Genomic DNA, 140532 nt, shown 5'->3' with positions numbered 1-140532 from the left:
CCCTAGAAAGACTTCCATGTCTACAGGGGAACTCCACCATTTCTTCTGCCAACACCATTACTTCCTGTTACTAATTATTATTCTAGAACAGAAATGAGAAAGATGTCCCACGGACTGAACAGGACAGGTCTGTAAGTCACACTTACTCTGTGCAATTTGAATTTCCTCCCAGCAAAGGCAGACTCTGCATCCACTATGCACTTTCAGGTCTCATCCTAACAGGGAATCAGCTCATGGCAAGAACGCACATCCTGAGCCCAGGAACAGCTCAAGGGTCTCACCATATAACAGAACAGATATAGGCTGTAGTCACCTGAACTGGTGTACATTTGGGACACCATGGTCAGCAGGCATCTCAGAAACCTCATGCACATCTGCCATGACAACTTTGGCACCAATACCATGCAAGAATCATATCTGCCTAAAAGGGTTCCTTTAATCATTTATCACCCCTTTTTTTTCCTTCCTTAGCATTTAGGGGAAAGTGAATAGTTCAGTTCAAGACTGCAGCCTCCAGCAATTTGCACAGCGTTCTTTTGATACTGTTGAAGTCATTAGTACATATAAAAACTGTTACATACAACATATACATACAACAACTGTTAGTTTACCGCATTGTTTTCTAAAAAAGTTTCAGACTGATCAAAACAGGTGTAGAACAGTAAAATCATAACAACCCATCCTTTAAAATGTCATCTCAGAGTAAAGGGAAAAGGCAACAGGGTAATTTGAGAGATGACAGAATAAATAAAACTTAAAACAAAACTGAAAAATACAACATTCATTTCCACATCAGTTTGGGAAGGATTAATAAATCTGAAAATAAATATGTATCTACTTTTAAAGAAAATTCATTTTAAAATCAACATGCCAAAAGAAGGTTAGCAAACATCAGGGTACATTTTTGAACAACAACATAGTTCTAAATGCCACACTTTTCTACCATATTTCCTCAGCACTCTCAGAAAACGTATAAACTTTTTCTGGAGGCTGAGACAACTGGAAAAGAGAACAGTCTTATTGAGGTATCTTTGTATGTGAACATGTCTTAGGCATCAAAATCTAATAAATCATGTATTACAATTCTGTTTTATACTCTATGATCTTTATACCATTACATGTTCTGGAGATCATTTTTGGCAAAAAAACCAGAATGGAACTATATTGATAATTCAGTAAGAGAACACTTCACGTTTCCAACTGTGAAGTACGCACTACATTTTACTGCTACCCAGCTAGTTCAGGATTAGAAAACACAAGAATGCATGAATGAATGAAAATTTTGTTAATTAAACAAATATTATTTCACTATCCAAACCTGAAAATTGTGACTTTATGAAATAACAATCCTGACCACAAGATTTAAATAACTTGATTCAGATTCAGCATGTACTTTACATTATCTCATTGATTTCATCTGAATGAAAGCAATTTTTCCCCTGTGTTATCCCACTGCAGATGTCATTCTCTCTACAAATGCCAGTCCCAATATCAGAATAGGTACAGCAGTAACAGACCTGGTATATGAGTTCATCACCCTATAAACGCAGGTGACAAACACAGCATTTGGGGGGAGAGGGATCAACAACACTTCTGTGATTTCAAGATGAAATTCTCTTTCTCGGACTTCACTTTCTTACCTTGGTTGCAGGTTTTTCCAGTGTACCCCGGGTGGCACTTACACTTGTTTGGCCCAACGCATTCACCATGTTTGCATCCTGGCTGGCATATAGCTGCAAATAAGAGGAATACTCGTGATTCTTCCACTCCAGTCACGGCTGACAGCGCTTTACTTTGAAACAAATGGCAACGACCTAACAAATAGTACCGTTTACGTTCCTCCCTTCAGCATCATTACATGCTTCAAATACCACTGTTCAAACATCAGGTGCACTTTCAAAAATAACCACCACCCCAATATATGTGGGAAGACTGAGATACTGGTTAGTAGTGTATTTTTGTACAACACTACATTGTGCTGTTTCTGGGATATTAAACCCTTTTAATACCTAATCAGCAAGCAGGCACTGTGCCTTCACTTGCTCTGTGTATGTATGTACTATGATTCATGCCATTAAATTTGGTAAACCTGGAATATGCCCCAGCTATACAGAAAATGCATACACCAATGTCACAGGCGACATACAAAGCCATAGTTCAGTCTCTGACAGGCAGTAGCACAGATCCCAGTATTCAACATTTTCCTCGATGACTATAAGGAAAGGGGGTCTTCACCCCCTTATTAAGCAGTGTTTTGCCTGAATCTTTCCCTTTTGGCTGTTTGGAATTACTTTTTTTTTTTTCTTTTTTTTTTTTCTTTTGGAGGAAAAAAGGACTGGGTAAAAGCAAAAGCAACACCAACTGTAATACGCTGCTTTATCACTGCACATAGCCAAGTCACTTCTACTCAGAACATTTCAAGTGTTTACTACCCAACCTGCTGCACAGATATAGTCTCAAAATGTGAAGTTATGGTCTATCCTGCTTCCAGAGTCAAATTTGCTAGGTAATTTCTAGTTCCCCAAATGGAGCATAAACACCGAACTCCAAGAAATAATAGTTAGGAAGCCATTTTTTGGTACCTCTCTCAGTACACAACAAATGAAATTCATAAAACAAACTGTTAAATCTCCAATAATAAAACAAGCATTGCTTTTGAAGAAATATAAGAATTCATGCACAAATGCATTTCTACTGATGTAGGATTAGCTAACAGGAATATTTTCAGAGTGAAATGAATCCTGCATAACTCTGGAAACCATGTTACAGCTGAAAATTTTAAACACCACTTCCAAGTCTTTTCTTATTAGAAATGTCTATTACTAAACATTGTTTCAACCTACTGGAAAACTAAGGTATTTACTATGCTCTAAAATGCTGTTTATCATTATATGACAAAATGCAGATGAAAATTCTGGTAAGCTTACTGTTCAAGCAAGATGGACACTAAATAGACAGAAATCAGAGTGTGGCATAACTTGAATACCCTGTAATCAGGATTTACTATATACTCTGGCTTTAAATTAATTTTCTAAACTAACAATATCATTTGGAATTTGCAAAGTAACTAACTAGATCCAGCTGTAATATTAATTAATCTGACAACAGGCTGTATCATAAAACTGGATGTATTAAGGATGCCATTTAACAGAAATCTGTCAGAAGGCACTCAAAAATGCAGCTTGCATTCTAGCCAAGCTGTTCAACAGGGTTGAATTAAACAAAATTAAAACAGAAACAAGAGATTAGTTTTGGTTGTGGAAGAACTATGCAAATGCATCTCTGATGTTCTAAAATCTTTTCCATACGAGTCAAAGCACCCAGAATCAGCAATTCCCACAAATGCATCCACAGAAGCAACTCTTAGTGTAAAAAGAGTTTGCTCTAGTTTTAGGACTACATTTGCCCTTTATTATAATGGAATTTTTTGCTTAAATATATATATATATATATGTCCAGTGATATCCCCTGAGAACATAAAACCTTGTTTTAAGTCTACAGCACTGCTCTTGACAGATCTTCCTAACACAATGGTGCAGTCTCTTTCCGAAAACCGTCTTAAGGATTATCTTAAAAGGCAACAGAGAGGCATGTTTCTAGTTAATGCAAGCTATTTTTTTCCCCAATAAATACTGTCCAGAAACAAAGAAATGGGATTCAGATTCAGAAACACCTCTCAAAAGCATTTGGGAAAGGGGCTGCTTAGACTACTAAAAGGTACATTTCAAAAAGTATTCCCTTGGGTAATGGACAGATTTGACTGAAGAGCAACTGAATACATCATGAAAAACTCCTCGAACATTGTACTTGGAAACAATTACTGCTTTTTTAATCACTATGGTCATAAACAGAAAAAAAGATCTTTGCGTAAGAGCACATTTAGACACCGAGCCTTTTATCTTCCTGACATCATAGACCCAAGTCTAATTAGAGATGAATGCGGCAAAATGAAGACTATGAAGACCAACTTCATGACTTTGAAGTCACTGGGGAAGACGACAAAGATGTGATCTGAACTACAGCAGAGAAACAGAAATGACTATAAATGTTTTTGAAAGCTTCCATGAAATTTCAGCTGCACTTTAGAGAAAATCCATATTGTGGACTGGGATACAGTTAGGTAATAATTACTCTTTAATAAACACAAAGCAGTACGGGATCAGCTTGGTGTGAAGTGTTACAATTCAGTAGCTGAACCTGTGGCAACTTTAGTTTAGCCGACTTTTTTAAAGTCTTGGTCCCTCCCTCAATTGCATAGATTGTAAATTAGAAGCAGTTCAGATAGAGAAAAAAAATCTCATACTTAAAGATGAAAAGCCTTATACAATTTGATAATGAAATAAAGGAGATTTTCACTTCATTTAGAAATGAAAATGTTCCTCTAATTCAGAAGGTCAAATACATTTGTATTAGGAATCAGATGTTTTGCTTAATTCTCTCAGTTAACCAAGTAGTTCAGATACCATACTAGAACAAAAAATATATATTAGCATTTGTTTAAAACAAATAATATACAACTGTCTACCAATATGAAACATGTAACAGAGGCCATGTTATTAAATCAAGCAATTGGATCTATGGGATCTTCAAGAGATCATCCAGTCCAACACATCTCAACAAACTTAGCTCCATACTATGCAGTATTTAATGTCTTGTATGACATACAGGTGGGTAACTCCTGATCTAGTCTACCTCCTTGTCTCAAGATATAATTAAGAAATGCACTTGAATCACAGAATCACAATGGTTGGAAAAGACCTGTAAGATCATCAAGTCCAACCATCAACCAACACCACCATGCCCATTAAACCATGTCCACATGACGGATATCTCTCTCTCCTGTTTTTAAAAGTCCCAGTTAAAGGAGATCTCAGCCCCTCAGCAGTCTACAGCTCAAGAATCTCTACTACCACAAGGAAAGTTTCCTAATGATTAGCAAGCCACTATCCATAAAGTCAAACTCAAATAAAGTGCTTTTTTTGCACATTAAACAGGTATTTGGAAACCTACGTTTGCTGCCAAACTCTGTACTTCAAGAAATCCTATTTATTAGAGTCCATTCTGTGCACTTCGGCTACTTAAGTATTATGCATCTTATTTATACACAGCTGCTGAAATTCAGTACAATGTTACAACTGAAGAATTTCTATACACAAGAGAAAAGTGCTTTGCAGTAAGCTTAGCAAGGTCTGTAGTTCAGCCAACGCCACAGACACATCCCACAGCATTTCCCATCAGGGATACAAGCCACCAATTTGTACATCCTCCCGTTAACTTGATCGGGGCTCTGCATGGTGCTCAGGACTTAGGAAGCAGACGGCATTCAGCCAAGTCTGCACACCTGCCTGGGGTTCCACCGGTGACATCTGTATGCCCTTCCCACTGACCTCTACCAGAGTCACCAGGCCCAGAGAGGTGGGCTGGCTCAGGGTCTGACATCTGCAGCCTGCAAATACTCCCTTCTCCAAAGGAGGAGCTGCCCCTGCACGGCAGCAGATACACACTCGCTGACTTCCGAAGGGTTCCGTTTGAACATGGTCAACAATGAGATAAAAATAAGCTTGAGCCTGACTTTCAGCATTGCTTTTAGTAGCAGGCAATTATTTCAGCTGTTTGGTAGGAGTCTAGGCATACACTACATATGCTGATGCCACTGGGTTTTTTCTTTGAATTTTCCACTATACTTATTTTCTTGCAAAATTCCAGACAGAGTAGAATATAATATTTCAGTTGCTCTGCTCACACACAAACACATGAAGTTCATCCATTTTTTTAAGACAATTAGACTCATAAGTAATGGGGAAAAAAGTCTCCCAGAAGAATATTCTTTGCATCTTGACAATTAAAAAATTCCCCCACAACCAACCACAACAACCAACAGAACATCATTTCCCTCCAATCAATTCACATTTACAATGACTGAAATAAGCCATGTCCATGGACTTCAGTCTGCTATGTAACACTCACTTCCCTACTAGGCAAGAAGGAAATGTAGGCGGTGCAGAGTTACACCAGGCTGAGAAAGTTGCTCTCTTACACACTTAGCGCAATAAAGTCCAGAAGAGAAGAGTCCGAAAAGGTTGCCAAAAAGAAGCAAAAACTTTCTACTCTTTATAACAGTAATTGTTTTAAACAAAAGTTAAAAGTACATTTGTATAGACTATTTGTTTAGTGCCACTAAACCCAAGATTGCTAATTTATTGTTGAATCAACATCAACGAAGACCTACCATTTCTCCAAGGATTCCTCTCTGAAAGGATTTAAACTGGCACTCCCACCAGGTAGTAATGTGGACTGAGATACACAGAAAGAAATCCTAAGCACAGCTATTTTCATCTTTAGTCAACTGCTGCTTATTTATCCAGGCCATAGCATAAACTACAACTAAACTTTCCATTTCATTTTGTTGCCCAATTCATTCAAGAGAGATCGGCAAATAAACTCTGGTCTCATGATTATTCATTTCAGTTTGATCATTTTAAATTCTTTTTGGGGGGGGCAGATGTGAAGACTTGCTCTGTCTTAGTTCCCACCAACATCAATGGAGTCAAGGAGGTATCCTAAAGTCTTTTATTTGGCCATAAATCTAACAGAGTATCTATTTTAAAGGTTGCCAAGAACTACCTTTCCCTTCAAAATAAGATGATAAATAGCACATTTTAAGTCTCACTTAAACTTCAGGCCAAATTAAACTTCCTGTAAAAATAACACAAGGAATTGAAACATGAATGAGTGGTTTTGGTTTAGGGTTGGGTTTTTCTTTCCAAGTGTGGGAGAGAGGGAGAAAGAATTTCTGGTGAAATGCACGTGCTGTTAGCACATGTTATGCTTGTGTAAAAGCCAGAAGCCACCAATCTTCCCAGCCACAACTAGCTGCTGGTGGTACCTGAGCACGACTCAATCATTGTGAATTATTATTTTGTAACTGTTGCATAAACACAATAAATGAAAAACACATTCAATCAATTAATTATGGGTCTATAATGTTGGGGTTTTTTAAATTTCATCTATATTTTCTCCCTGCACAGTTCCCTCAGACCTGCTTTGGAAGTCCCCCTCAGGTTGTGTCAGTTCCTCTGCACTAAGCTGCCCACCTTTTGAGAGCACAGGTAACTACCACACGCCATCCCCTCTGTTCCTTCTCATCTAGAATTTTAACGTTAATGATTTATTTCTTGATTACCAAACACTGTTTGGTGGAGTCCTAACCAGATGGTTGCACTGCCTGGTTCCTACCTGCCTAACTACTCCTCTTCATTTGTGGCCAACAATGGAAATCCCTGAGCTTTCTTAGTGGAGTACCTCTACCAACTTAACTCTTCTTTGGTTTTTAAACACTCCTAGCTACATCTTTCATCAAAACAGCCTTGAGTATAATTCTGGGTATAATTCTTACACTCTTTTTCTCTGCTTTGCCTCTTAATTTCTGTTCCTTAATAGTTATTTCTCCATTCCTTGCATTTTCTTTCTTGCGTGATGCCCACAAGAGCACTTCATTGACAGAAGTTGCCCTCAAAGTCTTTAATTGTTCTTTCTGCATCTCTCCACTCAAATCTGCCTCAAAATGCAAGACTCCAGATGTCCAGACTGTCCTTGAATTCTATTTTCACCTCTCTGAAGTCTAAAAATATGCATAAGAATACCTGCATCTGAAACAAACCATGCCAACCACCTGCCTGAATGGCCTTGCTTCTGCCCTCTCTTGCCCAGTAACATATAGCCCTTTATTTATTCTGACTCTAAATCCCAGCTACTTAAAATTCAGTTTGCCCAAACACAGAAAGTAATTTGTGCATCAGCCCAGAGACGCCTGCATACTATTCAGCTTCACAAACCTTTACTGGATCCTCTTATATTGCTGAATGCAGAACAGACTTCCAATCTCAAGCTTACTACTTACATTCCCCCAGTGCCAGTTTTATAACAAGACTTGCATGTTGGTGAAACAAGCTTTCCTCTGTGCTTCCTCCTCCACCTGCAACTGGCTCCCTTTTTCCTGCGGTGCTAACAGACCACAACCTCAAGTTCTATACGTCTCTTCCTCAGAGCCAGCTTCAGCTCACATCTGTCTATTTGTATTTACTTTTTGCAATTCTTTGGAAATTATACAATTTCATAAACACACACTCAGGAAAATAAATCTGCCTTATTCACAGTAATTTTGATCTAGGATCCCAAAGGTATGAGCTAATTTGTAAAATAAATCACTGCAGCTCTTTCAGAGTTATATATTTGAGTTTTGTTCAACTACATACAAATGCAGGAAAATGCACAAAGCTTAACCTACCACATAGTTACCAGTAGGTGGTAAAAACATGTCATACCCATAACTCAAATTACAGAATTACTTCTGAAAAAATAACTTTGCTTCCCAAATAAGTGTACTAATAGTCACTACATATATCTCTGCACAGCTTAATAAGCCTGTCCAGCGCAACTGGGTATTAACTTTCACATCATTTCATAAGGAAAACATTCCTTACTCTATTTTTTGAAAGATAATAAATGTCCTTGACCAACTTCTTTAACTAGAGACTGATAATATCATCAGATAAAACTATAGTATCTAATGCCTGAATATTTTTTCACAAATTACTTGCACGTATTTTTAACATTCATGATAGCAAATGTCAAAACGCATGCTTAAGCTTCCATCTAAAACATACAGTTTAGTAAGTAGCTCCTAATTTTTCATGCACAACTACTATATTTGCCTGGGTAAATCAGTTACTCAGCTTGCACATATGATTCCGGTGACAGCACATTAACATTACAAACTGCAACCAGTGTGGGCTATTCATTGCAGTGAATTCTTTGTTGCCTGTGACTGCTGCCAAATGTGTTTCTAAACTCCATACACAAATCCAGACCCTGGTTCATTAATGCCTCGCTATTCAGAACCGCACTTAAAAGCATGCATAACTTAAGCATGGGTAACGCTGAAAGCAATAGGATTTAACGAAGTCAGTGAAAGTTAATCTAATGCTTATGCACTTAAATACTTTTTTAAAAATCAGTGAAAATTTGATCTAACGCAATGCAAAATTAGAAAAGCAAGAAATATTTCATGCTTTGTCAATCTTCTCATGTTTGCATTTCAAGTAGCTCATGATAATTGCTTAAAGAACGGTGCTTTATCACCTCAATGCCTGTTTGTTACCTGAATCTTTCTGCGTGTCTACTGAATTCCAGCAGGCAGAAGCAAGGTAGCACGAGCGTGTCCATGTGCGGTGGCAGAAAACAAACTGGTGCCTATTGCTATTAGAATATAACACCTACTGGCTTCAGCAGAGTTACTTCGTGTATCACAGTAACACAGCTGATGTCCACAGAGAGATGAACAGCTGATTGCTTTGCTCCCCTGTCTAAAGCGTGGTACTCCCGCCACAGGGAAAAGTAAACAAAACATATAAATTCCTAAGCAGCAGCAGACTACAGCCCTGGGTACCAATGTGAAGTAGTGATATCATTTTGCTCTAACATGCCAGGTTGGACACTGCTGTAAAGCAGGGGCTGTAAAGTTTCCCCATTGTGGGAATGACATCTTGTAGCGGAGGTGCAAAGCTGGCAACAGGGGGGCAATTAAGTGCTTCAGCTATCCCAAAATAACCTCCCACTGCACATGACTCAATACTGTGAAAGCAAATTAGGCCTCCTAAGTCTGACAGCTTGTAAATATGATGCTGGAAGTATAAACAATTTGCAGGAAGGAAAAAAAAAATATTGCCTGGGGCTTCAGGGTGAAATAAAGAAAAAGAGTGAAAAAGGAAAAGTGCAATAGTTTAGAAAGTAAGTATCTCGTCAGATAGGTGACTGGGATAAAACAGCCCTGTTAATTTCCTTCCCCCCTCATCTTCCCCAAATCAAATGTTTAAAAAAGGAAAAAAATAAAAGAACATCTACATATTCTTGTCATGTATTATAGTTTTCATGTAAACTTATGACTTAAGAGGCCATAACTCCAAGTCATAACCTTGCCAAAATTATTTCAAGAAATATGTTCAGCTAACCTTTCGGCTGGCACCTTAGGCTGGCTATTCTCTGCCTTAAGACGTAGAAAGCTGCAAAACAAATATCCAAAAAAAGAAATTCCAGCTTTTTTTTTCCTGTAAGGAGGATGGACTTGGCTGGGGTTTTTATCAACTTGTTACATTCCTGGAGACTTACACACATTCAACATTCAGAGCTTTTCTGAAATAAAAAAAATTCTGGTACACATTTAAAAATGGAAATACCTTACATCAGTATTTCATTATGAGATTTAACAAACACATTCTGATACGTAAGAATAATTAAATGTAATGATGTGATGCTATTCTTATTCAATCAACTAAGGAGCTACGCTTTGTCATGTTTCACGTGGTACATAATTGTAAGAATTGTCAAGTTTCAGGGTTTAGGTTCAATGCTTCCATCAACAGAACATAAATGCTTTTCTTAAAGAGACAGTATCCTTTCCTTTAAGTATTTTTAATGCTGTGTCTCCACAGAGCAAACATAAAGGGTTAGCACCCAGATGCTAGTTTGAGAGTAATTAAAATTACACCCATTTATAAGTATCTGAATATCTGCAACCAATAAACATGCTGGCATATAAATTTACTGGTAATTTTTATAATGTTTAAATTTTGAATGTCATCTAAATTAAAACTAATGCTTAGAGACCTTTTCAGCTCTTACTACCATATGAAACTAGATATGCTACCAAAGTTAAATGAGATAGAAACACAGATTTATGTTTCGGGCTTATTTTAAATCACTTTTTTTGCCAATAAAATTAATGTTAGCAGCACAGCTTGTTAGGCTACATAGCCTTATCATAAAAGACTGGGACTTAAGCAACAGCAGCTCTTTGTATTATGTGACCAACACTTAATGGTTTGCTATGATTGCAACTTATATTGGTTTACATTAGTTTTAACCAGAAAGTCCCTTAGCAATTGTTACAGTGGAGGGAGGCTCCCCAGGTTGTTGCTGGGCTTTGAGAGAAGCTCCAAATATTAATATACTACAGTTGTAAATGGTCAAATCATGTTACTGTTGAGATTTCCTTGGGAAAAACTGGACTGTGAAACTATTATTCTATGTATGAAGTGCAGGGGGGATGCAGTGGGGAAGTGGAAAAGGATACTGTATCTTTAACATAGTAAAGTCATAACTGCTTTAAAAGCATAAAGCTTCTAAACTGAAAAAAAAGAAACAACTGAATAAAAATAGCAAAACCTCATTTTTTCTTGCATAGCAGTATTAAAGCAGTATTACAATTCTGTATAAAATGTCTTTTCTTTGAAAAGTACCAGGGATGCACAAAAATATTGGCCATTTTATAAGTAGTAGACATGCTGCACATCAATATCAATTAAACTCTGCCAAACCAATACATTAATATAGATTGTATTCTTGCAACTACAAATTCAGTAACAAAAGTCTTACTGACTTTACAGAGGTTTCTGCTAGTGGGTCACCCTCCTGGAAGCCAGTGTTTTCATGGCTCGTTATTGACAAAATCACGGTTTTATTTTTGTGCATCTTGGACTATACAGAATTGCCATTTCCACTGAAAGCATTGTTATGTGCAAGAAACAGAAGTCCTAAGCAGCTCATGGCCTCTCCTCCCATTGATGTAGGAGATGATTTATATGGGTAAACTCCCACCAACATTATCATTGGTTATACAAAATCTCCCTCCAGGCATCAATGAGAGCACAGCCACCTCTTCCCCCACCCCGCCACCACCACCTTGCATCTCTGTACATAGATTGCACAGTAGAGATACACAGTCTTTAAGCTGGTTAGGAGAGGAGCAGCAGCATAGACAGGGTAATTTTCTTCACAACTGTTAAGAAGGCAGCAGCATGCACAATTCCCAGCAAAGCATTTGGTTATGCCTACATCTGCTCTATTATCAGCTTGTACAAGCTCCCCTCTCTCTCTGGCAGGTCCTCTTAAGAACCTCCTGAAATAGTATGCTTTCTCCTAGGTTTGACTATATCTAAATGCTAACCTGACATCCTTCAATTAACATTTTTAAGGGGAGGTGTAAACTGATGGCTTGACGTCTACTTTTACTAATGGGCTATTTTACTGTATACCTTCCTGACTGCTGACCGTGGCTTTTAAGCCAATTGTCATGGGTTTAGTGTAAGGTGGTGGGAAACTACTTTGTTGACCTCTTCTGGTTTTGCTCCCTAGGTAGAACCCTCAATCCTCAGCACAGGGAGATAACCAGATGGAGTTACAACAGATGGATGCTCTGAAAGAGCACACCCATCTTCACGACCCCTTCTCGAGACAGGATCTATAGACTATGTTATTGTTTAAGGAGAATTTAACATTGAAATGAGTGAAGTAATCAAACAACATCACTACTTGTAAAATCAACGTTCAGTGGGATCTTATTCCTGTTAAGCATCTTCTGTTGGTCAAACTTTCTGTCCACCAGACAAAAACCTCAGAGTACCCTCTGCTGACTCCAAAAGTCGTGCAGACTCATGCCAATAGAGGATCTGACAGTAGATCTGCATCCATTTGTAAAAGCTGCAGATCCAAACTTCTATTTTGTACATATGTGAACACGGCAAAAGGAACCATTTTTGCCATCACCTCTAGCAAAGGAGTTGTCCAAACTGTAATCCAGAATGAGAATTCGAGCCATTTTATATTGCTTTTCTTAAAAAAACTTGCTTAACCTTTTAAATCTATGTTAAAGTAGTAGCTCTTTCTACAGTTCTTGGCTGTTAAACTGCAGCTGAAATTTTGAAGCAAAAGGCAGCCTACATCTTTAGTGTACCTTGACTACATATAACTAGCATACAGATCAATTACAAACAGACATGCAGCCAAGTACAAAGCAGGTGTATTTTGCTCGTGAAAGACACACACATGTGGAAATAATTTTTATACCTTTTGAAAGAACTACAGAGATACTTGTAAGCCAGCTAAAAGCAAGGCAGGTAGACCATTAGTTCCAAGAATAACTTTCAATAAAATAACTTTCAAGAATAACCAAGATGGATTAGTGGCAAAAACGTCCATGAATAACTACTATTTTTCAAATAACCCTTAGCATGGCGTGTTGGAAACTGAAGGGAAGAACTTCCGCTTTCATACTGAGGAATAAAAAGCATCACGCTACTTCTCACGTAAGTCTCTGCATTAGATGAGTGTATCTCTTACCCCATATTTTAGTTTTCTGATAGGCTAACCAGATTCCAGAGCTCAGTATATATTCACAGTTGTATAATCTGTATGTAATCTGTACACCAGATTATCAGCAAAGGTCAGTCAGCAGTGGTTCCAAGGACTTTTTTGCTGCTTGGCCTGCCTCTGACCTAGCAGAGACACTTGGACAACAAGGTCCAGATTATCCTTTCCTTGAGAAATACTCAGGAAGACAGAATACTGTCACAGACATCTTATTAGGGGGATGAGATGACAGGCGTCAGCAGGTCTCCTAGACTACAGTAGCTGGAATACAGGAATGGACACGACTGTTTTCTATTCTGCAGTTGACATTTCTCATCCAGCTCAAAGAACTGAGCTCCAGCCCTACCACTGCTAGAAATTATCTTCCCCCACCTATTTCAAACCATGAAAATTAATGCTGAATAACACATTAAAAAAAGTTGAATCAACTTCCTAAGGCAACTTTTTTCTGCTGGCACACAGAAAAGCGCATTTGTGCAAGATGTGTTCAATGATGCATGCCCCGACTTGGTTTTCCCTGTATACTTTAAAACCCATTTAATGGGTTCTGGGTTAGGACAACACACTCAGTATCACAGATGCAGTTGCCTTACAATACAAAAGGAATTACGAATTGAAAATGTACTGTTGATACCCACTCTCACCAAAACCGCTCTGTCACGGGAAGTCAAAACACCCTACTCTGAGAGAAGAAATCCAGAAGAAACTCTTTCTAGCCTCACTGTTCCTCTGGGTTATAGTTTTCCTGTGTGCACAATAATAACACATAAAAATGCAAGGCAACAGCCCTATTTTTTACGCACATCTCATCAGGTACTTTACCAACACAACATTTTTCACAGAAGTAGGCTTTTGTGTGATTACTCCCACTTACAGCTATTATTCCCCCTATAACTTATTAAGGTGCAAGTAAATCCCACAGGCTGGGCAACAACATGGGATTTTTGGACTAATTTCAACTGGGATATTTAACATCTAACTTTAAAGTACTGATGCTGTGAGTCCATCAGTGTAAAGAATCCATTCTAACGATGATGAGGAGACTTCACATGAACTGAGAGTTGTTGCTTCAACAACATCTCTGCTGCTTCCAAATTAGCCTTAACCAATAAACCTGGTTTATATACCAGATCAAAACCTCAGAAAGGCTACTTAGTTATGTTAGTGACGGAATATATCCACCGTTCCCAATCTAGATTAGGCCACTAAATAAGTGTGGATGGATTTTCAATTTACAAGGACTTAGAAATGCCAGTGAATTTATCTGAGTTACGTTTGTTCAGCCACTTTGAAAATATGACTGTATTTGTATCAATCTCAAAATGGATCTAGTTGCCTAAACATGGGTCTCACTTTGGTGTTCACAACCTGCAAGGAAGAAAAAAATAAATAAGTAATCCAACCCGTTTCAAAGTTCTTGATTATTTCAGCTGGAGGGACACCTTCTAAGTGCATTTGCTGGAATCGGAAAGAGCATTTGGGAAGGCAATTTCATGTCCCTGAAGACAGAATATTTCTACTAGCTGAGATGTTACAGCTGACACTGACAGACTTTGGAAGGAAGTTTACAGACAGAGCAGACCTACATGCACTTCCTTACATGTAGAAGCCTTGACTGGTGTAATTTATTAACAGGAGACAGAGGATGTTTTACAGGAAGAGTGCAAATTAAAGGAGCGGCCTGATTTCAACTTCTTCCTACATGTTTATAGGAGAGAAAAAGACAGCCGAGTTATGCTGACTTGCGCTACCAAGCAGCAGTAAGCACGGTTATGCTCTATATGTGCTCCTTTCTCAGTGAAAAGGACATAAAAGGAATTACTCCACACTTCACAAAAGCAAGTTCAGCTAACACAGTTCCGTTTCCACCTGCAACTGTATGGATGGATTACAGATGGAAGACCACGAGCACAGAGTTACCAAGGCTTAATGAGTTACCGCTTGTCAGCTGTGCCACAATCCTACCCTGTTAGAGCTGATGTACACAGGCTTAAACCTCTGTCACAATTAAACCATTACCTTCAATCACACCATTGGTTTAAACTAACACATTTTTTCCTCAATAGCTGTGGGCAGAAGGCATGCCCACGCGTGTTTGGTGGAGCAGCTCAGCTGGACAGAAGAAAATGCATCCAGGTATGTTAGCCATCACTTGCCCCGTGGCTCATCGTGGTTCAGAGGTCTCTGTAAACTGGGACAACTCTGCCATGTATTGGAGCTTATATTCTTGCTACATGCTAGCTCCAGCATGGCTCTCACATTTGTTGTCAGAAAGATAAATTCAGAGGTGATCAGTGCCTGCATAGTAACCTATGCATGAGAAAGCAGGTGAGAGTCCAAAGGTGCTGCAGCACTTGCAGGCCTACCAAGGATGGCTCAAACTAGTTTGAGAAAAGCAGTTCAACCTCACTAATAAAGAGCTCAGCATTATTGCCTGAATATTTACAGCTTCTTTTTTGGACTCATTTGTAAATTGGGTCTCACTACTAACTTTTAAGCCTGACTCTATACTTGTTTTCATTGTGCAAATACAATTTATGCTACAAACAGCAAAGAAAACATACATCTAGTAAAGAAAGTCTGACATGTATTCATGCTACTCATTTCAGGGACAGGACTAAGAGGTTTGCCTTTCTCCACAGAGAAAGCAGGAGAAATAATTGTGTACTTGGCTTTTTGGAAATTTCTCAGTGATATTCCTTTGTACAGTAAAACACTCAAGTTTTCCTCTGAGGCCAGGAATGCTGCCTTCTGTGCCAGGTTAATCCTTCATACCAAATGCCACATTCCCAAGGTGGAGAGCTGACTACAGATTTTCTATTTGGCTGCAAGCACTAGAAAGATTCACTTTCATTTAGTGTAATCTCCCACTCTGTGATATGACTGGAATTTTCACCACCCACAACTGGGGCAGATTTTCTTGCTCTATTTTGCTAAGAGTTTGGCTCCCATTTAAAAACTAGAAGGAGCTGCTAAGTTTTTAGTAAGTTCTTTACCCAAATGTCTGAGACTCTTCTGAACCAGCGATTCAAAAATTATCAGCACCCAGTATGTGGAAAAAAAAAGGGGGGAAAAAAATGCATTTAGACACCTAAGTGAAAATTGTATTCTTTTCAAAGTCTGGTCCCAGCTACTGCAGATGACCACATAAAATCCACCTCTGCACTTTTTGGAAATGTGCATGGAGAACAAACCAGTGAATAATGGACTAAAATGCAGTGGGAGGAAGTGAGAATTCACATAGCTTTAGCCTTAAAAAAGAGCATTTATGGTATCTGAAAAAGTTGGCACTACAAATGACCTTACTGACAAAACTCAAAGAGTAAAAAACAAAAAATACTTTCTGTGTATTACTACTTTTGTCTCGTTTTCAACTTTTAATTATGAATCTTTTGATAGTATCACTTTATGCTATTCCTGTCTCCCAAGATCATAAAAATGCAACCCCAAATCACACTTGATAATAGTGAGAAATTCAAGGACAAATATAACTGAAATTTACTTCCACCTAAACATGAGCTGCAATTTAGGGTCACAACACAGGAGACAACTTGTCTAAGAAAAGGGGCACAGTGAGACCCTTTAGTGTTTTGGGGTTTTTTGGTTTTGTTGCTGCTTTTGGGGTTTTTTTTTTTTTAAACAATGCGAATTACTGAAACTTGCCCGTTAAGCCTTCGTAGCCTCAAACATTTAAATGCTCAATGATTTTCAAGTAAAACTGTGTTATGAAAGATGGACAGAGGTTCTATCATTCCTGGAGCAGCCTCAATCAACCTACTTCACATGCTCCTTCCTTCTCTATAAACATTCATCCCAAGGAAAGGACTATTTGTTTACCAACTACAATCCTAAAAATCAAAATGATTCGTGGTATGGCCTGAGAGATGTCAACCTGAGAACTTTGCATCAGAAAACCTTATCAGGGACGTCATATTCCATAAGTACTTCATATAGCTTTTTTATCAGTCATCTTATATACCTATTAAAAATTGTGGGCTTTTAACACACTTGGGAAGAAAGAAGCCAGTCTTGCCGTTTACAGATTTGAACAAAACCTTTGCTGAGAGTCTACAGTAGTATTGCCAAAGCTATTTCTATCTTTTGCCTAATATTTGCCACCTATAGTCACTGCCCTGCAGACTAAGCAACTTACAGTATTTAATACCTGTTTCACTTTAAAAATGACTTGGCAGAAAATGATCTAGATAGCAGACATTTTCATCTAAATTAAAAAAAAAAAAAGAGAACCAATATTTATAGGTTCACTCCTGCAAAAACTTAGGGGATATCACTCATGTATGCACTGTTAAACACATGAGCGAGCATTCCCACTATCAAAGACTGTAATTTTAACAAGCTGAGGTCTCTATGACACTCCTAACAACTTTAACTTCTACACAGTGCTAGCTGCCACCACAGAATACCTTATGAAGATGTAATTAATGATGAAGACTTATCTACTTGGTTATCCTGCAATCATATCAAAGATTCTAGGTTGATGTGAGAATCTCAGAGATGTTTCTATTCACGTGTGACCCAGTAAAAGGATGCTGTCAGGCAAGTTTATACCCTTAGTTTGGGGTTACTGAAAGAATATTTGTACTTAACACTAACTGGAACATTTCCATCAACTTTCTAAGTGAAATGTCATTAATTTGGGTTTCCGCCTTGGATGCAAATATTCTCACCCTGCAGTGCTTGTAACATGACACGGTGTAGTGTTACATCAGGCTATTAGACCAGAGCATGAAATGAAGCGGAAACCAAACAGAAATTCCCAAATTCTCATTGCCCTAACTAAACTTTACCTTACTTGATAGACAGAATTTTAACCCGACAACATCCTTCTAAGGAAGTCAGACTCACACGTGCAAAAGCCTAAGCCCTGTGCTATAAGACTGTGTGTGAACATGTAAAAGACGTGACTAGGTGTGTACAAGCCTTTTCTACCAGTGACTAGAAGCCCCAGCAGCAATGATACTCACGTTGGCATTGTCCCCAGGACAATCGGGCCCAGCCCCAGCAGCAGTCTATTCTGCTTCCAAACCGACACAGTCCTGTGGAGGAGACTATTTGTCTGGGCCACCTGAACAAGACAGTTCAAAAAAGTCTGGTGAAACATTTTCGAAGTAGCTAAAATTACTCCAGATTAAGAAAAACAAGAGACAAAGAGCAGCAAAAGCCTCTCCTGCATAGAAGCATATAGCCTTTTTTTTTTTAAAAACAGTAAGTGCTCTAAGCTATGATAGTTCTATCATTAATACTGCGTTTAGTTCAGAAAATATAAATGACTATAGGCAAAGAGAGGAAAAGATCATTAGGTTAACTTTGTAAAGCCTTAAAAAACTGACATGCTTCACAGTATGCTCACTGCTGCCACTCCCAGGCTGGTATTGAATAATTTCAGAAGTCTGATACACAGAATTTGTAATGTGGAATAAACCACTATCGTGAAGTTTCCGCATTGGTTTATTTCACAATATATGGCCAAATTTTGTCACTGAAACATTAAAGGAAAAAAAAAAAAAGAAAACAAAAGCTTCCTGAACTGTTAAACAGAAATTAAATACGAAAGGAGAGCTGTAGTCTTCCCTTGTGCCAAGGAAAAGATATCACAGCCTCAAGCAATTACAAATTATTGACATAAATTGCTAATGTTTTTTAATGACAAGCTGAAATAACGTGAACGCTGTATTTCACCAAATCCTAACGTGCCATCCTTGGAGAGGGGATCATGCTGGCTGACCTGCACGCCCACAGAACTGCTGCTGGGGCAGCCCGCTCCTCGCAGCGCCCATGGGTGTCCTCCAGCTTGCCCTCCAGCCGCTCGCTACACCTGACGCGGCTCAGCGCAACCCACGAGGCACACGCTCTCCAAGCATTCGTTTTCACCTGGCTTCATGTTAAAACTTGAGTCGCAGTCTTCACCGTATTCTGTTGAAGTGCCTCGAGGCGTCAATAAACTAATTTTATTTTTACAGCACGCGAAGTGCTTTGTTTTTAATTCTTGCAGGACGCAACCCTGCCAGAGCAATAAACTTTTTATACCTAAGCCCGTAATTAGGCTGCCGAGCAATGCGCGGCATTCGCTTTGCACGGGCCGAGGGCGGGGGGGTACGGGGCCGAGCGAGCCCGTCCCGGGGAGCCCCGGGAGCGGCACCGGGTCCCGCCGGCCCCGCGCCTACACCTGCGGCCGCCCACCGGGCGCGGGGACGGGGCGCTCGGCCCGCCTGCCCCCTCAGCCAGCCTGCCCCCTCAGCCAGCCTGGCCCCTCAGCCAGCCGGCCGTGCCCGCGGGCACCTCTCCTTGGCTGGGGGGGTGCGGGAGCGCCGAGCCAAGTCCCGCCGCGGGCTCCGGCCTCGCCGGGAGGCAGCCCCGGGGGCCGGGAACGAGACCCCGCCGCCATTTCGCGCCCCGGCGGTCTGGTGGCAGTTCGGAGCCCGGGGGCTGTCACAGCCGCCGGCGTCGAACCTCCCGCCCGCCTGGCGGAGAGCCCGCGCTCCCTCCGCTCTCCCCGCGGGGGCTCCGAGCCGCCCGAGGACACACCAACTTCCCTGCCCGGCCGGCCCCGACCACCGCCCCCCCGCGGAAGCCGGCGCCTACCTTCTGTCAAACTCCCCGGCCGCCCCCAGGGCGAGGCAGGACGCCAGGAGCAGCCGCAGGGCGAGCTCCATGGCTGGCGGGGCTCTCCCGCCGCGCGGGCTGGCCGCCGAGGCGGCCCGGGGCGGGCAGCGGTGGCGGAGGCGGCGCTGCGGGGCGCGGGGGGTCCGGCTGCCGCCGAGGCCGGCTGCGCTGCCACAGCTGCGGAGCGGCGGCGAGCCCCTCTCCCTCTGCCCGCCCGCCTCGCTGCCGGGCGGAGGAGGCGCTGCGCGGGGAGCGGCAGCGCCGCCCGTCCCCGGCAGAGGCGCCCGCGGCCGGGCCGCCCGCCTCCGCGCTGAGGGGCACCCGGCGGCCCGCGGCGCGGCCCCCGCCGGCAGGGCCCGGCCCTGTGGCCGGTGCCGGCCGTACCGCTACACCAGGTGTAGGAGCTAGTGGGGACGAGCCCCCAGCCCCTTCTGACCGGGGCGCAGCGAGGGAGAAGCCCCCGTCTGCGGCCACGAGGAAGGGTGGGCTTTGTTTTTATAAGCTGTTCTAGCTTGAACTTCGTGAAGTAGGACGGCCACCCACTCCTCTCTGTGAGCGAAGTCCACAGCTAAAGCCCAGCCTTCTTTTGCCAACCAAACTTCCCCCAGAATAAAGCTTTTCAAAAAAATTACAAGGCATGTGTGTTTTTTTCTGGCTCAAACACTCCTATTAATAGCTCTCAGATGTTGGCATGTGTGACATAAGGTGTCCCAGCCCTGGGCCAGAAGAAAAAAGTGACAAGTTTAAAAATTACCCATGCAGCATGTAACGACCCCCTAGCACCACTACCAACTGCGACACCACATCGGTACTCCACAGGAACATGCTAAAATACAGCCGTTACTTTTGGTTTGTTTCTATGAACTACAGCTCTCGGGACTTACTGAGGGACGCTTAGTAAGAGCCTGCCACCATTTAGGGTCAGAGCTGCTCTGAGGTCCCTGTGATTACAGACAGATGGGGCCAACAGCTTGGACTAGGCTGCAGCATTGGTTTTGATTTGTGCCAAAATCAAGGCTAAAGCTCATCAGCTGCTCTTACAAGGGTCTGGCTGCAGCTCAGAAGCAGAAAACAAAGATCTTCTGGGTTGTGCTGTAACACAAAGCCAAACCCTTTAGGGAGCATTTGGACGCCAAATACGATTTCAGACTTTAGATTTGAGCTGGTAGTCTGTACAGAGCATTTTCCACCTTCGAAACACTTCAATGATAATTCAAGCAACACTACACGAAGGTAACTACTTTTTGCACAAGATACAAATTGTTCCAGTGAGCTTTTGAAAATGACACCCTTCCCCAAAGTGGTTTTACTCCTTTCTGCTCAAGTTTGAAGCAGAAAAGCCCCCTCCAATGCTCCTTCCCCTCTTTTTGTCATCTTTTCAGGACTATACATTCCCCATGCTAAGCTTTCTGTCCACAGCCTCAACCCAGCACTTTTCAGACGCAGAGAAAAAAAGTGTAAAAACTATGAGATGATTCTGCAAGGTGCTCGTTACCTATGCTTAGATAACAAGCAAGCCCCCTTAGAGGACTCAGATATAAAAACTGCACCGAGGACCAAACCTGGTTCCCTTCATTCATATGAGAAGCTGATAGCCAAACAGTGAAGACGACACAGTGGCATCTGGCTCAGATTAGATTCTTGCTGAAACATAGAGCTAATTTCCAGCTCCTGACTGATTAAGCACTTCTTTTTTTTCACTTGGATGTGTGATATGGGATAACAGACCATGCAGAATGAATTAATTGTCAAGATTTTATGGGCAAAAGGGGAGAAATCCTCTTTGTGATAACCACAGGGATTTCTTTCTGATAACAGCATCTGCATCTCTCCAACTTGTAGGAAAAAAAAGAGCATCCACAAATTACACTGCAGCCAAGTTCAGGGCAGGTGCCAAAAGCAACATTTGAACTTCACTGTGAATTAAGGTCTAGGGCAACCTGACACTTTCCCTCTGTTGTCTGAATGGACACGTCATAAAATCCTTTCATGCAATGCTGCATAGTGGTACTTACATACACAGCAACTTTAAAGCACACGCTACTCCTTTAAAGCATGTATACTCGCAAATGATAGTAAGATCACTTAATCTCTCCAGACTGCACTCAGTATTTAAGATTTCCTCAGCAGCCTGTTTGGCACTCTTGTATGTTAATACTAGTGTACTGCTCAGACGTGGTGCCTACTCCAATTAAGATTGTCTGCTCTTGGTTAACTTCTGCTGCCTACAGTTTGTTTCGGAACATCAGCCTGAAAAAACAGTTAACCAGCCACCGAAAGATCATGTATTGCACCTCCATACCCATCAATGGGACTGAACATCCAGCCATTTATGAATTAACTTATTTTGACAATGCTTTATCAATGCCAGTGGAGTTTTCTTAATGAGGTAGTTTCTCCTATCCAGGACACTAGAAGGATTACTGAGCAAGCTAGCAACAAACGACAGCTCTTGACAAGTTAGAGGCATATAAAGCCGTCTTCCATACCCCACTGCTGTGTGGGCGTGCATCAAGGTAATCTATAGAAGATGGAGAAGTTGCTGGAACTATTACTAGAAGCACTTCCGTGCCTTATGTTTAGTGACGCAATAGGAAACCCTGGCAAATGTTGAAGCCGTAGGGTGGGCTGACCCAATGTTCAGCAGGACATTACCAATAGAAGTCCAGCAGCTGTGCATGAAGCACTCAGACGGATGACTAGCACATACCCAGCTACCAAGCAGAGGCTGAAGTGGAGCATGGACAAAAGAAAAAGTATCCAAGAAAGCTTTTTCAAAGATACTGGTAAGACACTTGGTTGAGTGGAACATGATAGTCAGGTTTTTAGGTGCAAATTAGCAGCAATGAAGCAGAAACACAGAGGAAGACATAGTATTTTGAACAGCAATGCTGTACTCTTGTGTATGAAAAAGTCAAAACGCATGCAGCAATTGCAAATAGGAGGTAAATTTTGCCTGAAAAGGTGTTTATTTTATGCAAGCATAGTGATCCTTCCCACCATGCTTATTTTACTCTTCTCCATTGCCCCATAAAGATCTTTATGTACCTTGTGACAAAGAAGCCACACTATCAGCCACGATCCTTATCTCAGACTTCCAGTTTCACAGATGTATTGAGCTCAGGTTGAGACCCTTCTATGAAAATCAAGACCCTAAACTTGTTAAGATACTCTGTGTTGAGAACAGAGGAAAAGTCTAAAATACTTGCAGTTGCCCATGCCACTAGAAAGCCCATTAGGTTCTGAATTACCTAGAATTTCCGAGGGGATGAAGCCCTAGGTATACACACTATTGCTGTATTCTACACCATAAGTGATAAAGGCACATCTGACTACACACAAAACTGAATTTTAGTGATAAGGTGGCAGAGAGTGAAGAAAAGCTCTAAAGAGTGGGGCTTGCTAATTCTGCTGGGGGGAGGGTAAAGGTGGTGATGACAACTGCTGCTTCTGGGATGGCGAGTGTGACGGCGTGACATCTGGCACAGTACAGTTAAACAATGCGTGCAGGAATGTGTTCAATATACCGCTCAGTACAGTACTTGTATTTTTCCAAAAAACAATACAGTGCAGCATTTAATTCCATTAAAGAACCAATGTCATGAGCAATGTATGTAACTGGTAATGCAAGTAACATCAACTAAAAAAAGCATGGAAACAACAGGAAACCCAGTTGTAATGTAATGAAGCTTACTTATACTTTTCTCTAGTGAAATGAACCTTTCTTGTATGTGTGGGAACCGTTCTTCTTGAACAGTAATACTTACTTTTACTTCACTTGGGGTAGACTGTGCCCAGCGGTCTCAGTGTTTAAAACTTCAGCTGCAGGGCTAAATACAGGTTTCTAATACACTCTTTGTGGCTATAACCATTCCTGAGGGGAAAAAACAAAAGAACAAAAACAGTTTCTGGAATACTCCCTGGCATCGACTGGACAGGCAATATTAAGAAAAAAAGAGCTGAAAAGATACAAGTAGTAGATACGTTAGGCTGACAGATACTGGTACATATGGTAGATGATAGAATATGGTAAATGTGACAGAAATCACACAGGAACAACTTTAAAATTTATCTTCATTATTACAGGTAGCTAAGAATTGGACATAATCACACAGTAAAAGATACTGCTTTCAGCAGGGCAATCTACTGCCAGGTAACTTTTCTTTGAGGGAGGCATTAAATGAGTAACTTCTTTGAAGTCCACTTTTTTAATATAGACTTCCTCCTTGTTGTCTTACAGCCCATTACAAATATTAATGAATTAAGTCCTCTGTTCAGCGGAATCAGGCAATACTTTCTGTAACTGTCCCGTTTATATAAGCAGAAATAAAGGAACAGAAAATTATTTTCCTACAAATCAAATTCATCTGTCATCAAACCAGAAACAGATCTCCTGTTTTCCAATTTCATACTTAAACCACAAATCCATCCTTCCTCCCTTCTAAGTATTTCACCCTCATTGAGCCTAGAAAGTCAACCACAAATACCACACTACCCCAAGTCACTAAATCACACTACGACGTGTGTAAAAAACACTTCATTTGTTGTTAATGGCATGCATGACCATATTCTGCATTGTGATGCTAATGTAACATGTATACTTCTTGCAAAATGGAACAGAAGAAAAGAATCCAAGTCCAAATTATCTACGAAACTTTCAATATCATTACTTTTCCCCTGGGGCTATGCAGTTCTGCTTTTCAACAAACTTTATATATGATATATTTAAAAAGAGTACTTATTGAGTAAATATTATCTTCATCATAGGCTAGGTAACAATCTCTGTCAGTCCCATGCTAATAAGAAAACTGTGAGGCATCAAGAAAATCCAGCAATTCAATCAGCTAAATCAATCTTGGTACTCCACCTCCCTCATACTAAACCTACTTGAAAGGGTAAGAAAGTCATCAAAACTATCAGACACTGTAGTATCAAATCACCTTCTTTACAGATAAGCACTGTGCTTTGGAAATACTAAATCATAAAGCTTCCAAATGATTTTTCTGCATTGGGTCTTCCAAATTAATTTGCTTTTTCCAGTAAGTTTTTTTCCACACATACCTGACCCTTCTTTAAAAACTATAGTGGTATTTGTGTTGAAGTTTCCTGCATTTCATTACAGCATAAAGAATTTATTTTCCCCCCATAAATAAACAACCTTTCAAAGCCCAGTAAAATTTCATATTCCCTTCTGCATATGCCTTTTAAACAGATTTCTAACTGTCCATGTTACCAATTTTTGTACCAAAGGTATTTTACTTAGGGGATCAGAATGATAATCCCCCAACTTTAACATCACCCTGTTCATTAGGGAGTCAGTCTACTTGGCCTCACACGCAACACAATCACTTTTGCAGAGCAAAAGACATCTTCAGCAGGATGGTGAGGGACAGCATAACCAACTTCAAGAAAACGGTGCTAAGCTGCCTGCCCTAATTCCAGCCTTACACATCCTGCACCTCTCAGTGACGCCAGCAATGAAAGAGATGCAACTGTTGGAAAACGTGGGCTTAAGAAATTTTTTTGTGGACAGGACCAGAAACTACGTTGCGTTGATCCCCACTTGCAGGCAGGCAACAAGGTGGAACTGGGACGAGTTCCTCATGAGAGTGAAACAATTGTGAATGCCTTCACAGATTGAGCAGAAAAACACGCATATGGCCTCTGACGCTGCCTGAAAAAGGGAGAAAGAGAAGAAAGTTTTAGGGATCTGTGAATAAATGATTGACAAACTGTTTCACGCAATCAGATTGTCAGCACTGAACAGAATGCCTCCAACAACACATGAGCATCATTGTTATATACTCCAGGTTGTTTCAGCCAGTTAGCTCTCATGATTCACCGCTCCAGTTCAGTCAGCCTTTGGGAAAGCCTCACAACAAACCAGCTAGGTTCAGTGAAAAGGAGGCAGAGCTAAGTTTCCTAAGGAGACTGGCTTAGTCATGTTCCTGTAACAGTGTCTTCCACATAATCTTTGTAAGGTCCTACTGTTCCAATAATACACTGAGTCCAATACAACTCCTATAGCTTTACGGCATGTGTTTTGCAGATTGTACGACAGCTCTTTATGTCCAGATTTACACGGTGCAGCCAATGTCCAATGCTGTCTCCTTTCCTCAGGAAACCAAACGCTTGAACACAAGAAAACCGTTCTATACATCACTAATACATTGTCACCTAAATCATTATCATCTCCATGGGCGACATGCACACGCACTTACCAGTCAGAGCGAAGAGACCAGAACTGAGGCACAAGCAAGACATTTAGCCTGAGTGGAAATTACCAGAGAAATACTACTTACATGGCAAGAAAATACACATACTCAGCAACACCCAGAATCAACAGTGTACTGTCTTCTTCATGGACAATAAGTGCATAAAAACCTTCTGTTCAACAATATTAAAGGCTGATGACAGATTCTTTAAAAAAAACAAAGCAAAAATCAAATCATCAGATTACTGTTTATAACTAATAGAAAGAAAAGAAAACAGGAAAAGAGCCACATATGTCTTACAGAGAATAACTATAAAAAAGCCGTTAAGAATCAAAAAACCACAAGTACGTGAGCTGAAACCAAACTTAACCTCACACTTTCTGCTGTAACTTTAACAAAAGAAAAAGGCAACATTAACAGAAGAGAGCTCCATGAAGACATGTTCTTGACCACAGTTCTAATGTAAACTGATTTGAATCAAGCAGGCCAACTGTTTTGTATATTACCTGCAATAATTATGGACTTTACGTGAGTTTTCTCTTTCACGAGCCCAGACTGCAAGCTAGGACTTCTTGGGCTACGCAAGAATTTTAACATAAAAGAAACAGCCATAAATCAGCCTGAAAAGTTACCAGAATTGTCTTTAGAACAAAAGCAGCAAATAATCTGGTGCAGCATGGATTCAGTTGTTTCTGCTCATGAAATACAGTCTTACAGCAAGAAATACACTGGGACATGCAGAACCAGAAGGAAACGATTTACATACAGTAGCCTAAGATATCAGCCTTGACTATCACACAGTTTTTGTAACTTTGTTTTTCCCCATGCCTTGGGCTCATTACCAACATCAGACAAAGAAAATGTTGGAGGTCCATATATTAATACAGGTATGCTGCCCAGACTACCTATATAAATTATGATGATGACTTTCCAGAGAGAAATGATCAAGTACTACTTTAACCTGATCCTTTAGATTGTTTTTCTTTTTTCATACTGAACCTCAATTGCTACATAAATTCTGGCAAAGATGGAATAAATTACCTCAAAACATATAAATCACTCTGGCTCTTGATTTTCCCTCTGTTTCATTTGGTTCCAGGTGCTGTAACTTTGCTTGCCTGAGCTGAGCTATAGCTGTGTAATGAGATGGATCCTCTGGTACTGGTTGCTGATAAATTGACCTAGAACTACTTACATAAATGAGTTTAAACTGCTATTCTCAAGGGGAAAATGGGCTTGTCTGATTAAATTCCTTATTTAACTTCCATCTTGTTTTGACCTACAGAAAATTCTTAGTACATTCTAAGATACCAAGGGGGACTAGTAGGCAGGAAAACCTACTATGGATGCTCTGAGGGAGAGTTTTCATATCGTTACGATATTGTTGACCCAGCTCGTCTGTTCAACTCCATATAACTGCAATCTCTGAAAGAACTTTCAGAAGTTAGAACAGTGTGGACGGCTGATTATTTCTATCACCATTTCACAGAATCACAGAATGGTTGAGGGTGGAAGGGATCTCTGCAGGTCATCTGGTCCAACCCCCGTCCTCAAGCAGGGTCACCTACAGCTAGTTGCCCAGGACTATGTCCAGGCAGCTTTTGAATAGCTTCAAGGATGGAAACCCCACAGCCTCTCTGGGCAAGTCACCCTCAGTGAGTTGCACCCCAGTGCTCAGTCACCCTCACAGTTAAAAATTGTTTCCTGATGCTCGGATGGAATCTCCTGTTTGTGTCCATTGCCTCTTGTCTTATCACTGGACACCACTGAAAAGCACCTGGCTTCATCTTCTTTACACCTTCCTTCCAGATATCTGTCCACATTGATGAAATTCCCCCGTGAGCCTTCTCTTCTCCAGGTTGAACAGTCCCAGCTCTCTCAGCCTTTCCTCATCGGAGAGGTTCTCTCGGCTCTTAATCACCTTAGTGGCCCTTTGCTGGACTGTCTCCAGTAGCTTTGTGTCTCTCTTGTACGGGGGAGCCTAGAACTGGACACAGCACTCCAGGTATGGCCCTACCAGTGTTGAGCAGAGGGGAAGGATCATCTCCCTTGACCTGCTGGCCGCACTCCTCCTAATGCAGCCCAGGATCCCCTTAGCTGCCTTTGCAGCAAGGGCACATTGCTGGCTCATGCTCAACTTTGTGTCCACCAGGACCCCCAGGCTCTTTTCTGCAAAGCTGCTTTCCCGCCAGGCAGCTGTCAGCATATAGTGCGTGGGGTTGCTCCTCCCCAGGCGCAGGACTTTGCGCTTTCCTTTGCTGGACCGCATGAGGTTCTTGTCAGCCCACTGCTCCAGCCTGTCGATGTCCCTCTGGACAGCAGCATGACCCTCTGGCATATCAGCCACTCCTCCCAGGTCTGTGTCATCAGCAACCTTGCTGAGGGTACACTATGCCCCATCATCCAGATCATTAATGAAGATGTTAAACAGAACTGGACCCACTACTGACCTCTGTGAAACTCACAATAAAGTTTTCCTATGTTTTAAGTCAAAACCAAAAGAGATCTCCTACAAGTATAGTGTAGTAATAGTTAAATAAAGCACATGACTGGTGTGATGATTATTGCACAAATAGCTGCTTGTGAGCCCTTTAATGTCTTTCAGCATTACCGATTTTGTTTGTGGTTTTCATTAGGTAGGCTTTGAGAGACTAAAACATGCATGAAATTCATGTCTTCAGAATACATTGTCAGAGACAAGAGGGTGGAAAAGATTTAAGATGGGTTTAAGTGCTCAGTATGAAAGGAAATGAAGCAGTTTCAGGGTTATCTACAGGTTTTGGTAGACAGTTACAGATTCTTCTATATTCTGCTAAAACAATGCAATAACATTCAATTTTACTTTGTACTATGTTCTTTTTGAAGCCGTATATTCAAAAACTCTAAGTCAGTCCAATTAACACTTCTAAAGACTTCTATTGGGTTCTCATGGATATCTTTTGAGAGGAGACAAAATTTTGGGATTCCGTTTTAAAATGCAATTTGACGCATGGCTGAACTGTTGAAATAAATCAGAATTCTCCTGAACTGCAATTTTCAGAAGGTAGAGAAATACCATAGTTCTGGCTGAGATGGATTGGGAGCACCAGACTAGAAGCTTTTGCCATCAGTAATGAACATACTCTGCAGAAGGAGAAGTGAGAAAATTTCAGGAATAGATAACAAATTGTAACAGCTAGCATGAAAGGAGAGGGGAAACCTAAGAAAGAGACTGGAGCAAATCTGTTGACAATTTTAAAAACTGGTTTGCAGACTATATCAAAATATTCTAGGACAAATGAAAAACAGTCCAAATTTTAAAGGGCCCTATAAAGCTTTAAATAGCAGAATCCACAGGTAACAGAATTAATGACAGAATTAATGAACAGTTCTATGGACAGACAGAAGATGGAACTAGGACAAAGGGATAAAAGTTGGTTCCTGTCACATTTCAAAAAGTACAGTTTATTCCTGTCATTTTAATTCTAATACATAAATAACCATGACTGATAACTATGCTTGGTCAAGTAGGGGAAGTACTGGAGTTGAAAAGACAGGCAGGAAAGTGTCTATAAAAAGCTCTACCTTCTTTCAAGAACTATAGCCTGAACTACTCTAAAATATTTTGCAATAATCTCAGTAGTGTAAAAGCTGCACCGTTAAAATGACAAACTGTCAGCTCTCAAAGAGAGAGGGAAGCTATCCAGATAAATGAGGTGTCATTTTTCCTTTGAGTGCAGTTAAAGAATGTCAGCTGCCCGTCAGAAAATTAGACTGTCAAGCTTGCATAGTACTCAGTGTCTACTTTTACTGAAACTAAAGGCCATGATAATATAAGAAAAAAGGAATACATTTTAAACACATTAAATCAGGAAGCAATCAAAGGAAGTCCACTTGAAGGATCAGATCTATTTGTACTGTAAATGACATTAAAGATGCTAATCTCTGGTTCTTGGCTGCCAGAAGCTTATGATTTTGGGATTCAAACCAACAAATATTTGAACCCAAACCCAGCTATACTGACCTTTTAGTTAATTTAGTTCATGAATCATTTCCCCAGCATCAATAGCATTATTGACATGAATAAGAAGTTAGGCGTGCGTGCTTGTAGGGCAACTATCTACATTATACACAACCCCGAAGAACACTGCCTTCAGTGTGCACTGTGTTACAGTGTTTCAGGGACGTATTTCATTAAGCAGACGGGTCATAGAAATTTCTAGAGAGTCCTCCTGTATGTCAAAGCCTGACTGATTTTCTCACTCTTCTCACAGTGACAGCACAACAGGGTCTGAAGTACAGCTTAGAATTAACCTAGCACCTCCTGGCATTTACTGCTGTTTGTCGTTCATTCCTATTTGGCTCATGGGTGTCAACTTCAGCTTTGATTTTCTTGGTTCAGACCAGAAAATTACTGAGTAAAGAAAGGTATTTTCTACTCTTTCTCAACGTGTGGAAGGTGCCTATAATTAGGAGAGCCAGACAGCACTTACAGAAAACCTGCTGCACTTCATGTAAGGTAGGAGTCGACAGGACTTGATCACCCAGGAATAAAGTGTTAACTCTTCAAAAACAGCTTGAGAGCAATAGCTAAAAACTTTGCCTTACTGCTTTCTGCGCTGCGTTGACTCTTCTCTGTAGATGCAGGCAGGTATTAAGTCGTAGCAATTTTGTGCATATAGCTATTGTGTATACTAATAGTATACAGATATCCTACTTATGTAAAATTATCAAAAGCTAAAAACTACTGCAGTTGCAAATTGTCTCAGTAAGGATTATTCAGCTGGAACATGTTTTACTTTAGAGGGCTTTTTGGTATTTATTACAAAGCATATAAAAGTAATCCAATTGTAATAAAGATTCATAAACTAACTGAAGGTTTCAAATTGTGTAATTGCTTTAAATCACTTTAAAAAGGATCTTCTTTTCCAGAATCCTACTTTGAACATGTAACGTTACTCCAGCATGGATGAGGTATCTATTTATAACCAAATGTTTGTGTGTAATGGTCAAATGCAAAAAAGAAGAATTGAATGTTTATTTTAGTCTTGATTTTCATCCAGTACTTTGTGTAATTTATCCTGAAATTCTAATTATATCCCCCTATATAAGCACTGCAAATATGAAAACTGAGAGAAAATCTATTTGCTAGAGCTTTTTTCCTCATCTTTTTCCAAAGTAAAGAGATCTTGAGGTCAAATTACTTAATGAAAAGAATTCAGTGTGTCAGCGATCATCCCAACAAAGAAAACATGTCCATTTACAGTATTGTTTAACTATTTCTATAGTTGGTGACCACATTAAATGGGTATTTGAATGGGAACATGCCAAATGAATAAAAACAACCTTCATGGGTGCCAAACATTAGCTATTTCTACAAAATTAGCTAAAAGCATGCAAAAGCAATGTGCAAAATTACACACACCTACTATATTTACTGGCCTCTTAGGCAACATGCGTAGTCTATAGCTGATGTGATTTTGTTTAAGAAAGCAACGTCAATAAAATACACCAAGAGTTATTACCAGCCCATTATGTCACCATCCAAGCTTATATTAAACCACATCCATATATATGTATTATAGGTCAGGAATTGTAACACAGCAGGGGTATGAAAATGGGTATCTATTCATGAAACAAATCTACAGTTTATGCTGAAGTACATGAAAAATAATGTTAGCTGGACAAAAACCATAATAACCAGAAGCTGTGCAGTTCAACAGCCTTTTAGTAGTTGAAGAATAAAATCAAATAAAAGTTAATTTTAAGAAGTCAGCCACTGCAGACCTCAATTAAAGGAAGGCGTCTGGGATTTGCAACAGTGAATCAGAACTTTGATTCTTCCGGTTGCCAATAGTGGTCCAGACTGGAGGCCTCTGAGACAGGAGCAACAATGTTTTTAATGAACAGAAGTTGGCTCAAAGTTCTTGGCCTAAGTTCTAAAACATGAGGCTTCCATCCCCCATGATCCTTCCCTATCATCTATTTTAACTATGGATAACTTCATTATCCTTATTTTAAAAAACCTCTATTTAAAACACTGATTTAAAACCTGGCTCAGTAATAGCTTGTCATTCGGAATTCCACTGGCTAAATACAGATGCCCCAAAGCAACACGCACGTTTATAAACACAGTCACTTACCTTTAAGTTTGCAAACTTACTGGCACCCCCAGAGTTCTACGCTAAGTTGGTTATGTTACTCCAGACCACCACTTCTGTATTTTCTTTGCAAAAAAATAGCACACTTTGTATATAAGCTATTAAAATCACCTACACTCTTTTCTTGACTTTATTTATGCTTGTGTTTTAATACGTGTTTTCATACAGACTGAATTCAACAAAACAGTAGGTCAGCTTGTCACAAAAAACACATCAGCAGCTCTTATATCTATCAATTCAAACAGCCACAGATAACCCAGCAATGGTCCACAGTCCAGGAAATACCAGATGAAAAACCTCTCTACAAACATATGGGGGGTAGGGAAACAAAATTGCTAGAGGGAGCGAGTTCCACAGCTGGAGTATCTCAAATAACCATTCTCCATTCAACCCACCCTTCCCTTTCCACATTTACACCCCGCTGCTCCTCTCCACATGCCTGCACCAAAAGTACCCTGGCTGTCTTGAAAATACTAGGCTACAACATCTGATAAAAGTCAGATGTTCCTCAGCGGAGTAGTTACTGTGTGGCTTTTTTTTTTTTAAATGAGTAAATTAAAAGTTAATTTTAGACTTGTTCATGTTTATTTCATAGGCGTGAAAAATTACCCATTTCCTCCATATTTAACATTTCCCATCACACCATAGCCACAACCTGTTTCCCCCACTTACATGCTGTTCTCTAACTCATACAAGTCCACAGGAGTAGATAGGACACATCTGAGAGTACTGGGAGAGCCGGCTGGCATCATCGTGAGGCTGCTCTTCATTGTCTTTGAAAGGTTGTGAAGCCTGGGGACGTTCCCCAATCACTTCAGAAAGGTAAATCTTACAGCAAGAACGACGACACAGGGAACTATATGCAGGTCACCCTCACTTCCATCCCTAGGAAAATCACAGCATAAGGCCTCTTGGAAGCCCTCCAACCTGATACATCTATGATTTCCATCTAACTTTGTAGTCTCCTTAAGAAACAGGTATCACCTCCCCATGCCAGCTCTAAAACTGCAAAATTTCTCTCTTCTTTTTCTTACCTGCAACATCATTTTAGGAACATTTGTTCTGGCATATCCAATCCCTAATCATTTCAAGGTGATACATCTGTAACTGCAGTCATGCCGAGGCCTTTGACATGCTACTGTTTGGGGGTGAACAAAATTACAGAAATCCAAAGAAAAAACACTAAAACTGAGAAACACATCAAGACTTGGGCATCCAGACAACACTGGAGATAAAGGAAAGCTAACTTTTGAGCTTTCTGTTCTATGGCAGATGAATTTACTGTTGCATTGTTTACCTTAGATATGCCTTTTCCTCTTTATTACTTTCGTATTACTTTCACATAACTTTGTCTCCTGTGTCGATGACTGGACAAGTGCATTTCTCTTGACTATTAACTTAGAATTATATTGCTATAATTGAAGGTGTTTGAGCTACAACACAGTTGTACTGGTAACAGTTCAAAAGTACAGTAAGTTACTCTATCTTCATACATTCGAAAATGCATTCCTTCCAAAAACCTCCAAATTATAATTACAATGTTAAATGCAATGTTACAACACTAAATGCAGCAAAAGCACCGAATACTAATAAAAATGTTAAAAATTACAACAATTACGTACTAGAATAAAGAGCACATTAAGTAGACTGGCACATTACTTATAACCGACACTTTAACACTCAGAAAAAGCTGTTAACAATTAAAAATATGCACAGAATGCTGCTCCAACACACCCAAAGTAACGATCTAGGTTGGAAAACTAGCACTGGGAGAGGGGAAAGCAAGAAAAATGGGAACAATAATAGCACACCAATAAAAAGATAAAATGACAATTACTTAGGACTGACAAAAGTGTAAGAATTTTAATGCAAACTAATGTTTTTGATGGATTAAAGTGCACAAAAATATTAAAAACAGTTTCTGAAATTAGACTTTGGCTTTTGCATATTAAGTGAACGCAGCTCAGAAGCACAAATGCTTTTTTCCTGTATGCTGTATCTATTTCTAAACCTTTTGCAACTAGTAAGTGGTAGCTGGTCCAAATTTCATGATCATGTACATAACAACATAATTACTGACATGATTTTAGTTCTCACATACGTAAGATTCTCCTGACTTCACCACTTATTTAATTGCACTCTGATTCTGAAGGCAGCCATGATTTCAGCCCTCATGCACCCTGAGTAAGCACTCTTCTAATTCTTAAAGCTCAAGGGAAATCTTTCACTCAAGGAAGAATGACAAATTTATCACAAAGAATGTGACAGTAAAACTGCTACAGCAATACAGGTACATTTCAATTCAAACAACAGGTTCATATTTCTCAATGGCACTGGAAAACGGGGTGGGTTGTTTTGGTTTTTTTTTTTTTGAAAGATTAGCACTAAAATTAGTAGTCGTATTCAGTATTAGAAAAACTATCATAGAGCAAACCTGTTTCAAGGGCTCCATCACGCTGGTGCTGTGCAAACTTATGAAAGAACTGCAACAATCAGGTGAAATACAGTCTGAAGGGAAAAAAGCATAGAATTAGTTAATAATTTCATTTCTAGAATCAGTGATTACTTAAATAGCAAGAATACTCAAATAACACCACAAACTTTCCATAAAATGAACATTTCCAGTAACACCTTTAAAAACAAAAAACAACAAAGTACGCAAAAAATTCAAACATTTAAGTAAAATAATTTTGAGTTACAAGTTAGGAAATATACCACTTGACACATACAAAGTTTAAAAACTGTTCTGTTTTCACTCAGAAATGACCAGAGTGATTTATTATAAAACTATCCTAAACACTCTTCCTTACATATGAGGCTTATCAGGGGAATTTTGAGAATCCAGGTATTTTCTTAAATTCACTTTGAGAAGAAGAGTGCAGAGTAGGATGCTTCATTACTCATTTAATTTCTGAGTAAATAAAAGCTACAAGCTAAGAGAAAATTAATTTGGTTTCAGTTTTACTGTTTGCATATAACCTTAACATATTCTTAACTTAGGCAATTTAATTTCTTTTAACGACAGTTGTAATAAGCTGAAACTTGCTAAGAACAAGCTACTGAACTGAAACCATGATAGCCAGGTAGTTTAAGCACAAGTCTGAGCATCAGAAGTTCTGAGGTTTTCTTAATTTTATTAAAGAGGCATGTAAGTAACATTTTTGACAGTAGACCTATAGACAGGTACATGTATGATACCTAGGTTACCCTTTTTTATATATATTAAAAAAAAAAGTAGTAATAAAATTACAGGAACTTAGATTGAGATTGTACATCAGGAGTTTGGTATGACAGGCCAATGCTCCCAGGCAAAAACACTGAAAGTAGTACTTTGAATAAGCTTAAAGGAAAAAATTGTGCTTTTCTTTCTGCTGGCAACTAAGCAGCTAAGACTGAAACAGTTCAGCTGTTCAGTTACCTTTTGTTAAGCAATGCCTTTCTAGCTCAATACTCTTTAAAAAAAATATTCATTGAAAGGGTAAATTAATAACCCTAAACAAAAATCTTGACAGAAAATAGCTGCAGCTGATGATGTCTAGCCAAACTAACATCCATTGAAAGCCATTATAAAATCAGCTGTGTGCCATTTTGCTGCAGATTACTTAAAGCTCATGAAATTATATGTGTACATACTTGACGATGCAGTTTTTTTTAGTTGTTCTTTTCCATGAGAATACCTGGCATAGCATGTCTCCTAGGAAGACAGCTATTTAAAAAGACATTTCTGGTTATTATCATTGCCTTTTCAAATGACATCCACCAGGTAGCTGAAAGTCAAGCAATAATCAGAAACAGAGATCATCAGTCTAAAATTCATGGCAGCCCTGCGAATGAATCATTTCATATGTGTCTTTGCAACAATGATCAATGCGTAATTTTGACAACGTGTAATTTTAATTTAAAAAAAATATCAATAGACTGGTTTAGCAGAGTCATACTAGCATCTCAATTTTTTTTTGTTAGCATCAAGCCACAGGAAAATTAGAGGGCACAATGTACCTACTAGGAATGCCCCTTGTTTATTACTACCCATGCCTAAATATGGCAATAGTAACACCTCTTGAAATAGGATTGAGGAAGCAGATAATTAACACGATAAAGACAAAAATGCGAGAACAAAAATAAAGATACATGTACACACAGATGACTAACACACAGAGGAGCTCAGTTCAGTTTGGTCATCTGTTTGCTGTTATTAACTTACTTTTTCCATCATTACTGGCTACAAGGTTAACATAAAAGATGACTGGTAAGACAACGGAAAATTATGACTATGTTAGGACAACATTTTCTTCACCCTACAGCTGGTCCCAGTGGGGCCAGACACATAAGAAACACAAATAGTATTTAGGTCCGCATCTTGGACACCAAGCTAGCTCCTTGCCTAACAAGCCACTAGAAGAACAACAGTTGTTCACTTACCAGGACCACAATGTCCAGTCACCTTGTTTATATTCTAGGCTCTATTCATTCCACACCATTTATGTATATGGAAACATGTAACAAATTAACACACCTAAAAATTAATATAATTGAGCTCACATTTCTAGAGCGAAGTATGTGGCACAGAGTGGCAATTTAATCTGTGGTAAATTAGCTATTATCAGCTGTTGAAAATATCTTCTCCTTTTTATGCTTTTTTTCATCTGCTTCTCTTCAGTTTTCAACAAAACATCAGTTTACCTCAAGTATAATTCAGGCTTTACTATTCATAGCAAGGTTACCTCCATCCTTAGACATGAGGAAAATTCTGTTCTGAGAAGAAAAGAAACCAGAACCCATTGATGCCAACAGTGACAAGGTCACAAAGCAGTACTACAAATGGGATGCAGTATGGAAGCCATCAAGGTGATGGATACTACAAGATGCCATCAACATATCCCCGATCTCTGGGGCGGGGGGAGGGGGGGAAATCTGTCACAAACTCACTTTCTATAGTTTGGCCCATCCAAGAAAAATGGGATGTCATGATGCCTATAAACACAGCACTGATTTTGCAGGTTTTCTCCCTTGCTTTTATAAATCTTTTCTTCCTGGGAATCCTAGTTCTATGTAAAGCAGCAGATACAATTTACTTAAGTCACAAATAAGCAACACCTGTGGGAAACTGTGCCATTAACATGAAAATAAGTACATTAAAAAAATGGGGGGAAAAAAAACCAAAACAGAGATTGGTATTCAGATTCTTGTGTGACTTTAGCTGCTTCTCTTGACTGTGCTAAATATCTAATAACCTTTTGGACATGTGTCCAAATAAGGTTCCTTCTCCATATCTGTTTCCAAGAAATACTGGTTTTCCCTGTTAAAAATTTTTATTCAGTGGCACACATGATCCCTATGTCACATCCCAAATGCATTCCTTATCCATTTTCTGGTAGATCCAAAAACTATTACAGACTATTGAGGCAGATACTGTAGAAATTTTGAAGCATGTAACAGCATAGATTTTTGCTCTACTGAAAGCTATTTATTATTGCATCGTACCAGACCATACCAAATATTCAACATCACCACAATTAAAACACTCATATTGGTACCCATTGCCTGGAGCACAGCATTGTGAAAACCCTTACCATAAACAGCATCAAAGCTTGTATCATGTGTCTCACCTTGATGAATTCTTCCTTCAGCACAAAAAGGTAATGAAGAGACATTTTCTCTTCTGGAGTTCTAAATAAAGTAATTTAACATGGATAATGTTCAGACTTGACACACTACTATCTTAAAAAGTGAGTTTTCTTTGGGAAGTACGAAAGAAAACCCTGGAAGCAATTGGTATTGCCATATATTTTATATTTGCGATATATTCTTCCAATCTGCAGCTACTCCTGTAACTATAAAAATTCGCAGAAAAAGTACTACATCATTATCTACTGAAGAACTCAGGCTAAAGGTATGAAATCATACCTGCTTGCTTACTTTTGTGTTTCCAAATAAGTGTGCAGCTTCCTTCAGTCTTCACATTAAAAAAGACCAAGTATTTAGATCTTTGAGAGATACAAGTTTCATGAAGAATAAAGTATTTCAGGATCCTTTTTTTCCTCCAGTACCTATTGTTGTTCGTTATTCTGGTTGCCACATGCACTGAAGGTATGCTCACACTGACCATGCTTCAGATATGCTTAAATTAATCCATGGCAGAATTCATAAACATATCAAACCCATAAACGTGCAGGAAAAATCTTGTTAAAAGCTATTTTCCATTGTGTTAATGTCAACAGATGATTTTAAATTAGGGTAGAAAACTGCCTACTAATCAGAGCACGGAAAAACATTTATTTTCATTTTACAGTAACGTGTCTGTGGTTGATCTTTTCAAATGGTTCCACAACCACAACTTTGTTCAAATTTTAAACTGAATATAAAAATCAATGAAGATGATGTATATAGACACATGAAATGTCCTTAAAAATTTCTTCTGACAGCAAGTTTCTTAAGAATGGAAAACAGTACACTTCAATTAGCAGAGGTGGCAGTGAAGTATCCATTTGCTAACATCATTACTAGCTCCTGTTATCTGGTCAATGGAAAAATACGGGTTTGTTTTCCTTAACTAAACACACTTTCAAATGCCTGGTTACAGAATTCTTGTCTAATATTTAAAGATAATTTTAAAGTCTTTTTTAAAAAAGATTGGTAAGTTAGAATATATTTCTCTATAAGCAGAATGATGCCCAAAGTATTCTGATGAACTTTTATTAAAAATAATCTTCCTACAGTAGTATGGAATTCTTTATCCAAATCAAGCCACCACCTGTTGCACAGCCTTCTTCACTAACACCATAAATTTGATCTTTTCTGGCCCTCTAGTGATCTGCATTACTGGCTGACAACTGCTCTGCTTATGAGCACAAATGCAGTTTTGAACACAAATGCAATTTTGAAGCAGCCAAGACAGCTTTTCTAAAAAGGAAATCACCTTCCCTTTAGTGAGACCAACTTTTTTCTAAACCTTTGCAGATGGATATGATTCCATGCACAGTCATTAGATCCAGAAACTTCTCAGTAAGAGAACCAAAAGTTGCTTAATGACACATAACAAGTACAGTTTGTGATGCTCTGCATGCAGTTCACTTTCTAAGACTTTTTGTGCTGCTTCCTTTTCCCAAAGCAATGGGTTCAAGATGCGTGATGTCTGGTTCCCAGCTATGCTTGTATCTGCTGGATGTCATTATGCGCTGAAGATTTATGTTCAACTTCAAATCAAATGCAAGTTTCACACTCTAAGTAGGGATGCCCACAAACATATTGTTCTTTGGAGAACAACTCTCTGGCTCCATAGATATAACTTGGACAGAGTAGTTATGTTCTTCTGCAGCCCATGCCCGATCCAGATCCACAAGCCCCATACACTGCTTTCCTAAAACGAGAGCAAAGGAGAGCATGGAAACTCTAAAAATGTAGAAACATTACCAGAAACGTGCACTTCAATATTCAACGTTAGGAAAACACATCAGTGAGTCATCTAAAAAATAAGTTCCAAATCTACTTAAAAAACTATCTTAATCTGTTTTCCTTCAAATAGACAGTCATTAATGGTCCTAAATCACATCTGTGACTTGTAACCCTCATTTAGCAAAGAGCTTGAGAAGGATTATTAACTCTATATTTATATATGGAGAACCATAACAGGCACAACTATTATTAAGTATTCTCAAAACTTAAGAGAAAAATGCATGCATTAATGTAAAAGCCACAGGAAGAAAAAAAAATGCCTAGTTTACCCCCTAGCTCTCTGAATTGCCAAACTTCTATTCCTTTTATAACCATAACTGGTTTCCTCCTGTACTTTTATCTGAAACCTGAAAAGCTCTGGTTATTGAATACCAATAAAAGACTAAAATACCAAACAGTGATCCAGTGTAATTGATTTGAGACATATGAATGTAACTGCTTATAAACAAAAATACTAAATTACTAATGAAAACTAATCTTATCTCAGATTTACCTGCAGAAAAAATGGGAAGGATAAATTCAAGGGTTTTTTTCTGCTTAGAAAGTTTATATTATGATACAGCCATGCCAAGATAATGGGGCCATTTGTCTTTACATAATTACTTATTATAATTGATTATTATGTTCTGAAATACAGAATTCATTTGTCAGATCATATTTTCAGCAGTTTGAAACTCTCTTGCAAGAAAGATTTAGCATTTCCCTGAAATGTTTTATTACTAATAGTCATACAGTCTCAAGTCAAGAACAAGGCAGAATCCTGCTCCAGTCTCAAAGCCAATGATCCTGCCTCTTTTTCTTGTTCCTGACAGAACTGTACAGTTAAAATATATTTGGGGTCTGAGGTGACACCAAGTTGGGCAGGAGTGTTGATCTACTTGAGGGTACTTGAGGCTCTGCAGAGGGATCTGGACAGGCTGGATTGATGGGCCGAGGCCAATTGTATGAGGTTCAACAAGGCCAAGTGCCGGGTCCTGCACTTGGGTCACAACAACCCCATGCAACACTACAGGCTTGGGAAAGAGTGGCTGGAAAGCCGCCCAGCAGAAAAGGACCTGGGGGTGTTGATTGACAGCCGGCTGAATATGAGCCAGCAGTGTGCCCAGGTGGCCAAGAAGGCCAACGGCATCCTGGCCTGTATCAGAAATAGTGTGGCCAGCAGGAGTAGGGAGGTGATCGTGCCCCTGTACTCAGCACTGCTGAGGCCGCACCTCAAATCCTGTGTTCAGTTTTGGGCCCCTCACTACAAGAAGGACATTGAGGTGCTGGAGCGTGTCCAGAGAAGGGCGACGAAGCTGGTGAGGGGTCTGGAGCACAAGTCTTTGAGGAGTGGCTGGGGGAGCTGGGGGTGTTTAGCCTAGAGAAGAGGCTGCTGAGGGGAGACCTTATCGCTCTCTACAACTACCTGAAAGGGGGTCATAGCGAAGGTGGGTGTTGGTCTCTTCTCCCAAGTAACAAGTGATAGGATGAGAGGAAATGGCCTCAAGTTGTGCCAGGGGAGGTTTCGAGTGGATATTAGGAAAAACTTCTTCACTGAAAGGGTTATCAAGCACTGGAACAGGCTGCCCAGGGAGGTGGTAGAGTCACCATCCCTGGAGGTATTTAAAAGATGTTTGGATCAGGCACTTAGGGACATGGTTTAGTGGTGGTTAATGGTTGGACTCCATGATCTTAAAGGTCTTCTCCAACCCAAAGGATTCTATGAAGGGAAGAGACAGGAGCACTCATTCTGTTTACCATCAGGATACATGTCTGGCATTCCAAACTCCTCTCTGGAACTGCCTACCTCTCTCCCCCTGAATATATACAGAGCTTGAGTGCCTCTATCATTACAAGCCCTGGCATGCATTTGTTAGGTGCCTGTAGAAGTTTCGGGTAGGTGGCAGTAACACGCCCCTCAGTATCCTTGTATTTCAGAACAGCTGGTGCACATCACGCTTTAAGACAGTACTCAGTTCAATCTATTCTGTCTTTCCACAGTGAACCGATGGCCAGAAGTATTTTCTCCTTCTCAGCTGAATTCTTTAGTTACAAAAGAAATTCACTACTTTGACTTCATGAACATTATGACATTTGGATTCTGTTCTGTTAGTGGCTTGGAATTTGAGAGGGCTAGTAATTGGGTAGGAGACAATTTAGAGATACAATGATAAGGTTAGGCCTGAAAAAGAACTTTCCAACTCAGTCCTGTATGGATTTATATGCGGCAGGGAGAAATTACGAGTTTGTATAACCAACCAGGATAGATGTCTGTAAATTACTTCTTGTGACACTATCCTCCTACATTTGTGTTTTCATAGAAAATCACCTTCTGCAGTTGGTTGAACAAAAAGGCACGTACACACTCCTGCCAGTGACAGCAATATCATTATTATTCAAAGTGTACACACTAAGGGGGAGTTGGGATTGTCACAATGGGGGCCTGGTTCCCTGGGTGCTCTCAGTAAGACTGTGTGAAATACACGGAGCAGTTCTGTGATCAGAAAGAATAAATCAGGTGTGCTGTAGCGATGTTCACATAGCCATTCATTATGTTTGCATTCAGGTCCCACTACTACGTATAGTGGATAAAACACCCATCTCCAGTGAAAATGGGAAACAGAACTTGGTTTATTTAAGAGGGAATTGTTGTGTGCAGTGGAACTGGGTCCAAATGTGTATTTTTACGTTCACAGATACTACAGAAGTTGGTGATAAGTCCTTTGACAAATGTGTTGTTTCAGCCATGACAGTCACAGACAGAATGAGGTACTTTAGTGCTTCAGGGGCTTACAGGTAATAAAACAAAATGATTTGTCACTTCACTGAAGCTGCATAAATTCAGTGGTAATTGCTAAAATACAGTTTACAATACAATCCTTAAATACTCAAAAAGTAGCAGAACGAGTCATTTTGCCACCATTTACAATAGAAAAGAAAAAGTCTCCACCTGTTCAGGAATATTGTCATTATATGAAATCTACAGTTTTCTCAATACCTGATCATGCATTGCACACAATTAAATAAAAAATAATAATAAAAAAATCTCATGGCTGTAACACTGATCTAATTCAATCTTCAATTATTTGCAAGCAAAACTTAAAAGTACCCCCACAAGATTCCCATAAAACAAATTTAAAAGCTGAAACAGAACACTGAAATGGGAATGATCTTCACTGAAACAGATTAGTATTAAAGGGAACTTAAAAGAAAAAATAACATCCTTTAAAACAGAAAAAACAATTATGTAGGGGAAGGGAGAGGAATAAGATTTATGTTTGGGGTTTTTTTGTCAGGGCAAAGCACATGAAAGTTAAATTTGTGAAAAAAAATGCAGTTTCAGAGACAGAGAACAGATAAAAGTTACAATCTTTCAAAAAAGTTTTTTGGGTCCTTTTCCAATTTTCAGTTCACCTGGCAAGCAGCAGGAGACAGTGAGGGGTGCTACACTGGTAACTGAACACTGCCCTTTTGTTTTGGGTTGGTTGTTTGGGTTTTTTTTCCAAATACTGTAACGATAAGCAAAAGAGCTAACAAATTTGTTATGAAATATATAGTTATCTCAGAATCTGTATTATTTTCTTTTTGTGCAGTGAGTATAGGAAATACTTTGAATTCTTCAAATTAAGCTTTTTAAAAACATTATGATTATTTGCTACTACTGCTTTAATATACTTTCTAAGTGTTTCTTGCAAGCCAAGAATGCAGTTATATCCTGACACTTCCCAGACCCTTCTGTCTTTTCTGACCTGGATGCTAGTTTATAGCTTCCACCAGAACATTAACACCAGACAGGAGCACGTTATACCCTTTTGTAAGTAAAAGAATACTAGAATATTGCACATAATGAAGAAATGGCTTTGCTTATTCCAAATATTTGAAGTGTTATGTATTTTGCTGTCCTTCTGAGTAATGAAATTCCCACTATCTTAATGACAGCTTCTTGCATTTCTTTTCTTCAGAAACCATTGACACCTGACCAAGAAACTAAAATCTCAGGGATCAGCTTACTTTGGCCATTAATTGCACAGAAATGACCCAACAGAAGGCAGCTGCTCTTACTCAGAATGGCAATAAAGTACAAACCTGAAACAGAACTGACTACCGAAAGGTAAAAATTCAGTCATACGCTGCTGTAGCTGTAACATAAGTTTCCCCACAACGGGAAGGCTGGTACCCCAGGTAAGGTGTAAGTCAAACTGTGTTCATGGCAAAGTCTTCAAATTATAAATATTATTCACTATTTAAAAAAAAGAAATCCCAGAAAACCTTCTGGGTTTTTTTTCTAAAATTATTATGAGGATCCTAATAATGAGGTGGGCCAAATAGGTTTGTATGTTCTTAAGCTTGCCTGTACCAAAGCTAGCCCAGCCTCTGCAATTTAGCCTTATTATTTCCAGCTGGCATTAGATGTTTGTCCTTCTAAAAGAGTTATCACCAGCGATTAAAAGCAGGACAAAGGGTGCACACTAAAAATCACTACTATGAATAGCCTGTGCTTTTAATGCAAGATAAACTGGCAATAGCAGGACTTCAGTGAACTTTACAAAGACCTCATTCTTTTCAGAGAATGGTGGGAGGAAATAAAAAGGTGAGGCAACAAAAATCAGTAAAACGCAAACCCTCTATCTCATATTGATAATTCTGAAAAAAAGAAAAGAGCTTCTATACCATAGTTCAGAACAGCAAGAGGCGAAATGTGAAGAAACTCAAATTTTTCAAGTGTTATGTGAAGACAGCAACTTCATGCCATGTTCATAAATGTTCATGGAAGTTCATACTACTTCCTTTATCTATCAAGGTAAATACATTACTGGGATAGTTTACACAACAGCTGCAGAAATTCATACCAATTAGCCTGCGTTCAGGTGGAAGCTGAACAGCTGTCTGATCTGCAAATCTGCAAAGGATCATGTGCTCCTAGGAAAAAAAAACAAAGAAATTTGATCTAGTAGCATTTCCCTCTTCCAAATAAAGTAACGAAAATCTAATTAAATGTTTAAACGTATCAAAAATGCTATCATGTTTTAGACTATATTTCTAGAAATATTATCTGTGTGCAAGCCATAATTTTGATACAGCTTCAGCTTGTAAATGTGTGTGAATCAAGTGTTTGTAACCATGACTTCATTTCTACTCATGAGTATTTGTTTCTTGCTAAAATTTCTCTAATTCCCTGCAGCAGTTGAATTGGATGTCATGTATACACGATAGCATTCTTCAAAGACATGCTGCAGACTAATTTTGCCTTCAATTACTGATGAGCAACACAGCCTTGTTTTAGCACAGTTATCATGGGGCAGTATCTCTGAATCAACAAGCAGCCAAGACAAAATTGTTCAACAGGTGATCTGAACTACTGCACATTTCTCCCAAGCAGTGATTTTGAACCCCGGAAGAATCACCTTGTGGGTCAAACTTCCTCTGCTTTGCCAAAGGTGTTCAAGAACCATGTGGACGAGGCATTGTGGGACATGGTTTAATGGGCATGGTGGTGTTAGTTGATGGTTGGACTTGATGATCTTACAGGTCTTTTCCAACCTTAGTGATTCTGTGAAATCCATTCAGGATCAACCCAAAAGATCCTGAAGGCAAAATTGATCCTGAAGGCAAAAAATGTACCTGGCTGCGAATAGGAAAGTTTCCTACATCAAAATGAGCACAATGCACTTTCAAACTATCCCTGTTCCACTTGAAGTTTCTGCAGAGGCTTCCACAACAGTTGCTGTTGATTTCTTCCTCTCTTGTCACCCAGGGGTATGGTGCAGTGGAGGGTTAGCTCCATCACCTTACCCCCTGCTTAGATCACTACACGAGCAGGCAGAATGCCATCCTCATTTGCCTTCAAAAAACACCACCTATGCTAGCATAATGGTTTCTCAAAGACCAGCCAAGCTAAGGAAGGCAAGTTAAACAGATGGTGAGAGAAAAAGCCTTGAAGGTGTAGCAATGAAATTAATATTCTGAGGACAGCTGTGCTCTTTGGGACAATATTGCAATATTAAGTACAGGACAGAGTAAATAAGAACCGTTTTAGAACTGTACAACATTCCCAAGTCTCCTATAATGTTATGGGGAGAAAACAGAAAAGGACAACAAAAAGTGCTCTGCTAAGCAAAGCTTCCAGAGCTATAATTCTGAAAAAAAGGACGTGTGTCTTGCATCAAAAAGAAAACTTTTTTTTTTTTAAATTCTTGTCTGATATAAAATGATGATTTTAAAGGTTTTGTTCTTGTAACAGATGGAGAGAGTAACTTCACCTAAGGATACTTCAGCTTCCTGCAGTATCTTGAAGTAAGGATACTTACCTCAGCTTTTTATTAGGGGGACATAAACATCCAAAAGTCTTCATTTCACAAAAACCCTGAATGAAATCCCATCTTCATATTAAATCAAGATGGTAACTGCCTCCACAGTACACTCCATCCAATTAATAAATTTAACAGACACCTGACCACAAAGAAGTTGTAAAATAAAATATTATCGCTACTTGATACTCAAATATTACTCATTTAAATAAATTTACAATATCTTGAGGCAGGGATATTTGTTCCCTAGTACAGCTCATTCACATGAAGGTTTTCAGCTCACAGCTCTGCAAGAACTATGCAAGCAAAATGCTATAACATGTTTAGGACTTGAATGTGTTATGCCCAGTCAGTTCAGTTCAAATATGGCTATTTTTGTAGTACAAAAGTGCTGAAAATGTTAAACCCAAATGTGACTACTGAAGAATGGAGGAGAAGGAGAGCCACAGGCAATGTGGCTGCTGTTAGGAGAGAAGAAGCAGTGATAGGCAGCCTGGGGAGAAAAAGAGGGATTCAGAGGAGAAGATCCACATTAGCACAGAACCCCTCACCAGCCTTCAGGCACCCAACACAACTTGGCTTTTTGCAGCGTCAGGTTCTCAGCGCATCTGACTCAACCAGAGCCAAGGTAAGCCTCACCGCTTAACCTGAAAATCTGGACTGACTCTAATGCCTTGGCTTCCTACAGAGATGATCCAAAAAGTAAAACTAGAGCCTAAGTTATGACTACATCATTTCCCTTTGACACAGTCATTAAACTGTCACATTCTCTGTTGGCAGAAATAAGAAAAGCATTTCTAAAATAATGAAGATAATTATAAACTGCCCAAAATTTGTGTGTGCATAAGGAGTTAACTTGCTTACTAGAACACCCACGCCTTCAATTCCTATTGAAGTTTTCAAAGCTGTATGTGCAAAGTTATTCAGTTTTACTTTCCAATTCTCCTATAGGGAGAGTGTCTTAACAAATAAAGTCTCAAAATGTATCATGGTAGAAATCTACAGCTATCAAAACCTTATTCTTTGCAGATATAAACTAATGAATTATAGCATAATGTTCTCATCAAAAAAGTTTTGGAATTGCCAGACTTCTGGATGTCTTTTTAGATCTCACTAAAATGGAAGATAAGAGAAATGAATTTAAAATGGGAACTGGAGGGGGGTGACACAGACAACGTCTGGCTAACACATGGCAGCTCTGGCTACTAGCCAATAACCTGTAACAATTTATTAATATGAAATATAAAAATGCATATAGCCAGCTGTATAACAAAAGTTATTTATAACTAGGATTATTTGAGGCACCAACCAGCCTGGACTGTTTGTATAGACTCTTACATTATTAAGAGCAGCAATATTTTTTAGCATTGTCCTTGGCCCCTGTGCACTTCTGCAACACAAATAATAAAATGCTGGAACTTCTGTAGTGTCGATAAACCCTGTGATTTAAACCTCCATGAATTAACAGAGTAAGAAAAAAATTCACTGAGCTTTAATTAGATTATACACACTATCCTAATCTAGGCATCCTTGACTTTATAATTGCCACCATGTCCCTCCATACTGTCAACAGGTCTACTTTTAATAATAAGTTAGTAAATAAACTCTTTCTGAACTGAAACCTGAGTTCTTCGTGATTGTGTGTTGGAAACATAAAAAAGTGTTGAAAAGAATGTTAAATCAAGGGAAAAAATAATTTCAGGTCCAAATCCACTGTGCCACTTTTATCATCTCAATCTATAGGCATTTATTTCCATGTAAATTACTACAGTGTACATAAACCAGACTGTCATGAAGGTAAGATTAGTGTATTATCTGATAACGGAACTTCCTTACATGAGATGGCTGGAAATTTTCTGAATTTTTTAAATGCCCTCTTACTTGAGGATTAAAAAGGGTAATATCCATTTTCCTGCTAAATATAGCACCTTTGCTATGCTCACTGTCCCAAAAAACATTTGGATATTAGAAATACCGTGTGTCTCATATTTCTGTTACAAAGGATCATTCTGCATCTCCAAAATTCATTTTCTATATTGTAGACACCAAGACCCTCGTCTAGGATTTGGCATGTAAACTTAGTAAAGTTTCCGTATAACCTTGCTTCTCTCAAATGGAAACGTTTTCTTTCCATGCCACACGAAGTGCATCTAACCTTCAAATTTCTGGTTGCTCATCACTAACTAGTTTAAACGCACTAGACAAAGCTTAACAGATCAGTACCAGTTGTCTGCTGTCCACCTCTCTGCTCTTGTCCTTTTTCACTCCCCTGTTACCTTCATTCTGTCAGATCTGCATGCCTCATTGATTCTTTCTCCCACTTTTCTTCAGACTATCTCCACACAGACCCTGGCTCCCCTAAGTCAAAACACATTTGAATATTTTTGAAATAATTTTGAATAATGTTTTTAAAACAATACTGTATAAAATTCTTGCTGATGAGTATAAGCTCTGCCTACTCACTATGTCCAATCTTCTAGACATAAATTAGAAGGAGAAATGTAATGTTTATCAGAAAATAGTATCTACAAAAGCAATAATTTTAGCTAAAACATGACCAGACATTTCCACAATATAAATAGTTGTATGTAAGACTTAAATAAATTGGTATCCTGTAACTGTTAACTGATACACACTGAAGTATCTTAGGAATGGCTTGCTTATACATTGTGATAACAAAAAGTTCTTTTGTGGAGAAACTATTTAATTTTATTGAAGAAAAAAAGCCTTAAGAAATGGATGGTGGAGAGAAAGCAACACAATGACATCTGCACTACTACTGAACATTTCACATAACACGTGCTCCTCCTTGCAATTAAAAGATAACCACTTCTATTTCATTTGGTAAGATGACCCAGTGAAACGCAGGAAACTGCACATAACCCTCTCCCTGCCCCCCAACCCTTTTACATACCTTGTAGGACAAAATTTCTTTGAACTGATGACTGAAAAAAAAAAATAGACCAATTCAATTAACAGCTAAAAAAGCAGAGGTGGAAAATAGAAGCAATCATTACATATTCGAACATATTTCAAACAAAATAGCAATACCTGTATCCTACAGAAAGGCATTCAAAAAACCCAGAAACCATTACAGTTCCAGTTCACTAGAAAAGGAAAAGCGTATTTGGTGTCGTCCTTTTTTTCTATTGCATTATTCATAAAAATTCTCTCTTTAAATCATTATAAATGCTAACACAGATTTACTGGCATTTCCACGTTGTCACGTAAATACTTTATATTACATGTGCACAACCTCTAGAGATTTTGTTTGTATCACCAAAGTAAGGTGCCTCTACAATGGAATTGAGTCTAGAACACAGGCAATATGAGGATGTGGACAGGCTATCATGTTTTATGACCATGTAAAATAAGGAAAAAAGAAAAAGCAAACCCTCGACCTAGGGTTGATATGTTATGAACCAAATCATTTTCTACAGAGGCTTAAGATGTTAGATTAAAAATTTTAGCAAACAAAACCATAATTTACATTCTTGCAGCATCTACAGCAACATAAGTTTTCTAACATAGTGAGCATTTCCAGTCTTCGTGATCTAAACATGTATCTGGTCAAAAGCTAAACAGCATCCAGTCAATTTTAAAACAAGTCAACAGAGAAAAGCTATATGCCTGCTAAGTTTAGGAGGCTTAAAATTTTATTGCCTCTTCCTTAAGAATACTACTTTTACTGTGTCACAAGAGAAAACAAAAAGGGACACACATAAAGCGAAGGAAGAATCAAATTGACTAAGAAAACACTGTTAAATGCAAAGTTTATCAAACTGACAAATTCTAAATATTTACTCTCCATGCACTTCTGTGACAGCACACTTCAATATTATAGAAAAATATGAAAAGTATTTAAGATGGATGCATAAGGGTTTTTTAGATTTGTTGATTCCTTTTAGGACAGTATGCTTCAGTTTCTTATTTTAGCGAATATATACCTAAGACAATGTTGTAATTCCTAGCAGAATTAAATCTGATTCATCTTGGACATCCAAAATGCAAAGCTCAGCTTTATGAAAAAAACCCACAACCCTCTTGCCCTGCCTCAGAAAGCTGTTAGCCTCTTATCTTCTGCCACTTTATGCTTACCTTTTACATTTTATTTATATCAAAGGCATTAAAATTCTTAAGCCTAAGATATATAAGTATCTCCAACATGGCAGATTAGAAGAAGACAAAATATCTACACAGTCCATTGAAAAAGTATTAAAAATATGAACTGACATACAGGAGACCTTGTCTATTTGGGAATAAATCAAAAGAGTTTCACAAGCAGTAAACTGTGGTATAAAGCAGACCCATTTCTTTAAGCTGATTGCTTACATCTTTCTCCAACATTAAAATGTCAATTCCCCTTCTTACAGTAATTTTCATGAGTTTTCCATTAACTTTGTGATTTCAAGGTAAAAGGTCTGCATATTACATAGATTCCCACATACTGTATCTACTATATTGACGTTATAAAGTCTTCTGAACTATGAATAGATAAATCCAGAAGAAAACAACCCAGGAATTACCAATCTGTCTCCCTTCCAGGATGGGTTTGCAAAGAGAAACAGGAGGAAACAGTTGCATTGTAACTGTGAACCCATTTAGCCTAGACACTTGGAATGATCTTCAATTGATTAATTCTATACTCTTTTAGTATTTTCTTCCTTTGTTTAAGTTGATATTTTAAAGCTTATCTTGTTAGCTTTAGTTTACCTTCGTGGATATTTAAACTTCATTGTGTTTTGAATGAAGCCATAACAACAAGGGGAGATGACAAAGGCCGCTCGTGCCTTGATGCAGTGCTCGATCACCATGTCTGTGGCCACACCACATGCATGCAGAGCCACCTACAGTGTTAAAAACAAAAAACAAAGAAACAAGCAAATTCTTTATAGCAATATTCTACATACAATTCTGTTGCAGTATTTTTTTGGTTGACTGAATTACTTAAATACATGAGGAAGTTTTTGCAGTGAAAGCTGTTATGCCAAAGGCCTGGTCCTTAATTCCTCAGTTTTTCATTCCTCTCCTTCATATCTATGCTGAGGAAAATTTATGGCCTATTCCATTAAGAAGGGAACCATCAACACTGAACAAGGGTCATTCACCAAAAGCACTCAAAAGGTAGGTACACTGCATTGTGATAACCAATGAATTAAAAATGAAGCTCCAGAAAAATATTAAAATTACTGTGGTAATTAGTCAAAAGTTTCTGTCAAACAAAAAGGACTTAGAAATACAAAGAACTATTTCAAAACTGGATTTCAACTTAGCAGTAAGAGAAGTAACAGACAGGACACATTTAAAGGACAACATTTAAGCATAAATTGTGATCATTTGATTGTAAGGTACTGAGTAAAAACTTTAGAAAACAAACATCGGCGGGGGGGAAGAATCAAACACAACTTGCCCTCCTTTTCTTTTTTTCCTCCTTATTCTTTTCTTTCTTTTTCTTAGTAATGGGCACTCAAACTAAAACTAGAACACCATTCAATCACAACAGCCACCTGTGAGCATTGATGTGAGGGCAACACACAGGTTGTACTCAAATTCTTCATGCTCTATTACAGAACAGCAAGTTATCACTGTACTCAATATATTGCAAGGAAAGGCAAGCAGCTCTCTCCTATCAATACCGGTGATACCAAATGGGCCAAGGTGAAATGGAGGCATTACTTTCTCTGCCTTCTTCCATATACTCAGTAGCATAAAGAGTAAGCCTGGTGCAACCACATTGATCTATGTTTTCATTAAACTAAGGACGTTTTTGAGGCAAGTTTTTAATTTTATGCAGCGGTGTAGATTTGTAAAACTGCATTGTTTTCGTTGCTTTTTGTTCACTCTAAATTTAGGAAAAAGGTTTAAAACCGCAGAGCTCAGATTTCACGGTTCAAAGTTGTTTTTCAAGGTACAGCAATTGGAAGATAAAAAGTTTGCTCTCCGATATAGATTAAAACAAAGACTTTTTTGTTTGCAGACTGCTTGATGTAAGCTCAGCTGAGCAGACCATTAATCGTCAACTGAACTATAACTGCATACAGATGGTAACAAATATTCTTGTCTCAAGCAGAACATTAAAAAATTAGTAAGAAAATAATTTTGCAATGATAGTTTTTTGCTCGTATGAATTTAACAAAAAAAGCCCCTAGTTTAACATCAGAAATAGATTCTTAATATCACAGGTATTAGATTATAATGGAATATAATTATAGTTACTTTCCCATCTATTCAAGCAGAAAACAAAGACCTCTGCTTTGCTTGCACATTTGGAAAAGAGACCTTAAAACAGCAGTTGATAAAACCAGTAGCTTTGCTGAGCCTGTATGAACTTGCACAAAAACTGATTTCTTCTTTGGGTTTCTCAGAATCAATTTAGTTAAGTGAAAAATCACAAATAAAATTCAAGACAAAGCTGTCTGAGTGAGTTTAATGTATAGGATACCCTATCTGAAACAAAATAAAAAGTGAGGACTAATGAAGATAATGCACTTGGTTCACAAATCCATACATCCATAGACACAGGAAAACAAAGCGGCCCCTGAAGAGAGCAACAGAGCTAATGCAGTGTGAGACCATTGCCCTGTATTACTCCTCCAGTGCTGTACAACTCCCCAGAACAGCCGACTGCACACAGAAAAGTGAAGGGAAAAGAATGTTTCATGAAACCTCGGGTTCACTTTAGTGATTTTAAAAAGATAAGAACTCAACATACTCAAAAATATACGCCCCTCAGTCAAACCTTAAACTTTTCAACTTGTTCTCACAAATTAGCTGAGATACTATGAGTACTATATAAGCATTAAAAACAACTAAGATCTCAAAGATTCCTCCGGGTGTTGGCATGTAAACGAACACTGCATGCAAATATTTGGAAAGCTTTCACTTCAGATTGAAATCCTTTATTATGGCAGTTGTACTACAACATGTAATATTGCAATGTAATAATAAGTTTGGCATTCAAACAGGTTGTTTCAGAACCTTGATCTTTATTACCCCAACAATTCGTAAGGGTAGAAATTTTATGTGGAGCAAAAGGGAAGTGGTCGACGTACTTTCCTTAACCTGCTTTTGAACTCCTGGCAGATAATAGATAGGAAAATAGCTAAGTAATGCAGATTTGATGTCAAGGTAACTAAAATGCATATAAAGATGTTTTAAATTAATACCAAAAGCAGAGAGATGAAGACTTCTGTCACGTTCATTTTTCTATACCTCTTTAAATTTCAAGTACTATCTATAACCAGTGAATTTCTTGTCATCAGGTCCACCCTCACATTTACACTGTATTGTTTTACTGAAAATGGTGAAGTCATGCAATGACTGAATAGCTTTACAAGCCGCAGAAAATGGGTTCAGAAATGATGCATTGCCAAACTTTATATGTATCTATGTATTATGGTATTATATTGTAATTTTTGTATCAGATCAGTGTTTAGGACATAATCAGAGAATCACGGAATCATTTAGGTTGGAAAAGACCTTTAAGATCATTGAGTCCAACCGCAAACCTGACACTTCCAAGTCCCACTAAACCATGTCCCTAAGTGCCACATCTGTGTGATACAAAGGCAGCTAAACTTTACATTATTTACCTTCAAACCCACCAAACACTTGTTTAGTGCCAACCCGCCAGCTCCTGTCTTAAATGTGGCTGCATAGCAAAGTTAATGAGATAATTCTGAAGAGTGAATCATGGTATGATACAAACTAATTCTGAAGCTGAGATTGACGCAGGTCTCCCAAAAAGGGAAAGCTCCAGGTTTGTCTGTTGAACAGACTACAGAATCAAGTCGAAGAAACTCAAATCACAGGTCTGGAAATGAAGAATTTCCAAGTGAATATTTCTGACATATACTTCAACATTTTGTTTGTCACAAAACTTAAAAAAGAGAGAAGATAACAATTTTTTTAAAAAAATAAAAACTCCACGGAGATATTTAACTTAGTATTAACCTTAAAAATAGACCCCAAAAAAATGAAGACAGGAACTCCAATGATCACAAAATTGGAGACTCATTTCACTGAAAAACTATTACACATTTCACAAACAGAATTCAATAAATTATTCATGAGATCCTGATTTTTTGAAATAGAACTCTAGTTCATCCACTGAGATTTATATGACAATGTAGCGCAGAAAATAAAGCTAGAGAATTGGAAATTTACACTTGGAAGCACTGGGCTAAAATAACTTATTCTCTCCTCTTTCTCCTGCACTATATTTCTTTTTCTTTATTAAATAAACCAACCAAATAGTTAAACAGCACTGTTCATGTACCATAAACCTTCAGCATTAAACATTGTAAACTACAGCCAAAACAGGCCCTTGGATGGATGATTTAAAGAACAGTCAGACCCACACTGAAAGATTGGGGCTTGCTGCAAAAGTTCATATTCTATTAATAGAAAATAAAACTGGAAGACAAGAATCTTTACAGAGTTACAGAAGACTCTTTATGCCTTACTCTTCACTAGGGCTGCAGAATTCTGGAGAGGACATTTATTGCAATTACTTTCAGGGTCTAACATGGATGCTTTGAATAAGTATTCAAAACACCTATTTGCTCCTGCAGAACTCTGATTCCTACTTTGGTCTGCTCATTTACAGTTAACTGGGGGACAGAATATCACCTGTTGACTGCAAAAGGAGCGCTCAGCATGAGTCCTACAAAACCGAGATATCATTCAGCCTTTATAAATATAGAATCATAGAATCATTTAGGTTGGAAAAGACCTTTAAGATCATCAAGTCCAACCATTAACCTAATACTGCCGAGTCCACCACTAAACCATGTCCCTAAGCACCACATCTACACGTCTTTTAAATACCTCCAGGGATGGTGACTCCACCACCTCCCTGGGCAGCCTGTTCCAGTGCTTGATAACCCTTTCGGTGAAGAAGTTTTTCCTAATATCCAATGTAGGCCTCACGTTGTGGCAAGGGAGGTTATTTACTCTTCTCCTATTGCTTGTCACTTGGGAGAAGAGACCAGCACCCACCACGCTACAACCTCCTTTCAGGTAATTGTAGAGAGTGATAAGGTCTCCCCTCAGCCTCCTCTTCTCCAGGCTAAACAACCCCAGCTCCCTCAGCTGCTCCTCATCAGACTTGTGCTCCAGACCCCTCACCAGCTTCGTCGCCCTTCTCTGGACACGCTCCAGCACCTCAATGTCCTTCTTGTAGTGAGGGGCCCAAAACTGAACACAGCATTCGAGGTGCGGCCTCAGCAGTGCTGAGTACAGGGGCACGATCACCTCCCTACTCCTGCTGGCACACTGTTTCTGATACAGGCCAGGATGCCGTTGGCCTTCTTGGCCACCTGGGCACACTGCTGGCTCATATTCAGCCAGCTGTCAATCAACACCCCCAGGTCCTTTTCTGCTGGGCAGCTTTCCAGACACTTGTCCCCAGGCCTGTAGCGTTGCATGGGGTTGTTGTGACCAAAGTGCAGGACCCGGCACTTGGCCTTGTTGAACCTCATACAAGTTGGCCTTGGCCCATTGATCCAACCTGTCCAGATCCCTCTCTTGAGCCTTTCTACTCTCAAGCAAATCAACACTCCTGCCCAACTTGGTGTTGTCTACAAACTTATTGAGGGTGCACTTGATCCCCCAATCCAGATCATCGATAAAGATATTAAACAGAACTGGCCCCAACACTGAGCCGTGGGGAACGCCACTTGTGACCGGCCACCAACTGGATTTAACTCCGTTCACCACAACTCTTTGGGCCCAGCCATCCAGCCAGTTTTTAACCTAGCAAAGAGTATGCAAAGAGTACTCCCATCCAAGCCACAAGCAGCCAGTTTCTCCAGGAGAATGCTGTGGGAAACAATGTTAAAGGCTTTACTAAAGTCCAGGTAAACAACATCCACAGCCTTTCCCTCATCCACTAAGCAGGTCACCTTGCCATAGAAGGAGATCAAGTTAGCCAAGCAGGACCTGCTTTTCATAAACCATGCTGACTGGGCCTGATCACCTGGTTGTCCTTTACAGGTCGTGTGATGGCACTCAGGATGGTCTGCTCCATAACCTTCCCCAGCACTGAGGTCAGACTGACAGTCCCATAGTTCCCCAGATGCCCCTTTCAGCCCTTCTTGTAGATGGGTGTCACATTTGCTAACCTCCACTCCACTGGGACCTCCCCGGTTAGCCAGGACTGCTGATAAGTGATGGAAAGTGGCTTGGTGAGCACTTCTGCCAGCTCCCTCAGCACCCTTGGGTGGATCCCATCCGGCCCCATAGACTTATGTGGGTCTAAGTGGTGTTAGCAGGTCGCTAACCATTTCCCCTTGGATTATGGGGGCTTCATTCTGCTCCCCATCCCTGTCTTCCAGCTCAGGAGGTTGGGTACCCTGAGAACAATTGGTCTCAAGTATACTTTACACAATTAATACACATGTATATGATTAGTATAACATTCTCTCTGTCAAGACTGTTCCTTCTCAGTTTTGCTCCATGTAGTCTTGAGGTGTTTGCTTTATCTTAAAATGCTTTTACTGTCACCTAACTACACTTCTGATCTCATTTTACTGTACTCAGGGTTAATTTGAGCAACAGTAGTCTTCTCTTGCCATCTTCAAAACCTTCTCGGGAGTATATCCATTAATGAATCACTGATTTTAAAATAACATGATTAAACCAAGAATCTACCCCATTTTTTCTTCAACATGGTCAGGCAGCACTACTATTTTTTTATTTGATTGGATCAGACACTTCTTTCTTCACTTGTATAATATAAAAGTGATGCCAATTTGCAACAAATAATAAATACAAAACTAACTTAATACAGGTTACTATAAAAAGGGCGCTTCCCATAGCACCAAAAATACCTGTCTGTAAGGGCACATAGAATTTTCTCATATATTTTAGTTGTTTTAAGAATAATTAACCAGACACTGAAGTTTTGAAGTGGAAAAGTTATAATCACTTACCCCAATGTTAAAAGTCCCATTAAAATAGTCCAAATTTGCTTGAATGAACCAAATGTTGTTTAAACCTAGTTCATCACTTCTGTCTTTAGCACGGATCAGAGACAACTCCTTATTTTCTATGAGCACCACCTAGATTTCATACACAGGAGAAAGTAAAGCAAAATAATACTCAGAAATCAAAGTACAACATTACCAACAAGCACAAAACTTTGTAGTCTAGTTGAGAAAACCTCTAAATTACTTGTGAGTAGAGCTTGAGATCTCCAAAATGATTAGCAGGAAACCCAACAACAATGGAAGGCATTTAATATTTGCCAATATCAGTCAGCTTGCAAATATTTTATATTTTCCTATAACTTTTGTTTTCTCAGGCAAGCACTGCACACATTTGGGATTATGCTAAAAACTTGCATATTTCAAATCTAAGTCCTCTGCTGAGACAATTGTGTCTTCATATTTATTCTCCCTACATGCACATCTTTTTAAGATGATTAGGAGAGACCAAAAGCTCATACCGTCTGCACTTTATATTTAGAATTTACCTGACATGATGGCATCATGTGAGCAAGAACAATTCCAACATGTCCCTGTGAAAACAAAAACAAACAACAAAATCTGAGTCACTTCTCAGTGTCCCTATTGTTGACTTTTTACATGATGAGCATCCCCTAACCAGTGACAGAACCTTTGAAAGCAGCTAAAATTTCAGCAGAAATTGCAAAGATGAATGCTGAAAGAAATTGCATCATGTAAACAAAAATATACATTACCCCTCCACTGCAAAAATCCACAATCACATCTCCAGGCTTCGCAAGCTTTGTCACTGCTGCTACCAAATTATTCAATTGCTGCTGCTTCCTCAGAGCCCGGTCTCTAGACATCTTTCCTGGGGATGACAGAGAAAATGCCTAAGCAGTGATCAGCAGTTCTCAACATTGATAATTTTAAATGGGGAACAGCAAAGCATTGCAAATGAAATTTACAGCCAAGACTAAAAAGTGGCTGGAACACTTGGGCATCCAAGTCCACTTTGAGCTAAATTCACAAATATTTGGTAAAGCTTTCTCTATACCTTTAGCATACTTAAAACTTTACTTTCCAGCTGTTGCTGTTAATGTATCCTTAGGAACAGACTTGGATAAACTGGAAGCAATGTTAATATAAAGGAATCAAATCGGTGTAAGCTTTAGCCTGACTATATTCCAAACCTGTGAATCATGCCCTGAAACAGAGCTCAAACCCATTCACAGTGAAGTTGCCAAAATAAATCCCTATTTACTGTATCTACAAACTATCCTTAAGCATCTTGTTTTTAGAACTTGTACTCTTCCTCCTGTCAATTTTCACTTTTCATAATAAGCAGCCCTGTTTATTTAAATGACTGTGTGTGCAAGGAGGTACTTCTCAAAGTGACTACTCCTGCATAGCAAAATCTGGCTTTCCATCACATCTGTACCACAATCAGAAATAGAAAAACTATTGATTTCTTTCAAATGTGCTTGGTAAAGTCCAACATACAGTTGCTTCAGATACAATGAAATTGTTTAGTCAGCACTTACGTATTTGTAAAGATGCATTTTGTCCCAGTGGGGCTAACGGAGTGCTGACAGACCTATTTAATACTCCTTTGGTTTGTTCAGAAACCAAACACGGACTGTGTCAGAAACCATACAAGGACTGTGGATATAAAACCTTTACCACATTATGTAAAACGATAAATGCATTTTAAGGAATCTCTACTTTCACATGAGTAGATCCTTAGAAAAAACTTTTACGAAAGACTGTACTGGAAACCCTAATTCCTTGTGTGCTAAATATCTGTCTGAACTGCTCCATAGCTTGCCTCTAATTTTCATGCTTCCATTTGATAAACTAATGTTCACATGTTCTCAGTACCTACAGTTCTAACTGAAGCCAATGGAAGATGCAGGGATTCCAGCATGTGCAAAATCAAGTGCTGGCACGGTGTTTGAGCTAGAAATTCAGCTTATGAGGTCAAACCTGTAATCTCTTAGGTAGACAGGTATTGTGATATTAATACCTAGAAAATCCTATACCTAAAAAACCCATACAAGTGCATTCTGTGTGTATGTGTGTGCACATACAAACACACACAATCACAATGGATTGTTTAAGTTTTAAAAAGTAGCTGTTGTCCTGCACATAGCTTTAATCTAATTGAGGCTACCTGAGCAATAAATGAAAAGAATCAAGAAATCTAATTTACATTTGTTTGCTATATCCCCCACACCTGAAATACAGCTGTGGCAAGGGTAGGAGCACAATTAATAGGGACTTTTAGCTTAATAATACAGGCTTGATAATACCCAACACTTGGTTTTGTTTTCATCAATCAACAGATCTTATTGGTTTTGTTTCATTTATTTCAGTTCTACCTGATAAAGTACTTAATAACATAGTTGATGCTCTAAAACAAAAGAGAAAAGATGCCTTCCGCTTTTATGGAGGCAGCAAGAAACTGAGTCACATTTGAATTCTTTCTTGCTGATAAGCAAATGAGCAGCCATGCAAGTCCAGACTTCCCAACACATACAGCTTCCTCAGAAGCCCACTAGAAGCTGTCCACCCACAATATCTCCATCTGAGGATGATTACACAGCTGTAAGAGGTTTGACTGCAGCTCAGCTCAGTAAATCTGAGCTTGCTTTAAACAACACGGTTTGGACACCGACAGCAACACTGCTATGACAGCTCTGCGTTCATAAAGGGCGAGCTAGCCTTCCAAAAACCTATTCAGCTCCTATGCTGCTAAAACCCAAACTACCAGCTTAAAATTAGCTCGGCTTACCTCTATAAACTGTAGGCACACTTCTAACTGTGGTATAAGCCTGCTCTTGTGGTATTGCAGGTCCAGAACTAGTGGACAGCAGCAGGCACAAATAGCAAGAAGGAAGCAGGGACATAACTCCTGATGAGTACTGGATAAAATTTCAGGTTCAGCTAAAACCAGAAAAACGGGCTTTCCAAAAGCACAATAAAAGCATAAACAGAGCTTTTTGTTGGACAGAATTCAGTATGGACTTGCCCTTTAAACCTCAAGACAGCCAAAGCACACAGAATCCCTTAGTTAGAAATACACTGTGAAGATAAAAGGTCAGCTCTGTTCTCCAAAATGGGTTTGAATACAACAAAATTTGCCTCATAAGCTTAGGAGGCTTCATTTAAACTGTAACTCATTTTTAACAGTGGTTGGTTCTGACAAGCATTATCTTAAAAAAAAAACAAACCACAAACAAACCAACCTTCGACCTTCACAAATTTTCTTTCTTTCTATTCAGTAAAAACAAGTAATAAAAGTACTTAAAGCTCATTCACGGTATAAAGTTGCAAGCTCCCTTGGTGGAAAGCCTTCCGAATTCAAGGCTTTCTGAGCTCAAGTAACCACCACAATTAATTTAATGGGATTTGTTGGAAATCCTTTTTTCCCTGGGAACTTTTGTATCACTCTCTTATATCCACTTTCAACTTCAATCTTCATAATCACGAGAGGGACCAGGTAGACAATTTTGTTTCCAATTCCTGCTTCTCAACAGGCATTAGCACAAATGTTCTGAGCCATTTTCCTGCACAATACTGAAGAACAGACCACACCTGTCATGCCACAAACAGCACAAAAATCCATGCAAGGCAAATGCTCTTACTTCTTTATCCAACTTCTCTGTTCTTACTTTCCAACCCTAAGGTTTTCCCAAGAGGTCTGGGATTTATTAATATCAAGTACAACTCCTGAAAAACACCATCAAATTTTCATACTGTGCAAAGTCAGCCAGTAGATCCTAAAGTCATAAAAATAAAAAAGTAAAATGATTAACAGGTTTCATCAGCAACAACAGATCCACTACTTAGTAATCAGTTAGTCGACCTCCTGAGTATTAAATTAACAAGAAATACTTTAAAAAAATATTATCCTATAACCTTTAAAAACTCCCTAAAAATTAACTCTTCATGGTTACCAACAAACAACATTTCATCTCCCTTACTATGCAGACAGTAAGTAGCATACATTCCCTTGAAAGATGGAGAAAACCAAGCTCGAATCAATCGGTCTTTTGTCTGCTCTACCTCTGTATTTTGAGCTCATAGCCAGAATTACAGAAACGCAGCAAGCCGTGACGTAGCCTGTACAGAACATTAGTTAGCACGGCTGGGCACACTAGTCCTTCATTACAGCAAATAGACAATAAATTCAACTAAAACTTCTGCATCTAAAAATACTACAGCTCACTTTGCATTCCTCAAGCCCTGTGATGGTAAACAATGCTAATTCATAGAATCAGAGAAACATAGAATGGTTTGGGTTGAAAGGGACCTTAAAGATCATCTCGTGCCAACCCCCCTGCCATGGGCAGGGGCACCTTCCACCAGACCAGGCTGCTCAAAGCCCCGTCCAACCCGGCCTTGGACACTTTCAGGGTTGGGGCACCCACAGCTTCTCTGGGCAACCTGTTCCACTGCCTCACCACCCTCACAGTGAAGAATTTCTTCTGAATATCTAATCTAAATCTACCCTCTTTCAGCTTAAAGCTGTTACCCCTTGTGTATCTCTACACTCCCTGATAAAGAGTCCCTCCCCATCTTTCCTGTAGGCCCCTTTAAGTACGGGAAGGCTGCTATGAGGTCTCCCCAGAGACTTCTCTCCTCCAGGCTGAACAACCCCAATTCTCTCAGCCTGTCTTCATTGGAGAGGTGCTCCAACCCCCTGATCGTCTTTGTGGCCCTCCTCTGGACTCGCTGCAACAGGTCCATGTCCTTCTTATGTCGGGGGCCCCAGAGCTGGATGCAGTACTCCAGGTGGGGTCTCACGAGAGCGGAGTAGAGGAGGAGAATCCCCTCCCTCCACCTGCTGGCCACACTGCTTTTGATGCAGCCCAGGATACAGTTGGCTTTCTGGGCTGCAAGCACGCACTGCCAGCTCATGTTGAGCTTCTTGTCAACCAACACCTCCAAGTTCTTCTCCTCAGGGCTGCTCTCAATCCATTCTCTGCCCAGCCTGTATTTGTGCTTGGGATTGCCCTGACCCACGTGCAGGACCTTGCACTTGGCCTTCTTGAACTTCATGAGGCTCGCACGGGCCCACCTCTCAAGCTTGTCAAGGTCCCACTGGATGGCATCCCTTCCCTCCGGTGTGTCGACCACACCACACAGATTGTGTCGTTGGCAAACTTGCTGAGGGTGCACTTGATCCCACTGTCCATGTCGCCGACAAAGATGTTAAACAGCGCCAGTCCCAATACTGATCCCTGAGGAATGCCACTTCTCACTGGTCGCCACTTGGACATTGAGCCGCTGACCGCAACTCTATGAGTGCGACCATGCAGCTAATTCCTTATCCATCAACTGGTTCATCTGTCAAATCCATCTCTCTCCGATTTAGAGACAAGGATGTCATGCAGGACCCTGTCAAATGCTTTGCACAAGTCCAGGTAATCGTTGTCTTCAAGAACACTAAGAGATAAGGTAGCTTGAAATTTAGCCCTACAAGGCAAAACCCTGAAGAATGTGACCTTTTCCTACAATACACTGAAAGGCCCCCCGTAATATGCTTTGTTCCCTTCATAAGACCCCAACTGACAGATTGCCATACAGTCCCAGAAAGATTTATTTTCATTTTTAATTAATGGTCACAACAAAAATATTTTATTTGGCTTCACAAACCTAACATTACTGTTAATTCATCCCTTGTCAAGCAGAGCTTTAACGTCTCTATGGCACTTAGAGGTCTTACATTTTGGCACAAAGAAATATAACTTTTCAGCAGGCAAAAAGCCCATTATTTTTATATTGCCTTTTGTCAGTGTTCAAGTTCATATAATCCTGCAGTCCTCAAATACTACTACCATATTTCACAAGTTAAACTTGAACAGCCATAAAAGTTTCCTTAAATAAGCAAACCCAAATATCATCCCTAAGACTTTAACCCTGTTCAGCTTTGAAGTCATAACACAGTGCAACAGAACACACAGCTACCAAAACATACATGTAACACACAATACATGCAAGCTCCTATTCCACAGAGCGGAATTGCATACTTCTATTGTTTTAGGACAAATATCTTTTTATTAGGTTTTCTATAAGCCTCAGCTAACTAATTCAAATGATAATGTAAGTCTACTTTTCATGGAAATTCAGGTAGAGGATATTTATTACCATATTGATTTAATCTTAGTACAGCAAAATGCTCAGTATAAAGCAAAAGCCAAAAGAGACAGTTTTATTATTTTATACTAAGCTGAACACATTTTTCTGAAACCAATGCTTTTTTATTTCTGGTAGTTCCTTATGATAATAGCTCATATCTCCTTCACTTTGATGATGTTATCTCCTGCTACACGATTTTTGGTACCTGTTGGGGGGCAGGGGTGTCGTTTGCTTCTTTGTTTTGGGGGTGGTTGTTGCGGTTTTGCCTTATGGGCATTTTTTTCTTTTCAATATAGTATTTGTCAGATGAATATAGCTGTACAGTGGTTCCCATGCAACTGCTAGAAAAAAACAGAATTCACACAGATGAAGAATGCCAGCTTAGTTGACATTTATTTACAAAGAAATATTCTTACTAATCAGAAATAATAATAATACCTTCTTATAAAGAACTCTGCCAAATCTTGCAATAAATACAATTAGCAAGGACAATAACTTTGCTATGGTCCAGCAGTCACCTTGGTTACTTGAACAATATTCTTCTTTGACTTTACCTCCTTTAATTCAATCTGTGTGGGCCAGTGCTGAAAGTTGAAGATCTGCCCTCCCCTTCTCCAGCCTGGGGCCACCTTCCAGCTACCCCCTTTCACTGCACTGACCTGTCTCCCTTCTCCTCCCTCCCAAGAAGGGAGCTGTTAGCTTTCAGCCACATCTGTTTCCTACTCTTACTGCACGACCACACCAGAGGAGAGAGAAGTAGCAGGAGACGGGCCAGCCAGTCTCAGTATCATCTACAAGGATGTCATGGTAAAGACCCGGTTGACTCACAGTCTGAAATACATACTATATCAAAAGGCAAACTTGCCAAACAGGTATGCGAGAGGCAAGCATATCTCAATCCTCCTCTCCCTCTCAACCCCCTTTTATAATGGAAGAGGGAGGCAACTTTGACCAGGCAAATAGGATTATTATCTTTTTTGAGCAGTATTTGAATACAATACAGCAAATAGTGTATGTGTGGTTTTTATACTTGGGTGTAACTCAAAGTGGGGGACCCAGAAAAGAAAGTGTGGGTGTTGAGAAACAAGTCTGACCACATCCTGTATCGGGACTTGAGTGTCTCCTAATTGGTATAAATCTGTCCATTTAAAAGCAAAAAGTTACGTTCTTCAGAGTATGGTTTCAGCCTTGGGAATAAAGCAGGCTCTAATTCCAGAGTAGCTGTAAAACAATTAACACCGCGAACTGTCCCTAACTGATTCCTCATGGCAGTCTAGATTGTAAAATGACACTAACCTTGGCCCTCCACTTGTCAGGCTCAGTATAAACTGTTTTCCTTATGTCCAACTCCCTTATTATTACATACCTTTGCGAAATAATTCAGTCTGGCTGTTTCCAGTGATGCTGGACTGAAAAGTGTTTGTCACTGGAAGTCTGCCTCTTATTTACAAAGAATGTACACTCCTCTACGAAGTGCATTAAGTCTAAGGGTCAAACTTTGAGCGCTGACATGAATGCAGCATTCAAAGGCTGGCCTCTAACACATGAGTAGTTTTGAAAAAGGATTTGCTTCTTCATCTTGAGAATTCTCTTTCTTTCTTTTGCTAAGAAAAATACTAAAGGGACACCTAAATGTGAAAAATAAATCTGAATCCACCCAAAAAAGGAAGTCTGATCCAGACCAATGCTAAAACAAATCATTTGACATGGTAAAATGAATTTTACAAGCCTATGAAGATATGAAATAGACTGAGAAGCAAGGCTGAAAATACCCAAGAAATGCAAAACCTGCTGAATTTGGTCTAAAAGTATTGCTTATAATGGGGGATACTGAATCTGCTGGAATTGACCAAAAAAAAAAAAAAAAAAAAAAATCACTCAAATTATAAAAAATGTTTCACTGGTTTTACATTTTCCACTATATTGGTTCCCTGTAACAATCGAATACAATTAATTTGAACAATAGGTGAATTTTCCGAGTCACTCTCATTGAAAAGTAAATGGAAACATTTAATTCAGAAGAGCTTCACAGAATTTTAAAGCAGATATTTAATTAGCATTTCCATTATATTGAGGAGCTATTTCTGGGTTGTCCTACCTGCAGCAAGGTATGAAGACTAAGAATCTAATTCACATTTTGGAAGGCTATGGAACAGAATCATCAGAAACAAAAAAGACTTACTTTGAAGCATCACAAAGTATCAAATAGTTCTGCAGCCAAAGTTCTATGCTGGAAATGATGTTTTATTGTAGAGAAAACTACAGCAAACCTTAATTTTTTTCCGTTTCATTCTTTCGATCTTGTTGCCTTTCCAAGACCTTCTTCCTAAGGTATATCCAAAAGGCAGCTTAGAGGTGGGGAAAGTATTTGGTTTTTGGCTCTGCAGACAATCTCATAGAGTTGTAACGTGATAGAAAGACAGAGAGACAGAGGGGCCAGAGATCTCCAAAGACTACTGGGAGAACTAAATGCTCAAGCCTTTTCAAGAGACAGACATATCTACAAGGTGCAGCAGAAAGATGCAGTTACACAAGATGATAGCAACTGTACTGGCTCGTTGAGCAGTAACAGCCCTGTCAGTGCAGAAACCCAAATTCCTTGTTTCTCTGCAAGATGCTACACTGCACCATATGAAGCAGGTCTCACTCACTGCTTATTCAAGCATGTCCTAGTGCTGTACTTCATGTTTACATGGTATACACACACTTCAGCTTCCTCCTTGGCTTTCTCTAGGCACTGCAACACTGTCCCAGAAAGCAAAACAGCATTTTAGGAGAGAACAGAATTGTTTCGTACTTACAAAGACTGCTTTTAACAATTCTTGTAGGTTTTCCTATGCATATGGCCATGACTGAAGCCCTCAAAGTGTAAATCACTTCCTCTGTTTAACCAGGAATAAATTCCTATGCAAAAATCAGACTAGAAGATAAGCTTTACTACTTCTATCACCAAGAGACAACGTTAACCATCCTTTTCCTTAATTCTGGATATAATATTAGAAGAATCCTAATGTACAAAAGGGAGCTTGCAGGTGAATTGAAAAATTGCTCGTTGAACAATTCTCAATAGAGAATGTAAGTAAAAGCAGAGTAGCATCTATGGTGAGCAATCACAGAATCACAGAATCACTACGGTTGGAAAAGACCTGTAAGATCATCAAGTCCAACCTGCAAGAAAAAAAAAAAAAAAAAAAAAACACCACCTCACAACAACAACAAGCCACAACACACCAAAAACCAACCCACCCAACACCACACAGCACCATATCCATCAAGCTACATCCCACAATGCCACATCCACACGCTCCTTGAATACCTCCAGGGAGGGTGACTCCACCACCTCCCTGGGCAGCCTGTTCCAGTGCTTGACAACCCTTTCGGTGAAGAAGTTTTTCCTAATATCTAGCCTGAACCTCCCCTGGCGCAACTTGAGGCCATTTCCTCTAGTCCTGTCACTAGTCACTTGGGAGAAGAGACCAACACCCACCTCTCTGCAACCCCCTTTCAGGTAGTTGTAGAGAGCGATAAGGTCTCCCCTCAGCCTCCTCTTCTCCAGACTGAACAACCCCAGTTCCCTCAGCCGCTCCTCGTAAGACTTGTGTTCCAGAGCATCACCAGCTTCGTCGCCCTTCTCTGGACACGCTCCAGCACCTCAATGTCTTTCTTGTAGTGAGGGGCCCAAAACTGAACACAGTATTCGAGGTGTGGCCTTACCAGAGCCGAGTACAGAGGCATGATCACCTCCCTGCTCCTGCTGGCCACACTATTTCTGATACAGGCCAGGATGCCGTTGGCCTTCTTGGCCACCTGGGCACACTGCTGGCTCATATTCAGCCGGGTGTCGATCAACACCCCCAGGTCCTTTTCTGCGGGGGAGCTTTCCAGCCACTCATCCCCAAGCCTGTAGCGTTGCATGGGGTTGTTGTGGCCGAAGTGTAGAACCCGGCACTTGGCCTTATTGAACTTCATCTGGTTGGCCTCAGCCCATCGATCCAGCCTGTCCAGATCCCTCTGCAGAGCCTTCCTACCCTCGAGCAGATCAACACTCCCTCCCAACTTGGTGTCGTCTGCAAACTTGCTGAGGGAGCACTCTATCCCCTCATCCAGATCATCAATAAAGACATTAAACAAGACCGGTCCCAAAACTGAGCCCTGGGCGACTCCGCTTGTGACCAGCCGCCAGCTGGATTTCACCCCATTCACTACAACTCTCTGGGCTCGGCCATCCAGCCAGTTTTTTACCCAGCGAAGAGTGTACCTGTCTAAACCACGGGCCACCAGCTTCTCAAGGAGAATACTGTGGGGAACAGTGTCAAAGGCTTTGCTGAAGTCCAGATAGACAACATCAACAGCCTTCCCCTCATCCCCTAGGCGGGTCACCTGGTCATAGAAGGAGATCAGGTTGGTCAAGCAGGACCTGCCTTTCATGAACCCGTGCTGGCTTGGCCTGATCCCTTGGTTATCCTGCACGTGTCCCGTGAGCGCCCTCAAGATGAGCCTCTCCATAACCTTCCCCGGCACCGAGGTCAGGCTGACAGGCCTGTAGTTCCCCGGATCCTCCTTCCGACCCTTCTTGTAGATGGGCGTCACGTTGGCAAGCCTCCAGTCATCCGGGAGTCATCATCTGCTTCCTAACTCTCCTGCATAGATGACTCAAGACAATCTATCATTATTTCATAGTTTTCAGAGAAAGAGGAGCCCATTCTTTTACATTTAAATTGTCATGTTTGTTTAGAGGCTAAAACATTTGTTCAATCAGATAGCTTGGGCTTATTACTGACTCATTTGCTCTTCCTTTACTTTTGGAAATTGCTATTCTCATCTTCCTTACCACACTCTGGATATGAAAAAAACTATATATATGCATATATATGCACATGCATATGCATATATAGATATGGAAGTATTCTATTTTAAGCAAAACCAATGTAGATATTCAACATTAGTTAATATAATTAGGTGCACTAGAAATATGCCAGTGTCTCATTTCTTTTCAGCTCGGACTTCCTGCATTGGCTTAACTCAATTTCCTCTTAAAACAGTTTTCCCACTGATTTATTTTCAAAAGTAACTGAGTTGGGTCAAATTTAAAAAAAAAAAAAAAGATCTGGCTCTGATTGTATAAATATTTCCTTACTTCTGCATCAGAATTTTAATGCATTAGTCCTATCATGAAATACCCTACTTTATCACAGGCATAAGCAAAACAGAGCAAGTGAGTAATAAAACCCAGCAACATCAACTGAAGGACTGTGCTTTGATACTGTACATCACACATTACCTCCTCCCATTTTTAAACTCGCTCTCCATTCACTCTGGGAGAATGAAAGTATGAGCTAAAGATTCAGGGAAAACACTGTTTTACAGACCAGGTTGCAATGGAGAAAACCTCATTTTCCTCTATTATTAACATTTTATAAAATAACTTTTTTTATAATATGCCAGTCTGAAGCAGACAGAAAGATATTCTGCTGCCCAGAGTGCATTTTTATGAACAGAAGTAATCAGCAGCCACGTTTATCCAAACAGTTCAGAAAAAGCCTGGGTTTTGATTGGGGTTTTTTGTTGGTTTGGGGTTTTTTTGTTTTGTTTTTTTTAACCCTGAGTGGATGTTTATCAAAACATATTCTGGAACTATGAAGTTTGGAAACATGCCACATGCCTTTACTTGTTGGTAAAAGGGCATGTAAATGCTTCCTTTTTAAAAGAGGTAACAGTTACACATGCCAATTCTACAGCTTCATATATTTCTAAAAGCAGCAATCTCTATTAAATGAAGAAAACTGCTATTAAGTTGTCTTGGCATACAGTCTATTTACCTTTTCCTATCAGATCACTGGATATTTTCATTGTTACTTTGTGTCTTAGCTTTTCCAGTTCATCATAACAATAATTAGACTTTCAGGAAAGTTGTGTTGGTTTGTTTTATTGTTTTTTAACTAACCTCCGAGGAGGACGGGACTAACAAATGGGTTGACAAAAGCCAACATTTGTTGCCCAGAACCTCATTACATAGCTGCTGTATGCTTTGCAGTTCAGAATGTATCAGTCCTCATTCTGCAAAGACCAGACTTTGCACACATTAATGTTCCTAGCAAGTCTAAGAGAACTAACAGCATTCATGAAGTTACTCATGTGCACACATGTAAAACAATGGCCTTAGCATTCATCGGAGGGGGTGGAGGAACAAACCAAAAAACCAAACATCACAAATAAAGCCTATAAACTATCCTTCTAGAGAATGTATAGCATGCACTTTCAGTCAACAGATAAGGCCAGAACAGAAAACTTCTGAGTACACATTATTTTGTACTATATAAAGGCTTTTATGATCAAATGTAGGGATATTTTAGCTACAGTCAATGGAGCAGGAGAAGAGAATGCTACAATGCATGGTTTAAAATAGATAGATATAGGGCAATAATAAAAAGGACACAAAAGACAACTGAACTCCACGAGAACATTTTATTGTTTTTTTAAATAGGAGTCCCTCCTGATCTTACGACCAATCTGCTCTTTATTAAGGCAAGCTTTGCAAAATAACTTTATCACTTCAGGCTTAAAAAACCCCTTCATCTCACATACACTATCTTGGTGTAGTCTAAAAAGGTCAGACAGCTATGAAAACTGACCTTTGACAACCTAAGCAGGAATTTGCTCTGCTTCCTTTTTTGTATTAGAGGATTTTAAACAACAAAAGAGTAAGTCACCTTTAAAAAACCAAAGATCAATAGATGCCAGTAAAAAGAAATGAAAGTTAATGCTGGCTTCCCCCTGAATGTAACTATGTTCTACTTATAAAAGTTTTTGGGTTTTTTCCAATGGCTCATCTTCAAAACTCATTTTCTGAATATTCAACAAAAAGCAATCCAGACACAAACAGCTAACATCATTTTTACACATCTAATCTAGTATTTACACTATTTTTAAACTTTTTGTACTAGATTATGAAGCCTCTATATGTACTCAAATTAATGAGTGTTATTCACACTAGTACATACTTGTTAGAGCCATACTGATCTGAATTTTTCACATTATAGTATTGCCAACAGCAATCTTCAGAAAATCATGTATCAGCACCTCTCCTAAAACATTAGATTAGTTCCAAAGTTCTGAGCTACTACACATTTAAGACTGACAATGTCTGTTCATCCCTCTCCTCATTCTGAAGTCTTTGAGATTCATATTTTCAAGCTATTTTTCCAGAATCCCAAAGATTAGGGAATTATTTTGTTTTAAAATGAAAGCAGGCAATATCATACAGTCATGGGATTTCAAGGAAGATATCAAACACTGCAAGAAAAAAAATGACATTGCATTTACCCTTCTTTCGATTCTTTTTCTCCCATTTATTCATATACTGCCTCTCCTGCACTGCTCTTTCTTCCTTCACCTTTCTGCCTTACCTTCACTTCTTTAGGATCAAGATGCCACAAAGAGAAGTCAATGTTCAGAACTCATGAGCAGTTGCAGGACCTCATAACTGGCCCTACTGGACTACATGACCGACCGAGGTCCCTTCCAACCTGAATTATCTCATGATTCTATGAATGGGTATGCTACAGGTAGTAAGAGTGCTAAACGTCTTGCTCAAGAGCAGGTGTCAGAGCAAACACAGTACAGCAGACAGATTTGTAACAGCTTTACAACAGTGGTGTTCCGTTAAATTTACATTTCCTGTCCTCACTGTACCTCCTCTGTTGCTGCTTTTCTTTTCCGTTATCTCACTACACCTGAGCAGTCAGCCCTTTTGCCTTTATCTTCCACCCCTTATGTGCTCAAACCCATCTATCACCTATAGCGAAGTGTTTGAGTAAGATGTGAGGGGGGAAAGCACACCAATACAAACCTTAAAAAGTGAAAGACAATAAAACTTTAGGGGAAGAATAAAGGAAAGGGAAAAGCAACCTCTGCTGTGCTAAATGTGGAAGAAGGTCTCTAACACCAAAAGCAGTGCTGTTTTACCTACGCACAATATTATACCAAACCTCAGCAACATCCAGGCTTCTGAGGTAGGGGCTGCTCACTTTCTGCAAAATTTCTTCAGATGAAGATGTCACTGTCTGACAACGAAACAAGAATCAAATGGTTTCTTTACTTCTCACAAGCCTGACTGACAGCTACTGTCATGCTGAGAAAGGGGAACAGCTAATTCCTGCTGAATTCAGTGCTCACCAGAGACTAAGAGTGGTTGTCTCTTGCAGAAACCGGAGAGCTCCTTCCCCAGCAGGAAACAGAGATGGGCCCCCGTTGAGGTCAGAACAAGGGCCAGAAGCCCCTCTCATTCACACACACAGCTGTTCAGCAGGATTTTGCCTCCAGGGGACCAACTCTTGGTAGTTAAGAGGCAGCCTATTTGCACTGCATGCAGCAACATAGCAGATTTCCATTTCTGAGCTCCTTATGCTGAATATCTATAACTGAATGTTAAGGAAAAGGTAAGAGCTAAATGGCTCTGTAGAGTAAGGAGTAGTGAGTGAATCACAAGCAGGTGAAGGAAAGACCGAAAGACACCTTCTGATATATATCATCTCATTAATTCCCAACACAGCCTCTAAATGAACAAAAAAATTTTAAATATTAAGTATATTAAGAATTTGGATGACACCTGTCTCCGATTTGCTTATCAATAAGAGCGAGAAAGCCTGAACTAATAGTTCAGACACAGGAAAAGCTGGCTTAGAAGACAGACATGATTCATTTGGCCCTTATGCATCAAGCAACTGAACAGCTGGCTGCCGGACAAACAGCAGTACTTTCAGCTTAACTTTACACGTCATATCTGTTTACTGTACAAAGTTTAATGGGTGGAGGAATCCCTCCAAAACACTTACCCTGATGAAAAGGAATTCCATCCTTGAAATTTCATCCTGCATTTCAGTCATTACAAAAATTAAATACCACACTGCAAAGGGTTTTATGACCAATTCATAATTCACTGACATTTTAATATGCAAATAACCACAGCATTTCACAATGGCTGGATATGAGTTCCAAACAAAAGGCATTCTAGTTGCACACGGAAAGGCCAAGGTTGCAGATTTCTACCTTGTCTGTTCTACACTGTAATTATCAGAGCACTTATAGCTTGATCCTCTATAAATCTGGAGTTTATGAAAATTTTACTCAATTCAATCAATTTTACTGTATAAAATGAGTGTCTCTGGTATTCATGTGGTTTATGTTAGTTAAAAGGGCTGAAAAAACATTCAAGAGTTCATAGGAAATATAGGAACTTCATGACCCCATCATAAGGATTTAATTCAGTAATAGTAAATGCTTGACCACTTAACTGTGTTCCTTTAATTTCTTTTTTTCCCGATTAATTTTCTTAGCAAAGTTGGGGGGGAGGGGATCAAAACAAACTGCAGTTTAGACAGTAAATACAATTAATTACTTTGAATACCTAGCTAATTAGGAGGTTTTCTATACAGTTTTGAAGTGAGCCACCAGCTTTGCATAAGTGCTCTTTAAATCTCTGATGTTGAAGGTCAGTATCTGCTTCTGCCACACTACCACTCTACCACTGTAAACGCTGATTATCAGCATTAAAGTTTGTATAACCTCCAGAATTGCATTCTATAATAAATAAACTTTTGTTATAAGAAGTATATATGACAGATTTAAAAAAAAAATAAAAGTCATTTTCAATTAGCATTTCTCTTTCTATAGTCTTTTCCCTCCAGTGCTTTCTCATACTATGAACACAAAATGAGTAAGCCAAAAGTGGCTGAGATGGCAGTCCTTTAGCCATAATTAAGTTCCTGTTACTACATGCTAGTTGTGCAATTTTGCAGGTAGCATACCACAGCCAAGTATGGTTACCAAGTAGTCCTTCGGTATGTTTATGGTGCTCTGTGTAACGAATTTGGGTCAGAACCAACAAGTATTTCCGCATTCTCAGCTTTGCCTTTGAGGAGCTCTGTTACTATCTAAAACCTGACCACTTGCTAAGCAACTTTGGCATTGACTGTTATGAAAAAAACAGGCTTCGTAACAAATGTATTCATACAGATAGTCTATTGGTATCTCCACCACCTTTAGAGCTGTAATAGACATGTTATTTACCCTCACTGATAGAATCAGGGCATTTTGCAGAATACTCCTGTTCAACCTACTCCTTTTCATTGTTGTCAGTAATCCAAACCACCCACTCAAATCCTTCCAAGTTAGGTAAAGCACAAATTGACTATAATCAGCAGAAGCTAATTATAATGCAGTGGAAGACAAACCAATGAAATGAACAGAACAAATATCTACTTTTTTCCTTTTAATAAATAACAATAATGGTGTGATCATCTGGATCATACTTCATAGCAACAGTCGCCCATTATGAACAAATGTTACTTTGCAGCACACTTTATGACAGAAAGATTGTAAAGTTAAACAATCCTGCCATAAACAGAAATTTTTCATGACAGGTCAAAAACATGCCACATGCAGAGAATAACATTTTACATCAAGTTTATAAAAAGAAAATGTAATAAAATTTCAGCATGCTTTAACGCGTTTCTGAAGGACTACACATAAATGTGTATGAATGTTATTTGAAATGCTTCTCAAATAACACCAACGTGTCGGCTTATGCTATACAGCACTTATTCACAAATAAATACATTCCTACTAGAAGATTTTCAGAGCAAATATAAAATACCAGTTAGAGATAATTTGGATATATCAATTCAGAAAGCTGCCTAAAGATAGAAAATATTTTAATTATGGCTAATCCAATGTAAGATCACTTCAGAAACACTGCTGAAAAGCTAATCGTGCCTTCAGTTCCCCACAACAAACATACACGTCTTTGACAAAAGAGAGTCTTTCCTTACTGATATTGTAAGGAATAAAAGTACTCAAGCTTGCAAAGATTGTCACAGGTTAGCCCATTTTCCCGAAATCCAAAGCAGAGGCAAAACCTGAGTTTCCAAGACAATGAATCAATGGTCCTAATAACGAAAAGCTCCTTTTACTTGTGTCTTAAGCAGATTTTTGCTGGGTGGCCTGTTGTGTTATTCTCACACGGTTTATGAAAGCAAATAGCCAGGAAAATCCATAAATCCCTTCAACCACTTTTGAAACAGAGTCCGAGATTTAAATGGAAAAAAAAGTTAATGAAACTGTGGGCACCAGCCCAGTACTGTACTCCAGTCCCCTAGGCTTTGCATGTAAAGAACGTTAGGAAACAAAGACATGATTCATTCGACCCTTCGGTAGAAAGTACCTTGAACAGTTGGCTGCCGGACAAACAGCAGTACTTTCAGCTTAACTTTACACATCACTTCTGCTTACTGTACAAACTATCAGCATACTTAAGGCCATCTAACTAAACAGTAAGGTCATCCATAAACTTATCTCCAGCATGAAAACTCTGTATTAATTGATTTAGAGGAGGAAAGGTACAATAGTATCTTCCTGCTCTTTATGTCAACACTGAGTTCTTTGCAGAAGGGAAAACATTAGCACATTTCTCTCCCTCATCTCCCCAATATATTTTAATTACTTTATCATACTTGAACAAAATTACGCAAGCAGTTTTGAGGGGATGGAGAGAGACAGAAAAATTGGGTAGCGTGGACTGAAGTCATTCAAACGGGTTGCTGAATTTCCATAAATATTTCAGAAATTGATCTGAAGCCAACAGAAATGAAAAATTATGAACTCTTTTCCAACAGAAATTAATCAGCTCAGTCAACTAAACAAAGACTCAGGCTAAAGAAACATCTGCCTTCAGAAACTTAAAAAGAAAATATATCTCCTACTAATTGCCAGAAGGCAGGTTCATCAAAACACCTGCCTTAATGAAAAATATACGACTAAACACAAGAAAATAGTAAAAACATGAGGTAGTTTAAGAGTAGTACAGAACACAAACCTAAGATATTTAAACAACAGGCACAAACTTTATATGCCAGTATAACATCAAAGGAGCCAAAAACTGGAAAACGCACAAAGAAAACAGCACAACAAATCATCACAGCAATGTTTTTTTTGGGTAAGACCTCTGGAGTTATTCTGGTACAACCACCTGCCCCAATTAGAGCTAGCATCAAAACTTGGTCAGTCTAGCTGGCTCTAAAAAACCCCAAGCATGCAAATACCACAGGCCCTTGGGTAACCCATTCAAGTGCCATACTGCCCTTCTAGAGCAAAAATCATCTCATAGAATCCTTTTACCTTCATCAACATCATCTGTTGATAGAGAGTTGTGGTACTGGAGATCATACAGATACATTTACTGTATCATCACCATTTAATGCTGATGCAGAAATTGACCTAATAGGTCACCAAGTATCTGTGGCTATAGACCTCTTCACCACCTAATAAATGGTCATAGGGGATGTCTAGCATTGAAAAAAATCAATAGTTTATATACTTTATAGCAGTTCCTGTCTAAGAAACACCTCAGCAGTGGCTCTGCTAAGCAATGCCTCACCTAATCGTTCTTAAACATTACATCTATTCTAATATATATAAACATACATATTTCTGATAAGTGACTGTAGGAATGCTTTGCACCATTTACAAATGAAGACACTCAAAAATCACTACATAAAGTGGAAAATAAAATATATTATTTTTGAAGTTATTTAACTTTTAAAAATGTATGGATAACATATAAAAGTTAAGCCACTTTTAGTATCACTTCCTCCTTCAAATTTCTTCCTTTATATAGAATGTAAAATTATTAAGTTTTTATTTTCTCAGGCAAGCAATCACAGTCATCACATATTGATGAAAAACAGTAATTATACCACTGCTCGTTACTATTCTAACCAAGTAAATCAAGCACCACTTCTACTAGAAAGATGAGAATATAAACTACTCTGTATACTCAAGCTCAACAATGTTCACACTACCACCACTAAGACTAATACAGAATCCAGAGCAGCAGCAACATAATATATATAAAAGCTCTGTACTGCACGGATTGTTTGGTATATTTGAACAAAGTTTGCCTGTCACACATATGTACATGGACAAATTGGGCTTAAGCAAATGCATATGAAGCTAAGACAGCAATATAGTCACCTACTTAAGAGTGGGGTTAACAGCTTGCCTTTTTTGTTATCCTATTTTCCTAAGCTGTCCTATTCACAAACTCCATGCAGAAAAATCTGCAAGATTCCTACTGCATCCCATTCTACCTACAATGTAGGTAGAATTATTTCTCTGGACCTGTAACTGTGTGGGGAGTTGAGAAGTGAAGATCCCAGTAACAAGGAAATCAAAGGTCCTCAAAGCAGCTGAAAGAAACTGAGGAACATGGGGACCCTTCACCTTTGCATGGACACCGCCTATGAGAGCGAGGCACACACATAGTCCTGTGATATTTCTGAGACAGAAGTTCTACATATGCTTGAGCCCTTATATACCCACAGCACAGAGCAAGCATTCAAAGAAGAGCGAGCTGAAGAGGTATTTACATTGCAAGCAAATTCTCCTCGAGGCCAAAGACATAAAACTGTTTTGACAGTAACTAATACAGACACAGCATAGCACAAAGCCTAACCTATAGAGAAAAGTGTCATCCATCAGATCAATACTGTTATACAAATACAATCCTTAAATGGGCATTTCTGGTATGAGAGTGGGATTATTTTGAGACTATTTGATGGGATTATTTTACTTAGATTAAACCACTTCTTGAGTAAAGCAAACTGAAAAGACATGAAGCCAGAACAAGCATCTCTACAGTAAAAGAACTATATTGCAATTACAGGGAAAAGTGTTTCTTACAATAGGACAAAAAAGACTATACATGAGTACAGGAGTATCTATAACTGACTACTCAGTAATTTTAAGGGTATTTTTAATTACCAAATCCAAGAAAACTCGAGCTGTGATAGTAACCACAACCTCCGTCGTGTACCTGTGTAACGGTGAGTATTGGCAGAAAAATGCAATATAAATAGTCTACAGTCACCAAAATCTGAGGATGGACGATAAAGTAATCGATGGTTTTCAATTCATTTCCCCCCTTAAGTACAAAGGAGGCTAAACATCCCGTGATAAACAACGGCTGTTGTAAAGCCCATTTCTTCTCTTGTATAGCAGCTTTATATAAAAACATAATCATGAAGTATGCTTCTAATTTTACTCATGTAGCAGCCGCTAGATGTCTCATGAATGGACTACGGACCACATTCCATCAGATTTGATTTCTCCATAAAGCTGTTTTGAGTTAATGACTAAAATATTACAGGATTATGTTTTTGTTGGGTTTTTTTTTGGGGGGGTGTTATTAATTAATTATTACTGAGTTTAAAATACTTCAGAAAAGTAATTGAAAAAAAAAATGAGTTGAGCACTACACTCCGTCCCTCTCTGACACACAAAACTAAATCAAACGGGAAATTAATGCAGTATGGAGCACGTGACTATGCAGCATATTTCTGATACAAAACTGAAAGAATATGCTAAATAAAGTAAGAGTCTTAAAATTTATTGCTTTGTCTTTGTGTATATATTGCACAGTAGCAAATCTAACTGAATCACCTCAATGAACAATGTAAAATTAAAGCTGTGATTCTACTGAAGGTCTTGTTGCTCATGACCTCAGCAGGACTACTCCTACATTTAAACAGAGTACACACATGGTTGCAGTAGGGAAGAATAAGCTCTACAAGTCACTGTAGAAATTAAATTTACGAAAAAAGCCAAAAGTAAGTTTCCTTCTGTCTTTTTAACTAACTTAAGAAACTACTGGTTTTTAAGCAAGCATTTCCCTATGGTATTTATTAAAATGATGAACAACTTATGCAAGAAAAGTGCTACATTCATAAAATGCCTTGAACTAGATATGAGATACTACCTAATTATTAGAGATTAGCTTATACTTGCAGGACCTACAGGAAAAAAATATAGCACAAAATCTGCTCATCTCCCTGATATCAAAATCATGAACAGAGACGTTTGTATAGACCTGCATGTTTTGAACTTGGCACAAAACCAGGTGAAGCTGAATCTACAAACAACCAGTATGTTCTGCAGAAAGTTACTGCAGTGATTTTCAGCCCTACTGTCTGCCATTGCAATAGCTACAAACCAGTCTTTAAACAAATTTTCTGACTTGATGAATGTTGAGCTCCTATTTGAGCCATAATCTCTGCCATACATTCTACTTGCTCCCTACAAGCGGGAATCAACTGTGGCTGTAATCTTTATGCCACATTTAAAAACATAACAACGATGTAAAATGCACGTATTAACCATAAAACAAGAAAAAAAAAAAGGGGGGATACAAATATAGAAAGAACAATCTAACCTTTGTTTACAAAGCCACTGAGATCCAAAATGTCAAGAAAGATTGATTGAAGGTATGATTTATTTTCTACATCACATCTTACTTAACATCATCCAAAATAAGTTACAGAGAACTTATAATTCCAATATACATCAAGTGGGATCCCAGTTGGGCCAAAGCATCCATTAACAAGCACAAGCAGAGGAATGTCAAATACGTGCTGCAAATAAGATGGATAGTAAGCCATTTGGCAGATGTTTGTCAAATAGCGTAGAACACAGGATTAAGAACTGTTCAGTCGCTGCTCAAATTGGCTTTTTTGTTGGTTTTGTGGGGTTTTTTTTAGAGAAACAGATTATTTTAATTAAGAAATCATTTCCAGTCTTTCAAAAAAAAGATGAGAGTATAGTGAAGAAATTATGGCAATGCTTCACAAAAATTGTACAGAAATAGATTGCGCTCAAAAAATACATTAGCAAATAGAGGGACACTAACAATTCTGAAAAATGACTATATACCCATTTACGTCAGCTTTCATATTTCAGATCAGGTAAACTGAGAGGAACTACATGAATAAAATCTATTTCTATTATCAAAATTCCTCAAAACTGATACCTGCCTAGCAGGCTACGGTTACTTCACATAAATCTGAAATACATTTTGGGGATGACAAACTTGAATTACAAAGAATGAGAGTCTAGCAATGGGCAAGCAATGAAGTGCTCAAATGAAGAATTTTACTATTGACATTTCTACACTTAAAAAAAATCACCACTAGAATTAACAATGACTAATTAAAGAAAGCATGAAACATTCACTTGATTTATTTATGAGTTCAAAATGCATCTGCCTCCCTCAAAAACTGTAACACATTTGTTGACGGTGCTAAAGAGGTCCAAAGCTATCTGACCCACAGCCTATTACAAGAATGAAAGGTTCTGCAAACCTGGAGAAAAAATATGGAACAAAAAGTTATCACAATTTTAAGTGCCAGACGTATTTTCACAGATTTTTGGCGAGTGGTGTGACAGAGAAAATAAACCCCTAAGTTTAAAGGGACTAACAAATGAAACATCTTATTTGGAAACTACCAGCCTGAAGTTACAGGATCTGAATGTAAAATTTGGTATCTGCTTCCACACTTCCTACACACAAGCATAGTGACATTTATTTTTGCTTACTTCCAGTCTGCTACAGAAACCACCAAAGAATGCAAACAATTCCAGGATTAGGACACATAGAAAAGCTGTACAGCTACTTTATGGTTAAAGTAAAGGGCAAAATCAGCTACAAGAATAAATTCAGAAGCTGTTCAAAAGTAAACAGTCTTTCTTAACCCTTAAATCTAAAAGTTACATATGAAAAAATAACTCTAAAACCCCTGGCTACAAAACTTTTCACAGTAATTGCTTGCAGTTTTATATTTCCATTATAAATAAGAATGAAACACAGCCATATACACTGATCCACAAAGATAATTATTTTAAAGGACAATACATTCTTATATTAAAATTAAGTTTTTGCTACTTGCTTAATATAACACCACAGCGGTCAGTAACAAGTTTCTGGATTACAGATAAATTAGGCCTGGAAATCCCAACTCATTATTTTGGAAGTCATTTAAATTATCATCAGGATTCCACAGAGCCTTCAACAAGCAAGGCCTAACCTCTTAGCTTATGTGTTATTGTAGAGACAGATCTATAAATTCCAATATTAAGCAGTTGTGCATTTCAGATTAAGCCATTTACTGAATGGACTGCCCACATTTTCCTGGGTCTTCCTCCTTCCCTGGATCTTCCTCCTTCCCTTAATCTTTAAAGGTGAAAAAATGGGAGAGGAAAAATTATTCTAAAAATAGCTAAATACCACACTCCAGCCCAGCCACAATATTAAGCATCTAGCATGATTAAAATATATTCATTCTTACATTACTACAAATCATACCTAAAGTTTCAATTTTATTTGAGGAGAAAAAGATGGGTCGTTGGCTAGTATACTAACGTGGAAGCAGAGTTCAGGTTCCAGCTATTTCGTATTTCTTTTGTGAACCTCCTCAGGCACATTAGCTAAGCCCAGTGGCTCAGCTGTTATGTGGGTATTACTGTTGTCCCATGTCACAAGTCAGCTCCGAATTTTAACAGCTGAGAAGCTGTAAACTACATACCACAGCAATAACAGTGACATAAACATCTACGATAAAAGGATACAATTAAAAGTTCGGAAGAAACTTGTTAAAGAGAGCTATGTTGGAAAAGAACAATCACGGAACAACCACACTGCAACAACTCGCTCACTCATCAGAAGAGATTTTTAAGGCACAGACAATTAAAGTATTTCAGAGGCTGCACTAACAAGGGGGAAAAAAAGCAACAATTTGATTCTACAAAGCAAGCAGGAAAAAGATTAATATGAATATTACAAATGCTTTCTTGTGGTATTTTTTATTTTAGTTTTAGTCTCAATGGATACTAAAAGACTAAACACACAGTAATGCACCTCCTTCTGTTCTGCAATCTCTTCCTCCTTCTTCCATTAAAAATCATTAACTAGTCCTATGCCAAATCCAATCAAGATTTTCCAGAAAAACAAAAGTCATTAATAAGAAATGTCAAAAATGTACATCCCTGTGATTATACTAATATAATAATATATACACTTAATAACATATTAATATATTATATTAATATTACACTAACATTATATTAATATAATATATATTTAATAGCATATTAATGTATTATATTAATATTATATTAATATGTACAGACATATCTATGTAATTGTCTTGCAAATAATTGCAACTTCCTGGATAAAGACAGAATGAAAACTTGGTGCAATAAAACATACACTTTGTTCAAAAAAACAAACCCGAAAAATAAAACCCCCTAGTATGACCTTGGGTTTTTTAACTTACTGATTTACAGTGATCAGAGATGCAGTGATCTCAGACAAATCATTTCAAAACCAGTCACACTGCTGAATTATTGTCAAAAGAAAGAAAACGGTACATTGTTTTTATGTTAGTCCAGAGTTGGGCTGAAAATGTTTTCATTGTTTGTGGAAAACAAATTTGATAGTAATGAGATGGTGAAATGAACAGACTGGTCATACATCCTTTCAGATGTTCAATATTGGAAGTGAAGAACTTGATATTAGAACTGAGATACCCATAACTCTCTGCTGAGTTCTACATCCTTATCTTTTCTTCCTTTGGAAACTACTCTGGAAATGAACCAAGTGAAATCAAAATATAATTCAATATATGGAGGAAGTGGCAGAATTAGACTCTTCTAGGAAGAACAAGGGACAGATTCTCCAGGCAACAAGCTCTTCTGGAACAAGGACTCCAAATTATGTGTACATGCAGTATTAAGCAGTATTAAGAAAGGATTCTAGGTCAGGTGGAAGCTAAATAAGTTATTAAATCATGCTTGAGTGCTACTACTACCAGACCAAAAATGCAGTTTCCTCATATTACAAAGCATTGATTTGATACCACCTTGGGGGCTCAAATAACACTTCTAAATCCACCACACCTTCCCCCCCCCCCTTTTTTTTTTTTTCACATTTAACTTTTACTGAAAAGCTTTAATTTAGATAACATGCTCTCTATCTATAGCACTGTTTTCAAGCCAAGTCAGGTTTCAGGTGTCCTTTCACAGCTAGCATAGCAGTATCTAGGCACAAGTTCCAAATTGTATGCTAATTTGTCACAGATACCGTAGCATGTCAATGTCTAATTCAGATCAGACTTGCACTGCAAAGAGATCTGGCAGTGAAACCATTGCTTCTATTGAGAAACTTCAGTACAACAAGAATACAAACAACAGAAGAGTCCCTGGCCTTAGAACTCTGCAGACCAACAGATGCCTGCTATGATTAGCAAGCTCAAAATAAGCAAATATTCACAAACTGGAAGTGAAGGAAGTCACACCAAAGCCACCCATGACTAAGGTCATGGTGACAGGGCTGAGGCAGTCTCTCTTATTTACCTGGATTGTTCTGCAGCATTATACTGCACAAGTACATTGCACCACTCTTTTCAACAGAGGACACTTCAAAGTCATGCCTTCAAGAAGACACACAGCACAAGAACAAACAGAATATAGAACTAAATGAATATAACTAAACAAACATTTTTCAGTGTTAGCATTGTTGCTTCATCCCTTTTTCCATTCTGCTAAATACAAAAGTAATCTTTTTCAAGGTCTGGAGGACACTCTTCACAGCAGACTACTAACAAAAAGAAATTAACTTCTTACCGCAGAATGAGCTGTGCTTTTCCTCTCACATTAAGAAAAAAAAAAGTTTACTGATTTCAGAATCAAAAGAATTCACCTCCATTCAACAAGCAACATCAACACCCGTGAAGAGCCATCTTTGGTGAACAACAGCCTTCAAGTAAACTGTTAACTTTTGCTTTTGAAAAGAAAAATTCTCCATTCTTCACACTACCAAATGTACCTATTTTTAAAACATCCACTGACTTATCTAGCTCGAGGATTTGAAAATGTACTCATCAAAAAGAAAGAAACATGTTGAAACAATGTGGAGGAATATAGACACCACAACCTCTAAACAGCAGTAAAAAAAAGAAAAAAAAAAAAAGAAATTTCACTCACACTTAGATTTCTAGCAGTAATATGAAGCATGTTAAAAGTAAAAACAATAATTCTGTCTATTACATTTGGCAAGGTCTAAAGAATATAAGTTCAAAAAAGCCTAAATCATCAATCTAAAATATGAAAAACCTAAGAAATTTATGCATATTAATGTCAAATTTGTCATTAAAGTCCACAAAATCTATCTTGCACAGCAAGTCTGGTTTCTCACGCTTACCTATGTATACCTGATACCCTGGTTCATATTTCAAGTTACTACTTCTGAACAAAGATTTAATTACATTCTTTTCCCTGCATGAGGGAAAATGAGCTACAAACACCAAATCCCTATTATTGAAACATGCATTTTGAGAACAGGCAGTAGCTTCTGTTGATGATACATAAACCTAAGAATGATATAGATAGATAAATAAAATTTCAAGCAAATTATACCCAATATTACTATAAACCACAATGGAAATATGAGGCATGGTTCAAGGTATCACCTCTACAAATTGCCTTATTTCTTACACAAAACAAGCCTGTCACGCTGCAAGTAACAGCACCGTGTTCTTCCTAAAGACACCAGCTAGTTAAGTCCCACTGAACTGGCACTGAAACACGTGAACCCATCCTGCATGCAGCATGAAATGCGAGGTCATGGAAGTCCATGACATACCAGTATTTCCCAATGTCTTTAATTGATGAAGGATAGGGAGGGGAACCCAGTTTCCATACACAGTCTTGAACATCACATATACAGCCTAGAACCACTTACAACCTGAACTAGCTTTCAGTGCAGCCTTCAAAATATCAGGTACGGACGGCAAGGAGTGTTTGTACAAAACAGAGAAGTTTAAGAGCGCATTTTTATTTTTTCCAGCATACTCTTCCTAACAAAGGAAAGACTGCAGAAAACATGCAATGCAACTGAGAGCCAAGATAAGAACTTTGTCCAGTTTAGCACTTCTTGATGGAAGCACTCAGAACAGTTTATACTGTTGAGAGGTATCTTAATCTTTGGGGGTGGGAGTATGTTGTTTTGTTTCTTATTTTTTGTCACTAAAAATGCAAGAACACAGGAAAGATCTGCAAATGGGATATTCAAAAGCATTTAAGCAGATTTAAGAGCACTTCACCAATCAGACACATTAGAAAATTCCAGATAGAGTGTGCTGATGGAATGACTAAATGAATACTATCTCAACTGGTCTACTCAGAATACTTACACAAGTGATTTAAACATTGACACAAAGACCAACAACTCTGTGACAGATCTGCAAAAGTTTTAAAGTAATGTCCTGGCACAAACACGTCATATCTCTCTCTGCTATCTCAGGATTTTTAGATTAATGTTCCACAACAACAGGGGACAAATTTTATTGCTTCAGATTAGATTTCACTGATTTTAATATCGGGATTATTCTCCAATTCTTCTACACTCACAAGATAATTCTACAAACAGCTGAATTTCCGACTTGCCTTTGCTTTTCAATACTTGAAAAGTTTTTAAAGGATGTGAATTCCTTTTGATATTGCTATGGTAAGGTGCCAGAAATTTGACATGAGACATGCGCCAAAAATTAACTTTTCAGAAGCTATTCCAGACCATCTGGAGAAGATGCATTTCAAGTACAAAATAATTAATACCACCTTCACTAAAACCACTAAAACACTAAACATACAGTAGTCTGGCCTTTTCTTTGTGCAATTAAAAGCTTTGAAAGTACCAGGCTATGCAGAACAGATTATGAATCACTCATAACAAAATAATTTAACTTTTTTTTTCTCTCTCTTTTTTTTTTTAAAAACACTATTCGATTTGGGGTTTTTTTCTTAAAGATAGTGGTGCTGTCTTCCTTGAAATTGCTGATTAGAATGTTAAATGCACAACTGTGGCCTAAGGATGCACTTTCAGGAAGAGCTAAAATGAAACCCCTGAGCTTATCCAATGTGGAATTGTATCCTAATCAAGTAATACATTCATGGTTCTTGACATGGAAATCTAAGAACACCGAAAGTGCAGATGGAAACCATAAGTAACTTCAACAGACAGAAAAATTCCTCCTTATCTCATGTTTTGTCACAAATGATTTATGGACTGAAAACAAAATCTGTACCTCAAATCTGCAACAGATAAAGACTGGGGGATGGAAAAAGCAGGTATATGCAGCCACTTGTACAATGCTTACCTTTAAAAGTACACACAACACCTGTGTTTCTAGCAGAAACATCAGTTTCAAAGTATGTTTTATATACACAAGCCTATTGTATTGCCTCAATGAAATATGTTGTGATTCATAAACTCCTTATAAAATGTCAATAAAGAGCTTACAGAAATTCACTAATGCTGCACAAAACTTGACAGTATCTCAATAGTGATATACTTTTTACATTACAACAAGGCAGTCCCATCCCCTCAATGTACAAAACTCTGTCAATGCAAAATAAGATTGTTCAAAACATGTTTGCCTACATTTCTGAAGGAAACTGTGTAGTTTAATAACAACAAAATAAATCTCCATGTTATTTCTTATGATCAATTATGAATTGACATAAAATCTGGGCGATCTCAAACTCTGGAAAAAAACAGTAGCCTTAGAAATAACTCCTTAAGGATGTTAAATACTAAGTAGGAAAGACGAATACAGTTTCAGTAATCCAGTAAAATAACAAACTGTGAACTAAGAACACAGATTGAATTATTTTTCACAAATAATCTAATGGGTTCTCCAAAGACCATTACAAAAAAGATAATTTAAATAATCTATGAAGTACTTCAACTTCCAGCAAACCCTCTCCTCCTTCCCTCCCAAATCAGTAACAAATAATGTTTTTAAAGAACCTATCCCCAGAACAAAATATGAGTGAATGTCAATAAACTTGAGTAAGAACAACATATAAGAAGTTCTTTTTATATGTTTGCAGTATTTTTTTACCAAGGAAGTAACAGTTTCAGTCGTTCTCTGGGCTGCAATCTTTTCTGTACCCAAGCACAGAAACTATACCTTCCTTCTCATGTTTAGTTAATCTTCCGATCTTAATTTCTGTGCCATTTCCCAGTGCCTACATTTCCTTTTTTGAAAGCAAGATTATTCCAGGAAGAGAAGTAGTGAGAGGTTCAATTAAGAGAGAGAATCTTTTCTGACGTGTTTCTGGGGAACATTTTCAAACATTTGCATAGGCTAGACAGCTCTTTCACATTCTGACTACTGCCCTTCCCTGCTGATGAAGAGTCACGTATTCTCATGTGCTCAGAGTGCTGCTACAAAAAAAAAAAAACCAAACTGGTTAGTTACTTAATATTCACCTCTTTACATCCATTCATTTGCCTACTTTTTTCTTCTACCATATCAAACAAGTTATTCCCTTTTCCTCTGAATTCCATCCATAACCTAGCCTTTGACGCCACCATCTTTTTCAAATACTAAAATGTTGGCCCTTGAACTATGGCAGCATTTATTGATCAATTACAAAAAAGATTTTATATCACTTGCACAAATCTTCTCATGTTGTTACATAGGTGCCAGGAAAAAATTCCCAGAAATTTCCATTGAGCTCCTTATTCTCTTACAAATATCTTCCCAGCACTCTCCTTTATCCCAAAGAATATAAAACTCCAGCAGAAGTTGAGCTGATCAATTTTCCCACTCTGTCACTCCCTGCTCAGCTGTTACCACTTTTCTTAGATTTGAAAACATTCAAGGCAGAAGGCATTACTCTGCTATGTGTCTATACAGCACCTAGCACAACAGACTCTGCAATTATTGCTTTTAGGTCTACTCCAACACAATGAATATGTCAACTGTTAAATCATCAACTCTAATTTGAAGGAAAAAAAAATGTTTTAAATCACTTTTTCCAACAGGTGTCCCAAATTTTGGGATTAGAGGTTATTGAGCTGAGAACTGCCACATAAAAAGCATCTTTCTCTTGGGTGACTCCTTAGCCACAGAGCACAGCTCCATCCATCCAGGTACGGTTTCTCATCCAAACAGATTTTGCTGCCCTCCTGTGGCCTGTGGAGATTTTGAGCTCCAAAAGTCACACACACACCAACGCACTGGTGAAACAGCTAAGAAAAACTGATTCCGCCGGACCAGTTCACACTTTTGTCTTGAAAGACAGATTGCATAGCTCAACATTACATGTTGAAGAAAGTAAAAAAGCCAAAATGCTGCTGCAGAGGTAACGAAGGTCTCCTGATACCTCTGCTTGAAAGGACTGCTTAGGCTTTGTAGCAGAAATACAGAGATCAGTCCTTGCTCACTTAATAGTTGAGCTGATAAATTTAAAACTCAGCTGTCCCTCAGTTACAATGTGTAGAAAACAACAATGTAAGTGACCTATAAAAATACTGCAAAGAAGGGGAAAAAACTAACTTTAAATCCTTGTGTTGGTTATGCTACATAGCCATATGAATTATGAATCCCCATACTCTCAGATATGGCAAATGGATCACACATGAAATAGCTAAAGGACACAGGCTGTACAGTGGTTGCACCCTATCATCGATGTAGTTGGGATTTAAGTCTAATGAGAGAACTTACAGAACAATCTTCAAGTAAGCAGAGAAGACGTTTTACAGCAAGAAATACCAGAATACTGAAGCAGATTAAATATCTCTTTCAAAGACAATGCTGGTGCTACAAAAGATCAATTTAAATTGTACAGCAACTGGAACACTAAGATATTAGTATATTCCGGAAAAAAATTATGAAGACTAATGTTATCAATGATTTAACTTTTTATCCAATAGCATATTCAGTATATTCGGAGACAAAGGCAGACATTAACTCCCCCTCCTCCTAAATCTTTGTAATTAATACAAATATGCTAATGCATATGGAATTCATTACTACAACATTTGATTAAAATATTTAGAAAGTTAAAACAGATCTTTCAAAAAGGGAAATATTGGCCCCAATGAAGTAAAAGCAATCTTTTCATTTACTTATGTGGAAACAGGGCAGGATTTCTTTACGCCTATTTTTTATGGTTTTTTATGGTTTTTAGATGGTTTTTAAAGGAATTCGTATTCCAAAAATGGAATCATTACAAAAGCATGCTGAAAATCAGGTACATATAGAGTTAAAACTGGACAAGGTATAAAAATGAATTTGCTGTAAGTCTGAACACCATATATACTCTGTAGGAAAGTTCACATCTACTAGTGCAAAGGGCAAAACTCCTGAAATAGGCATTTAGTTCTTCCTCACAGGGCCAGACATAAAGTCTATTTTGACCTATTCAGAGACAAGCAAGAGAAAATAAATGGAACATGAACAAAAAAGCCAGCATTCCTCCATCTAATTATCTGTTTATCTTCTTGCTGAAGTTCTGAAACAGGCAGATCTTTTTGACAACTAGCTATCCAGCTGCCACAAGGACCTTCGGAGGGCCAGCAGTGCATGAATGGTCAGCATCTGTGTAATTCAGACTGCTTGACATATATGGAATCAGTTATTATGAAATGGCAACACTATAAACAGGACTAAAAAAAAAAATAGTTAAATGCCTTCTTACATGTAGTTTCTAGGCAAAAAGGAGCAAGAAATGTGTCACTGCTGTCTTCTCTACCATGTGTCACTTTGTATCACAGCATCACTCCTAAGTACACCTTACTGACCATTAAAGGACATAAACTTCTATATGCCCTGGCTTCCCCAAAAATACCCCTGCTGATAATTTCGAGCCATGTTTAGAAGAAAATGTCTTTTTGCATCCCATTAATCATCTGTCCTGGATTTTTGCTAGACATTGTCCCAAACCAAAATTGATAGAATGGATCATCAATCCTTTTTTCCTCAATAGTAATCTTCTGTAAAGAATGACCTGCACCTCCATGCTATGGAGTACTTAGCAGAAACTTGTTCTCTAAACCTCTGGCTTGAGAGATAAATAATAAAACTTTGAGGCTCTGCTATCCCATGAACAAGGAACACATAAATATAAAAGGAGCAACGAAATAAGTAAACTCTACTACAATGACTACAGTAGGAGAAGAAAGACCAAATAGTTCAAATGAAACAAAGGCCAGAGTTACTTAGCAGGCTATTTAACATTCATTAAAGATTTCTGAGGAAGACATGGAAAATTAATGTAACAGTCCTGTTAAAAAAAAATAAATCTGCTAGTCATCTATGAGTTAATATTCTTGGGTTTTATGTCCTTCCATATGTGTGAGAACTTTAGACACAAAAGGGAAAAAATCCCACAGTCTAATGAATAAAACTACTTTTACTATCTAGGGCAGATCACACTCAAATTCTATCTACACATAGCCAGCTTAGGCCAGTGACTGTCAAGTACAGACACTTTGTAGAAGTTCACTCTGATTAATCAAGAACATGCTTTAATTTAACTGTCAGAACTAAGTCTACTGTGAATTTACAAAAACAAATCATTAAGAATTGCCTTCAGTTCCCAAATCATAAATCCCTAAAGCATTTCAACTGGCAAACTGCAGCATTTAATTTTAATTCTTTAGATATCTTCAGTAAACAAACACAAACTACAACGGGACTACAAAAAGCCTCCACTGAACTTGACATACTGTATTCTATAAAATAAATCTCTCAGAAGCCTAATAAACTTACAATTAACAAGGACTTGTGAATTATAAAACCATACCTCTAAGGATTAAACTTCATCAAAAACTGAACTCCTGGTATAGGTGATATTCAATATGAAAGGCTAAGGCTTCAGTAATTCTCTGAAGGTTTACACTTATTCCACAAAGCAAGGCATTAAAACAAAGGTGACAATTTTCTTTATGATCATCAGCCATATGGGAAGTCCGTCAATCACCGTGACCATAATAATTTCTTACAGAACAGGCCAAACACCAATGAGAATGTGTCCTAACTGAATCAAAATGCTGCTGTGAGAACTTAGTATTATTCTTTCTAGTATGATTTTCAATAAGATACACTAGCAACTGCTGTTTTTTCCTTGCAGATCTTGAATATTTCAGAGGGTGTTAAGCATGTCATTTACATCAAAAACCACTTAAAAAAATGCAACAGACTTCGAGCAAACATAAACATACTGAACTTGTATCCCTCATAATGCAGATGCATTGTTTTCATGAGGCATACAAACTTTGTATGTTTCCAAAAAGTATTCGTTTCAGTAAAACATTGTACCTAAAGATCATTATTACATACTAATTTAACTTAGTTGTATAATAGCTTTGCCTCCTGTCTCCAAATAGGCATCTCTAAAAATATAAAATAATGAATTCCATTCCCTCATTTAATTTGGCAACCAAGACAATAACAAAAGAAAAATGGAGGGAGAGCACAGTAATAGTAGGAACAGTGTATGTTGCCATGGACGAGTTATCTGGTTTGGTAGCATGCATAATTTATTATTTCCAGCTACACATAAAGAATTTTTTGTCTAAAAATTAGTAATTGCATTCAAACTCCCATCAAAATTGTCCTCAGGCCAACTATGCAATGCTATATCCCAGAAGAGTCAAAAGATGTCACATATGAAATCTAAAGTTTTGCAAGAATCCTCTTTTTAAGATAAGCCCCATAAAAGAAGAGTGAAATTGCAGTAATAAGCTTCCATTTTCTTACACTTATCACCTCAAATACCAATGTCGCCTATATTCAAGCCATGAGCATTTCCCTTTTTCTTTGTTACTGAAAATTATTTACTTCAAGTAGTTATTAAGAATATGAGGCAACCTGGCTCCACTGCCATCACAGGTTTTCCAGATCTGGAATTGCAAAATACAATACTATCATAAATGTGGTCTAAACTTATTTAAATAAGTGCAGCGAAACTCTAACTTTAAGAAGAGGTTAACGAGAAGCAGCTTCAGTTGAGTATCCCTTGGACTGTTACCCATGTGGCTTGCAGGCAAAGAGCTGTCTGATATGGAAAAATCAGTTGAAGAAGAAGGATGAGTTCCTGCTTCAGGATGCTTGAGATACTGAAATAGGCTACAAAACTATTAAAAAAAAAAAAAATCTTCAAAGTCTTTCAAAAAGTTCTGACAGGCTTGGAAGGGAAATAGAGAACTTTAAAGTGTTTCTTCTAACTCTTTTTGTTTTATAGAATAAATGAGTGCCTGGTTCTCATTTTAGAAACACTGTGGCTTTTAACATTTAAAGCAAAACACCTAATTTGCATGTCATGATTAGCAAAAATTTTAATAAAATATCAGATTCCCTAAAACAGATTTGATTTTTAAGCATCATATATTCTCATCTCAGAAAGCATGTCACAAGTCTAAAATATTTCAAAGGTAATACCAATATAAAAAGCAGAACAAAATAACTGTGAGCTATCTTCAGAAATCCTAGAAGCAACTTGGATATATTGAATCAATCTTGACAACAATTCCAAATCAAATAACTCTGCATCTAATAAAGCATTTATTCCACAGTTATTATGTTAGTCAGTTCTGTTTGCAATTACAAACAATTTTAATATGGACCCAGAGTCACAAACTTTTAAATTGGTTAAAAGACAATGACATCATTTAATACTGTTTTCCTTCAATGGTGTAAAAAAAAAAATAAAATACAGCAACCATTAAAACATCAGTAATCTCTAACCACATGAAGTTAGAGAAGGGCTGATAGTCATTCGGTGTAAGGGTAAAACCCAAAAAATCAACACTATGTCCAAAATACAGGGAACTCAGTTGGAAGCCAGGCTCTTCAATGGTTGATGGATCAAATCAAGAATCTCATCATAGCTCACTGATGTCTCCTTACTTTCATTAAAGCTAATTTTGTATATGATAAATGAGGGCTGAAAATTTTTCAAAATTTTCTTCTGCCAAGTGAAGAAGTCTTGGTATCTTCCCTGTTGAGAGGCCACGCTACATTAAAGAATCTTTTACTTAAGGTCACTTCTGGAAGCTGAAGCTAACACTAATCCTCTGGGATTGTTGTCTGGTATACCACTAAGATTGCTTAATCAAAACATCAGTTAATTCCACAAAACTGTAACACTATGTTCTGTGTTATTGTTCTAGCCTGTGTTACTTAAAGGTTCTTAAGTTTCGAAGTTGTTTCTAAACTAAAATTGTAAACATTGTTTTATTCTTGTTGGTCCACCTGATATGCTTAACATAAGCTCGTTTTAAAAAATGCTGTCCTTCGTAATGTGTTCATTCACTTTGGAATATCTAATTTACAGTTTAATCTCTATTCCAGAGAAATAAAATTATACTGTGAACTCACAACTCTTCCTTCAACTAGGTATCTTTTAAATATCTTTATTATTCTTCTATGAATCATTCTGCTTGATACAAGCAATTATGAATTTAGCTTATAGCCAGAATCAGGCAGGAGACCGGTATAGATGACCATATTGTCTATCTAGGTTTAAAATGTATGAATTGATGAGTTTAAAGTGTGTTACTGATTTAAAGAAACAGAATACAGAGGCATTTGTTACCAGATTAGTATTTCAGATCCTCTCCAGATAATAGTTACTGGATGAGGTAAGGGGGTAAGAGGAGCTGGCGAGAGTTTGGGGATCTGAGAATTCACTTTACAAAACAACATCCTAGTAAATAGGTAAATTAATTTTAAAAATAGCCTCATAACTACTTATATATTTAGTCTTCCAAGAAAGACCAGAGTTTTTATCTCAACTGTAGACAAATTAGCTGACGCCTTAATTCATAGGTTATGCACACTGGAAATCAAGACTAGAGATCACTGTGAACAGTGACATTGGTCAAACCTGATGAACAGGCATCATCGTGAAACTTGTTTTGATTGTGCTAATTTGTCACTTGATGAAGGAACTGCAGCTCCTAAGCCAGACTATATTTGTATTGTTAATTTGTAAATGGAAAAAAACTTAACTTGATGTCTCATAGAAAGCAGATGAGGAAGTAAAACTATTGAAATAAATTCCTCTGCATACTTCATTTACAACTACTTTCTCAAAGCCTAATGCAAGTTTCTTATAAAATGTCCTATAAAATCAGTGTTTATGGACAGAGGAGAGTAGGTATGGAGAGAGAGCATGCAGAGTAGCAAATTACTGACACAATACTCAGTGTTTGCAAAGCACTTATGATGAACGACTCAGTCCTTGAGAGCTGACCCTAGAAGACAAACCAAATTGCTTGGGAATAATATACGCAAATGTGATCTCCAAGATCAACGGTTGCCCAACTACAAAAACATTTCTGAGGTCCGTATCCCAGTGAATTTTTATTCAGCAGATTCATTTTTGCCAATGAAGGAAAACACTCCTGCCTTCATAAGTTATATTAACAACTCCAGTGCAACAAAGTGTCAGCCAAATATCTGTAATTCATTTTTCTTTCTGCCAGAAAAAGATATCTATTACAGTAACCCTACGTTATGCTGGACAGTAGGTTAAAAACAAAACCTAGTTTGCATATAATTAATGCCACAAAGAAAACATGAGCATTAGCTCTATGTGAAAATTGTGGAACACAAAGATCCTACTTCTAGAGGGAAGCAAGTTTCATTGCCTTGGGGTTTCAATGATGTGTTTTTGAAGAGGGTAAGACATTGTGGCAAACAATTCCCCTGCAGACATATACCATCAAGAGCTTTTTTTTTTTCCCCAGCAAAACACTGAAAAAGATAGGAGATTTCCATCTTTCCATATTCTTAATTCATAAGCAGTTTGTTTAAAAATAATTTTAAGAAATTTTTCTATTCTTCATCTGGCCATACATATCGTGATGTCAATTCTCAAAGCCACATACTAGGTTTACCCATAATTCCTTATCATACCCAAATGATTTGAGACAACCACTCATCAGAAATTATGTTGTCACTTAACATTTTTGACAAATAAAACAATGTCCCAGTCCCAAAAAAGTAGCATTTCCTTTTGGGGAAAAAATTATCACCACTACCAAACCTAAAGAAAGGTGGCACAGTAAGAAGAGCTTCATCCTCATATCACTATTCTTTCTGTAATTCAGACAAGCTCTCTATTTCTAATGTGAACATTCTGTACTCTATATGTACATAAATAACTGAATATGGCACCTTTAGTAAGATTTATATTCATGCATATATTAAAATACTCCTATTAATAAAAGCAGACCTCAGAAAAAAAGAAAAAGCACCGAAGATCAAATTCTCAGCTGACATAAATTATTTAGGAAAATATGACAACGCAAAGGCAACCTTTTAAATATTATATACCTGTATTTCCTGAATTCTGCTTCTCATTTTTTTTCCCCCTAAAAAAACATTTACAGTATATTATGAATTATTCTGTGGCTTGTAAATCAAGGTAACAAATCACTTCCCAACAAACATTTAAGGGACAGCCTTATCCCCAAATAGTAGATGTTGGGCTTTCCAAATTTTGTCTTGTTTTAAAAGCTAAGCATTCTAAAAATGTAGCAACTTTCTCAAACATCTGAAGACCTGAATGCAAACAAGGAGCACATATCAATCAGGGTATCATTTTATTCAGGCTAACCTTTCTGTGACAGTTTTATATAGTCATGTAATTTGGCCATCAACTTGCTACTGATCACAAAGCAAGCGTAAATCAAACAAACTTCATCAGAGTCATTCTACACTTCAGCCAGGCAGGTATGCCTTGCCTTGCAATGGATTAACACCCTTTCTTACACCTATGCACCGGTCACAGATGTCAAAGGCCTTTTCTTTTTCCGTATTGGCTTTTTTAAATTCATACATGGAAAATTTCACCTCCTGAAGTCAAACACTTGTCCAAATCAACACAATACTAGGAAGCAAACAATTTCTTATTAGGAACAACGAAGTATATAAAATACTTTACGTGCTTCATTAGGAGTTGTGTTTTTATACAAGCCATTAAGATGTACTTGTCTAGGAAAAATTGGCCTATGCCTAGAACCAACTACGAAGTTAAAGTGCTACATGTCTTTCATTAACTGGTAAGAGCAAGCTGCACTTGTAAAATGCATTCATTTATTTTGATCTAGCTTCATTTATTTCCCTATATTTCCTCCACCTCAAACTCTTCACAGATTCTGTAACTGAATCCCCTATCTCCCACTGTGCATGCACCCCTAGTTTTCACTATAGTGGTCTTTAGCACATTCACCCAAGAGTAAGTCATATTTCAGCTACAGGAGCTCTTTTCTGACCTACTACAATTCCTTCATTTCAGAAAAAATATTTTTATGAAGAAGAGGGCATTACTCACAAGCCTACAGAATGTAGTTTACTACTTGCTATGTTCACTCTGTGGGCAGTTTCACGCTTTGCAAAGAACAGCATAAATTCGTTCACAGCTAACCACTACCTTTGGAAGTAAATACCATCACATGCACACTCTGTCAGTCTCACTAGTAATTTCAGAATGAGATACCATAAATAAAGCACTTTTCTTTTTTTAAGTACTTCCTGCTTAACATGTATTTCAACTTATGAGAGAAGAAGTAAGGGTTTGTGAGACTGTGCGTCAGTTATTTCTCATTCTTGAATTTCACAATTGGGTAAAAAACTTAAATAAATAAAAAGCTGTTTTAAAGAAAAAAAACATAGGTTCCTGTTAAAAAAATACAACATTTCTCCCTTTTTTGTTTCACAGTGAACGCAACGCTTGATGAACAAATGACAGTATCAAAGACTTACATCCCCATATATCATCAGAATAATAAAGCAGCAACAGGGGTCATCACTCCCCGCCCCCACATACACACACTTTCCCCCTCCCCTTAGTGGGCTTTGGGTGAGCCTGAAGGAAGCACCTCTCATCATAACCAGTCAAACTGATCTGAATATCCACAAAGCCTTGGCAGCTAAAAAGAAATTAACCTGAAGACAAGGAACGGTTTCACACACACAGAGCACCAGGAACACAAAGACTCCAAGGTTTATTAGTTCCAAAAACGATAAAAAAAAAAAATCTTTCTACTGCTGCCTAATACGAACTGTGAAACCACAGAAAAGATGCCCCCTTTCTTTGTTCGTCACAAATCTAATTAAATAAAAGCCTTCTCTTTTCCAGACCCCTCATTTAATCAGCAGTAGCACAATACTTCCATTCAGCTTTCTCATTTCAAAAAGCCCCTCTTCCCAAAATTTCAGCCACCACCTTGTCAGGGAAAAAATGAAAACATTTTCTATGCTGACATACATCATGCGATTACTTCCCTGTACTGCTGATGCAAGTATCTCATTTTCCTTCGCTCTCACGTTGTGACTACTTATACTTTTATATTCTGACCTGCCACCCTCTTCTTTTATCATCTGTACATATTTACAGCTGTGTCTACCTTTACTTCTATGGAAAGCTCAACACAACCAAGCACTGAGCTTGGTTAGGACCTCTGGATTGTAGCTACTGACAACTGAGGTATTTACTGCAAATATTGCAAATAAGTATTTCATTAAATATTTTAATGGCATACAAGTTTCTAGCATTCACCCCTAATATAACTTAGAAATACTACATTCTTTTGGGATTTTGCACAAATTAATTTTTCAATATCAAGAGATGCGTTTAGCCAAGAAGATGACACAGACTTCATTTGTGTGCTTGGGGGTAAGTCTTTATACACTACGTGATTTGGAAGAAACAACGAAGTGTTGAGAGGTTTGGCTTCTGTATTTAATAGACAATACCAACATATTTCTGATCTAAGCAGAGATTTGAAAAACAAGCCTAGAAAAAACACAGTTAAAGTATTGGCCAAGTTTTTTATACAATAAACTAGAACAGAAACCAGTATTTACAATACATTTTAAAATAAATGAAATATTTGGTGTTAAATTCCTTCCAAAAGTGAAAGTTTGAAACAACAACTCAACACCTACAATATCCTAGTATATCAACAGTTACAGAGGGCACTAAGATACTATATTTTGGGATATTTTGCAATGTAAGGCTCACAAAGCTTTACATACTCACATGTGTCTCAAGGCGGATACACACAACTTTAGAAGCCAAATATTTTAGAAGTAATTGACATAATGGCAGGAATTTAAAAAGCTGGAGGATATTTAAAATGTAAACATGATGCCATTGTTGGTCAATCAAATACCTTTTAAAAATTGTGTCAGGGCTAGAACTAACAGATGTTTAACTATCTCATTCTGCTTTAGAAATATGACTAAGCAAATGAAATGCAAATCATGATGTCATAATCTTCAGTTTTGCAAAAGTAAATAACCCCTATCAAAAAAAATTAATAAACTCAAAATGTATAATCTAAATAATACATTAGAACTGCAATCATCAGTTATTCTTTTCTGCAGTAAATAGCTGTGACATCAATATGGTCTAATTAGATTTACAGACAGACTGAACAATTCAATCCAAGAACTTCCACATACGTATAACACAAATTCTGAGCTGTCTAATCTGAGACAGAGCAAAGAAAATATATCATGTATGCCATTAAATTAAGATTTGACAGCAAACTAAATTTACTGTGGATAAAAAACAAAGTGAGTTTTAACTGAAACGTTCTCTACTTTGTCTCAACTGCTATGAACATTAGTATGAGGAAATTTATTTTCCATTTATAAGGGTAATCAGTTTGAAAGCTTGAATTGCATTGCTCAAATCCAGTTTAAAACCCTGCCAGATTCAGTGCCTATTTTCTTAGAGTGCCAGGTAGGATTTAGTAGCAAAATATTGAGAATTCAATTCATATAACAATGATTAGGCTGTACTAGCAAAAGAATCAGGAAACAGAGAACAGTACCACTTAGAACAGCAGAGGTAAGCATGCAGGTGTATCCAACTGAAAAGCAGAATCAATTCTCCTATCAGGAAATTTCTTTTTGTCCTATGTGACTCTGCTGCTCCTGGACCAAAAGCACAACCATTTGAAGTTTCCCTAATTTAGAAAATGGCATCAGCATCACTGTGATCTTGGGTGGAGGGAGGTGAAAGCTCTCTCTTGGAACCTTGTTGAGCTAGCAAATTTTCCCAAAAATTGAACTGAAAACTGATTTCAGATATCGATGTCATTAGTATCTGTTTCAGCAAATGTGAAAAAAGAGAGAGCAAGCACACATGCAGGCAGGAAGCAGCAGGAGTTGATTTTTCTCCCAGTCAAACCAACTCCAAGAGACTCCTTCCAGCACAAAATTTCCAAATACACATTCATTGTATGTTTTTGTATGCTACACATCGTTTTCAAAATTTTCTTTCAAATAAGAGAGGTATCTTGACAAAAGTATGAACTAAAACTTACAACCAAAAACCTGAGCATTGGAAATAAGCAAAAATGTTTAGTCACTTCTGACAAAATACTGGAACTTCACAGAAATTCAATGCGTATCTCCCCGAGCATTTCAGCAGTCGGACTACAAATCTATTCTAACACAATAAGTATATCCAAAACATCCACATAAAGTCTGAAGAAACATGATGTAATGTGACAGGTGCAAACTCAATTTTGGGTTGTTTTTTTTTTTTCTTCCATGCTAAGGGAAAGAAAGGATGAATAATTAAAGCAGGGTGTGCAACTTCCCAGTAAAAAGTTCCCTCAGGACAAAACCAGGGGAAAACAGTTCATGTTAGAAGGATGGATACTTTATATAAAACTATAAATCTACTCATGGTACACATGACGGTTTTGTCATGCCTTTGTGAACTACACACAGATCCAAAACAGAGGAACCCAACTTAAAATTTGGTCTTATTTTTATAGCCTGTATATTGTAGCTGGGAATACATGCTTGTATTCACACAGTTGGATATTAAAAAAAGAAAAGAGTATTTTGTGCAAGTGCCTATAGCTCTTCAGTGATTCCTAACATATTCTGTGACGAATTTCACATATTGGTCATTGAAGAGCATCTATACATTGCATGTGTATTTCTGTATTCTTTAAATCAGAAATTCTATGCCACTGAGGCTAGACTGACTCCAGTATCTAAGTTATCTTATTTACACAGAAGAACACAAATCTTACTCTTCCCTGTAGAAAGGAGTTACCATCCACTAACTTCTTACTGTCTGACAGTATGTATAAGACCTTTTAGAGGAAACTCTACTGTGTGGTGGAAAGAGTATTCAATATTCACAACACCGACGAAAACAACAAACATGATAAATCAGTTTTTTCTCTATAGAACGATAGCCACTAGGCAACAGACCTCCCTGCAATCAAGCAAATCAAACAACACCTACAGGGCAGGAAACACTGCCACAAAAGGGAAGACTCACTCATATGCAGCTACCAAACTGCTAATGAGTATTATTTTCACCAGAATCAAATCAGCTGCTGCTGCTTTGGGAAACACAGTCCATGTACAACATTCATGTCGATTATATTAACACCATGTAGTCAGAATTTACTGTTCTAGATATGAAGAAAAGTTCAGGAAAGTGGGTAACAGTGGGAAAAAATATGGTTCAGGAATCAAGATCAAGCTTTTATTCACAGTTTGGTCATCAGCTGTTGATGACCTGAGGGAAGTCATCTCACCATGTGTCCCAAAAAGGCTCAATTCTAAAACAGATTTAAAACTGCTTACTTGTTTTACAGAGCTCTGAAATACTTCGAAAAACAACGTATTTTCCTATGAAACAGTTAAGTAGCTTCACCAGAAGGCGGCACTGTTAAATACATACACACATACATAAAAACCCTTACCTTCTCCAGGACTGACTGCAGATGGTAGATTGGTCCAGTCTAGGGTCCAGCTGGGGCATGGATGAGGAGAAAACTTTGCTTCAATACCATTTTCCTATGTGAAAGGGGGGAAAAAAAATGAAGACCCTGATCCTTTACCCGCTGAAGTTGGTAGCAAAATTCCCACTGACTTTAACGGCATCAGATCAAACTGTACAATACTTTCAGCCTAATTGAAACTAAACAGGCAGCTGACACTACATTATATGGGATTCAAATTATGTATTTCTCTCACTTTCCCAAGAAAGCCCCGTTAATTTTCTTTAGGAAATGCTGTCAGCCTCTATGCAAGAAATATTAAGACTTATGGACCATGATGGAGAATCTTCTTTAACAAAACTCATTAGGGTTCCCAGATGTTCAAAGCTCTAATCAAATAGCAAAAAACCCCAACAGAAACGATAGAATAATGAAGCCAAACATAAATGCAACATTTTCTGTCATCCTTTATATAAATATTTTTAAGAGAGTAATACAATATTGCAATTTAAACAAAAAGTTACTTTGATTATTCAGAATTATTGATAGGGCTTCCAGCAGTCCTATCTTTGCTCAATTCCTGAATTGATCAAATATCATAACAGAACAAAAAAGTAAAATCACTTCTAAGTCAATGCATCAGACAGAAGATGGGCAAACTGTATTAAACCATTCAAGGCTGTCAGACTTAGCTTCTGATAAATAAATTTTCTAATAAATTTTCTTCTAATAAATTTTCACCTATTCCAAATCAAGCAGAATATTACTGTTAAAAGTAACTCATTAAAAAGCTTAAATTACCATTAACTTAGTCATAGTTGGCCTTGGACCACCTATAAAATGACTGTCTTCATTCTCCTCTTCTAATTCATCAGGAACTGAAGAGAGGTCTTGCAGCTCTTCCCCTGGAGCAGACATCAACTCTGGAAGCTGGAGAAGCTCCATATTGCATTTGCCAGCAGCTTTCTTTACTCCAGGTACTTCTTGAACTCTTTGATACCAACTGGATATCAGAGGCAAATTTACCAGATTTTTGCCTTGGTTTTTGCTGGAAACCTATAAAAATAAAATTGAAAGGTTACTTGCTACTGTAAGTTTCTTCTTACAAGCCACAAGAAGGCAAGAACTATAGAAGTGAGCTTGGCTCCATGCTGAGCATGCTTACTCATAGCATGATGCTAATGCAGAAAGCTAGCTAGTTAAGAGCTCAGGCCTGCAGGTGGAATTGCCAGTTGGCCATTTAGACTTTATCTGCAATTCCCATTTGCTTAATAGGATAAAAAGGTTTACATGACCAATTTTAATCCTAATTTCAGTCAGTAACCAGAAAACACAATTTAAATAATATTCTTAATTATCTGCTATTTCCTAGGAAGGGAATGATTCATTTTGGTTGGTGATCATAAAAAATAAAAAAAAACCAACCCACAGTAACTTGCAATGAATACTGAACTCTAAACAAGACATTACGGGACCTCAATGCTCTTCCTTCCACCAGGCACCCCGCAGCCCTTAAAAGCTCATCCACTGACAGCTGTTTTGCCAGCAACTGCAAGCCAGAAATACCTTTGACTATGTGGTAACAGCAAAACAGGCACAGGCATACATTGTCCCTGGTCTTTATTGAAGTCTTTGCACTGTGACTTTTTTTTTTTTAATACTAGCACTGGATCCAAAACTTTTTTTTTTAATCATATATTTACTCAGACCTTTTTACCATCTTAACTTCATGTTTTTATACAAATATGGTAACTAGTACATTTCTTTTCTGAATTAAGTATGCATGATGGTGAGATGAAGTGGCCTTCAACGGAAATTAGAATTTTAAGTTAAAAAAAAGAAAAATTCTTAAGTAAGACTACAATGCACATATTACAAAAAAGATATCCGAACCACATTTTTACATGAGGACCAGCTAATTTTAAAAAGGATGCATTTGTGAACTGAAGTAATTTTTGTTCAGGTTCCCAAATGTTTTAGAACAGTGAAGATCATCCTCTGACAGGACAGGCTTTGAAGTCTCCATCATTGGAGACACTCAAAACCTGACTGGACATGATCCTGGACAACCAGCTCTAGTTGACCCTGCTCTGAGCAAGGGGGTTAGACAAGATGATCTCCAGAGCTGCCCTCCAACCTCAACTGTTCTGTGATGCTGTGCCTGCTTTAAGCAGAAAACAAAAAATCATGATTACAGGAAAAGGCCATGCAAAAACAGTGCTCCTCCACATATCTGTCCTTAGTGTGAAAATAGGAATTGGTGAAGAACACTTGAAATGACACAAAATTTCAAGCATCTTTCTTGCATGCTGTGTTTATAATGTTCTCAGGGTAATCACAAGTAATTAGTAATAGCTAAAGGAGCAAAAGGAGGATGAACTGTGTAATTTTAGTACCTAATTCAATATACTAATAGTAACACAGGCAGAAATAAATTAATTCAGTTAAGGAAGAAGTATTTTGGAAAGCAATTCTAAGAGGCACTGTTACACTTGATAACAAGTGTTCTACATTGTATTTTAAAAATGGAATAGTGGTTTCTCCCAGATGGAGAACAGAGCTTTTGTTGTTCTTCTATTAATTTTAAACAGTTACAACTAATGGAAAGCGTAACAAAGCTAACCTCAGAGAGAGAACAGAAATGGAATGAGGTAATGAAAAACAACTCTTCAGCTTATCTTACTTTTGGTAATTACAATTACAATCAGCTAGTCAAGTCTCCTCATATTTATTGTATGATACTTTCCAGACACATAGCCATTGAAGACTTCATTATTATTCACACCCTAAAGCAAAGTGGAAGTGCCACTATAATGATCTTTTTTAAACCCAATCCAGGAAGTCCAGTTATGTAAGTGATAAATAACATTTTAATAAAGAGTTAAACTCTGGCACTTCCATCAACAAGAGCCGTTTCAACCCACTGCCTGCAAGAAGCTTTCAGATGCAAGTCATAAAATTTGGATGGTAACTGTAGGAATCAAGGTATAATTGCTTAGAAAACTGATCATTCCCTAGAGAACAGAAATAAAGCAACATCATCCCAGAGCTCTTATAATTTAGGTAAAAATGAAACTGAAAGCCAGTTTTTTAGGACAACCCTTGGTGAAAGCTAACAAAAATATATCGTTTGTAAGCTGCGGAACACCAGGGCTCAAGGGTCATACATGAAAAGCAAATAAATACAGCATTCTCAGCTGCTCACGGTGAATCTACAGAACAATTTCAATTGGATTGCCGAAATCAGATAAGCATCTGATCCAAGAATCGTCTCATGCCTAGCACCAGTAAATCAAATATTACTGTAAAAAGTTATGCTTTTCTTGTTTAAAAAGGCCTTGGAAAAATAAAGAAGACTGAACTACATTGAAGTTTTTAAAACAGTAGGAAAACATTTTGGTTTACTACTTTTGTTTAGTGTAATCCATACAGAAATTGCTGTTAATCCCCAATTATGTGATTTACAAAACAAGCAAACAAAGCAGAGATGGATTAATAACCATTTCAATAAAGTAACTCACCATCTTATTTCAAAGCTAGCCATATTAACCTACTTCTGGACTCCTATATTGCTATTATTATACAGAAATCCACTGAAGATGATGATCTTCATTGAAGAAGTTACAAATTGGACATTTGTCACATATTAATGTTCGTAAGTAATTATCTTGATTTTAGAGATTGTTTCTCTGAATCTGACTGACAGCATCTTCTCCAAGAATTCCATTTGTTTTCAAACGCCATAAGGCAAATTTGGCAAAACAACTTGCAAAATCAAAATGCAAATACCAACTTCGCTCAGAGCTCTTCCTGGCAACAGACACCAGCTTAGCTATCACTCTCATACAGTAATTTCAGAAATACCGGTAGTAGGCAACCTCGTCATATCATTTTATTGTCCTGGGAAATAGAGACACAGCTGTTGTTTCCTTAATTCTTTTCTGTGTATACATCCTCATAAAACTAAGTACACAGATTGTGCTGAGCAAGACTCTCATGCAGTCTTGCCACAGAAGTTTTTCCCACTATAAAATTGGTTTTGAAGCAGAGCTCATGTCACTTGCACTACTAAGCCCTACCTCTTTCCAGAGGTGAGAAAAGGGTAGAGGGAGAAAAGAGGGGCCAGGGGGACTTAAAAAAAAGTAAATAAAAATCAAATTGCATGGCTTTATTAGGCTCAAAACATATTTTGATGTATTTTCATAATACAGATGTTAAGATATTTGTACAACAGAATCTGCAAGTGCTATAAAAAAAACCAACAACCAACACACACACATGGAATCTCCCTTTCAGGCCCAGATAAATTGTGTACAAAGTGAGAGATCCATCAGAAAAGATTCAATAACCAAGTAACTAAGGCTCTCCCTACAAGAGGGGTGAGATAAGCTTTTAACAGATCATTGATCTTAAGGTACACTGAAACCAAAATTAAAATAGGTTCATGCTTACCTACTTTTTTTCTATGCATATTGCAATGTGCTTTAAGTGTCCATTTTAAAGCTCTCATGGGGGACATTCCCTACAGTATTTTAAAATTATTATACCATTCTCATCCCTCCCTCCTTTTAAAATTTGCAATTTATGATGGAATCAAAATTGCAAATCTCAAAAAATTCCTCATGCATAAAATGGTCTCATTTCAGTAAATATCCATTGAGTCATGGTCATAAATCCAGTACACTAAATTCAAGCAACAAAATACGTTCATGCTCACCTACTTCTGCTTTATGCATATTAGAATGTATTTTATATGTCCATTTTAACTATTTTCATGGAGAAATCTTCTGGGCAACTTGGTACCAAAATATTTCAGCATAATATTTTAACAGTTAACACTGTTTACTAAATATTGATATGCTATGTATTTAAAAGTAATTTTGGTGATCTTGCCAATCCCTGGGTTTTGTTTGTACAAAAACAAAGACAAATCTTCTGTTTCAGGTGCAGTTCACATTGCAAATGCCACAATATATTTAAAATTAACACATTCTACAACTTCCCAGTTCTTAAAAAAACAACATAGACACTACCTAATATTTGCAGAATTTGTCGTCTTACCAAGAACTGATGGATGCATGGTAAAAGCACTATATCTGCCAAGGTAAAATAAAGCCCTTCTGCAAAAACATGGTCCAAAAGCGGAAGGTCAGAGGTTTTTGTTCTCCTGATGTGAGGGGCCTCCCTGTTGACTGCATCTGATACTTCCTGGACAAGTAGCTTAGAGAAAGCTATGCTCAGTTCCAAACTTGGGAGCGGATGCTCATGCATTTCCACTGTTTTTCCTTCTTCTGTTGCTTCTTTACCACGTACAGGCACTGCAACCTTGGCACCTGCCTTCTGTTGTTGAAGTTTTTGCCTTCGAATTTTGTCATCATTATGTACTCGGACAGGTTCTCCAAGCTTCCTTTCAAGCTGTAAAATGTCAGAAGGAATAGTCTGACAGTGCTCAGGAGACGCCGTCAAAAATCCTTCAACAGCCAGAGGTATGCTGATCTCACAAAGTCTGGTCCACTGGCTAACCTGTCAGATAAATTTATGTAATTAATGTCTCTATAGAAAGAGAAACAAAATCCAGGGTACCTTTTTGTACACTTTAAGCAAAGAAATTCCAGCCAAAGGTGGTAACTCCAGCTTTTAATACACTCTTTGAAAATCTTAGAAGCTCAGGTATTTTATATTACTTTTGCAATAGCAGGATTAGGAAGCGAAATCTTATATATAACAGAATGAACCGTTATCCAGTATAGCGTATTTTTATTCCTTATTATTGGCATAAGATTAGGGTGGCTGTGCGACTCGTGAGAAGCAAAGCTGTGATCAATTTCTGTATGTCGTCTCTACCAAATGCTGGTAATAATACTGGAAGATTATACCAAACCAATTTTGAGCACATTTATTTTACAGAAATGCATTATATTATTAGTGGTTTTTTAGCATATAACATCAAAAAACTTTAGTCTAACCGAACAAAACCTTAAAAAAAATTACTTATTTTTTTCATGTTCTTATCCTTGTCCTCTTTTTCTTATTATCTGTACCTAATGGTTTTAAATTGTCTTTTCTTATTCAGTTTACTCCCTTTGCAGCCATCTGAAACACAGAATCAAGTTTTCCAGCAGCTCCAAGAAGAGATTAGAACCAGAGTTTTCTGGAGGATGTCAGGGACAATTTCTTTATGCTAGTGGTAGATGGACTAACACAAGGATATGCTTCCCCAGATCTGCTACTCACCAATGGGGATGAATTGGGTTGGAGGCACAGTAATCATGGCAACCATCGATGTAGCCATCATGAAATAGTGGAGTTCAACCTCCTGAGGGGAGCGAGGAAGGCAAATCTAGATGGATGCACCGCCAGATGAGTAAACTGCTATGGGATAAATGGGCTGAAGTAACAACTCAAAGGGTAGTAGTGGTTAATGGGCCACACTCTACCTGAAGGTCAGTCAGAAGTGGAGCTCTTTAGGGGTCTATGTGAAGCCTATCCTATTTAATTATCTTTACCAATGACCTGGAGGGGGAGATGGAATACGCTCACATCAAGAATGACACTGAGCTGAGTGGAGCAGTCAATAAACTCCAAGAAAGGGCTGCCATTCGCAGGGACCTACACAGGCTAGAGAACGGGCTGACAGGAACTTCCCAAAACCCAATAAAACATCCCGCACCTAGGATGGACTAAACCCCTGTAATGATACAGGCTAGGGACTGACTACCTGGCCAGGTAGCAGGTCTGCTGAAAATACCCTGGACTTCCTGGTGAGCATAAGCTAAACATAAGCCAGCAGCACACCTTGGCAGTCATGAAGGCTAACAGTATACAGTGCTCTTGAAACCAAAATTAACAATAGATTAGGTGTATCTTAGTTTACTTCAGACTGGAAGAGCTGTGCTTTATAACTCATTGAAACTATACTGCTAGACATGAAACAAAGATCTGACCCATTTTTTTGAATCTTTAGGTTCTTTTTGTGCTGCTAAAAATTAGTATCTTTAAAAAGAATTATTTTTCATCTTTATGCCAAAATACAGATACTTCTCCACTGAGGAAATTTCATTTTCTATGCAAATTAAGTTTCTTACTAAAAGAACTTAGTTTACGTCAATATTAAGAGTGTACTTCAGAGTATTTAATTGTTATAAAAAACCCTATTAATGTATCTAAGAGAAAGAGATGCACTCACTTCAGCACAGGCTTTTAAGCAGGTCTTCTTAAAGCCTAAGAGTTCCAAAACATCCTTCTTAGATGGATCTGCCTCATATGTTTTCTGTATTATATGCCTTAAGACAACGGAAAGCCCAGCTCGGCAGAACTTGCCATCTTTCACGACAACAGCAGGTAAACAGCAGCTCTGCACAACCACTGGAAGCTGAGATCTGGAGATTAAATGGACCTCAAGATCACCAGGAAGGTTTTTTGTCACAAACTGATCATCCACATTTTCACCAGTCGGCACTAAGAAAATTTTGAATAATTTGCAGTCACAGTAGGATAGCAAAAACAGTGAAATAGATGTATGAAGCGGAAAGATACTATCTCTGTACTGATGAGAAAAACCCAAATATAAATGTTCTTCGACGACACTATCTTTCATCTTCCTCCTGAGCTGAAGTTCCTGAAATAGAAATCAGGACACAACATTCATAAAAGAATACAGAATTTAAAACAAAAAAGAGGGTTTGAAACAGTGGTCCTTCCACTATCTGCTAAAACTGATTTTAACATAAGACACTATTAAAGACATCCTGCCTGAATAAGTGGACTGTAGGCCCTTCTTGAGAGAAAAGAATGGTTTCACATATACACTGTCTCTTCACATAGAAATCACTAATAGGGAAATGAATTTTTTTACATTTTAGCATATTTCTGACATTAAACAAATCATACAAAACAAAAAGAAAATATTTCCTTTTAGATTTTTTTAGTTTACAAACATTTTACAGCAAGGCTTTTTTTTTTTTAAATCTATAATCTCCTGCAACATTAACCATGTATTATTGAAAAAACAAGTTCCTGAGCACGTATTTACAACAGTCAGTTTCCTAATGCACACATTTGTCTTTCTGTAACTGTTAGAAGGCATATATATAGGGTATTTAGGCCATGGGAAATAATACTGGTTTCTGTATTAAAAATCAATCTAGAGCCTGGCGAGCTACTAACTGAAGGTCAAGAGGACACATAAGAAGATAAAAACCGTTCATTTCAAGAACACTACATGAACACCTCAAACACTCAACTACTTTAAAGAAGTTAAATACAACAGTAACATAGCTGAAATTAACGGCTTCTCATTATATTAAAAACTTAAACTCATTTTCCTTATACTCAGTTGAAAATTACATTTTTCCTATTAAACTATTCCATACCAGTTTAATAGAAAACAATGATGCAATAATTTTTCTGCTCCATCACTCAATAAAACTGCCCATTAACTTATAAATCACAAGTCGTATTGAAAAGCTTTAGACACTAGATGGCACTCTTAAAACAAACATTATAGAAGAAAGCTTTATTATAGTAAGAGAAAGAAATTTGAATGTTGCTAAGAAAGGCCAGTATGTTTTTTTATATACATATATATAGAAAGCACAAGTGACATTGGAACAGCATGAGTCTTTCAAATAACTGTCTAGATTAATAAGGTCTCTGTACAGTTACATGAATATGATGTAATTATTTAAAAAGCAAAAAAGGTTTTCATTTGATATATCTAAATTACTCAATTTTTTTTTCATGTAGATGTGTACATCAGATTTACTATTTTATATCATCTATCACTGGGCCATATCAATTGTCCAAAAAGAGGCAGAATAAAATCAAGTCCACCTGACATTAAGTAAAGATCATAATGATGATTGTTACAGTGAAGTATTTTTAAACCATAACATTACATTTGTCTCAGAACAACAGTGGCTCAACATAATAGTACTGTTGCTTTCCTTTAATTAATACACCTGTCACACAAAGAATATCACAATACATAATGAAATACCTACGTTCCTAAAAGCTATTTTATTTGGCTAAATCTTGACAGCATGTAAGTCGAGACAGATTCAACGCCGTAAGTACAGCTCTGCGGAAGAAACTATATAGTGAAGGTACTGTTGAGGAGATTAGTCAAGAGTTAGTTTTACCTGCTAAATCCATAGTTACTACTATTTAAACTCACATCCTCAACTATAGTACTTCTTTCAATATTAAATAGTACCCTCATATCTATTTTGGTTGTTTTTATTTTCCATGGGAACCCGTAGAGCATACAATCCCATCTTTTTCCTGGCCACTCAGACATACATATTCACCCTACAAATCACTTCACCACTGCATTTTTTTTCCTTCTGGTTGACCTTCCTGGACATAATCAGGTTTTTTGGTCATTTTCATGCTGTATAGAACTGCTAAATATTTTGGTAAATTCTGAAGAGGTTTCTATTTCCAAAGTATATTATGCTGTAGTTTCCACCTGTTAATCATCTTTTCTTACAAATTATTCCAAAACCATCACTCAGGATTGCACAAGTAAAACATTAACCTTTTCACCACACAGGTACTCTCAATAGGTACACTGGCCCTTGCCAATTTTCATCCAGAGTAGCAGCCTTGAAGCACTGTTTCCCCACAGAGCATAATATATCATTAGAGTAAAAACAAAAAATAAATACTTGAAAGATGCCCAAACAGAGGTACTACTTAACCAGGCTACTGATGAAAATTACAAAAATGTCCTGCCATGAAGACTGGTAGATGAAAGGGTGAATGCCGTCAATGTGAATTCTCCTCCAATCTGTTGAACAAAATTACTTCTACCCAGTAGCAACGAGTAATAGATAGCAGCCATCAGTCAGCCCCAGAGACAGTAACTGATAGGAAATAATGACTTGTTGGTTATCGGTCTGCTCTGTATTCAACCCAGTAAATGCCACAGGTATCACTATCCTATTAATCCACGTGCCTCCTCGAAGTTTGAAATTTGACTTGAGATTTGTCTGGTCAAATCCAACTGTTCTTATCCTCAGGTATAAAACTATCACATACAGAAGTCACACAAACCAGATAAACCAATACTAGGATCTTGCTGAAGCAGGATAAGCAGATGTTGTCCAGCGCTACCCTCTCCATTCTCTTGATAGTGTTAGAAAATGGGAGTATGCATGCAGCCCACTTCATTTAGTCCATAGTATCTTAACTTAAAGTCACTTCCCTCAACCATTTCAGGTAAGGCTCTGGATTTTGCACTGAAGCAAAGGTACGCTCAGGAAAGGTCTGTTCTTCTAAATGCCTTGAAGAGAGAACCTCTGGGAGACAGCTGGGCCAGACAGCTTGAGGGTTGGGTGGTTACTAACTTCTTCAAAACTCAAAGTAATTTTTTGTGAACACACAGTAATTTACCACTACTCAGCTGCAACATGGTGAACTATACCAGGGTTATACTGGTAATAATTCAGTTAGACTGAATTATTTTTCTGAATCCAAATGAACTTCTACAAAGACAGAAACAGTGACATTCATGATCTACTTACACAGCAGCACTCTGCTCACGCTGTAAAATCAGAACATTTTGCATAATCGATGGAGCAAAAATTATTTTGGGGAGGGGAGGAAGGAAAGGCCAAGACTTTTCTTCCCCCTCAGCCAGAGCACTAAATTAATGTTGTTCAGCATGTTGCCGCAGAAGTGCCCGTGTAAAGGACATGGTAGAAATGTGCAACTGCAGGTGACAAGGAGCCCAGGAAATTACTTGTTTCAACAGTGGCTCAGACCTAGATAGCGTCAACTGGTCTTGGTATCACACACTGAATCAGCTTAGTACCCTCTAGTCCCACAACTTGCCAGTTACACCTCCACAGAGTCAGTTCAGACTCCGATTTGGCTCTTTCTTGTATTCTCCTTCCTCAGGTAAAGCCACCTCACAGAGGCTTGGTAGTGCTTAAAATAAGCTTAGATAGCCTATGAGAGGGGTTCTCACTTAAGACTGTCCAGTACAACACAAGTTATTGTACTCAGTGGCTAGCAGTCCTCCAGTACCTGCCTGTAATTACCTACTCATGAGCCCAAAAGGACAAAAAAGTTCTCCAGTAACTCTCCACGCAATTGTACAATTTGCCTCCATGAAGCACAAAGAACCAGCGAACAGGTCTACAGAGGTCAGCATAATGCTCAGTATGATTTGAAGTTTAGCTGCTCAAACACAGGTAGCTGTATTAACCCCGAAATAAAAACAGAGCTTTCATTGCTCATTGACGAGAATCTCAGGGCTCTTAGTGAAGTTGCAATATCTGCTGTTGAATTTTCTGATATATAAAAAAAAGCCATTTCTACATTTTCTTCTAGTTGGATAGGCAGTTATTTTTAATAAGTTTTCCAAAAGCTAGATTCTCCTTTAGCTAGGTTTTGTGCACATGCTGAAGTACATTTATCCCAAAAAGCCAAACATTTTAAATACCACTCACTCACAAATCATTCATTAGCTACTCAGATATTTTTTTTTTTTAAAAGTTCTCATAAAAAATTTCAGAGGGGTATTCTCATACTAAGGTGAGGGGGAGGAGAAGGGTTAAGCTAAGGCAGCTGTTTCGGTTAATTACTCTCCCCACATGGGAGAAGGGGAAATCCAAAGATGAAGATCATGCTCAATATTATGAGAACTTCCTTTTTAAAGAATCACATAAACAGTGACAGTATCAATACAGCAACAATTAATCATCCCCATTAGTAATTCCGAACAAAATAAAAACAAACTGTAAATTGCTAATTTCTGAAAAAAGCGCAAGCAACTAATATCCTACACCTAACAGCAGAATAAACTCCAGAGCAGGAGGTAACTCCAGCTCTCATCACAAAAAATACAAATGTCTCATTTGTTTGGTTTTCAGGAAGAGTTAAGAACATTGCACATTTTACAAGATCAGGTCTTAAATCTGAGAATAGGTACTTATATATGCAAATGATTTCCAGACCCTGACAAACCAATCTGTCATTTCACCATTTGTATGAAGCGATTCATTTCGGTTCATACATGCAGTCAGATCTCTCTCAAGTAAAGGTCCTGATCCTGCAAGCACTCGCAGTACCTGACCTGAAGGTGTCTTTGCAATATACTGTCCCATTATTTTCAAATATAGTCCCAAATTCTTCTCATATAGTATACTACTACTATTTTTCCTACCAAAGTCCCTTTCTCTTCTCAAATTTGCAGTGCTACAACACTGAAATTGGTTTCCCAGAACCCGTACTCCCTATTCTGCAACTGATACGGTCAATTTAGATCTGAGTTATTAAACTTACTGTGTGGAGTGGAACAAATTATATTCTTAATTAGGGTCTATTTAGGACAATAACACTTTTCTATTTCTGCAGCTAACCTTCTAGGGATGAAAAGATGAGCTTCACTCAGCAGGAAAACAAAAGAAATGTTGCACTTAAAGCTCCTGTTTGCATCCTCCAGCTGTTTCTCTCCTCCTTCGCTATACCCAGCATGGTGGTCCTGGGACACTTCTCCTTTACAGTTGCCAAAGAACTTGCATCTAAATTCCAAGGAAGCCCAGACAAACCTGTTAAATTATGTATCTTTAAATTCATGATAATTCAGGCTCAAATATCAAGCTAAGTATTTTTAAAACCCTAACTATTGACTTAATGAAGGTTAAGACTCACTTGTCAGTTTGCTCAGATTTGCTCCTCCCTCTCCTTCCCCTCTCCTTCCAATACTCACACTTAATTCTTCACTTTATTTCACCCAATGGGAAATACAAATTATTAAGATGAAGGTACCATCCTCAAACAAGAACAGATAAGCTTATTTGCCATTATTTCTGCTGCTGATCAACAGTTAGGCAATTAACAGTGCTAATGTTAAGATCAGCTACCAAGTGAACGCCCTTATGAGCTGAGCAGCGGAAGATATTTTTCAGAACTCTCAAGGAATGAAGTCCACTGTTTTGGTTTATACTTGGATGTCACTTTTTGCAACTAGATTGGCTGTAAGTTGTTTCTAAGTTAATTCTTAATATCGACAACATTCTCAAGGAGCAAAGGACTTTTATTTCTGTCCTCCTTTAAAACAGTCAAAAGTTTAAGGGGTTTTTGCTTTTTTAATCCATTTATATTCCACATAAGAGATTTCAGAAGGCCAAAAAAGCAATAAAGTTCATTTTGGTCATAGATAAGTAAGTTGAACAGCCAAATGACATTCTGAATAAAGTAAGTCTATTAGAGATTCAGTTTCATTGCAACTATAGAGCTCACAATGCATGGGGTAAACACAGAAGAAATTTTAACCTTTTTAGAACTTGCTACTACACCAAGAAGAAGAAAAAAATGTCCTGAGCTCAATTGCTGAGAAAATCTTTCGTAAATCACCTTTTCCCATTTTCTGACTTCTATACGCAGGCGCCCCTCTCTCTACCAACTTCAGAAAGCACTGCTAAAAGTTCTCCACCTTTATTTTTCATAAAACACTTACATGGACAGTGTAATTTCTGAACTCATACCAAACTTTCATACAGACTGTGCAACTGCCAAATAACATGCCTAACGTGGCAACGTAAGAATTTTTTTTATTCGCATTTGACGTTGTAAGATTTAGACTAACACAGGAGTTTTCTCTTGCTCTTACTTCCCTAGACATCAAAAACCTCTTCGCCACAAAAAAGGTCATTCAGTGACTACCCCAAAGGTTTATCTAGGAAGTGATAGATAGTGACCAACGTAAAGCCACCTGCTACATTCAAAGGGCCCATATCTTGAATTAGAGGGTCACCATTCAAATAGAAGATTTTCATCTTTCCCCATTCAACATTTGTTTCTAGAATTACTAAGATGAGAGCAGGATTATTAAAATATTGTAACATATTTTAGAGATCAATAAAAGCTAGTACTAAAAACAAGACTTCTGTCCTGGACGCAAGCTTTGCCATATACACGGCTAAACTGCAAGAGCTGCATTCCCTACCACTGTCAGAAAGCCCAAGCGTTGAAGTTAGTCCTAGTTCATACTGGCAATTCAACTCTATGCACACCGCAGATCTCTATTGTCTCATGTTTGACTAGATCACCATAATATTTCTTCACAACTGGAAGCGCTGAATCTTCTTCCTTTACCGCAACCATGTACCAAATCTGACATGTTGTTAACTAGTATTTTTCCCTTACCTTTTGCCTGACTTTCAATTTCGCTATTCCACTTGTTTAGAGAGATGGTAGCAATTTCTTAGCAAACTGGAAAAGAACAGGAAATATTAACTATGGGGGTGTTTAAAGTTATGTACTTTACAGACCAGGACAACAGACTTTTCCAGACTACAAGGTAGAGAGAGCTAGCAACAGAAAACTCCACTCTTTTCTGCATTGAGCTTTTCAACATCAACAGAATTACTCTAATACTTTAATTCCCACAAAGACTTTAAAAAGTATTTTTAATAAAACAGGCTTCTGTAATAACTGGAACTCATTACGTATTTATTTTATTAGAATAGCAAAGCGTTCAGTCTGGATTTATTTATATTTCTACTTACTGTAAAAAGTCTATGTCATCACAACAGTCTCACAGACTTTCCTCCCAAAAGCCTTGCAAGGTGGAAGTTTCCTGTATTCCCATTATACATGTAAAAAAGCTGAAGCACAGATAATTCCTAGTTTAGCATCACACAGGAAGTCTGTCCTACAGCAACCCTAAAAATCAGACATTTTCCTTAAGGATTTTGTTGCTTGTTTGGTTGTGGGGTGTTTTTTTTAAGTCTAGTCTATGAAGACAATGCAAAACTACAATCAGGCTAATTTTATTCCCAAGTCTCTCACAGAAGAGAAACCAAAATAAATCTGTCCAGGAGTTCTGCCTCTAAGTGACTTTACCTGTGTTTTCTTATTGTTTCCTGTGAGAAGATAAGGTCTTCTTGCATCGTCACTTCAGCTGAACTGTACACTTTTACACTGCCATATCCCACCCCTCTCCCATCTTTTACTTCAGAGAATTCCTCCTAACATCTTGTCTCTAAACACAGATGTTTATAAAGTCTTGTTTCCTGTATTTTTTCTTTCTAAGACAGTTGTTTTTCTGACTATTTTGGCTCTGCAGAGTACATATTCCTTGTGGATTTATGCACAGCCTTTCCTTTGAAAAACTTAATAACCTACCTGGTTGCTCGTTCTCACGTATTTTCACATAACTACTACCCTTCTACTAAACGTGATAAATTTATGAATTCCTCGGCAGGTTACAAAAGCAGCCACAGACATATACAATAAAACAAAAGATGGAACACAGAATGAACAAAACCTACAAGACATTACACTATTCAGGCACAACATTTTTCCCAGCACTTTTTTTCTCCAATTAGACTGTAAATTCTGTGGGAAGAGATGTGTTTTTATTCTATACTGGCCTTATTTACAGGAGCCACTGTTGAAAGAGAGAAAGGGAGAAGTAACGAGTATCACGGGATTTGCAACGTAACTTAAAGACAACTTTGGTATAAAAATGACCTTGGCTATTTAAAAATAATAAACATTGAGTATAAATTTCACTAATTGTACTGTTTGTTACCACTTGCTCTTCCCTTTCAACATACACTAGACAACAGTTAAACTAGTTTCACTGAGCTACTGTGTTAACAATGTAATAAAGAAAATTGTTGTTTAAAAACAAATGTTTCCCAGGAAAATTAAAAATTACAAATATGTAAGTACATAAACATTCTGTTCGTTTTAGTTCCTGAAAAAGATCTCATTTATTTGTTGATTACTACATAGTAAAACAGAACTTCTGTTAAACAGACACGTTGACATTTGAGAAATATTCAACATAGTAAGTCATTTAAAAATGTATTTTTCCTCCAGCAGATATTTAACTTAGTACAAAGTAATATTTGTGCTTTAAGGCAAGGAACTTTGGAAGTTGGAGTTATATTTCTATCCAGACAATCTGCTGTATGAGTTTGGGGCCACCATTGCATTCTCAAGTGAATCCAAAGAGAAGCACACAAGCTTTTCACGAAGAGCTTCAAACCAGAACTTCAGACAGGTATGGCAATAAAGTAAAAGTTGTTAATGGTTCAAGAAACTAAGATACAGGCTATGAAGAACAGAAGCCAAACTTTAGAAAGACAGCACACTAAAACTCGGTTATTGCAGAAAATAATACCACAGAGTTAGAATTCCTTTGCAGACCTACTGCATAAAACCTCCACTCCAAGCTACTCTCAGCAGTTTGTCAGCTCAGAAAAATGGGACCTGGTAGTCAACCCTGAAACCTTTTTGGTTTTTTTACTTTTCTTCAAAAAGCTTAGCCCTAAGTCACCAAGTGTCAGGTGAACCACACGAAGGCTACGAGTGTCCTTCCCGCCATCAGCTATTACTGGTCTTCACCGACAAACACCTCAGGAAGGCGTTTCCAGCCAACCCTCCTTCACAACCCAGAGCACTAACGGCAAGGCGTCCTCCGCCAGGCAGCCCAGGCCGGGAGGAAGCTCCCCAGGCTCCCCAGGGCGGCGCGGAGTGCGCCGAGACCCGCCGCCCTCGCCGGCGGGGGACACCCGGGGCTGCCCCCCTGAGCCGCCACGCACCCGCCGGCTGCTCTCCCTCAGGCAGCTCCGGCCAGCGCCGACCTCTTCCCGCCGCCGCGGACCGGTAACGGCCGCGAAACGGCAAGGCCCGCCCCTCCCCCAACGGCTCCGTCCCCCCCGCGCGTGAGGCGGACGCCAACCGCCGCTTACCCCGCCCCGCCCGCAGCGCTCTCCCGGCCCCGCACGCGGCGCGGCCGCTTCCGCCCCGACTCCGCCCCTTCCTGCGCGCGCCCCTGGCTGGGCCCCGCCCCGGCCCGCAGACTTTCCCCCGCCCACAGCGCGGGGCGAGCGCGCGGAACTGCTGCTTCCGGGCCCTGGTTGCGCGGGGGGACCGGCGCAGCGGCGGACCCGGCTCCGGGCGGGGAGGGCGGGGGTGGCGGCTGCCCCCGCGCGTTCTCCTCCTCCTCTCCGGTAAGAGCGCGGCGGGCGGCTCCGCGGGGGCAGACACGACTTCGCGGGGACCCGGGAAGAGGGGCTTTGGGAGGAAGCCCACACGCACACTTGGCGGCCGTTACCCCGGGTCTCGGGGCGGAGCGAGCGTCGAGTCTCCCGGTGGCGCGGGGAGGGCCCGGGCGGGGCGGGGAGGCGGCCGCGTTGGCCCTGTGGGTGCTGGCGCCCCTCCTGCCGGCGTCTGGAGGGACGGTCCCTCCTGAGCGCACGGGCACGCCGGGTGCCGCGGCCTTGAGGGAGTCGGGCCTGGTAACGGGTGCGGCAGGGTCGCCGGAGCCTTGGTTTCAGGCTCTGCCTCAGGGCAGCGTGTGCGGCGGGTGGTTTCCACCTCATGGCACCGAGCCGTGCGGGACTGCCCAGCCTCCCTCCGCTCGGGCGGGAGGCGCTGGGTGCCGGCGTTTGGCTTCGGTGTGCGCGGACCGCGTCGTTACCGCCGCGGTGCAGCGGGGAGGTTCAGCGCCGCCTTCGCGACGGGGACTGGCACCGCGCGCGGCTCCCTCAGGAAGGCGGCACTGGCCCGCGGGTGGGGACAGCGCTGAGGAAGGAAGAGCCCAAGCACACAGAGGTGATGGATACATAATACAGGGCATATAGGTTCCAGCCATAGCATAGGACATCTTTGGATTAAAAGGCGGTGGCTTTTTATTTTCTTAAGCATTTTATTTTTGAAGAGTGACTTTCAGATGAGAGGCCTCTCCTTCATAAAGGAGACGTCAGGGAGAAATTTGCAGCAACTCTGTTGCAAAGGGTCGGGTCGTGGCTTTGGTGTGACTAATTCCCAAATTCGGTTTTCACTAAAGTTTGGTTCGTCCACCAAGAAATCACCAGGAGGATGATATCTAGGGAATTTGTAAACCTGATAAACTTCAGTAGGCATTGAATTAGGGAAAGGTGAAAACAATAATGGAGATATAATCAATTTACCAGTGACTTAGACCAATGAGCAGTGACATCTGTTTAAACAGCATCTTCAGGTCCATTTTTGCAGAATATTGAAGCCTGGTGGTAGCAGGGATTAGCACATCCCAGTTGCCGAAGGTATGATTGTCTCATTTACTTGAATAAAAGTTTTTTATAAAACTGATTTTTGTGGCAACGCAACTATTCATGAGAACAAAAACATTCTGTAGAAAGGTAATGCAGATATCATGGGAAAAGGGCTTGATTAAAGAGGGAACTCATTACAAAGCTCCAATGCAAAAAGGATGTATACAGGAGGTGGAAGTGGAGACACAGGCTACAAAGGAGCAATACAGGAATATTGCCCAGGCATGCAGGGATGGTATTAGGAAAGCCAAAGCTAAGCTAGATTTGAAACTAGCAAGAGATATCAACAGTGATGAGATGCCATTTTTCAGGAAAAGGATTCACAAGGAAAATGTGGTGCTGCTGCTGAGTGGGACAAGTGTGTTAGTGACAGCAGACACAGATAAGGGTGAGGTAGTCAATGTCGTCTTTGCCTCAGAGTTCGCCAATAAGGTCTCCCAGGCCTTTTGCCACAAGGCAGGGTTCAAGGAGAGGAGGAACTACACGTTGTGGAAGAGGATTGAAGCAGGGATTGTTTACCTGACAAGTCCGTGGGCCCAAGTGGACTGCATTCAAGGGTGCTGAGAGCTGACGCTGTCTTCACAAAGCTATTTTCTGTCGTCTTTGAAAGGCCATGAGATTGGGGGAGATCCCTGAAGACTGGAGAAAAGCAAATCTTACGTTTGTCTTCAAAAAGGGCAAGAATGACAGTCCAGAGAACTACAAGCTGGTCAGCCTCACTCCTTCCACCTGTGGAAAGATCATGGAGGAAACCATTTGTAGGCATAAGAAGGAGCAGGTGGTGACTGGGGATAGCCAGCTTGGGATCTACCAAGGATAAATCATACCTGACCAATTGGCTTGTCCTCTGTGACAAAATAGCTAGATCTGAAGATGAAGGGAGAGTGTTGGATGTCATCTACTGTGGGCTTAGGGGGACCTAGTGGAAGCCTTTATATACCTAAGAGGAGATTATTGAGAATATAGAGCCAGTCTTTCTACTCAGGTGCACTGCAGGGGAATGAGAGACAGCACAAGTTGGAACTTCCAATTCAAAGTAAGGAAATTAGGACAGTTAGGCATTGAGACAGGTTGCCCAGAAGGTTTGTCACATTCCTGTCTTCAGAGGTTTTCAAGATCCAACTGGACAAAGCCCTGGGCAAGCTGGTCTGGATTCAGTGTTGACTTTGCTTTGAGCAGGAGGTTGCACCGGGTGACCACTTGGGCTCCCTTCCAAACGGAATGATTCTGTGATTCTTAAATAATGTACTGTTTGTGAGGAGTAGGAAACAGCAAATATAGGGCAATAGTGTTATCTTAGAAATTCTGGATGTATAGGTTACTGTGATATTGATTGAAATATTAATTTAAAAGTACAGTATAAAATATGCTGTAGAATAGAATGTAAAATGAAAGCTGCCAGTATTAGTAACGCCAGTACTAGTAACTCCATAGCAGAAGATTTTACTCCAGTCTTCTAAAATTCTTTGGAGAAGACGTCAAATAAATAAGAACTGATTAATACAATTGTTCTGATTAATACAGTTGTCTGGACTACTAAAGTGTGTGAGTTTTGAAATATCCCTCGGCGGAGATAACTGAGAAATTATGTTCTCATGATTAAGATACTAAAACAAAAACTGAAAAGAGAAGTGCAGTTTTTCCTGCTGTTAAGATTTTCCTTGATCTACTTTATTAAGGCTTACATTAAATCTGCAAGTGATCTGGAAAAGACATTATTGGTAAATAAATGAAATCTGCCACCATCACAGTTATTAGGTTAGTCAGGAAGAGAGAAAATCCTGAGGAACAGGAGAATCCAAAAGGGAAAAAAAAAGGTGAATTGATATTGTGGTGGTAAGTGAAATTAATTATTGATGAACACAGTGCAGTGCATTGGAAGAAATCTTGTGCTACTGATTCATGTTACTGGGTTTTAAGTTAACTGCTACAGATGTTGAAGGTAGCTGAACAGGATATGCGAGTGAAACTCCCTTTAATCATCAGCGTCAGTGAAAAATAAAAGCATTGCTGAGTTTATAAAGAACGGATTTGATAATAGCATTGCAATATAAATTGAAGGTGTGCACTTTCTTGGAAAAATATCTTCAATTGTACACCTGTCTCAGAAAATAATAGAAATAGGAGTTCAGGAACAGATGGGTAAAAATATGGCCATATCTGAAAATGTAAAGTAAGTAGATCCATTTAACTGAAAATGATGATGAATAAGATAATACATGTGTAGGCATGCAAAATAATAGCTGGCAAATAAATGAAAAGAAGGGGTCTCTTACACCCTGGAAGTCTAATAAGTCTATTAAATTGGAAGACCACATATTCTGTATAGTGCTCAATTAAGCTTATATGGCAGAAGACAATAGTATGCTCAAGAAATGAGAGACTCAAAAAATTGTTAGACTCTTAGATGTTTTAAGAATAACAACCCACTAATTAACATTTTTTCTTCCCACAGGGATTTAAACCACTTAGAGTAGTCTGCGTTAGGAGGTTACTCCATGAGACTGTCCACTGTAGGATTTTTAATATTATCTCACATACTTCAGAGAGTTTTGTTACCTTATATTTGGTTTTGTCAAACAGTTCTGATACAATAGTGAAGGAGTGTCAAAGAGATACGTAAGCTGAGAAGGGTGTTTTTAGGGCTGGGCTAATGGGTTAATGCTTAGTTGCAAGAAGGTGCGCTTGAGTTCCTGTCCCTGCTCCACAAGTTGCCTGCGTGTTCCCTTCAGTTACCACGTTGTGCAAAACCAGTTCTGCTCTGGATTCAAGGATGATAACACAGCCCTCTAATCTCACAGCTGCATTATCAAACTGCTACGTAAAAGACAGTGTCATACTCACTTTTTTCCTATTTTTTTCCAAAACAACATTTGAGATATTTTCTGTACAAAGATTCCACGTAAACAAGAAAGTCAAGGAGTGCTCTTGCGCAGAATAACCTATGGCATCAACATTAAAACACTGCCCTAGTCTTGCTCCAAGACTATCAAGTTGCTATATGCTGACTTCACCACCAGAGGAGCAGTTTATGAATGAAAACACGAATCAATGTAATTGGATCTTAGCTTTATAAGTATCAAACTACTGTTCTGATTTGTAAACATCTGGTAAAGGCCACTACCAAAAGCAATAATTTGCCTTTTGGACCAGGCCAGTTATTGGTATTAGCCTGTTTGACAGTTGTGTTATTGTGGTCCAGTAAGGAGAGCATGTTTATCAATTTACTTTTTTTCAGATGTTATTTTAAAGACAGCTATTGATGTGTTCATCTTTGCATTATATATACTTACTTTCTTTAACTTACAAATAGGTTTTTTTTAATTTGAAAATGTATGCCTAAACTGAGTGTACTTGAACTGTTTAATAAGCCCAGTTCCCTCCCTTCTCATGAGAAATTTCTTGTGATTTTAGTTATAACTGCATTAGCCTATGGCATTATAATTTACCCTTGAGAAAGAGAAAGTGCTGCTGCAATTTCGTATGCAAATAAAAGAATAAATACAGAGAACCCTTTTGAAATTTGAATTTTAACAGTTCCTTTACAATAGACATCTTTAAAAAGCTAGAGCTAGAAATAAATCTGGGAAGTGTTACCTTCAGAAAGATGAAAATGTAATTAGCACGCTTACACTTGTTCTCTAAATATTCCAGGCATCCTGATTTGGCTGCTAATGACTGTTGAGGCTACCTGTTCCTTACATACACAAGTATATATTCCTAGAAGAAGCCTCAGGAAAGAACTTAAAGGATTTTTTTTTTAACAGGAAATTATTCCAAATTTCTGCAATTGGTGTTTTAATTCTGATGTTGTCATTCAACAGAGGGCTTAGCAGAGTCCTAATTTAAGATTATATGGTACTGAAACTTGGAAGGTATATTGACATAACAAAGAAATGGGAGAGAGAACCTACCCACAGAATGCAGGAGCAGCCTGAAAATGTATCAGCAGTAGATGCATAAAAAAAGAGGGTATGTGCTTTCCACATGCATTGAATTCACTTTTTGTAAACATCAGAGAGAGACTGAATTGTCTGGATGGGGCTTGCACTGCAGTCTCTACTTGATCAGTGAAAAAGCAGAGTAACTGGTGTGTCATACTTAATAGGAGAAGTTCTGCGGCCACCAGAAAAAGTAGCAAAGATTAAGGAAGAGAGAAGAGGCTCTTGAAGAGGATTCTTAACTCTCTGCTGGGTCCATTGATGAAATCCCTGTGAAGTCTACTGTGTGTCGAACTCCTTGATGATCTCAGTCAAGCGATTCTCTGGTGTCTCGTGAAAGCTCAGCATGAGATAAAGGTTCCTGGAGACTTCTAGGCAAGTGTTGAGAGAGCAGGCTGCCACTGCTGGTGTTTTGGCCAGAGAGGTAAAAGTTCACTGCCTTGAATATCAAAAGGAATTCATCACACAAAACCTTGGAAGCTCCAGCTGAAAAAGCTGTCCAGGCAGTGCGTTTGAGCAGAACTGATAAAAGCCTTTTCAAGAATGTCTTCTAGATTACTGTATAAAAAAATAAAATGTCCTGATATATTTCAAATGAGATTTGAAGGCATTATTAACAATACCACTTCTCATCCATTTTGGAAAAGAGCAGGAAACTTCCCATGTTATTTCTTAAATTATTAATTGTTAATTATTGATAAAGTTAGAGAACTATCTATCTTCGTAGGGACAATTTCTGATGTAAACGCAGTTCCTTAGAGCTTTTGTTAAAGAAATTAATAGAGAAGGCTCCAGAGTGCAGGAATGTATTGCTATGAAGCAAACATATTTTTTTAAATTCGTTCTAACCTTTTCCTCACTTTGTTCTATGTACTTTGACACTGTAGCATCTGGGAACTCTGGATAGTCATTACTTGACATGAAAACCTAGGCTATCACAAGGGGACTCAGATAAATCACAGTCTGAGTTATAAATTTTCTCACTGTTTCAGCTGAATTTAAAACTGGACAATATATTTTTTCAGATTTTTAAAATATATATAAAATCATATACTAGCTGTTTTGTATCTCTTACATTGTATGTTACAATGAGCTGTTCTTTTCAGAAGTTTCAAAAGTTAATTTTTCTACAGGAGATTTTTCTTTGTTATTCTTGAATAAACAATGAGGTAGAAACCACTGTATGTGCAAATAATGTTAAGGAAAGGGTACTAATTGCTTTTCTTGAAGTTTACACTTATTTTGCATACTTTTTGATATTCTGTATGTATGGAATATCAAGAATATGGAATATTTGTTCCATTTATGTAAGTATGATGAGTTTAGTTTCTGACCATAAGATATGCCAAAGAACGAATTTGACATCATTTCAGGTGTAAAGCCAAATTCAAGTTCAGCAGCTCTGAGGTTCACAATCAGTCATCTTCTAATGATGATAATTAATTTCCATATCATCCTTGCTGTGATTTAATATAATTTCATTTAAAAAAAAGTCTTCTGTGAGATAGTTAGCCATGTGCTGTTTGTCCATATGAATACAGTTGTTGTTATTTTTTTTTTTTTTTCCTTCCTCCAAAGACACCACTATGGCTGCTGCAGTGAACTTGGAGCTTGATCCCATTTTTCTGAAAGCTCTGGGCTTCTTGCATTCAAAAAGTAAGGACTCTGCTGAAAAGTTGAAAGCGCTTCTTGATGAGTCTTTGGCCAGAGGAACTGACTCAAGCTATCGTCCATCTCAGAAGGTATTGGTATTAGAGAACATGGGTCATTTGTATGCCTTTTTAAAGCTCCTGCTATTCCTAGTTCGTCTTTTATAGCTGAAAAGTTAAGAGAATCAGAAATCAAGGAAAAAGAAAAAGTCATTATAGAATGTTCATATTCATCATCCCCCTTTTATGCAACATAATCTGTTCGAGTAATTGAAGTTAATGGAAAAAAAAATCTCTTTACCACAGATAAATATGAAACAAAACAAGCTATTTACTGATAAAGCTGGATCTCTTTTCTTGAAATTCTGTTGATGAAGTCGTATGAGAATGAAACACCAAATGGTTCAAAGCAAAAATGATTTGCAGGCTGAAACCATTGCCATCCAACGGACAAACATTATTTTTGATCTATGAAAATCACTAAACACCTGCTAGAGACAATATTTGAATCTGAGATTAGTGTATAGAAATAACCAAGCGAGGACATCCTCATATTGCTACATATTGCCATATGGATAATGAGGTAGTGTTCTCCCCTAGGGTGCCTAGAAGTCAGCCTGGTATGTTCTAATGATGGTCTGTATGCTGATACATTAGTAATATTTCATTTCTGCGTGTACGTGGTTCCGAATAAGTGAAAGGCACTATTACTGCTACAGCATACATCATACGTGTACTGTGTGGTCTAACTCCTTTCTATTCAAATTGTTAACTCCCTGAAACCTAAACTGCAGTTCACTCTAACACAGGTCTCAAAATTCTTAGGAGCCCTCTATGTCAGAGCTCCAAGAAGCATTGGTTTGTAGTTTAAAGAGGAAGCAGGGAGCCAAATAATAGTGCAGAGAGTCTTGGGAAGCCAATTTTGATAACAGCTTGGCTGGTAGTCACCTGCCCTCAGGTGAGACTGAGCCTTAGGCCAGAGGAAGAAATCTTTTGTTCTCCTCTTTTCAGTGTGTCTCCAGTATCAGCTGGACTGCAAAGCTCAGAAATGGAATCGAGTACAAGAATTCCTTTCCTTTCGAACTCAGACTGCAGGATTAATTTGTTGTTGACCATGAAATCCAAGAACAGAATAAGGAGCACAGGATTACCACAGTCGGGCAGATGAGGAAATCTGTTTCTGACTCTGGATGCAACAGGAAGTCAGCAAACCTGGCGGGGGGCTGAAGCTCAGGGCTCTGGACCCATCCCAGTATGCAGCAGATAATTACTCCCTTCTTACTAAGCTGGGGGAGAGGGGCGGGGGTACCTTGCTCATGCACATTGCTGTGAATAATCACTCATTTACAGACTCACGTGCTTATTATACATTGGTGACACTAATGTGTCATTAATAAGAACTATTGATTTCTGTTGAGATCTAAATTTATTAATCTGATAGGTGAATATGGACTGAGATTAAGCAGAGGTCAATATTTTTCTCCATGAGGGAAAGAAGTATTGATGTCTGGTGACATCAGATGTCAACTTATGGTTTCAGCTTATATTGAATTTTTTCCTCAGAACTATCTGCAAATTTGTGTTCATTATCTCTTCAAATTTTAAAAGCAGAAAAGTTTTCCTTTTTAATTAATGTTCCAAAGAGGATCTGTCTTTGGATAAGGAGCACCTTTTCCTCTGGAAGGTGAGTGATAAGGGGAGGTTTTAATAATTGACTGCAGCTTAAACACACTAATTTGTTGATAGATATGAAAATATTTAAGAAATGTTAAAAAAAAAAGTGTCTATATAGATGATCAATGCTGTATGACATGTTGTTTGCCTAACTTGTTATTTAACTAATTGCAAACTAGGAAGTAACTCAAGTGTAGGCTTTGCCTTCAATTTTTGTTTCTGTTTTCAGGAAGTAGAGCAACCAAAAGTATCTGTTACCAAACCTATTTCCAGTAAGCAAGAACCTAAAGCTTCTCCTAGTTTGCCTTCTGGCAACAACAATGGCAAGCCCACTGCATCAGAAAAGGTGAAAAAAGAAACAGAAAAGAGAGCTGCTGATAAAGTAAGTAATTTTTGTTCTCGAATAAAATAACTTGGTTAATAAACTTGAAGGTGTTTTAGACAAAAAGCTCTCCTTTTTAACCTGTGTGAGTGAACTCATCTAATTGTGCATAGCCTGTGAGCTGCATTGTCCAGTCACGTTGCCGTTCAGGCAATCCAACAAAAGTCTTGTTATAATTATTCTGTGAATGTTTTCCCTGCTCCTTGCAGAGGGGTTGGACTAGATGCACTTTAAAAGTCCCTTCCAACCCAAACCATTCTGTGCTTCTGTGTTTTAAATATCCTGATAATAAGAGGTTACTAAAATGTAGCAAGCTAAAATGTGGGATTCCCAAAGCTTTTTCAAGGATTTTTGAGGTGAAGTACAAAAAGTGGACTTGAGCTTCTGGTTCATAAATATTTTGAAGAAAATATGTATCTAAGGAAAATACGTTGTGTGTATGCTGTGTAAAGTACACCTTCTTATACTGCTAACCTCATTGTTCCAGTCATTTTCTCATTTTAATAATATCTGTTAGCTTTTTGCATTTTCACATTCTCTGTGTGTATGTAATAGATAAAAGGGGATACCACTGAAGGAGCTGATGCACCAAAGAAGCCCAGACTAGAGAAGCAAGAGGCTCGTTCCTCTCCTATTACGGTTCAGACTAGCAAGGATTTATCCATGCCTGATTTATCTAGCTTTGAGGAAACCAGTGCTGATGACTTTGCTATGGAAATGGGATTAGCCTGTGTTGTTTGCAGGTAAGTCAACAGTGCTTCATTGCAATTGTTTAGTTACCTTTTTTCGTGTGTACTATTGAGTTTATGCTTCCTGTAGTTTTTATTCTGGAAATCACGTAAGCACATATCCAAAATTACTAACACTTTTAAGCATCCTTCATGAATAAGAATGGTCTCTTGAAAATGGAACACTTAATGAGAAAAACAACTTTTCTTCTTCAGGAAAAGGCAAGTGAAAAATAATAAAACTAGGCAAGATGCAAAACGTATCATGACAAATACTGATTTCTAGATATTGGAAAACAACTTAAAATATTAATGGCTTATGACAAGCCTTTTAAAAAAATCAGTTCTCTTCTGAAAACATTTTTAGCATTATTACGAGTTCTGTATGCGTTGCTCCTCTTTTCGTGATCATTTGACGTTAGTTTACACATAGCCATGTTTTTTCAGTTAATGGCATAAATACTTCTTGCAATCGAGACAGGTTCTTTTTACTTTTCAGTAAGGGCTCTAAAATTGAATCTTAGTAACATTCTGCTAACAATGCATTTATTGTTAACAGAAGTATAAAATATGCTTTTGAATATCCACCCTGGGCTCAAATCACTCAAATGAGGATTTGGTTTCACAGTAGTGAAATCACCAAATGAGGATTTGGTTTTACAAGTAGCAACTTATGTCCTTGTAAGTTGCTACTGCTGCCAAAAGGAACAGTTTGGCTTTCCCAATTGTACCTCCTTCCCTGTCCTGTTCAGGGGATGTATTGCCCACACGTTTGCGATCAGCTGGATCAGCTTCTGGAGAAGTTCTCCACTTGGGTTTTTCAGTAGGTTTAGGTTTCAGGCAGCTTAGTGAGTGTAAATGCTTATGCTGGCACATGTGTAGATGCAGGAATGTAGAGCCAGGACAGAGAGGAAAGTGGGACTGGCCTTTGGTAGCATTATATATTTTAGCTCAACTTAAGCCAGTTGGAAAACTGTGCTTTATAACTTTGTTCTTCAGTCATTTCCATGGATGAGGATAAATTTCCATTGTTACAGCTAATTCTAATGTTAACCAATTGTGAACTGATGAGATTTCATGTCACATGGTTCCCATGTGTTATCTCAAATGTTTAATTTCTTATTATAGACATTGAGAAAGGAAGAACAGTTAAAACATTTAAAGTACGAAATAAATATTTCCATTTTACCTTTCTTCCTGCAAATGCCATTTTTGCTGTCTCCTAAAGGGGAAAAGCCCTGTTCAGCAGTATGTTAAAATGCTACTAAAACCAGTATGGTATTAACTTATTTGGCAGGAAGGGATGAAGAAGAGTTTTATTTAGACAGTCTTGAGCTGCTGTGGGTAATTAATTCTGCATCTTCCCTGGTAAAGGAAAACATGCACAAGCATAATGAGAAATGCCTGCAAAGTAAAGAGAAAACGCAACTGCTGTGCCTAGCGTGGCCAAGGCTTTGCTTTGAAAAGCATAGGCCAGGTATGTGGTTCCATTAGCTATTCCACAATTGATGTTTAACCTGGCTGCTGAAGGCATTGCTTCTAGCTAATCACGGTCACAAATTCATAGTGCTCTTGCAAAAGATGTGTCTATCCTGACTAAAATAGCTCTCATTAAGCTGATGCCAGAGGGAGGGAGAAGCAAAGCAGGGAAAGAAACAACCCAATAGAGAGGGGATGGCAACAGTCACCCAATGCTCAGGATTTGTTTTCATTTTACGTGAAACCTGCTGGAGCTGATGTCATTTGGTTCTCCAGCTCACGCCGGACAGGATGTTTTTCAGAGTACTCGTGTGTCAGATTTTCTGAATTCAACACCGTTGGTTAGACAGTATCCCACTATTTATTGCTCAGCTTTCAACATGTGGGACTTTTTTGGGGTTGGCCATCTTGAGCTGAAATAATAACATGCCAGTACATATGAAATATGAAAGCAATGGATACTCTGTAAAATAACTCAAATATGAATAGTATTTAGAAACTGACATCTTTTAATAATTCAGTCAGTTATTTAATCAATTGTGAATGAAAACACCACGTCCAATTGCAGAGTAGGTGGGGTTCGTAGCCAAAGGGTTTATATTTATATTGCTGTAGAAGACAAGTTAACAACAAGAACCCAGCTGTGGGTTCACAAATGCAAAAGAGTGCATTTGAATATTAACTATTCCTTTTTTATAGTTGTAAAAACTAAAGTAGAGACATTAAGTGTTTGTTCAAGATTTGCTAAGTGTCAAATGTATTTTCACAGTGATTAGGAGTATTGAGCTTTGATGCCTGTGGTGGTTTTCTTTTTGTTCTTTTATTCCAAGTTAGGCATAAGGAGAGAGGGAGTATTAAAATAACTTCACCCTCTCCAATACCTGCAGATGTTAGAGTAACAGGACTCACCAGTTATATGGCTCCTCAGTTATATGAAGAAATACTACATGCAGTTTGCAGATGATAATGAACTCTCAAAAAAAAACCCCAAAATATGTGTCTTTTTAAAAAGCCTGGTTTTGAAAGAACAACCTTGATTTTTATGAATACTTTTTTGTTTGTTTGTTTTCTGAAGGTAAAAAAATCTTTCAGGTTGTTTCTTGGTTATCATATCATTTAAAAATAAGTCTCGTTTAACTTGTTTCTGGGCATGAAGAGTTCATGGTTTTTTAATCAGTCTGGGATTGTTCTTTGTAATTTTAAAATAGGGTGAGGTTCCTCCCTTGAGACATGGGGTTGAAACATCACTGCTTTCTTCTGACCCAGTTTATTTAGGAATAACAAACAAAACAGCTTTTGAAATATCCTGCATCTAAAATAATGGGCCCTGGAATTTCAGAAAGGTTTCTCCTTCTGTTTTTAAATAGCCCATTTAAAAGAGAAATATTTCTTAGAAAATGTTCTAGTATCCAAATGGACAGTACCTTCAGACCTCATTTTCCTGTTATATAAAGAAATAAGGTATTACCTTTCCCACCCATCTACAAATAGAGTTTCCATGGTTACCTGGGTACCTGCTCCTCGGGGATATAAGCAAAAGCAGCTTAGCAATTAAATAGCCTGATTTGTCATCTGAAGGAAGAAATCATTAGGAAAATGGTATTTGGCTAATTCACAGACATACTCCCAGTCATGTGTATATCACTAATTTGTCATTTATACAGCATGATTACTTTCACCAGAGGCCCACACAAAATTAAGTCCTCATCACCAGCTTACATGTTTGCTGCAAGGCAGGACTGCACAGTTAATCCTCTCTATTCCATCTTTCCATGATTCTGGTATTATCTCAAATTCCAAGTATCTGTTTGTGTAGTAGGAACCAAAAGGACGGGTAATAAAACATCTTTAAAGTAGTATACAGCTTGGATGATGATGCTTTTAAATCCTGTGGCAAAAAGCACTCTTACAGGCTTGTCGTTGAGAAATTATTTGTTCTTGAACTGTATTGCTCTACAGCTTACAGCACAATTATCCCAAGGTAAACTAGGCCTTCATATACTAATATACTGAGGAAGTCATAATTGGTATACAGTGAGGTATCCATAAAATGCCCAGGTGAAGCAAAGCAGGTAAGACTTACATTTCTAATATAAAAATCAAACAGGGAAATCAAAAGTGTCATATACACATGTTTAATAGTATAGATGTTTCAGATTTTCTTGAATGGAATTACCTTTAAAAAATACAAACTTCCTAAATTATTTGTTAGGATGAACTCATACAGGAAGAAAAGGAATACATTTCATTTGCCACAGGTAGAAAATACACATGAAAGCAAAAATATTTTTAGTTTTTATCGCAAGCCTTGCAAAATTTGCAACAATTGGATAATCCTTTAAGTGCTTTCTCCCATAATCTGTTCTTAACTATTTGCTCTGCAGGCAAATGACAGTTATTTCTGGGAATCAGCTAGTGGAGTGTCAGGAGTGCCATAATCTCTACCACCAGGATTGCCATAAACCTCAAGTGACAGACAAGGAAGTGAATGATCCTCGACTTGTGTGGTATTGTGCCCGCTGTACCAGGCAGATGAAGAGAATGGTAGGAGTCAGTTTTTTGTATGAGCACTATTTGAATACAGTAGGCTATTTCTAATATGTGAGAGTATTTTATGGATTGCAGAAATCTTTGGAAGCATGTTGGAGGACCATTTTTCTCAGCAGTGCTTCCCTTGCTGCAGCTGTGTTTTTTAATGTAGCATCTCAAAGAGTATTCTGTAATGTGCTTCTTAAACAAAGCTTTTTAAAAAGCAAAAGTTGAGTGAAGAAGAGTGAAATAGGATTATTTCCTATTCGGTAAGCAGCAGTTGAAAAGTTTTTATTTCAGGTGATACTCAGTTTTTAGTACATGTCTACCAAATAGCCCTACAGTTCTAGTTTTCTTCTCAGCTTTGGACATGAGTGGTTGTTTTCCTGTAAGACAAGACTGCAAACTTCGGTCCAGGTCTTAAGTGCTGAGTGTTCTCAGGCTCAACAGTAAGCTGAGGGTAGCACATTCCAGGAAAAAAATTCCCTTTATTTTGATTGATCTGTGTGTTAATTTCTTGACTAAACAGACTAATTATTCCTGATCCCACAAGAATCCTACTCATCTCTTCATGAGAAACAAACATCAGAGTAGGAAAGCATCTTTTGAGCGCATGAAACATTAGTTAGCACGACTTTAGTTCTGACATTTTAAAATCAAACCCTTTTATACAGCAGAAAATGTGTTCTGTTTTGGAACTGTTCTATGATAACTTAGCAAATTGTTATCTATTGAAATGGCTCTACTAAGAAACAAGAAAAGAAGGCAATGTAAGATCCTGGCCTAGGAGTTATCATCACTGACTGAAATACATGGTTATTCTGATGATCATCAGACCTTTGAACTCAGAGGAGTGTGTGTTTGAGGTCAGTTATTGCACAGGATAGCCATTGCAGCCATTCAACATTTGCCTTCAATATGCCCTTTCCTTTTTTTGTTTCAGCATAAATTGTACCATTTTACCTGCCACTTCTTAGCAGACTCTTGCAGCCTGCATCCCAGTACTGCTGGATTATGTCCTTGTCTTCCTCAAGTGCACCTGTCTTTGCCGTATTTCTGTGAAGGCCCAGTGCTTTCCTGTTCCCTAAGCGTCAACACTGCCACTCGTTCCACGCTGAAATAGCAAGTCCTATTCAGGACGCTTTTTGGCTGGACTCTGTCCCCAGTATCATACTCAGCATTACCTGCACATCCCCTATTACCTTATTTCTCAGGCACCATTCAGCTTGAAATTGGAAAGGCTAGATTGCAATCTGATAACGTTCATGCTTTTTTGTTAACAGTCAAAACAGTCAATGTTAATTTGGGGGTTTTTTCCTACCACTTATACAGGCTCAGAAGACACAAAAACCACCTCAAAAACCAGCTCCTGCAGTGGTTTCAGTTGCACCAGCTGTGAAGGATCCATTGGTCAAGAAGCCAGAAATTAAGTTAAAACCTGAGACCCCAGCAACTTTTCTAGCATTCAAGAGAGCAGAAGTCAAGGTAACGTAGTTTAAATTTTCCAGAGGAAGAATTTCCGTTTCATTGCATAGATTATAATTTTTTCAATTAGACCAATTTTTTCTCACAAGAACCATGAATGAAAATAGTCTACTCTACTGTGTGTACTGAGTAGTACCATTGCATAGTGGGTTTGCATTAACACTAAAAGAGTGGGGAAAAAAAACCTCAATTCAACTATAAGTCCCTAAAGCATCCATCTCTTGACTGTGCTTTTATGTTACAAGGGAGAGAACAGAATTTACTCTGCAGATTATTTTTTTTTAATGATGTTTTATACAAGTAGAAATCCTCCTAAATGTGCACTAGCAGCCCAGAAAGCCAATCGCATCTGGGCTACATCAAAAGAAGTGTGGCCAGCAAGTCGAGGGAGTTGGTTCTGCCCCTCTATTCCGCTCTGGTGAGACCCCACCTGGAGTACTGTGTCCAGCTCTGGCGTCCCCACCATAAGACAGACATGAACCTGCTCAAGTGGGTCCAGAGAAGGACCATGAAGACGATCAGAGTGCTGGAGCATCTCCCCTATGAGGACAGGCTGAGAAAGTTGGGGTTGTTCAGCCTAGAGGAGAGAAGTCTCTGGGGAGACCTCATAGCAGCCTTCCAGTACTTAAAGGGGCCTACAGGAAAGATGGGGAGGGACCCTTTATCAGGGAGTATAGTGACAGGACAAGGGGTAACGGCTTTAAGCTGAAAGAGGGTAGATTTAGATTAGATATTTGGAAGAAATTCTTCACCATGAGGGTGGTGAGGCAGTGGAACAGGTTGCCCAGAGAAGCTGTGGGTGCCCCAACCCTGAAAGTGTCCAAGGCCGGGTTGGACGGGGCTTTGAGCATCCTGATCTAGTCAGAGGTATCCCTGCCCATGTCAGGGGTATTGGAACTAGATGATCTTTAAGGTCCCTTCCAACCCAAACCATTCTATGAATTGTATAAAAGATGTGATTTGCTCTCTGTGGTCAAGTAACATATGCATATTTTGATAGTTAGAAGGCTTCTCCTTGTCATAATAGGAAAACTCTAGCTGACTCTGTGATATCTACCTTAGGAGGCTGGTTCTTACATATGTTGCCTTATGTTTCTGTTTCTCCAAGTTATTTAATAAATATTGTCACACGTTGGTCAAAGGTGGTAAACCAGAAGCAGTGTAATAAATAACATAGTAGTCTAACAAAGCATGACCCTTACCTAGGAAAACACATCTTTAACTCAGAATCAAAGCAATTATTCATGTGCTCGAAGTTACGTTTCCATTGCTCTGCCTGGATGCAAACCATCATGAATAATATGATGGCTATTGCTCAAGCATTTACACTTGTGAATAACTTTATTCACCTCAGCAGAGTTATTTATGTGCCTAAACAGGTTGCAAGAGTAAGGCCCAACTTCATCCATCATCTTTACTGTTTAGAAACTGTCTGGATATATTATAGAAGGGGTATTACTTGAACAAAGGGGTTTAATTTCCATTTTGACTCTGCCATTTGGTATAACTGATTTAATAATTCAGCGTGTGTATTATCCCCATCTGAAAACTGGGGATTTATAGGGTTTAAAGTGTGGGAACTGCAGTTAATGTGTATAGCACTTGGCAGTCAAGGAAAACTTTGTTTGCAGGAGGGTTGTCTTTTGCAGTACCTGAATGGGAAGACTACAGGAAAGAAATCTGGTGACCTTTTTTTTTTTTTTCTTTTAAATTGCATCTATGGTACAGGCTGCTAAGAACCAAGAGGAGGGATGAGAAGGAAAAAGTTTCAACACTCCTACTTTGACCAAAAGACTGTAATAAATGCAATACTTAATTGCTCAGTGTCTGTTTTTTGTCTGAGCATCTGTCATCTTGTTAAAAAGTGACACTGGGTAACGACAGTAAACAATAAAAGGTGGTGGCTTGCCTCCCTTTTTATACTTCACAAATTTGGGCTTTTTGTAGTTACTTCAGTTAATCTGTTTTTTAGAGTTTATGGGGGATCACAATGCCATGTGATAGCCTGCTAGCTGTACAGAAGAAAGGGAAGAAAAGCTAATATTGGTTTTATGTGGCTGAGAAATTAAAAGTTGGCTGCACCTGGCATCCTTTCCTTTTCTTGTTAATACTTTTAACTGTAGTGACCAGTAATGAAATATTGTCCACTGGGTGTTGCTGGGAACAGAAGCTCGATATATTCCTGCTGTGATGTGTTGCACAGGTAGATGCTACTATAATAAGAATGTTTCTTTATTTTAGGCCTTAGCAGCAATTTCGGGGAACTCAGCCAGTACAAGTGTTTCCTCTTCAGCAACCAGTGGCCTTACAGGATGGGCTGCTTTTGCAGCCAAAACTTCCTCTGCCAATCCATCAACCGCCAAACTGGGATCAACAGCACAGAGCACCAGTGGGAAACCTGCAGCTTCTTCAAATAACCAGAAACCTGTGGGTTTGTCAGGGTTGGCAACTTCCAAAACAGGACTAGGGGCAAAAATAGCTTCTGCTAACAACAGCACAAACCCTGTTCAGCTGAAACCTCCTCCACCTCTGACACTGGGGAAGACCCCTCTTAGCCGTTCGGTAAGCAGCGACAATGTCAGCAAAGTAGGTCTTCCTAGTCCCAGCAGTACTGCGCCAAGCACCAGCAGCCAGGTGAGCAGTGGGAATGGCAACAGTGGGACTGCGGGTAGCAGTGGGGGCAGCGCAAGCAAAACCACGGCAGATACTGGCAATCAGTCAACCACCCTAAAAGGCCCGACTTCTCAGGAATCTCAGCTCAATGCTATGAAGAGGTTGCAAATGGTCAAGAAGAAGGCTGCTCAAAAGAAACTCAAGAAGTAGTATGGCTGCTTGCTAATTTTGTTGGTTGTGTGCTGCGAAACAGCAGCGTTGGTGTTCTTCTTAAAGAAAATCCCCCGGTTACTGGACTGAAACAGTAGTTAAATCAGGGAAGCCCAAAACCTGTGTTATACAGGAGGTCAAACTTTGATAATCCTAGTATTCCTTCTGACTTTGCAAATCTGTGAATTGAATATGTTGGAGGAATTCCCTACTTACATGCTCCTGTTTTTTAGCTCAAAGCACTGAAACTTGAAATTGTAATTTGAAGTATAAAATTTTGAAGTACAAAAAAATCAGATTTCTGTGAACACTTAATAAATTGAACTTACTGAAATTGTCATTCTTAAATGTTATTAATAAAGCTGTTATTAATCTGGGAAATCATTGCAGCTTTTCTTTCACCCCACTTTCCAATACTTAAAATGCTTCACCTGTTCAGAGTTGTCTGTATTGTGCAGAGTTAATGAAGTTCATCTCAAATTGTACAGTTCCTTAGAGAAAAAATATATTATCTTTTAAACAATTTCAAAAATTAACTGTTAAACAACATATTCTACTTAAAGTGATAATTTTAAGTGGCCTGTTCTGTTTTTATACAGTGAGAAACTTCATGGGTGGTGGCGTTGTTGTAATTCTCTGAGGGAGGAGAGAAGAGCGTTGGCAGAAGATAAATGGCCCCTAACCTGTAAAAAGAGCAGAAGAGAGCCGAAACAGTGTTTTCAAGCTGTCTTAATCTGTAAAGAACCTTAATATTGTCCTGTTGAATATGAATGGAAGATAAGTGGTAGGCGATGTATATTTTAATTAAAAGCACAGTCCAACTGAACTGCATTGTTTTGATGATGTGAGAGAGGGAAGAATAGAAGAAAATGAAGGGAATTATCTTAGGTGTCAATAAGTTAGCTTCCTTTCTGGCATACCTGAACCACAAGACTTTTTGATCACCTAAGTATTCCATGCTGTTAAGTATTGCTATAAAATTCACAAGCCTTGCACGTGTCAAAGTAGTATTGCCTGTCAACCTATCTTGGAAAAGGAAGACTCTACTCTCTTAACTGTTCTACCATAGCCTGTATGATTATTATTGAAAAGTACTGCTTTCTTATACAAGGAAGTAGCAAAGGCAGAAATCTCTTTAGTAGTTAGTGACAGTGTTGGTAGATAAAAAACCCCTTTTCTAGCCCTGTCAGCTAGTTTCTAATGGGGAGGAGGGAGGGAGGGGCTTGTTGCTTTTTTTAAAAATACATCTATTAGAGTTTTGAAATGAGTTGGAAAACCTTTTCCAGCAGTTTCTGTAGGAGATAGAAACAGAAGTAGATGCATACAAGTGCATGTCTTCCTTCATGATACCCAAAGTAACAAATGGATTGTGTATATTCTAAAAGTTTAATTTCTTCCCCCTTCCCCTCAGTGACTTGTATTTCAGAGGGAAGACTCTGCTCATGTGCACTTTCCTAAATCTGCTGGAAGACCCTGTATTTGAATTTACTAGCAAGTGTTACAGAACTTCTAACTGCATATTGGCATTGGATCTTTCAAGGCTTGTATGTAGATGGGTTTAAGCCTGGGGAAACGGGTTGGACTTCCAGATGCAATTTGGAGAGAAGGGCCAGGGCATGTTGGAGATTTAGAAGAGTCTTAAGTTTATAGAAAGTTTAATTCCAATCTCCTGGCTGCAAAAACATATTCACAAAGAAATGCAAGGACACAGACCCTACCCAGCTGTATTATGGTACCTGTTTTATCCCTTGAGTTGTAATTAGACAGAGGAAAAACTGCAAACCACCACACCAGGTCTGATGGTGCACAGAGTTGGATTAGTATTAATCTAAGACCCCATGGCAAGCTCTCTGCTTGGGTTTCGGGTTGGCTAGCCCACCAACAGTGTCTGAAGGCACAAGGGCCAGGGTCTGGCCAAGTATTAGGATCCATGTAACCTGGAATGGGGGTCCTAATATGCCACTGTCCCTCCCAGGGGACAGTGTTGTTTAATTTGGGCAGGGGGCAGAGGTATTCAGAAACCCTTTCTCCTCAACTCACAGACTTCTTTTTTTCCCCTCTACTAGTTCCTTTGTGGATTTGCAAGTATTTGAAATAGTGATATAAGGTGTGTTGGCTGTTAAAATAGGTCAGAAATACTTGTAATAGCATAGATTTTCAAACAGAAAAGACTGCTCAGAAATCTGAATATATTCCTTTAGCCCTTTGTGAAAATGAGGGTTCGTATTTTGCTTTCAATGAAGAATAATGAAAAAAACTGGGTTTTTAACCCTGCATAGGAAAAGTTTTCTTGTTATACTGAGTGACGTATTCCACACAACTTTTATGAGAACTGTCATATCTGTGTTTACATATTTGTGTTTCATTGTTATTTAGTGTCTCGGTTCCAGGAGCAAATGAAGCAGATGCCACGGGATTATTGCAAGAGAGAAGAAGCTGTGCCAGGACAGAGTTGCATTCAGAGATAAGCAGTGTCCAAGGTGACTTCTATCTTGGCAGCATCTTGGGTCCTCTGCCTAATTGCTAATAATACTACCAACGTGAAGGAGGGGTGGAGGGTGAGGAAGAGGAATTTGTCTCTGTGGGGGGGTATTGTTCAAGCTGAATACGTTAAATTCCCACTTCCAGGGCCTTGGGTGGGATCAGCTTTGTCTCTCTTCATTTTGAGGAACATAAGTCCCCTCCACACCGCAGCCCCGGCGTGGTCTTGCGCTTAGCCCAGCTGCTGTTACAAAGGAGGTTTGTAGGCACTGTGACTGCCTCTCGGGAGCTTCGTGTGGAGGCATGGCTTTTTTCCTGACCAGACCTAGCTCTTACACCCACAAGCCTCCCTTCAGTTATTTCCGTGTATCCTGCCAGATTCTGTTACACTCCTTCAAACCTGTCCCAGTCATGCATGGGTTACACTTAATGCTTTACCACCACGACTAAGACAGGTAGTTGAGAAGGTATCAGGTCTTCCAACTCTCCACTCACACTTCTGAGCTGTTCTTCACAGCTTGTGCTCCCTGTCTTCATCCCTGCTCCAGGTTTTGTTCGGCTCTCAAGAACTGGCTCAGGCTGAGCACTGGAAAAGGATCTCGAGTCTTGCTGTCTGTGACCAGCACTCAGCAATCCTCTTTCCATGCCTTGTGTGATGAGGGGAGGATCTCTAAACATGAAAACATCTCAGACTTTCCTAGGTAGGTGAAAGCTACAGCTTTTCTTAGCCATCCTGTATTTTAAGTATGTGTAAGGCTGATACATGCAGCTATTTCCCATACCTCTTTTTCCTTCTCCACAATTAAGATTTAGGCTAAGGTTCCTTAAACATCCAAAGGAATGTTTTCATTTACTCAGGATTGCCTTAGCTACCTGCAGAATTTGCATACTTTTTCAACTGATATTTCCTTTGGAGGAAAAAAAAGAAAGGCTTTGTCTTTGTAGTGCCTGCAGCTTCCAGGGTGATTTAAAAATAGCAGCATGAGGAGGAGGAATCCAGAACTTTTATTGCTTTTCTGTCAGCCCATCCTTCTCCCTCTCTAGCACTGAAGGTTTTTAATGGTGGTATAGTAGGAAAAGACACTGAAGCAGTTCCCATTAGTAAACAGAAGACATACTCTTCCTAAACGTTAATCAGAAGAATGTTGCCTATGCTATGAAGCAGAGTGTGAAGATAGAACTCCAGCCATTAAAAGAATCTATGTAAAGTGTTCACTCTAGTGGTAAAACCTGCTCCCACAGGAAGGTTCAAGGTGCTAGCTGCCTCTGTCTTGCCTCTGAATATACATATCGTTTTGCTTGTGAGAGTTCAGGAACTTAATCTGAACTGCAGACTACTTTAGGTACCATGTATGGGGTGAACAAAGGCAGAAAAAATTGATCTTTGTTTTTAAATTGTGGTAGCTAGTGCCATTTAAAATACCTCTGAGACCTGATTCAAGTGTGTCCTGATGTTTTTACATCTATAACTCTGGCATGGGCTGACTGTAGGTTATCTCCTATTCATTTAGAATAAAATAACTTACGCTATACCTTTTATGCATGCCTGTCTTTTCCCTCTAATAAGGCCAAGTCTAGCTGGACTTGCTGATACCACTGTATTAGCAAAATCTGCAATAGAGCTGCAATTTGTATCAGCAAAAGACTTTCTTCCACTGTAACTTTTGCAGCTTCCTAAATGAAATATAAAGTCTCCTTCTGTTAGTATAAAAATGTCAGTTAGGATTGTGATTCTTTGAAGTATTATATCAGGAAGGATTTATAGCATAGACCTGTTCTTTTAAATCAAGTGTTTAGCTTGAATATGTAAGATAGGCACTGCTGAAAAACAGAGTAGATTGAAGGGAACAGTTGCTTTCTGCTTTGAAGTTATAGTTAGGATGGAATTAACAACTGTATTTTCAGGAAAGGAGTCTGTTCTACAGGATTGTTTGACTGAATTTGCACGTCATTTTGAGGAATATAGTGTAGGGCAGAAAGAAGGAAGGCCCTTCTGAATTTTGAGAAGTGTACCTTGTATTTAGAAAAAAATAACTGGAAAGTAGTCCTGTGATTTTTCTGTCCGCAAACCAAATTGCTCTGTAATTTGCTATAAAAACAGCTACTTGACTTTCTTTATCCATTTTATAAATTGGTATGGTAATATTTTACTTCCACTTAAATATGATGTTTTTTCATAGATGCCCAAATTCTGATACGCTTATTAATGTGGAACCATAGGTTACTCTGGTTCCATGAGTGCTCCTTCTGGCTGGACTAGGGGATGCTGGTGATATCTGGGTCTAAGAGGAAAGATCTAACACTAAGTTCTGTAATTTATTTTAGGAACACAAGCTTTTATCTATTCCAATTCATGACAGACCTCTGGCTGGACACAGCAGTAAATAATGGTCACGACTTCAGGAGCAGCTAGAAAAGAACAGAACTAAGCTGACATTTGGAAACTTGAAGTGTATTTTGAAAATTGCTCAGTATTTTGATAGTGTTTGACGAGCTCTATTATATTGATAGATAAGCTAGGATGCATACTAGAAATGCAGCATTTTATCTGAGGCAACTGTTTATTTCCTCTGCTCTGCTAATTTTGCAGTGATGCTTTTTTTAGTTCACAATAGAAGGCAGATCTTGGATAGCATATAAAGCTCTTTGTTTCTGAAAAGAGTCTTGTTTAAAAAAAAAGAGAAGAAACATATCTTTACAAAAATAGATTTTTATTATTATACTAATCTAAAAGAAGATTTTTTCACTATTTCTGAACAAACAATATTCTAAAAGGAATTATCAGTAATAGATCTACAGGCACATGGATTGTCATGGCTGTGTTTCCCATTGCAGGCGTTAGGTCCATTTCACATATCTGCATTTTTACAAGCTGTCTTAAAATGACAGCAAAAGTATACTTTAGTGTTTGAAGGAGGTAATTAGTCAGTGAAACTTCCTAAGATGAAAAGTCAGAAGGAATAATTCTTCAATCTGTGTTTGCATTGAAAAGGTGAATCCTTACTTAAGGTTCACAAGCACCGTCCGAGCAGAGGGCAGATGGTGAAGCACACAGGTGCTAGATGTCAGAGCCAAAGACTCTGTGCTGTTCATTGGCTTCGACGTTTTCTGAGTTCCAGGTTATCAATAGCAACACTTAAAAATATTCCCTGAATGGAGAAACACTTCAGTTTGAGTGGACCCAATTTTGGAAGTACTTGTACATGCTTTTTGTCACAACAGTTCAAGTAAGTAAAATGCAAGTTTGCATAAATGCAAGATTGGTCCATTAAACTGCAGCCTATCCCTGCTTCAATCAAAATAAATTAGTTTTGTTGTTAATCAGAATAAGAAAACTCTTAGAATACTGTAACCTTCTCTACATTAAAGAAACAGCTACAAAACCATTGCATGTTCTTAGGAATTTCTGGAGCCCTAACATAGCTCAGTTTCTAGTATTTAAAGCACTATCTTAACAAAAATGTTTCTGAGCAAGTCTAATATGAATTGTTGTAAATCTCCTTAATGTAGGAAGGCTTTAGATTCAAAGAGCGTCTCTTAATTTTTTGCAATTGTAGTTTGCATTCATCTGTTTTAAACAAAAATAGAAGTTTGCAATATAGCTGTAATATCAAATGGTAACAGCTAAAACTTTGAATTTCTGAAATGAAGTAAACCAATCCACCTGGGTACCTAATAAAGTACTTTTTCTGGATCCCAAGTTACGAGGCTATAATAAAGTCATATAAATTATCCCACAATATAAAAATCATTATGGGTCCTAACCATACACTGGGATTTCATATGGCCTACTACGAGTTCCCAAGTCCTACAGAAGTTCAGTGAAATTCA

The 140532-nt window shown here is 38.4% G+C and overlaps 3 protein-coding genes across 7 annotated transcripts in view; 1 reads left to right on the top strand and 2 right to left on the bottom strand.

The window, feature by feature from the left end:
- Positions 1–19880, bottom strand: part of NPNT (nephronectin) — a 52803-nt gene extending 32923 nt beyond the window's left edge. For 4 of the 5 annotated variants that reach the window (XM_059817507.1, XM_059817510.1, XM_059817509.1 and 1 more), the window contains exons 1-3: positions 19810–19880; positions 18192–18292; positions 1641–1733 (exon numbers count right to left, since the gene is read on the bottom strand). In XM_059817507.1, coding sequence (XP_059673490.1) covers positions 1641–1733; positions 18192–18292; positions 19810–19880 — 265 coding nt within the window. Of the gene's footprint in view, positions 1–1640; positions 1734–10010; positions 10062–18191; positions 18293–19809 lie in introns of all 5 variants that reach the window. The other variant, XM_059817508.1, reaches the window with a different exon arrangement.
- An 18498-nt stretch (positions 19881–38378) lies between these two features.
- GSTCD (glutathione S-transferase C-terminal domain containing) lies at positions 38379–107080 on the bottom strand. Its single transcript, XM_059817753.1, has 11 exons — positions 106655–107080; positions 104530–104991; positions 100270–100524; positions 99451–99544; positions 57632–57747; positions 57404–57448; positions 56862–56990; positions 50641–50774; positions 48842–48872; positions 44470–44539; positions 38379–39545 (listed from the first exon to the last, which is right to left on the bottom strand). Exons 1-11 carry the CDS (start codon positions 107063–107065, stop codon positions 39409–39411), a joined length of 1884 nt encoding a protein of 627 aa, XP_059673736.1. The 5' UTR covers positions 107066–107080; the 3' UTR covers positions 38379–39408.
- A 9332-nt stretch (positions 107081–116412) lies between these two features.
- On the top strand, positions 116413–134518 carry INTS12 (integrator complex subunit 12). The gene is made up of 7 exons (XM_059817906.1): positions 116413–116444; positions 123050–123213; positions 125024–125176; positions 125732–125919; positions 129768–129927; positions 131245–131397; positions 133639–134518. Exons 2-7 carry the CDS (start codon positions 123058–123060, stop codon positions 134218–134220), a joined length of 1392 nt encoding a protein of 463 aa, XP_059673889.1. The 5' UTR covers positions 116413–116444; positions 123050–123057; the 3' UTR covers positions 134221–134518.
- The last annotated feature ends 6014 nt before the right edge of the window (positions 134519–140532 follow it).

The sequence above is a fragment of the Gavia stellata genome, chromosome 5 (genome assembly GCF_030936135.1).
Source record: "Gavia stellata isolate bGavSte3 chromosome 5, bGavSte3.hap2, whole genome shotgun sequence".
Taxonomy (NCBI): Eukaryota; Metazoa; Chordata; class Aves; order Gaviiformes; family Gaviidae; genus Gavia; species Gavia stellata.
The sequence above is the reverse complement of the archived record's forward strand: the minus strand, read 5'-3'. Positions and strand labels throughout refer to the sequence as shown.

Bases quoted from the DNA above. Each gene is read 5' to 3' on its own strand.
- INTS12 (XM_059817906.1), top strand. From the start codon at position 123,058: ATGGCTGCTGCAGTGAACTTGGAGCTTGATCCCATTTTTCTGAAAGCT. The intron at 123,214-125,023 runs GTATTGGTATTA...TTCTGTTTTCAG, and splicing joins GCTATCGTCCATCTCAGAAG to GAAGTAGAGCAACCAAAAGT. The intron at 131,398-133,638 runs GTAACGTAGTTT...TCTTTATTTTAG, and splicing joins TCAAGAGAGCAGAAGTCAAG to GCCTTAGCAGCAATTTCGGG.
- GSTCD (XM_059817753.1), bottom strand. From the start codon at position 107,065: ATGAAAGATAGTGTCGTCGAAGAACATTTATATTTGGGTTTTTCTCAT. The intron at 57,449-57,631 runs GTAATGTATATT...TTGTTTTCACAG, and splicing joins TGGATTTTTGCAGTGGAGGG to GGACATGTTGGAATTGTTCT. The intron at 56,991-57,403 runs GTAAATTCTAAA...TATGAAATCTAG, and splicing joins ACATGATGCCATCATGTCAG to GTGGTGCTCATAGAAAATAA.